Raw genomic sequence first — 103885 nt, forward strand, 5'->3', positions numbered from 1 at the left:
CCCTAGGACAGTCCCCAACCAGGTCTGGGATTTGGGGAAGAGGAGGGCCCGTAGGGAACTCCTCTGGTTTCCCTGCCAGGCTCAGGCTTTAATGCTACCCCAGCACAAACAAATGATCAGATAGAGTCACATTAGCATTTCAACCTGGCCATAATGAGGAGAACACGATGCAGCTGCAGGTCAGTCCTGTGTGAGCACACCCTAAACAAGGCTTGTTATTTAATTTCAGAATAAGAGAAACTGAGACTAAAAACATCTTTCAAAACTGTCTAGTTCATCCCCTTCCAATTCCAATTGGGTTGTTCCCAGCCCTCTGTTGTTTAGTGATTTATCTGTTCTAATTTTAAATTACTCAAGAGATGGAGTTTCTACCACTTCCCGTGGGAAATTAGTCCATGGTCTGATAGACACAGCCAGGATATTTTCCTGATGTTCAACCTTCAGTGGTTTTCCTTTGTTCAGTTTAATCTCATTACTCCCAGTTATTCCCTGTCGGTCAGTGCAAGGCACTCAGCCCCTCTCTTTTGTGTTTACACCTCCACAGTTGGATACAGTTGTCTTTAGAAAAATCTAGTAGGCTTGATTATGTATTATCTAGCTTTCTAAATGCAGAGAAAAAAAAAGAAATATGAGCAAAGGATAGTATAAGTTAGTCTTAAATGATGTTTTCAAGACTTGATCTACTTCCATTTACCAAACCTCACTAAGACATTTTGCTCACATTTTTTAGGTTATAGTGACTGGTGACCCCACACAAACCCACCACTGCTTTCCTACCTGTATCAGAACTATGGGAACACAAGTTGTACAAGGTGGGAGTAACAGATGTGAGAAACCAAAATCGGGTTTCTATAATAAGAGGATACAGAAGCCCAATAGTTGCAAGGAAATGTGTTTAGTGGAGTGGCATTAAAAAAGATTACCAAAAATATCCCAATGTGACAAATAGGAAGTAGAAAAGCTGGTGAATCATAAGCATGGAGAAAGGTGCCAAAATGGTATTTATGGTGAGATCCTTCAGAAGCAAAGTACAGAGAGGGAAGAAGAGGTGATTGAATACAGCTATTTCTTGACTTTCCAGAAAATGCTGAAAAGAGAATAAGGATCCCTTAACACCTTGTAAGAAAGATTAAAGATGTGGAAGCTGAAATAGAACTGTGGAAACCAAATGAAAGCATGAAGAGTAATCTGAGTAAATCTCTTGGAAGTAGGAGACAGATCAGAGGGAGGTAGTATTAGCTAGAAATAAATCAATAGAGGCTTTTCTGGGACACTTAAGAGAGAGCTGGGCTTTCCGGAAGCTCGGTGTGAATAGAACAGTCTGTTCCTTGTTAGCCCTGATGGTAGGGAAGCTGCTGAGAGAGATGCACTACTCCTTCTCCTTCCCCCACAAGCTTCTGTCTTTCATATGCCTGAGCTTTACGTATAAGAGTTTAAAATGTTTTTAAGGTGACAGTTTAAAATTGGAATGAAAGACTCATCTTGCCTCCAGTTCCGAACTTTATGGAAGTCATGAGCCAAGTACGCTGATTGAGTGGAGCACAGGAGGCAGAAGCTGAATCAGGGAAGAGCTAGGTCAGAAGTGAAGAGAAAACGCTGAGCAATGATGTGCTGCTCAAGGAGCAGACCCCCAGCAAGAAGGAGAGAGCACCTGGACAGGCAACTGGAGTTAAGGACAGGTTTTTTAAGGTGGAAGAGACTAAAGTATCCTTGGGAAGGATTGCTACTTGCATCTACAAATATGCCATTCCCTCTTTTGCAGTGAATCCACTGAGGAGACAGCAGGAGAACATTACTTTAATCAGGGATAATGACTAACTCCATGGCACTGACATTATCAGGGGCTACTCAAATAGCACGTGCACAAGCTCCAAACTCTTGTCCTTTGCACACAACTGAAAACAAGAACATTCAGATACTAAGTAGGACAAAAAGTTGTTATGGGCTCAGGCACGGCTGCTCCCAGGACACTGCATTGCCTTCCAGCTCGTCTGGACTGCAGCGAGGTGTGGAAGAAAATTCTCTGGCATATCTTCATGAGCTAAGTGTAAAGTTATTGTTGTTATGTGATGGGCTAGTGATAGGAACTGGAAGAGTCTGGAGTCAGCAGAATCTCCTTTCAACTAGCTCAGTTCAGATAATGCCAAAAAGAGAGACACAGACCCCAGCCAGAGACATCCAAGCCCAGAGATATATTTTAAAATGTGTAAGACATTCAGATTTTGAATTTCAGATGTTTAAATCTGATATCCTATCTTGCCATAGATAACCTTCTGTAATGCATATTTTAAAAATAATTTTCTCTGTGATCTCTTGCTTTTTTTCCCCTTATGCATTTTTTCTCATTGGACAGATGGCCAGGCTAAAGGTGGTACATTTTCAGCTGGACTTCCTATGGCATGGAACTAGCTGAAGTGCCTGATGGCTGCTTGGGGTCACCAGCACTCCAGTTCTCAGGCAGAAGCAAAGAAAGGCTACAAAATGGCAAACAGGATCTCAAGTTGAACCTCTTGAAGAAGAAAATAAATCTCGGGTTATGCTGATAGAAGATGTGAGGAGATTTTAAACAGTCTTAGGAGCTGTAAGCTGTAATTTTTAATTCATCTGGGAATATAAAAATATAAAAACAAATATAAAAACTTTGTCTAGGCCAAAATCTAGTGATCTTTTCTAATTCTACATTTTGCAGTGACTCCGCCTAAGCCATTTGTCTAGATATTATTTGGCTGGATTGTAGTGGCGTGGTGTGCAATTTCACTTAGTTATCCATTTTAAGGATCAGCCTTCAGCTCAGAAAGATAAGAGAAACATCAGGACAGACAGCAAGAATCTGTGATTCACAAGATGTCACATGCTTCAGTTTCTTGACTAAAATTTCTGAAATGAGAACCACCTGCTCCTGGTAGTAATGCAGCACCTCTTACTGGAAAAGCAAACAGCTATTTCAGTAGAATCTGGGGGAAAAAAAGCTACAAGAAAGAAATTATGCCAGAAGCTTGAGCAGAAGTCCTGTGAGACCAGAAAGGAAGTGCAGCAGATCCTTCAGTCTGAGAGCCCAGCTGAAGGTTGCTGGTTCCAGTGAAATTAAGACAAAGCTGAGCTAGAAATACAACAAAAGATGAAGGAAGGCAATAAAAGAAATGCAGTGGGGGGAAAAGAGAGTAGCATTCGGAAGAGGCCAAGGTGCTGCAAGCAGATTATGATCCAGCAGTTTATCTGTCGGGCAAAGGGCCAAGTAGCTGAACCCAGTGCAGCTGGCCATTGCTGTGACAGGGGCATCCCCTCAAGGTGCTGCGGCTGAAGAGGACACTTTGCCATGTGGAGTGCCACTGCTGGGTTGGAAAAGCACGGACACTTCAGCCTCTACAGAACCGTGGTTTCATTTGGTGTGGCACACTCCCTAATGCTTAAAAGCAGCACTGACACGTATCTCTAAAATCAGGGCTGTAACATCTCGATTTTTGAAACAGAAAAGTCTGTGTGCTTGCCACATCCCGTGTTTGTGCTGTGAAAGCCAGCTCAGAAATATCTACAAAGGGCCAAACTGGAACCATCTTATCAAAGGCAGCACTTTGCTCTTGGATGTCGCTGCACTTGGCTGTCCACTTGATTTGATGAACTTTCATGTTTTTCAAGAGTGGATTGAAAATATGAAGAATAGAAGGGAAGGTGATATCGAGAAAGGAGGAGAGGGGTGGAACCTGGCCTAAAGCAATACGTGATATTTGGGTGGGAGGTGCTGAAAGCATACAAGTGTTGCTTTCAATTTTAATTGCAACAGAATTTTAAGGAATTGTAACAAATACAACATGAAAGCTCAGATGGAATGGCCTGGTATAAACTGAGCCTGTGGTTAGTTTAAACATCTATCACACTGACCTCTCGTAAATCAGGGTCAGGAAACAATGAGAGGGCAGGCAAATGTTTGCGCCGTTGTTTGCTGACTGGATGTTTAAAGGAATGCTGGAAGAATGTGCCAAGAATCTGGCTTTGTCAGGAAGAAAAGTTCTTGTTTTTGAAAAGACTGATGGATCTTTGGAGACAAAGAGGAGCTAGCTGGCGCACAGGTGAAGCACACTAAAATGAGAAGCAGGACTTAGAAGTTTCTCCAGGTGTTGCAAATAATTAAAAATAGTAGGAGAGGGATGAGGCATCAGGCTGTAATCCAGAATTTCGCTACACCGGTGTGCGGAACCAGCACCACGGGTGGGAGCGAAGTGGGGGTCTCAGCGCCGTGTAAGGCCTGTGCAGGTGCCTGCCCAGTCCAGAGAGTGGGGAAAGCAAACTTGGGGTTGCCAAGACTGGCAATTGCAATGCACTGGGAAAAGCAGATCAGCAATCTCTGGCATTGCCACAAAAATCTGGGGCAGGAACTAAGATGATGCCCAGTGTATGTTTTATGCTATTGTCATGGCCAGAAGGGCTGAAATGATAAAGAGCATTCCTCTAACGCCAGTTGTTCTCACTTCAAGGCTGTGTTATTGTGCCATAGAATGTCACTGGAGCAAGAGAAAACAATTTTGTAGTTGCTGAGATAATTCAGCATTTAAATGGGAGCACTGTGGTGCTGTCAATGCACCCAAGACCTATCGGAGGAAATAGGGTGCATGGACCTGCTGTGGAAAGCATGAGGGAGGGCAACAAGAAATTTGATTTGGATGAGCAGTCTGGATGCCACCTTTGAAATATACTGGTTGGAAGGAGGGAAAGTGAGCATCCTTAGTTAAAACCTGACTCATGATGGTTCCCTTAACTGGAATTTCTAAGGTCAGAGCTAATGATGCACACTCGATATGCCATCAAACAGGAATTCTGTGATTGTATTGAATTGTTGAACACAGAAGTCCTGGTAGGGCTCAGGAAACTGACTGAGAATATGAGAAATAGAAAAATACCTTTTAGCTAACACTATTAAAACAGGCATAGAAAATTCTGATTTTCATTTTGATCTGTTTTTCTATGTCCATATTTCTACTAACAACTACTACTATAGGAACATTATACATAAATAAGAACTACTTTTTGTCTTTCAGAAAGGTATTAATGCAGATGGTGACACATGAATGCTTAATGGCATATTTTAAAACTAACTTTTAGACCAAATATGATATGATTACTTTCTGTTGAATTAACTTGGAAGAGCGATGGCAACTTCCCAAGATTTTTCACCTTGGATGAACCTACAGACAAAAGCACAAACCATAAATGCTTGTTTTCCTGGAATGACTAATTAGAAGACTTTTGAAAATAAGCTGGCTGAGGACTTTTGCAAAGAGTGTCAGGGCAGAGGAAAATTAATAAAAAGCCAAAGCCACTCCAAATCCTAAATTCTTAAATAATTATTTACTAGTTTGCTTTATCTGTTAGCTCTCAGTTTTTATGGATAAATACAGTACTACTACTGGGACATTATATTTCCCTAAATATCAAAACCATCTGAAGGAATGAAGGCAGAAGCTCCTTTCAACAGCAGTGGAGAATATCAGCCAGGCCTTGGTGCCTTAGTGTTTCATATATCTTGGTGCTATAATTTTGATTAAACCTAAACATGGAAATCACCTACTTTCTTGATTTTCAAAATAACTTTTTCCCACCCACCCTATTATTTACATTGTAGCCGTGAGCTGGCAAGGAATGGTAGGTCAGGAATGGTATTTTTGGACTGCAAAACACACATTTATGCAGCAGTCTGGGGAGAAGAATGAGAACCAGCAGAGGGTGAGAAAAACTGGTTCTGGAAAGAAGCTGAATCAAAGTAGCACCAGCAGCCAGGGAGGGAAGCACGAACCCTCGGGAGAAGGGAAGGGATGCTTATAAAGGTAGCTTGATGACATTTTTTATTTAGAGCTTGTTCGTGATGAAGAGCAAACTCCTACATCTCTACAGTTTTAAACTGTGATCCCATCTGCTCTAACATTAAGAGCTGAGCTCAGAAAATACCAGGAGACCTCAGCTGGGTGCTGGACTTGACACTGGGAGTTGCATTGCTGCCTCCTCTCTGCCACGAGAGGCTCCGAGCCCTGAAGGGACACTGGGCTTCTGGCTCAGGCTGCTGCATAAACAACAGACTGTGATTGTCCTTCTCATCCTCCCAACCCAGCCCTTCCAAAAAGGGCACGGTAAAACACCACGATCTCCATTCCAGTTCAAGCCAAGTCTGTCATCCCATAGGCTCAGCTGATACCCAGTACTTTGTGGCCACCTCTGCACTACATAACAGATAATAATTTTACATAATTTAGTGCTTTGGCTAGAAAGGGTTTCTCTTAGCAAATTAAGGTGGAAGATGCAGAGGTTCTGCCTGCTCTGTCAGGATAATGGCTGTGGATGAAACTGTGGCTTTAGGCAGACGGGGTTGGACTTGAGGAGCCTCAAGGGAGAAAGCCTTGGGATTCATAAGCAGGTGGAACTTGAGAGCAGAATAAAGCAGCTGTGCCCCATGCTGATTGTTACGATTCATAAACAAGAGTTTATATTCTACTCTTTTTCTCTTACTAGAAATGGGCCTTGTAAATTATTATGAGCTTTGGAAAGTCTGCCTAATGATGGCTGAGAACAGCTATGATGTGCCTTTCTTTCCTCAGGTAATAAAGATTTACCTCAGCAGCTGAGACTCCCACAGAGGATGTTGGTGGATGAACATGTGTTGAGCCTTATTACAAGCTGCACGACTGCTTTCTCACCATATTTAGTAATGTATTTAAAAGTTGTCCCCAAAATTTACACCCTTGTAGTTAACAATGGTACAAGCATTCCTAATTTTACACTGATGCCATTACATTAAAGGAGGCTAAAGGACTGTTTGGAATAAAATCCATATTGAAAATGATACTATTTTCATGTGTACACCTATACTAACTAAAATCTGTGGCTCCGATCTTCTTAAGGATCCATAGGGGCTTAACTCGGGGCGTGTGAGCAGTTGTGGTCAGTTGGTCTGTGTTCCTCCATAGGAGTGGGGCCTGTATTCTACGGTGTGAGTTTGCTACTCAAAACAGAGAACACAGACTCACTCCTTCTTGAGTAGCTTTACATACAGTTTTCACAACCTATTTTGACTTCACAAAAAGCTGTTGTCCTTCTGCATAAAATAATTTACATGTCTCAGAGACTGGTGAAATTGAGACAGTCTAAACACAGTTTAAGGGATGGAAAATAACCCTGGTAAATCTGTGCCCAACCAAAGGCTTCATATTAGCCTGAGGCAGTGCCATGATGTGCCTTGTTTTCCTTCTTCCCTTCTGCACGTGAAATGTGTTCTTATATTTGATTCTTTCTCTATAAATAAATGGACCATAATCAGGAAAACACTTGCTAGCTTTGGAGTCCAGCTTGTGACTTGCGTGGGGAAAATATTAAAATACTTTGAGGCATATTTTGGCTAGACTGCCCTAGCCCCTAAGATATGGCTGAGGCCTGACAGAATTAACAGTGTGCCAGACATGACCTGGATAAACCCTATTCTGTCTTTGTCTGAGTACTGGAGCTAGAAAAGCTGCATCAAAGAAGGATGTTTCTTGTGCTGATTTGTGTCTCAGTGGCTGGATTTCTGCTCCAACCCCAGCTGCTGCCTAAGCTATGGGAGGAAAAACCATGCTGGGCAATGGTGGTGGCACAAAGTCCTCTCTCCATGCCTCCCAAGCCAGTTAACTTCTTCACTCTGATACTTTTGAACACAAACCAGAGATTTTCTTTTTTTACCCTTAAATAAAATATTTGCTACTTTTCTTAAAATCTTCTATGAAAGACCATTGACTGCTACCCATGCCTCAGCAGTTTGTGGGGTTCGTTTTCTTTTAGGGTTGCAAACTCAGCAGTGTCTGTTTCCAGAGCGTCCTTCATCTCTCTTGCAGCACCTGCTGAGCTTGTAAATAGGTTTCTGCCCAACACAGACTAAGAGGAGTTGGGAGAAATGGAAGTAAAGTTCTAAGGAATAGGGTAAAGCTTGAGATGAGAAGACCTAAAAACCTCAGAAAATAAGAGGGAGAGGCAACACTGAGAACAACACTGAGATCTATTTAGATGGAGTAACACAGGTGTCTAGTAATTGATTAAATTTAAGACACAGATTGAGATTGACTTTACAGAGCTGAGACTGTCTCGTCTACAGGTTAGGCAAAATAGTACTGGAAGCTTCAGTTGGGTGTTTGTAGTCAAAAACATGAATGCAGTTAATAGCATCATGTTATTATGTGAAATGCTTCTGGAGGAAGATAAACAATTTCAGTTTGTTATGGTTTTCTTTCCCATATGGCACAAGTGGGCCCAGGACCAAACTGGCTCTCAGCAGAAAGCTTCCATGTCCACACTCATTCAGCAGGTCATATTTAACCAATTTTAGTACCTTTCCTGTACACCCACTGGTGGATCCATTCCAATCAACACTCCACAGATAAAGTTCTTTTATGACACTTCATTTTTTATGCTCCTTGACTCTTCTGCTGCTCATGTCATTGTTGTTAAATATTCCTTTGTAGCTGATATGCTTCCTGTCTCTCTGTGCTAGTATTTATGCCGAGTTATTATTTCCAAAAGCTAAATTTTGAGCACTCTCACCTCATTCCAAATTTCCTAAGAAAAAGCAGAAACATTACAATAATTCTCATGAAATTCCAAACAAATAGATCAATTAAACAACACTTGCATGGTTCAGGAAGACAAAGAAATATTCATGCTCACATCAAAGAATGACTCAATTGTACTTGACTCTCCTTTTTGTTTTTGTATCCCCTGTTTTCATTGCAAGTTATGTTATTGCATGTTTTCCCAGTCTATCCAGATCAGGCAAGAAACATTTTCAAAAGTACATGGTCACTGAAGGATGCAGCTAGGCACCCACCCAAGCAGGTGAAATCCCATAAAATTTTCTTGGGTGCTTATGCACCTTCGAAAATCTGTTCTTGAACATTTCAGAACAAGAGCTTATCTTTCCTCATAAAAAACAAGCATTTGTGAGTGTCATTAAAAACTACAGGACTGGCAAGGATTTGGTTAAAAGACACGAGGATAAAATCAAACATAAAATCAGGGTGTAACTGGAGATTAGAAATCTGAAGAAAAGAGATTAATACTTCTGGAAGTTTAGGAAAATGGGGGGAAAAAAAGCGCTTCAAGATAACTTTTTTTTCTGGCATTGCTTCCAAAACATCTCAGCTGAATTCCAATGTTTTTCTATGCAAATTCAATAGCTATGAAACATAACATACATCTTCCAGCAATAGCTGTCCCTTGTGTAACCTCGTGACTTAACAGTGCTGACAAATGTACAAAGCTTTGCAAAGAGGAGGACCAATGGATTTTGGAAAACGTGTAGTAATAATTTAATGAAATGAAATTTTGTGTCGTAATTAGAAACAAGACTTTCTTACCATTATCAGAGGCCTAGTTGTGGAGTTCAAAGACGGACTGCTAGAACACAATACTATGGAAAAAAAGGGGAAAACTTTCATGCCTCTCCTGAAACAAACGAAAGGTCATCCTCTGAACAGTATCCAAAACTTAGCATTACACATAAATTGCTGTACTGCAGACTCCAATAGTCTGTCAGTAGTTCATTGCTCCATGCAGCAGCAGAAGGAACAAGGCTTGACAGCAAGTATTTAACTAATTGAGTCTAAATTTCTGCATTTGGAATCCCCTTAGTGTTCCAAAACAACTGCTGGCAGCAGTGGAAAGTTCAGCTGCGGATACGCATGTGTTCGCGTGAAGGTACAAAGAAACCAAGCACTAGTTTGTTGACAGAAAGGAAGGTAGGGTCAGCCAGTGCTTCGTAACAGCCCAAGTATCCAAACTACAGCTGACAGCCTTCAAAGGGCTTACGGAGCCTCACCCAGAACTGGTCTCCTTTTTTCCCTTCTAAAAAATTTTGTGTGTTCTCCATGTTCTCTGCAAAATAAAGGACAACCTTTCCCCAGTTTGTTAGCACTGCCTTCTCTATTTGGGCTGTCTTCCCCTTCTCATCATTTCTAAGTGCATAATATTGCTCTTTCTTAACAAATAATTATCCTTTTAACACCACAAAATAATCCCAAGTTTATGGCTTGTGATCAAACCTTTCTAGTCAGCCAAGTGTTGCTGCAGAGCTGTCACTGCTCTGAATATCCTTGGCAAGCACAGCAGCCATTCCCTAGTGGTACAAACACTCCCAGCTCAGGTGCTGGGACAGCTGCACGTGGCTGCCTTCCCAGAGGAAGGTATGTGGCATTAAGCAAGTAATTGTGAAAAGTGTATGGAATTAGGATGAAAGCTTTTATTTTCCCTCCACTTTATTTTCGATTTTTTTGAGAGGGTTAGTAAAGCCCTTGACACTCTGTTTCTCCCACTGTGAGATTTCAAATGGGGGCACTGAGATAAGCACAGGAGGAGGCCGACTCAGCCTCTTTAGTCATCCAGAGGGTACAGGCAGAGCTAACTTTTGGAAAACTGAACTAACACACACCTACATTAGCTTATATATGTACATTTCTCCCTCCGATTTAAGGAGAAAAAGCATCTAAGATACCTTTTCCAGTACACTGAGATACTACATTGATTTCATATCTTTATATATAGACTATCAGAGGTTTTGGAAAACATTTAAAAAGGTAAAAGAAGTGAAAAACATCCTCAAATGTGATGGTTTTACAAAAGGGCAAGGATCCCTCTTTCTCTTGCTACACAACCCTGTAATGGTTTTCTTTTGCGACTCTCACTTTTAACTGAAAATTAAAGTTTTCAAGATAGCTAGAATGAATTACAGTTTGCATGTGTAACAAGTTTGATTACAATAGGAGTTTTCACTGCTATGTTATATGAGAAAATAAAAATACAAAATATGCAGAGAAGCTGATTCAGCCTTTTCTTCAGTATAAAGAAATATTAAAATTTAGAATTCCCAATATTTGTATTTAAATAAAACTTATTCTCGCCACAGAGCAATAATGATGATTCATGGAATAAGTGCATCTCCAAGTTAGGCATTTTACTGTGTTTAAACTGTGATGATTTGACTCCTTCACAGATCAGAAACTGTTCTGCAGCTGAATATCACATACAGTTAGTATTGTATTTTGGGTGGAGATGTTGGAATTTTACATTCTAGAAATTTATTAATTAAACATTGAGGATTAACACAGCATTGTCAGGAAATATAATACCAATAGTAAGCAATCAAACACCCAGATATTAATTTGTACTTTGTTCAGCTTTAACTACAAGAATGCAGCAGCTAATTTAATTGGAAAAATATCTTAATTACAGACCTTTTAGACTATTTCAATTCTATTTTTTAAGCAGAAACTACCAGATATTCAGACGATATCTATGGTTTGCAACGTGAAATCCTAATTTATATTCAGTTAACCAAACTGAAGGAATTATTCTTCCTACTTTGACTTTCTCTCCAGAAAATCACTTTTGGATATTTTGGAATGGGACAAAGTGTAAGCATGAACGGGCTGAATAAAGTCTAAAACCTGATGGCTGCTAAACATTTACATAACTTTAAAATATTACTGTCCAGGCTAATTTGTGTTCAACAGGTAGGGAAAGAATGCTGGTGTTAACTGCATAAGAAGAAAAACTGAGATAAAACCAGAAGTCCACACAATACATAAACACAATGTCCAAGGGAATTAGTGGATTTTAAAGAACATCCTCTCCTCTTAAGCAACAGATGTTGCTGCACTGATTAAAAAAACCCAAACGTAGCTTTGTGGGTCATAAAGTGCAACCACAACTGAAAAAATGTTTAGTGGCCTTTTAATTAAAGAATAGAACCAGCACTACTATTGAAACATGAGACAGTAAATTCTCTGGGCACACCAAAGAGACTAAAGCCAATATTGATCAGACATACATGCACGATTACCTGTTCCCTCAGCTACACTAATGATATTTTGGAATCTGATTATTAAAGTAATCGAAAATTAATTTTTCAGATGGAAGAGCTTCAAGCAAAGAGTAATGTCAATGGCAGCTGAGATACCTGGACATGTTCAGACATACGGAGGTACAAAATTTAAATATCACAGTAGAATAGAAAACTCCCTTTATTCACAGTAAAACTGCACATGCAAATTCACTACTGAAATCTGTATGGTGCTTTTTCACAACGTTAAAAATATGATGACAGGAGGAAATGGAATTAATTTGAAGAAACATTCCAATTCTTTTATTTTCTAGAAATCTGATCTTTTCTATGAATTATGTAGATTTTAATAATATCAGTCTTCCAATTAAACAATTTTAACACTGTCTGACTCATGTGCATCTAAAGTACTTCATATTTTCACACAGTACTTCATATTTTCACACTAATTTTACACAAATTCACTTGCTACATTTTTGTGGTTATTGTTGCTGAAGACTGACCATTGTAGCAAGGCAAACTGGATTGTGACATTTTAAGAAGAGAGGAAAAAGAGGCAATAACCTAATGCATGTCCTGGACTAAACCTAAGCATGTCAGTTTACACAATGTGCCATTACTACAAAATCCATAGAAGTCAGAAACATTAAAAAAAACTTTAACACTCTCATAAAAGAAAAAGAGATGACACTCTTCAGCAGCTTCTTCCAGGGGCTGTATGGGAATGTATTCTTCTCTAAAAGAGAAGAAAGTTACTCTAAGGGAAAGCTTTTCTACAGAATTCTTCTAAAATATAGGTTAAAGGAGTAGGTAAGAGAGGGCTAAAGCATTTCTCTAGCAATAATAATTCTTTGATCTTTTTTGTTCCCTTAACATCATGGATTTTATCCAAATAACAATAGGTTATGAGTCACAGGACACATATATAAGGTATGTTTATATTACCAGTTAAATGTATATTTTTTGAAAGTTTTATGGGATGTGTGAAATATGCTGAATCAGGAAAAAAAACAACTGTGCAATGTAACAAGTGTTCTTAATGTTTCTTTATTAGTTTATAGCAGCTAATAACGATCTGCCTCTCACATTTCAGAGCAAAGCTACTGATACACAGCCCCTTATTTGCATTGGTTTCCCTCAGGAAGTTAAGAACAGTTACATTCAATACAGAATTACACTTCTTGCAGTTAATGTAGTGTGTAAATTCACAAACTTCTTCAAACATGATGTATAAAGAAAGGAAGGAATCCCTAGAGTCTACAGCACTCATGCATTACCTGGTTTTCTATGTTTTCCTATACATTTATTTTTTTTTTTCTATACAAGTCTTCTCCAGCATTGTCAGATCTCTATTCTCGAAGACAATAAAAGGTTACAAAAAGTCTCATCTTGGACATGCTACAAAAATCAAATCATAACTGAATAACTGACTAGAAGTAAACTTTTGCGCTTAATGAGGTCTAATTAAGAATACAGTCAGAGGATACTGTTAATTTTTATACTTGTTTGTGTCCTATAGGAGCAAGGGATACCACACAGAAATTCAAACCTGCCTGGCATTGCTTTGTCTTGATTAAAATTCAGCACATTAAAGAGATTAGATCCATGGCTACATGACATACCAGAACCAGATATCTTCCAATTTCAGATCAACAGTGTATTGCAAGGGTTCATTTTGACCTACACTCTAATTCAGTGCATTCTGAGAGCTACAACTTTGTTTGGAAGAGGCATTAATGAACCACAACACAACACAGAGCTTCAGCTGAAACTTCTGAATTGTGGAATTAAATCAAAATAATGCTTTCAATTTAGCAGCAGCATATCTGACCAAGACTAAAGGGATGATGAAGTCAGTAAAATCCTCTAAAATAATCTTCATGTACAGAATGGCACTGTTGAATTATGTTATGCAATGCCATGAAGTACATGAATTGTGACGGGTGGAATGATGGAGTGAACAAAAAGATGCATTCACAATGAGACCTGAGGCAGACAAGTTATTAGTCAAAAGGCATCTTATGTGATAATTTTAATACTTAAAAAAGGTAGTAACTTTAAAAGCCCTATACTTCACATCTTAGATAAGAGCTCTCACTTCTGTAAATATTAATCAGTATCTCTGGAGTAAACCCCTTATTATACTGAGTTGAAAGACACACGAGTCGGTTGAATCCCTCTTCTGGGAGATGCTTGAGGGAGTGTAGTCAAATTCCTGCTTCACTCAAATATTCAGGTGCGGATGTTACTGCTTCAGACTCTGTATTTTGCTTTGCCATGATCATTGATAACACATATATGCTGAAAAAAATAGAACAGTGATTGCAAAAGCATAGTTGGTTACATTATTGATTATAAATTAATTTTTCAGAAATACTTTGGCTTGGCCAATCTAGTGATCTTACAATTACTCTTTCCAGAGATCTGGAAGTGAATTCTGATTTCACTTTCTAGCTACAGCAAGTTTTTCCACTTGGAATTCCCAGCTTTGAGGTCCGTCCTGGGAGTACCACAAGAAGCAAAGGCAAGGTTTGCACCTTTGTTCCATCCTCACCTCTCTGAGAAAAGGAGCAGGCAACACAGCATTCAAACAACCCATCTGACCTGTGGCTGTTTCACTTCTACAGTTGTCTCTGCACATACTGGGAACGGTGGACCTGAGAAGTCCTAGGCTCACCTAAGATGGAATTATAGCAGAGGTATGACTTCTGCTCTTAGGGGGAAGAGATGGGAAGGAACTTTCTCAGTGCTGAGCAGGGACTCCTTTGTATTATTTGAGGCTTTGCAGGGAATTCTGCACTTACTCAAAGGATCCCAAATCCCAACCACGTCAAAGACATACCTCCTCAGAGCTGAAAGGAGGAGGTAAATGATGGGGTATTTATGGGAATAAATATGGGAAAAGTAAACCAGTGACTTTTTAAACAACTTTTTTTATAAGAAACTTACATTTAGATCTCTGAAGTGCTCGTTGTAGTCTAAGGCATAACCTACCACAAATAAATCTGGAATTTCAAATCCGTAATCTGTATTGAGACAAATAACAAACACCATCAATACAAGATCAGTGGCAATTATAAGCCCTTGATTCATGAGTTGGTTCTCAGCGAGCAAACTCTACATATATGTAGTCAGTTGAGGTTATGCTACTTTTGACTCTGAGACATCAAGGTCAGCAGCAGCCCCATAACCAGTTTCCAGTCATAGACTATTTGTGACAGGGATGTGAAAAGTCAGGGGAGAGAAGGAGAGTTGTGCACAATTATCAATGGCACATTGTGGAAGGAAGCAAGAATCAGAGCTGGAAAATTCTGCTTGTGTTTGGAAGCTCTGTTGGTATATGTGTGTGATGGCAACTGTCCAGTATCACAGTAATGACACAAAAATGTATGATTTTAAACCAGAAGTAACTTTCAGAGATCTAGATATTGTTCTGCCGAGAATAGCAAAAACTACTTTGTATATTATGCTACCAAAACATTTCAAATGCTTCTTAAATTAAAGCCCCAACCTTATGAAGATTCATGAACATGGTTAACAAAGTAAATGCATGCAGTGTAGGTGAATTATACATGTCATACATCTGAAGCTAAGCACAGGCATGTATCTTTTTAACTGTGAAGGTCTGTGCAGTATCAGCACTACATACAACAAGTTAGACTCTTTCCAAATTGTTCACTAAGTAGCTAGAGAAAAACCCAATCTTAGAAACACAAAAATAGGTCCGCACAAAAAATTTTACAGCTATTCAAGTAAGGAATTTATTCAGTTGGGAAAAAATGGGGGTAATAGACACTTTGGAATTGTAAATTGGGGTGAGGAAATGAGACAGCACTATCACTGATTTACAAAAAGATCTCTGATGCTTAATAAAATTCATCACAGTTTGAATAAACAAGGATAAAACCTGTTTCATTTTACAAGTTAATAAATGAAGTAATTTTCTTGCCTTTTTTATATGTTTATCATCAGTGAATCCAGTCAAATATATACTTTAATTTACTGAATTAAATTCTGAATGTTAAAAATACCACTCCACTGTATAAAAAGTTGTACAACAAAATGTTTGGGTCATAGTTTATACTACTGAGCCAGAACTTCAGGGCTATGCTCAACATTTAAGTAACTTTTGCTTCATAAAGTTTCCCTCTCTCCCACATCCCAAATCAAGACCCTTCAGCTGCCTCCTGGTACTCACCTGCCTACTCTCCTTTTACCCTCCTCTCCAACTCAGCTGACCAGAGCCTTCTTCAGTAGCAAATACTGGTTGGTCTATTCTTTCTGTATTTAGCCACATACCTCTTATTACATCATTTATTCTAAATAAGTCTAAAATTACAATAGCTTGGTATAGCTCCATTATGCTTTCATCATAGTATAGTATAAGGACCAGTAATTCAGAGAGAAGTGGTGCTGGTATGACACGAACAGAGCAGCAGGAGGAAGTTTAAAAAGCCCAGTTTATCTTTTGCTTTTTGGGGGGTGGGATTTAATTATAATAACAGTAGTTACCCTTTAAAAAAATACTTTTCAAAAAATTAATTAAAAGTGTTACTCTGATTAAAAAAATGTAAACTTGCAAATACCTATATAATAAAACATCTTTCATGCTCAGATGGAATCCTGCAGCTCCTCCAAAGAGATGCAATGAAGAAGGAAAAAGAAGAAATGCACATTCTCTTCTATATAGTTTGTCGGAGACAGATGATAAAACACTCGCCTTTCATGGATATATAAAGTTACTACTCTGCAGAAAACATAAGGAGGCTAGGCTTTCCAAACCACAATTATACAAATCCTTCCATTGAATCCTGTAGTCCCATTGACAACTGATATTTTTCAATGCTTCTAGCAGTCCACAGAATGATATGAAAGGTAAGTGATAAGAGTAGTGGTAACTTCTTTTACTGTCATGTACAGATTTTTACAACAACACTTACAATCTGGTCTGTACCCATCAGGCCGAGATGTTCTTTTCACCAACAAACTGTAATTAAAAATAAAATAAACCATTTAAATCTAGATATGCCACTGAATAACATGCATAAAAACTCTTCCCTTTATCAAAAAACTTCTGAGCCATGTGAATCCCTGCTCTCATTCTGCTTCCCTTCCTGACAACGTCCTGAGGGCAGGGAAGAGGTGGGTGTGTTCCCCTTCCAAGTCCATCAGTGCCAGCCTTGAAATGGTTAGAGGGTCATTGTCACTGCAGAACAATACAAAAGCATTTCCTCTCCTTTCCTCCACCCTCCCCTTAGTGACTCAAGCAGCTCCTCTGCACAGCTCCCCATGCAAGAGTGCAGCATCGAATTAAAGCAGGATCTCACAATGGGAACCTCCACTGAAAATAGGTTGGACTAGACTAATTAATTACTATTTTGTGATTGTTCTACTCACCTTGCCACTTTAATCATTTTTGGCTTGTATTTTTCTATAGTATTAAGCAGAACCTTCATGGTCCTTCCAGTTCCAACAATATCCTTACAAAACATGAAAAATAGAGCAAGTAAAACACAAAGAAAAGCTGAAAAGAGGAAATTTGGACAATGACTGAGCAGTTCCACCTTCTTATTTTGTGGAGATGATTTATTTTTCCGAGTGCATTGTAAGCCACATCCAAAAAAGGTTATAACTGAGCTTACTCTCTTCGAAGCAAGCATTTTCTATTCATAAAATAATCAGTTCAAGGACTGTCCACTTCCTCTTGAAAACAGCTATGTTGCAAGTATTTGGGATGTAACATGGGACTGGAGATGACTTTACTGGGGGCTGTAAGGATGCAGGGAATAGACTTTTCATATTAAGATCACAGTATGTCAACATCTCTCCAAGTCAGGACTAAATCTACCCTATTTGTTGTTTTCTTAGTCCAGTACAAATGTGGTTTCTCCAGAGCTGCCGTACCCAACGTCATCTCAATGAGATCAGTAGGTACCTGGCTACAAAACCAACCAGGACATGGAGAGCAGCTGTTGTTCCTGAACTCTGTGGGTGTGGATTTTTCATTATCAACACCTTGCCTCTGCTCCCCAGCTGTCTAATGGCATTAACAAAATTTTCTTTGGACATTTTTAATTTCTGTTACAGTAGCTAGAATTAACAAATATAGAGCTCCTATCAGCTGTTCAGGTAACCAGCCATCCCTGTGGCTGATGACTTTTTTCCCACCCTTTGTTAAGAGAAGACATTCCAACATTATACAGTTCCTTCATGACACTCTCCAGCTTACATCCCACAGACTGGGTCTGAAATGCCAGGCAGATCCTGATGTGCTCTCTAACTGTACCAGTTGCTTATTCAACATTTTCAAAGAGAATCACTTATATTAATCTGAAGCACCAATGAGGTGATACATGCTTTCCTCTACAACTGAACACTGTTGTTGACCCACAACAGCTCTGTGATGGGCAGTCCCCCAGGGGACACTGCTGGATGGAGAGTTGGATGCAGGAGCTGGGGATGGGACTTGGGGGAATGACTGACGCTCCCAACCAGCCTGTGAACAACCCTGGAGCTGTAAAGCATGTTCAGGGTTACTATTTCAAAGTCATACACCTGAGAAGTGCAGGGCATCACTGCAGTTGATTCACTGTCCTCCAAGGAACAGAACAACTTGCAGAACATGAGCAGATGAAACCACAGAAAGAACAAATCAAATTATGCAGAAACAAAGACTTCTGGGTATCACAAGGCCGAGCACTAATTAGAGTGACAGCAATGCAGTTTGATCCCTCATGCAATTGCAAAAAGACTGAGAGGCCATTAAGCAGATCAACCCCTCTCCCTCTTCACCACCTCCCAGCTAAAGAAGTGTAAACACAGACAGGCTTTAGAAACTGAACACCCTGTCATGACTCGACTGTGTGACTCTATCTAAGTAAAATATGACATATGCACCGAGCTTACCTCCACAATTAGAACATTCTGGAAGAAACAAACAAAAAGTAATACAATTACACAATATTCACATACTAAAAGAAACAAATACTTGAAAAAGTGAAATGAAGACAGATTCATGTGCATATGTACAACACAGTAGGACACAAGGAGTTTCCTGTTTCATTTTTGTGCCCTGAAAAAGAGCCAGCCATAAGAGCAAGCCCTGCAGTCAGGGGCTACAACTTAATTCAGCTCTGTCTAGATTATCCTCTTTGTCCAAGAACGGATGTAGCTTTGGAAAATAAAATTAGATGGAAGAAATCCAAATGGAATGAGCTTCACTTCATTCCAGTGTCTCTAGCCATGTACTACAGTGTACCCTACAGTTCACTAAAATATTTCCAATGTTAATATGAGACTACAGCAATAATATTCTTTCTCTGAAATAGATGCTCTTCCTCCCTCCACCCACGCCTCAGCAACCTCACAGTAAAGGATTACAGGCTAGGTTGCACCACCCAATCTCATGCTGGGAAGCACCCTCTTTCTCTTCAGATACTGCTGCTGAAATCAGTATTATTTGAAGAGAAGGGGAGTGATCCAGCCAAGAGCAGTGATATCAGGCTTTATGACAGCGTCATCACACAGGCTGATCTTTTTGATGAAATGGTTCATCACTGTTCCAGGAATCATAGTATCTAAGGAGACTTCTGTTCTTCTATTAAAAGCACTAATAAGATGCAATGTCATTATCAGAAGAAATAAAAATGTATTTATTAGTAAGCATTATCATAGGCACGTTCAAAAGTTCTTACAATCTTGCATTAAGCTCTACTGTCTGAAGTGAAACCTGCAGTAGCAAGAAGAAAGTTATTTCACAAATACCTTTATCTATCTATCAGTGTATACATCTTACACACGTGTTCACGCTGTATGTTCTGCAAAACCTCAAGACCAGTTTCGTACCCATGTGGTATTCACCAGACTAGCTTACACTCTGCTTCCTTTCTATCAAGCTTGTTGGCTTTGCTACACCCATAACGTGGAGACTGTCTAACTTCCTTTTCCATCATAGAATCCCAAGGTTGAGAGTTCTGAGAAAGACTCAAACGCATGGAGAAGGAGTGTGTGAAGGGAGCATGCTGACAAACAGCACACCTTTGACACTTCATTAACTGATATGTAAATAATTTTTAATCTTCAAAACAGAAATTATTAATATAGATTATCCATATTTATATTCATACTGCAGCTCCTCCTAACACTCACAGTGCTTGGTAGGGAGACACAGCACACTTCATGCATCAACCACTGCAGAAACATGTTACCACACACTGTATTATACCTGGATGCTTCTGAAATGGCAAAACACTTGGTAAAGGTGTGGAGGGAACTCCCGGTAGTGGTTGAGCAGATGTCAGCAATGGAGATATCACTCAAGAAAGCCACTAATTTAGACTGAGCTCTGCTGGAATGTATATTAATCTTGGAGGGTGGCTCCTTTTTGGTGTTTTCATAACAGGTTTCACTGGTGGTTATCCTGCTTGGCACTCCTGACTTTCAACCTCTCAGCTGCTGACACAAACAACTCTGTATCTAAAACACCTAGTCCTGTGGAGGTAAAAAGTCAAAGGCCTCTTAACAACAAAAGTCCAAAGATGCCCTGCCTCTAGAAACTTCTTCAAGAAAGAAGAGAAGTATGTCAGTCATTTAGATAAGATGAAGAGACCAAAAACATGTTCAGGAGAAGCTTATGACAGGTGTGCAGGAACACATTTTCTTGAAGGAAGCCATTTGGATCCAAAAATGGTTTGGCTCTCATCTGGCTTCCTGGATGAAGTCATAACTAGGAAAAACAGTTCCAAAGACTAGCTCATGACACCTGGGTTTGGGGCATAAGCAAATCACCTGATTTAGTCAGTGGACATCTGAAGATTACATGTCTAAGTATCCCAGTGAACCTGCGCAGCTGGTGGTGATATATGTAAATATTTATGTGTTTATACACACACACACACACATATATGATATATATGATACAGGGAGAGAACAGAAGAGTTGATAAGGAAAGAACCTCACCAGAACTAAAGATGGAAATGAACTCCTTCAGTACCAGGAAACCAGTTCAGGATGACTGGGAGTTGCAAGGTAAGGAGAGGCTGTCCTACCCTCAGCCTGACATCCTGATTCATTCTGTGCATCTCTTGCTGCTCTTCACACTGCTGGCAAGAACTTTACTCCCAACAGAAAAGCACAGACCTTCTAGTGACAAGACCTATCCAGTAGCTATGGCACGAAATGGGACCCCAAATTTGACACAGCAGAGGGCTGCACAGTCCTGCCTTAGCAGTGTCAGGCTGCTCACCCCCGGAGCGAAGGGGAGCCACGAGCTCAGGGCAGTAACACAGCTGGCACTGCAGGGGCCTCACCAGCCCAGGCTCAGCCCACGGAGCCCCAGCGAGGAGGGCAGGCAGACCTGAGACTTGTTCAACCAAGAGTGGATATCATCAGGTGAGTTCATGGTGATGAGGCAGATGTGAGGCCAAGCTGGGATGTCAATCCACAGGTTGGGATCAGGTCCAGTGAGAGTAACCATGATGAAACACAGCCCACTGAACTGCAGGCAGGTCCATAGCGATGAGACAAGTTTGATGAAGTCAGTCTACAAGTCAGAGTCTGGATCAATGTTTGCAGTAACATACAGGCATGGCTGCAGCTGAGCTGAAGGTCAATACCAACACAGCAGAGCTCAGGTCTGGTCCAGGGCTGAGCTGAACTGCTGCTCCTGTGCCCACAGGTGTGGGTGGGGGCCCCAAGAGACACAGGTCATGGCCATTAAAGGCCTATTAGAGCACACAAGGCTGTGACAGACTGAAAGAAAAGCACAATCCTGAAACATTTCATTGATTGACAAATGGGTTTCTTTGCTACCACTGTTGCTTCAGCTATTCTGTCAAGATCAGAAATAAGGATTCTCTTGATTGCTTGCAAGTGGAAATGACAAAATTGGACAGAATGAGGGGACAACAGCCTCCCTGGCCATGGAACTGGGATTAACCAATGGGGAGAAGCAGACCTTACTATTTAACTTGCGAGAAAAAAAAAATCATGGGGCTGAAGAGACCGTGAAAGTCATCAAGACCATTCTGTTGGTCCAAAGAATCAACTTTAAACTATCCCTCACAGATATCTGATTTACCTGTTCTAGAACATGATGAGGACTTCAGATCTTCCCCAGGCAATGTGTCTCAATGCCTCATTATCTAAGAACAAACGTACAGTTAGAAAACTTCTATTGATATTTGGCCTGAACTTGTTTTGCAGTGGACATAGAAAACGCTTTATTTTCTTCTCTTTTTTTTTCTTCTATATTTGGAGAAAGACGTATTTCCCCAGTTTCATCTTCTTCAGATTAAATAACCCCTATTTATTCAACATCTTCTCACAAGTTATATTTCCTAGCTTTCTGATCACCCTTTTGTTCTCCTCTGGAACCTATCCAACTCGTCAGAATCCTTCTCCAGTTGTGGTGTCCCAAACCAGAAAGAAGCCTTTTCCAGTGCTGAGAAGAATAAAAGAACCATTTTGTACGCTTTACAAATAACCTTCCTTTCTATATATTCCAGTACAACAGTTACATCCTTTATAAAGATACGCTGGTGTCTCATGTGCAACTTGTGATCCACCTATTGTCTCCAGTTCAGAACTGCTGCTGAGTCAGTCCTCCCTCACTTACAAACGCAAAAGATTACTTCTATACAAACACAGAAGTTAGTGCTCATCTTTATTGTCATTACATGTCATTCTTTCAACCAAATTCTTAAAATAATTGCTTAAGATCTTAATATCTTGTAGTATTTTTCCAGGTAGTATTTTTCCAGGTAGTATGACTAGCATTACATGCTAATTCCGTCTTTCAGTCAGGAACTAAATATTGTACAGTCCCTGGAGAACATGCTTTAATGCACCTAGTCTGACAGTGAAGCATAATTAACTGTTTCTTAAGAACAGCTTTCCAAGCAGTTATACATCCATCTAATAGAAATTTAATCTTGTCTACGTTTCCTTATCACAAATGACTCATATGAAGGAAAGAGGATTAATGTGGATCCAGACATGCCTGAAGGGTTTGTCTGGCCACAAGAGTGATAGTCACCTGCACATGACTTCAGCTGAAGTGTAAGATCTTGTATTTATTGCCTAACTTGAGAAGGAAGGATTTTGGTGGACCCTGAAATTGTCTGACCAACATTCCATTATTCCTGCCTCTTCTCCATAGAGTTAAGGAGTCCAATTGTTACAAATTATATACATTGGGAAATTTGGTCCTTTGAAAATACCAGTTGTCTGGGCCAGAAAACACAGATTTTTTTTTTTTATTAAGCACATTCTCATTACTTCCAAAAAACACCAATGAGGATTTTCAGTGCTATAGAGAAATCCTGTATGTAAGGACTTTGTAGTGGAAAAGCCACCACAAAACATTTAGATATGAAAATATTTTGTAACTACAAATAAGCAGGCATCCTAACTGTTCAGTGATACTTTAATCTCTGTTTTGATTATGCAGAGTTACTGAGTCTAAAGTCATCATACTTTTCAGTCATTAACTGCTGCTTATGACTGAAGGCATTCAAAGTGGTTTGCCATCCTCTGGTATCAGAAACCATCTCCCACAAAACAATGTGATGTTCTGGGAAACTGACTGTATGGCTGCCTATCCCCTACCCTTCTACTGTTGAAGCAGGCTACTGATAGAATATTCCAGAAAAGCGATGGCATAGCAGAGCAGCAGAGGAACAAACTACAAACTGCAGAGAAATGTTCTGATACACAGTAACCAAGACTAGATAGTGGTGATGTCTACCTAAAACTGGTTGAAACACATTAGCTTATCCTTGATCATATGAACAGCAGAGGATAAAAGAAGAATGCAATAGATACAACAAATCTGGACATCATCAGGAATGTCACCATCATGCTAAATGTAGAGCTGGCTGCATCCAGCATCTCCTATGAAAGGTCAGTTACTTGAAAGACCTTATTCAGCTTCACTGTGAAATCCACCTGTGAGCTGGTGCACAGGAGACCAGTAAAACTCATCAGTTTGTGGTGCTACAGCAGTAACTGATAGCTGGACAAATTATAGGAATCTAAAGGATGCTGAAGAAAAGATCTTTTCTCAAGTATTTGTGTTTGAAGCTCTTGTACCACATAGATTGAGACTTTTGTCCTTTCAGATATACCTGAGACAACTGCAAAGAAGGAAACCACATGAAAATAAAAGCAATCTGGCATTCTGGATTCTGTCTAGTTTTGAAACTCAGAGAACAGGAAATAGGAACATTTACTGACATTTTGATTAGACTGAAGATGGCTTAATTTCTGAGTAGAGCCATTTGCACCAATACAATCTCTGAAGCACATCCAGAAATCTAAAAATGGTGCTCATATATCTTACACTGAGACACAGTACAGGCAGTTTTTTAAAATATGTCCTGGAAAGATTTCACATATAGTCCAAATAAAGAAGGGATGCTGGCTCAACTCTCAGAGAATGAAACACCTTCCTATCAAGCCACTGCAAAAGAATCATCAGCTTCCACTGTCGATGGATCAGAGGGAGGTTGGGAGCTGATAGTTATGGATGACTGTGAATCATTCTGTGTTTACAGCTGTTTCTACCAGGTAGCTGGCAGGATATAGGCTGGTGCAATATAGAGTCACAGAATATCTCAAGCTGGAAGGGACTTATAAGGATCAAGTCCAACTCCTGGCTCTTTGCAGGACAATCTAAAATTAAACCATATCACTAAGATCATTGACCAGATGCTTCTTGAGACCCTGATCACTTCCCTGGGGAGCCTGTTTCAGTGGCCAGCCATCCTTTCAGTTAAGAACCTTTTCCTAATGTCCAACCTGAACCTCCCCAGTTATGGCTTCATTCCATTTCCTCATGTCCTATTGTGGGTCACCAGAGAGAGATCAGCACCTTCCCTGTCCAGTGCCCCCCTTGAGGAAGTTGTAGGCTCCCATGAGGGCACCCCTCAGCCTTCTCTTCTCCAGGCTGAACGGACTAAGTGACCTCAGCTTCTCCTCGTAAGTATTGCCCTTGAGGCCTTCCACTAACTTGGTTGCCCTCCTCTGGACACTCTGAGCGTCTGAGGCCCTTCTTGCATGAAGGTGCCCCAAACTGCACACAGTGCTTGAGGTGAGGCTGCCCCAGTGCAGAGCAGAGTGGGACAATCCCAACCCTCGGCCGGTTGGTGATGCTTTGCCTGATGCCCCCCAGGACAAGGTTGGTCCTCCTGGCAGCCAGGGCACTGCTGACTCATACTCAACTTGCCATTGATCAGGACCTCCAGGTCTCTTTCCATGGGACTGCTCTGAAGCCTCTCATCCCCCAGTCTGTACGTACAAAGAGGATTACCCTGCACCAGGTGGAAAATCTGGCACTTGCTCTTGTTAAATTTCATATGGTTGGTTTTTGCCCAGCTTTCCAGCCTATCCAGATCTCTCTATAAGGCCTCTCTATCCTTGAGGGAGTCCACAGCCCCTCCTGGATTAGCGTCATTGGCCAACTTTCTTAAGGTACCCTCAATTTCAGAGTCCAGATCCCTTATAAAAACATTACAGTGGCCCTAAAATTGTACTCTGTGGTTTTGAATGCAAGGAGTGCTGTGAAGTTTAAAATTCTCCAGTTTTGAGTAATCAGGGCACACAACTTGCAACTCTGCACATGAACATTTACACTGAGCAGAAATAAAAATTGTGGTGTGAACTGGATCTACACAAAAATAAAATGTGTGCTTTCATATTCTTTTCTAGACAGTAGTAAAGATGGTTCATAGCAGCATGTCTTGGGACATCTTGAAAAAGTAGAGGGGGTTTGACACTACTAGTACTATGTAAAATGAAAAATAAATAATTTCTAATCCCTGCATTGCATGTGAATTTGTCTCTCATGCTAAAGAGACATATTTTCACTCTTATAATAAACCTCAGTATCTCTTTGAATTTTAAAAGTTTTAATAATGGACTGGAAACCTGCAAAAATTGAAAATCTTTAGTTTGCTGTCTTTTAAAGCCACACAAGCTTATACACAGCAAGGAAGTAGGTTGTTTTTACAGTACATGTAAGAAAACCCCTGACTTGTAATAAGCTGAAAAATACTCGGGCACTGAGTCAATACATTTCTATTGTTTATCTTCCCACAGGTCAGTAATAAATGGAATAATGTCAGCTAACAAGACCAAGCAGAGTAATGAGAGCATGTATGCCTCCTGCCTGACAGTATTAAGTTCTATGGAAACTATTTTTCACCTTCCTGAAAAAAGAATAACATTTTTTGTCCTAGATTTTGATTTTATGTTCCGTTCAGAAGACTAATTTGGAAGGAAAAATCGCTATGAAATAGCAGTAATTTGAAGTTAGCACTGAATAAGGGTTTGAGGGAAAAGCTGTCTTTGAATTAATATAAAATGTAAAATTTTAACAAGGTAAAATGCTAAGTCGCAAATTTAGAAAGGGGCAGTATTTCCTTGAAAGCTGAAACTACACTTAAGTAATCAAACAAACAACTGTACTTAATGCAATACTACAGCTAAGAGGACAAACTCAGCCCTCACATGTATAACAAGACAATCAGGTAGGGTATTTTCTCCTTAAATGTTTCAGCATAAAATCAGTAGAATATCATGCACACACTTTTTTTTTTAAGAACAGAAAGAGCTTAAGACCGAGAAAAGAAGAATGATTTGAGACCTGAAAAAACTACCTTACAGTGAAGTAAGGTTTGTAGCAGGAAGTAATAGCTTTTATTTAATTAACAGCCCATTTCCCAGTGGGAGAACATTTTTCACAAAAGAACTTTGACCTTTCAGCCCACAGCCTCAGAGAGACCACAAAATACCTTCAACAGCTGAGCCTGGGAACAAAAATTCAGAACTGCTGTATGCACTTGAAATCATGGACTGAATAAAATACTGGCTTTACAGCACATTATAATCCTCCACTGCAGCTGCCCTCCAACTCATTTATCAGTGTTCCACAGCTGATAATTTGCTCTCTTATTTTAGCTCAGAGGAATTCTTAACATTTTTATCTGCCCCTCTAGTCAGAGGGCAGGTGATTAAGTAGGGCAATCACTTTTCTTATCTCAAATTGTCTGATTACCACATTAGGTTAAAACAAAGAATTTCTCCCAATCTGTACTTAGCTTGAAGTTTGCTGATTTTGTTCAGACCAACAGAAGGATCTGTGTGCTTGAACTTTTGTTTCTTCCAGCTATATCAACTGCCTACTTTTTGTTTCCCGTTTTTAATTCCACCTTCAAAGCTTGTCTCATTTACATCCTACAGTACACTAGTACTGTAGAGCAGGCTCTCAATGTATTAGTTTATCTAAAAGAAGCTTAAGTAATGACTGTGTAATAGGCAAATATGCAACCATATGGCAATATAAATTTGATAATGGCAAGCTGCTTAATCCAGTAGGCAAAGGTATTAAAAAAGGCAACAGCAACAGATAAAAAACTGATTCAAATTCAGAAAAGAAAATTAGGTTCACCATTTTAACAGTGATGACAGTTGACTATCGCTAAAACATGCCTGATGTAGGGAGACTTCTCCATCAAGTCTGTAAACCAAAACTATTGGTAGTTCAAAAGAGACAATGTAGGTACAGTGAAGAAATGATCATTTCGGACCCTTCATTCTAATCACCCAGAAGTTCCAACAAAGTGCTTTTGGACCCTAGGATAAAGGAATCTCTTAAACAAAGCTCTGTTTGTGATCAGGCCAAATAACTGTACTGGGAAGTAAAAAAAAAAAAAAAAAGAAAAAGAAAAAAAATTAACCTTAATGTGGCAAGACTGGCAGAAATTTTTAAGGAAGCAATTCAAAAAGACAGTTGTACCTAAGTCTTGTAAAGCTCATTGAAGGTAAGCAGGTAGCAATCTCAACAAAAGAACTTTTTCGTGTGCTACTTAAATTTGAAACTCCTTTCTGGAGTGGGACTAAAGGTGTAACAGGAGGTACAAAGATTTGACACAAATGTGGATAACAGTTCTAGCACTGGGTGTATTCAAAATGAACCGGGATTTTGTAAGCTTCTATTCTTGCTGTGTTTCATACCTCCTTTCCCTAATAAAATTTCAGTTGTCTGCTGCAGAAGGCATGACACAAGCCTAGAGAGACCTTTCATCCTATCATGTGGTATGGTGATAATGCTGATCTTACAAGTGGAGAAAATATATGGAAATTTGGACTGATGGAAATACTTTTATCGTCAAGTTCCCATTGAGAGCTCGAGTTCATTCCTCTCTCCTTCTTGGATAGAACTATTCTTAAACTATTTGAGGGTACTTGTAACATATTGTTAGCTATACCAGCTTATAAAATATATATCAATACGCAGTTGCTGGAAAAGGTGAGTTCTTTTATGCATCCAGTTTCATGAATGAAGGCATATTTGTAAAAAAAAACAAACCAAAACCAACCCCCCCCCCCGCAAAAGATACATCTCCTTTTTACCTATGTCTATTTCTTTTATTTTTTTAGGGGGATGAGGCAGAAGGCTTCAGTACACTGTATTTTCATTCCCTTTAGTTCAATTTCCATTCAGAAGTCTGCATTTTCAGTTATATTATTTCTAAAGAAACCTTTTCATGTGTACTGCATATCAGCAGAAACACATAAATTGATGTGATTCTTCAAACTGAATTTTTAATGGATTTTCAGTTTACTCATCACACCTACAGCACTTGCTTTCTTAGCATTGTATTTGGCAAACCTCAGGTACTACTGGTTAAAGACATTTTATGAGAACTTAAGCTAAGCTTGAAGCAGCAGTACCACAAAGCTCAAGAATGCTCATCAAACAAAGGTTAAACAATTGAGTTTCAGTGAAGAGGTCCAAAGGGAGCTATAAGAAATCATTTTATGGTATGCACACAGCAATGAAATCCACATGTATTAACACTTCATCACAATGTTAGAAACTAATAAGAAAGACTTTTGAGAAATAAGACATCTGAATAGGAACTTTTTACGGGGTTCTAGAAAGGTCATGTATGTCTGATTTTAACCTTTTCTGCTAGGCTTATCCACATCTAATGCCATTTCTTAAAGAACAGATATGGTATGTCAAAAATATTATTTTTTTGACACTTGGTTTTGCTTAGTGTCAGCTGCTGATGGGAGCAACTTGGTTGGTGTGTTAAGAGTCCACATATACAGACTCCAGCTACTTAAATTCTGTAAAACTGGTTCAGAATCTCGAAGAGTTAACAGAGTGGGGGACATAATGGAGGGCCTGATGCTTTGTTCTTAGAGAGCTTTGTGTCAAATGCTGTGCACACTCGTGTTCTGCTTGCAGCCATGCTCACAGCACTCCTTCTGTTGTACATAAGTAGAACAAACTACCATAATTAATTTAAAGGTAATGCAGGAATGAATCACTGTCTTCATTTTCTGACTTGAAGGAAAAAATGCAATCTTCTGGACATCTGGAATTTGATGAGGATTTTCTGGGCAGAGGTGAAACAGAATTATGAACATGTATGATGTAGAAGCAGGTAGACAGTGGCTGAGCAGAGCCCATGAGAAAAATGGGATGGGAAGGCTGGGAAGTTTTTTTTATACTTTTTCCTCCTCCAGAACAACAACAAAAGAAAATAACGATGAGCAGTAGAACAGATTACCTAAGAAGGAAGTGCAAAGAAATGTGTCTTTTGCTTTGGAAAAAGCAGCTAAGGATGGCAACTGTCAGAAGAATAGACAGTATCAAATCTAATTAAGAAAAAATGCAGAACAACAGAAGTGACTAAAGATGGCAGTTCAGCAGAGGTACTGAAGATGTGGAATGCTTCAAGACACATAAAATCAACTTCTGAAAAGATGAAAAAGGCAAGGCTGCATGTCTGATAGGAACACAGTAAGATGTTGAGGTGAGCGGGGGACATGATTATTGCAGAAGTATATAGTGGATTTTGTATACATTTACTGTCATAGAAACTGTCTCTCAGGTACATAATGTTCTAAATAATGCCATTATTTTTTCTGCAAATTTATGGGCATTATTCTGGAAAGGAATACAAATAGGGAGAGAAATCTCTACATTAGTTAAGGCAGTGAACACCGAAGGAGAGAAAAATAAGTATAGAACCAAGAGAATTCTGAGAAACAAACTTGGAACAGTAAGTATAACATGTATTTTAATCTAGAGAATAAAACATTGTGTTACACAGCTGCCACACGTGTTTTACTAAATACTGAAGTGCTAACATATTTAGGAGAATGCTAGAGAAACAGCTCTCAGAACTGTTGCTAGAGCCTATGACATGCAGAGAAAATGGTTCAGTAAAGTATGAAAGAAATGAGAGGCATAAGAAAAGAAAGTGAGATTGCATTATGCTCCTGGAACATCCTCCCAAATGAGAAGTGGAGCAAGAAAATGGTAGACAGTGGATAAATTGATTTAGGTGAGGCATATAGAGGAAGTCTGGAGATTTTATAGCACAAACCTGCTGCATGGAGGATATCTTCTTCCTAGTGAAACTTCTTTTTAGTACAAGCTGACCAGTCATTTCAGGAAACCATCAGAGTGGCGATGGAGTGTTTAAACAAACACAATGAAGTGCAAAGAGAATACAGACATTGACTTTCTTTTTTCTTGATTGCTATTTATTACCTTCTACGCTTCTCCAAAAATGTCAAACCACTGGCTATAAACAAGATTATGAACAAGAGGAATTCATAAAGAACATAAGCATCGACAGATGGAATATCAGAAATTCCCTGGCTCCAAAATTGTATTATATGAACTGTATAACTACTTTGTTTTAATTCAGGTTCTGATTAACCTAAAAATAATAATAATTAATTTTGTTCACATTTTATGTTATGCAAAAATAGTGACAATGACAAAAATATATGGATCTAATTTTGACATCAAATACATTATACAACTGTAAGAACTATTTAATTGCAAAATGATATAAACTGTAAATTTATGATTTTGCCTAACTTCTCTGTTGCAAGGAGACAAGTCAAAGTGGTATATAAGCTTTTTTGAAAGGTAACAGGACATATTTTACCTATGGAGTGATATACAGAATGATTCCTGTCAGTGATGACTTTGAATGACAGAACGTGCTCCAAAGCTCTTCAGACAAAAATATACACACATAAAAGTATAAAAGATAAATGGCAATGACACTCAAAACTCAGGTACAGCTGAATCTCCTGAAGTTTCTAGATGCTTTAAAATTTACTTTAACTGTCACAAATACTTGAAAATATGTTAGGAATTTTTATAGTATTACACAATATAATTACAGTTTTGATACTAAACAGGGTTATATTATTTGTTCTTTCACCGCATCTTCATAAATTTTCATTGCCATCTTGCTTTGAAACAATTTTCTGGACAGTAATTATTCATCTCCCCTTTTCAAAATTTATTCGTCTTTACAAACATTAATGATAAATTTTACCCAAATGAGCATTTCAGCTTTAAAGTAATTGAAAACTAAGCAGCTACTTAACTATGAAATCAAGTACTGAGAATTTTATGTTCATCACCTACATCATTAAAGGAGAGATTTTTAAATTATATTTTTTCGGCATAGAAATGGTTACAAAGCATTAGAATGTTAAGCTATATCAGGACTCATTCTTCAAGTACCTTTATTAATGCTTCATGCCATGGAAACTTCATTCTTGCCTCTGTGACCTTCTTTACAGAAGAATAATTTCAAACAGGGGATGATTTTCTTCAAGTAACAGTTTGAGCAGTTTGGGTCTGTGTGCTCTCTTCTATAATATTTCTCTTTTTCATGGTTTGGGTCATTATATATTTTTCCCTGGTTTATAATGTTTTTATAAACAAAAGCATATTGTAGAGAAGTACAGAGGAGATATTCTTCCTTCTGAAGAGCCATTATCCCTATCAGCCTCTTTTTAATTAGCTTTTAAAATTCTCTGCTTTCTTTAGGCTTTCTCAGAAAAAACCATTGTTATATACCAGCATGTTCACTCAGTAATCTTTTTTTCCAATAATAAGTAAAGCATGAATGTGCCTTAGTTGTTCACTAAGATCACAGGCTACCTGAAGTTCCAGGTATTATTACTTAATGAAGGGCACTTTAAGATCAAAATCTCAGAATCTTCTATATGTAGGTTCCAAAATCGTCCACATTCATTCATGCTTTTGAACTTTACAGAAACTTAATGGAACTTACAATATTCCAAACTCATGCTGGTGTTTCTGAAAACACCTTCCATGATAGCAAATTAATGGAACTTAACCTGGTATATGACTTTTTCAATACAATTACAATATTTTCTTAATAAGTACTCCAAGCAGGCAGAAGCAGAACCCAGCTCACTCAATAGCAGGAAATTTGAATTCTATCAGTAAGTTTTTAACTAATTCACTCAGTGACTTTGGATGGTTCCTAAAGCCAGCAGATTTAAAAGCCAGCAGCTAAAGAGAGGCACTAAAAACACTTTAAGGAAAGATTTCCATGGCCTGTAGGAGGCTCTGAATCAGCCCACAAATGGCTGATTAGTAAAATGTGCTGAATACTTACACTAACTGCTGAAGTCAGCAACAGATGGAGGAGTTGGCATCCGTGTACGTAAGGCCACTCCTTCACAAATCCAACTTTAGACATGAAAGCATGAACATGTGAGCCTAAGCTTTGCATTCCAACTCTCCGATCAGTAAAACGAGTCCCAAGGAAACCCCATTCTCACGTGTGAGAGTGGAAGTGCTATTTCACTGTTCACACATCAGCTGTGTCACAGACAGCCACGCTTACAAACCAGTGCCAAATGTGCCCTTTCAGCAAGTCTGCCTCCCTGGCAGTCCCAGCTCCCCCTTCCTGCTCTGCTTCAGCCTCCATGCTCAGCTTCCAGCACTGGGCTCCCTTCCTGATCAGCAACCACCTTTGTTCCCAAACCAGCCCCTTCACACCTACCCAGCCTCCTTACCCAGCAATCTTAAACTATGCTGCTGTTCAGTCTTCTCCCCAAGTATTTTCTAGCCTCCCAACAGCCGAATTTTGTGTCCCATTCCATACCTGGGAACAGGAGAGCCATGCCAATGAGAAAAAGGTTACCAGGATTTTCATTTTAGGAAGACAATTTACCTAATTTTGGACAAGAGCAGAACTAAATGGGATGAAACTTTGTTTCTCTCTCATGCACATGTGGACATATACAAATACACAAAAGTCCTGAAAAAAATAATGTCTTGCCCCAGAATTCAAATTACACTAGAAGTATTATGGATGGAAGAAATATTAATAACTGAAGCCATTAATCAAGAAAATTTGGGATTGGAAGATGGGGAAGGGCAGCTGGGCCTGGAAGTTTAGAAAGCATTTGGACTACCTGAGTAAGAGAATTGTTAAGATGAATAGGTGCATTGCCAGTTCTGTAGGGAAACATATGCAAAATCATCACAGAAAAACAGGTAACTCCAGTGTTTGAATACTAGAAAGTAGCAAATTAATTAATATTTTCCAAGAACATGGTTAATGCTTTAGTGGTAATTTGGAAACAACACCCAGCAGGAGTATTTAGAAGTGTAAATTGAGTACACATGTATCACTAATATATTCTGAGTATAACAGCATTTTTTTCATTTAAGTTCTAATTGCATCAAAACCTATTTAATATTAATGAAAACATTTAAAGTTAAGTTTTTCTCTTCTTCTTCCTGTTTGCTATAGTACAACAAAATAAATGAGTTTGCTAGGGCTACATTTGAGTGCTTTGAAGAAACTGATATTATCTAGTACCAGCTAATAAAACAGTAACTGCACATACAGTATAAATAACAAGATAAGTATTATGTTGCCGTAATGCATAAGTAAAGACTCCATTTTCTGACCATTTTCCACGCAGACCATTTGCCTAATGAAATCAGCCTTCCTTCCTCTTCAAAGTGCTGCTTTGTATTGCCACAGTTGGATGAAAATAGCCTTTTCACTGCCTGAAACCACTCTCTCTCATTACCACAACGTCAAGCACAGTGCAGATTCAGTCATACAGCCAGCCTGATGTTGAAATAAAAAAATCCCATTTGATTCTCTGAGTGAAAGGTTCCACAATGGGATTTTGTGCAGTAGGCAAAATGGTATTAAACCCATACGATGAATTCAAGGGGGATATTCAATGTGCAGTTTGCTTGCGTGCACCCACTGAAGGCAACAAGGCTCCAAGACACAAACAAGCTCAGGGGAAACATTACAGCACAAATTTTGCCCACAATCTCACTGGTGGTAAGTGTATAACTATTGGGGACTCCCTACATTAAGATGGAGGGGCTACATTCTGATCTTTTGGGGCATCTGCAATCTGAAACCAATGGCATCACAGCAATTTAATACAGGCTAATAAATATCTTTGACTCTAATATTAGTATCTGATAGTCCATGTGCAAAATTACAAAGACTTTCTTAAGTGTTTTTATGGATTTATTTTCTTTCTTAAATTTAAAATTAACAAACCTTCCCAGTCAGCTTTGAAAGATCATCTCCACCCATGATCTGCATATCTTGCATAGACTGATCATTCTGAAAGAAGAAAGATCAAACTTTGAAATTGGTTACAACTGTATAAAATAACAATACAAACATGTTAACTTTTTTCTTCAATCTTTCACAGTCTTGGTTACTTATATTTTCTAATGCTTGTTAATATTGGTGTACAACAAAACCACACTCTCACTTGGTCCTGTGGCTTCTATCATCTCCTGGTTGTATTTAAGCTAATATCAAGCTCTAGGGTTTACTGAATTAGAAAAAGTTGCATTTTTCTCTTTAAAATAATAGTCCCTTGCTTGCTATTTCTTAACATGTCAAGTGTTGAGTAACATATTTGTCCCTTTCACAACGGGAAGACAGGAGCATCTCAACACTTGACCAAACACCTGTAAGCACATTCTCTTTTTGAAACAGTCTTTAGAAACACATGCAAAATGTGCTTACATCTATCACTCACAGAGAGAACTCGGCTATTTTTGAAGGAATTAATTCCATTTTTTTCAAGGGAAAAAAAGTTTTGCAAAATTTATCCCTTGTTATTAAAAATAGTTTCAGTGTGCCTTATAGTTTCCAGGGCTTTATTTTTGCAACTGACTCAAAGATAAAATCCTTGAAATCAAGGATTTTATAAAATAGATTTTATAAAATAGAATACTACTAATCAGGTTGAACTACATGCAACAGAATAATATGCTTTGATTTGCCTATTAAAAAAGGAATTTTTAAAAAAACAGTAAAAATTCTTTTTTGATAGATTTGTTTTACAGACATTTCTAGTTGAAATTCATTCTGATGGGAAATTCTCAACCAGCTCTAGGTCAAATTCATTATCAGCAGAGCACAAAGTTAATATCACATAAGGGAGACACACAGAAGCCCTACCTTTAAGGGAAGACAGAAGAGGCCCTAAAGAAGATGGCAAATTAAAAAATATACAGTCGTGGCCAGGCTATATGAACTTCTCAGAAAAAGCAAAAGCAAAAGTAAGTATAGTTAATGTGGGGGTTTTGCCAAATTGGTGCATGTGCTAATCTAATCTCCCTACCCATAAAAAGACCACATTAGTCCAATTTCAATAATAGCTGCAGTACCACAATGTGACACTCTAGTTTATTGGTAAGACCAGGAAGCTTCATCATTACACAATGATGTAAGCACAATACTTGAATACTTTGCCTTTATTTCATAAATCCAGTGCTCTGCAGTCAAATGTTTTTCCACAGATAAACAGTGGGACATCAGGACTTTTAAGGCAGGTGAGGATCTACTGGACTAAGGGGTTTAGAGCTCTTCTTCTTCCCCTCAAGAAACAGGATGAACAGACAGCACCCTGGCACTGCCGTGCAGCACAGTCACACTGCAGGAAATCACACCTGCCCACGCTCACAGCCCAGGTGGCACAAGTCCAGGGACTTCCAAGGTACCTTTGTAGCCACTGGATCAGAAGCAATCTGACAACCCCAGGAACAATTCGTAGTCCCCATGGGAATGGATTGCCTAAATTAATACAGCCTTCCTGAGTAGCTGAAAGTAAAGGTGGTAGAATTGCCCAGAATTGCACTGCAGTCCCACCAGAAGCCTCTCCCGCTTTTACTCAGATTCCACTCTCCAAAAAACTCTCACACCACAGCTTTGTAAAAGGTCCTAAGCAGTCACTGCCTTAAAAGACAGCTTTTAGACCTGCCTTCACTTTTTCTGCACCGGATCTGGGAGCTTTAGATAAATTTCATGCTGCTCTGATCCGTTTCCTGGGAAACAGAGCTAGAGCAGCAATGAAGGTTACATCCCATACATTTTCTAATATAAATTTCAATATTTCTTTTACTTCCGTAAAGAAAAATGGAAAAAAACCACCCCCAAACAACAACAAATCAATGAACTGATGTCTTCAGAAGATTATTTTAAAACTAAACAAAAAGCGTAGATTGAGAAGATTTAAAGTTCAGGCTTAAAAGCACAAGTTTTATGTTGTAAAGCAAGACAGGTCACTCTTCAAAAGTCAGGGATGTATTCAAGTCAAGACTATTATAAGACTATAAAAAGCAGATTGTTTCTAATATCTACCACAGCATGTGTAACCAAGGCACTGACAAAATATTTTTTCATTTCCAAATGAGAAAGTGTGGAATTTCATTACAACCAGCACACAAGAATTACTGAAGAGGCAGTTTGCCCTTAGTCGCTAGTTGAAAAAGAGAGAGGGGAAAAAAAGATAACAGTGAGGTGCAATGATTAATGAATTTATTTATTTTTAACTAAAAAAAATATCTCTTTCAGCAGTTGTCACAGCAGCACTGTTTCCTTTGCACTTGGTATTTCTGCCTTCAGCTGAAAGGAAGATGCTGAAAAAGCATCTTCATTGCTGGCAAGCAGCTAAGCAAACACAAAAGCCATTGAGAGCAGGGGGATCACAGCATCCCGTCACCCTCAGCATTCACACATTGGCTGTCGTGACACAACTGCACAAAATTATGAAAATCCTCAGCTGAGTATTCACTGTGCCTAAAAACATACGGTTTTCTATATGGTTTCTATATGGTTTCTTTCTATATGCAGCTCAGAACCCTCCAACCAAGGTGTTTTCAAAAAATTTAAAGAAATTCCTTGCATCACACTGTAGGCAATTCTCTTGCCAAAAAAACAAAAATCAGATAATTAATTTCAATGCCATTTGTAACTATCTACATTCATCACTTAACTCATGTTGTAAAATACATACCTGTCAAACAGCAAGACTCAACACCACAGTGTCACATTACCGTGATCATAATGTTCACATAGATAATTTGCACATTATGGTTGCCATAGGAACCTCCCAGTGCATTTTTCTGAGTTCTCAGTTCATAATCTCAAAATAACACTGCACTAAATGTTAAGTATAAAGTACAATGAATGTCAGGAAAGAAAAAAAACCTGTTTCATTCAGTACCAATTACTGTCAATTCAGAACTGTTTGTTTAATTTTCATGGTCTCAAGTCATTCAGAGCTTCTTTTTTCTTTAGGAGTTGTTCCAAATGATTGAGTCTTTACAATTTCTTATAAATGCAGAAATATGAATTGAAGCTTCACTTTCTGTCACCCAGGGTTCCTCAAAACTTGCTTTCTAACATCCCTAAACCCTATCAATTAATTTTTTTTGGTGTTAAATGTTTGACACTAAATATATTGTCCCAGATAGAGACAGAACTAAATCACACTATGTTTTGGTTCATGCAGCACAAAAATTATTGCAGCTGTTTCTGACAAGACATGATGCATTGTATTGCATCCCTACACCTCAGACGAAAGCTATATTTAATCCTACATTTCTGATTTCTTTCTGTGCTTAATAAATCTGTGTTTTCCAGGATAAATCTCAATTTCTTTGGTTGTATTTGCTGTGTTGTGCTTTTTCACCTGTTCATCTTTGTTTTATAATTTTATTTCATTCAGACCTTGTCCATATACATCTTCAGATCCTATGAATACTTGATGAATGAAAGCAAGAATGTTATTTCCACCTCCATTTTTCATGGCATACAAGGTAAAACCTTTGCTTTCTATGTAGATTCAAAGTATAGATATTTAAATTCCATCTATACTAAGTCATGTCTTTTGAACTGGGTGGGGCACAGGATTATTACATCTCTTTTACATCTCCTGAGATCAACACTTGGACACAGTTCAAGTTACAAGTGAAATGAGTTGGGTGGTCTCAGGAAAATTCATTATAAACAGCATTGCTCATCTGAAAATTGCACCAAACTGTGAACATCTGTTACTCTTCTAAAGAAACAGAATCTGGAGTACATTAATACTGGGCCCACTGAAACAAAGATTCTTTAATCATGGCAAAAAAGTAGCTCTAACAGAACAGTTTAAATGCATAACTAAATTATGAATTATGGACACAAGGTTATTATTATGTATCTAATTACTACAGTCCGCAAAGTTTGTATGGAATTTCTTTAAAAAATGTGGTTACCTTTTTCTCTGAGAATTCATCAGGGAAGCTCATAACAAAGAAAGATGTGACCATCAGGCCTGCTCTGCTTTGCTTTCTACCCCTTGGGTGATACTGCAAATCCCCCAACCTGAGGATTCACATGAGGAAAGCTCTTTCACTTGGCACCATCATCCCATCTCCTACAACTGAGTTTTCCAGGAAGGTTACTTAGAAGCATCATATACTTGAATTAATACTATTTTGGGTTTCTTCTCTACAGAACAACAACAAAGAACAAGAGACCTCAAGGGTGCAGAACGTGAGCTGTCACAGTTTTCATGCCAGACAACTGGAAGGACTATCCAGGCTTAAGTAGCAACATTCAGAGGGCAACTAGTAAGTACTGTTAAGCTGGAGACTTGTGCAAATGAGTGGGAATGATATAGATCACTTCCCAGGAAAGACTGGAAAGTTTGCCTTCCCTTCCCCAGAATCACATGTATACCAAAGGGCAGACTGCAACCTCCAGGGTACACCCACATTCAAAATAGTCAAGTGCCAGGTCACTGATATATTTTTCAGAGGTGCTTTGAACACCTCGCAAACAATCCAACAATGCTGAGCCAACTGGAAGTCAAATACAGTAAACTGGCATACACCCACTGCCAGGACGTCCCCTTTCCCACAGGGACAGTAAAGGTACATTTGCACTGAAGCACTAACAGCTTTGTGTATCTCTGTCAGCTTTAAAGATGCCTTCCTGAGCTGACCACACCACTGACTGTGCTGCACTGAGACAGCCCTATTGCTATTGCCAGGACAACCTGCGACAGCAGATTTTAAACTGGTGTAGGTGTACATCTATCAGAGTTCTAGTTGCCACCATGTAAGACATACTTTACTTCTCTAGTTTGAAAGTGCTTCAAATGCAGGCTAGTCTATCCAGTTCCAGGGAAGGCCAGAGTTCTGCAATGAGGAAGTTGGCTTTGGACAGAGAAAGGCAAACAGTGAACTTACTGACAGCAAGGTACTCCTTATCAGCTGACTTGCAGTAACACCTGGGTATGTTTCTTCCCTACTGTAAAAGCAAGGCAGGTCATTCAGCTTAAACAATTCTCTAGGCAACAATGAGTTATTAAACTGAATAAATGGGATTGTTTGCAATCATCTGGTCAGACATCCAGTAATTTCTTGTGTACTAGGACTCCTGCATGCCTCCTCTGTATTTAATTCAAAGAAGGTAAGGTATCTTAAAAAAGGGCCAAACTGTCATAAATTGAAGCAGAATTCAAACCAGTTAACCTGGCTAATAAGGATTATAGACAATAAATTATTTTGTATTTTTATTTCTGGTTTAGCAATTCAGTTTTATGTAATTGCTTGGTATTGATTAAGAATGGTATTGATTTAAGAATGATGCAGTAAGATTGCAGCACCACATGGCACAAACAGCACCTGTAAGCTTGAACTGAAATCAAGAACATATGATACCAATTGTTTTGAATTGTACATATATTAGAAACACAATGTATCCTAAAAACTCAGGTTAATTTCCACAGAATGTAGTCTGAGATTTCCTTGTACTCTAACTTGCTTTTATTCTGCAAGATAATATTTAAAACATAGAAACAAAATCTGTGTATGTTCCAGAATGAGAAGAGGTACTAACAGTTTCACAGGGCTCTTCAGTTGCGTGAGGTAAAGTTCAGATCACATAATTTGTCTCCAGAGATGGGAGGCAAATAAATTTAAAACTTACAGGTAAAAGAAAAATTTAGCAAGCATACCCTCCAGAATTGCCATAATCCTACTCAGGTACTCCTTTTGGACTGCCAGGAGGCATTGCTAAGAGTGTCCACATTTTGTGATAATAATGTAATATAAGCCCCCTTGCAATAGGAGATTTGGTTTGCTTTTCTTCCTTAGCTCCATAAGCCAAAGGGTGTAGGGAAAATCTTCCTCCTGTTACTATTCCCTGGTAATGCAAAAATCATAAAGGTCATCATGCGTGCTATAGCCAACTATATCAGACTCAGCTGGGGAAACATCAGTTTGGATGCAAGTCCACAATAACTGGAGTATGTCTTTTACCCAATTATTGTTTAACATTAAGTGTACAAGCATTACTGCAGGGGAACTAGAAGTCATATTTCCCAGCTTCAACAGAGGGTGTCAGCATGCCAGCTGGGACACTACTAGATCCATATGTACTGTCTTACTCCAATTTTTTAACTGTGTTGTAAATTAATGATTAAAGTAAATGAACACTGTGAAAAATCATATAGCGAATTTGTAGCTCTGTACTGAAGCCCCATCCCCTCGGGCATTCTGCAAGCACAAGAGAAACAGCTTTCTCTAGACTAAGCATGAAGTACTAACCTTCTGACCCTGACTATCATTAGTTCCTAGGATTTGGTGATAAAAGGGAGATAGGAGAAGAACTTTGAAATTTGTCAAATAGCCACAGGCTGAGAAAACAGATAGGTGTAAGCAAATTCACAGAAGATGAGACTGATAAAAACCTCAAATGCTTAGTCCTTTCCAGCAATCTGGAGTCTAGTGTGTCATTGAACCTCACAACTCAGTAGCACTCTCCTTCATAACACTGTGTTTAGTCCCTTGGCTAGTGACAACTGGGAAACTTTTAATAGCACACATACTCTTTGTGAATTTTCTTGAAAGGTTATGTTATAGTATCCCTTCTTTATTTAAATATTCTAATTTCTGTCTATCAAATGAGGAGGGAAAAAAATTTTGTATCTCTCATGCAGATAAGCACTGCAGTAATAGAGGAGTTCCTGTTATTGCCATATTCCTTTAAAGTAACCTTTTTGGTTCATGCCTTACAGCCTCCCGGGGTGTGGCACTCCAGGAACATCACACATGCTACGATCTGTTTTAAGAAACAGCATTTAAGAGATGCCAGTAAAGGAGAGTCATGGAATTCCTTGAGAAAATTAGAACCCTCTGGCTTCTTTTAATTAATTTTGCCCCATTTCAGATCTTAATATAAAAACCCCACATACTAAATGGTATTACTAGCATCTAAAGAAGTAATCAAGGTGATATTTTTCCAATGCATAAAAATGTCACAGTACTTTCAAACTTATCAGATCTTACTTGAACAACAGGATTAGCAACCATTATGTTCTGGACCTTTCTTATATGTAAGATCCTATCTCCCTGTTACTGTAAAAATCTGTGAAGCAGACTGAAAATACAGACTATAGTCTCTCCTAATGAGGACATATAGTATTGCTGAAAATACCATCATTTAGTAGTAGCTCATGTATGAAACAAAGTATTTTACTAAAACTAAACTTCAATTTTTTAGGCTTTGTAACAAACCACTGCTTTACAACAAATCCAGGGGAACTTTAGAATTTAATTCTTTGAAAAGATGACCTCTTGGATGCCATTAATGAAATCCCTTGACGCTTTGAATCTGTTCTAAAACTGACCGATTTTAAAAACATTCACAGTCTTAAATGTTAAGATGTTCCAGGAATCTGGACTGCTTAAAAATACCAAAGATTTAAGCTCACCAAAAAGAATATTAAAAGCCCTAAGAAAAATGAACTTCTTCAGATCTAAAACTCCATTTATACACAGTAGCTATACCCTATATAATATATTGTAATCCAAGACATTTATTTCAAATTGGAAGACATTTTTCAAAAGAAAACATTACAGCTTGTTAGAAAAATGTGACCCTTGGGGAGCAAAATTTCTCAAAGAAGATTAGAAAATACCTCTGTGGAGTTTGCATTAGATCTGAAGTCCAGAAGGAGAGTGTGGCAACACAGGAAAACCAATTTTTTTTCAGTTAGAAAAAAATAATTCCACAGATAAAAATCATGTATCAGTATAAAGGAAGGTAATACCTAAGCAGGAAACAATAGAAAAAAAATTAAAAGTATCTTGACAAGGCAAGTAGTTACTTGCTTTAATATGCCTCACAAATGCCTTAAAACAATATTATGATATTGCTGGAGACCTGTAGGACAGCTCAGTACCACTGTGCCTTCACTGCCACATCTGTTCTCGTTCTGTCCCCATGGCAATCAGGCCACTTCCTACTCAGTTCTCCCCCGGCTGAGTTGTTTGGTTCCCCCAAATCTTTTATATGTGAGTCACTGAAACACTTACTCATACTTACAAAAAAAATTACTAAGAATTCAGATGGTGCTAACATATTTAAGTGATGTGTAGGTGTGTTATCTGATGCATACAGTTACAGAGATCATCCCTCTATGAGTTTTACATTACAGATAAACTTGATAAACTGACTGTATGATAGGTTTATTATGACCTTTCCTGAACTGTGCCCACAAATTAACACCTACTTACATTATTAGTAACACTCCAAGCCCCTAAGCAGTGTCCAACAGGAAAAGACTGTATGTTTTAATTAAAATAATTTAAATCAGAAAGACTTTCTTCCTCCTTATACTCAAGACAGCCTTGAGTGAGTGATGAATTAAAGCTCTCATATCTCACAACTTTGCCATGGCGTTAAATGGAAGCTGTGTAGGTGCCTCGGAAGGAGAGCATATGCTTCCAGACCTAAGAAGTTTCAGCACACTGATTTTTTAAGTTCACATTTTATTCCATATAGTATGGCCTTCTTCAGTTTATCTTAGAACACTATGGAAACTAGGTTGTTTCACAAAAATAACTAGGGTTGAAATAGCCACGCTCCTGATACCTTTTAGAAGCATGTCTCAGATAAAGAAGAGGGTGAGTCTGAGGCTTGCATACTTGGTAGCAAGGATCCCTTGGCTATGGACAGACTTCTTTTTCCAGCAAGAGCTGTGCTGAGTAAAGAAGTTACTGCCCACAGGCTGTCCCCAGCCCCTCCCTCTGGCAGGGGCTGCTGGCAGGCTGAGATGCATGTGTGCATCTGGGTCACTAAAAATGAATCCAACAAGCTCAAGCCATTCAGATAGAAAGTCTCTCATAACTGGTCTCATCCAGGTTGAAACAGGTTAGGAAGTGCTCAGAACACCAGCTGAGCTGGCAAGTTGGGAGGGCACTGTTGGGAGGGCACTGCAGTCCCTGAGGAATGAACTGGAAATGGTAATTGTTCCAGCTGATGCAATCAGAGAAGAGACCCATCTTCAGTGTCTCAGTTTTTACACCAAGCCCTGAACCATCTGTACCTGATGCAGATTAATCTGGCAGGAGAGTTTATGAGAGTTTACTCTCAAAGTGCCTAAACTATGTTGCTACTCTAATAACACCAGGCACAGTTCAACCCATGAGACTGCCATTCTCCTCATTATATTTTTGTAAATTTCTTTAAAAAGTTCATCAGCTTGCTGCAAGAATAAGCTTTTGGGACAACTTCCACCACTAACACATTTTCAGCTATTTCTCTGAAAAGCTTTAGTGTCTCTGAGGCTGATATTTTGCAGTAAGACACTGCTGCATGTAGAAGTGGGGGTTTTTTGTTTCTTTCTTGAAAAACATTCTATTTTTAAACAAGTCTTACCACTTGGAAAATGAACATTTGGGCACAGTTTAGAGAACTGTCAACTGTAGCATCTCCAAACATTCAAATCACAAAAAATATGGTTTGTTTCCACCGTTCCTCACCTTCTTAACTTCTTACTAAGTCTCAGAAAATAACTGAAGCATCAGACATACAGAGATACATCAATACCTGCTTAAGACTCTGGAGTATCTTTGGCTTGGAGCTGTAAAGGACCTTTTACTCACTCATTTTAGCAGGTTTGAGTATTTCCCAGAGCTTTCCTTCAAAAATATACTTTAGGATGAAAATTCCATTTTATCCATTCATAAACATGGAAAGTACATAAAGATAAAATCCCTTTGGCAATTCTAGGAACAGATTTCTAGTCCCAAATCTCTTATCTTTAGCTTGCCCATAAGACATTTCTCTGGCAGCACCACTGACAATCTCAGAACAGCAACAACTTCAAGGTCTAGATCCTTTACACTGGTAGCTTCTGTGGACTAAGTTAATGTCATATTTTTGTTGCCCATTAGCATCTAAAAGTATATTGTGTTGCAAAATTCTCTGTACAGTTATTCACTGTCTACAGTGCTGACTGCAAGACATGCATCTGAAAAACGTTAAGAGTATATTTTAGGTTTTAAATGTCTAGTACATGTACAGCCTCTTTCCAAATCAAATAAATAATAAATTATTCATTTCCAAATTAAACCACATTTTGCCTGCATGTCAAATTGATAATTCACACATAATTTGGAGTTCAGTCCCATGAAATTATTGCAGAATTTGGCTTTAAAGTCGACAGGAATTAATTCAACCAGATAGGCTCCAATTTGTAAGTCTTCCATGGCTCCTCAGCACCAAGATGATGATCTGGTCATCAGCTAAACTGTGGATGTGACGCAAAATAAAGGGAACTCACAACTTGCCCAAGAGAAAACCTGTACGTAGAAAACTAATGTGGATTCTCTTTCATCTCAGGATGTACATTTTTCTCAGGAGATGATAAATTGTGTTTTCATGACACAGGAATGGGAATAAACAATCATTGTAACACTGATGTAGAGTCTGGGTACAGACATGAATCACTAAATGCAAGCAGGACACTTAGCTGTTTCTTTTGCATTGTTAAATTAATAAAACCATTTTGAGGTTACTTTTTTAGGGTCAGGATTTCAACATATTGTTTTCAGATGAAAAGTTCATACAGGTCTTAAAAAAATCAAGTTTCATACAGTAAAATTATGCTGAATTAGAATAGGTTATTATGCAATGTAGGAATATACATTTTACACCACTCTCTGATTATAGTCTGATGCCTCATGCTGTTGTGCCTTTTAGGAATTAAGTATTTAGTAATGGTGTATGAGAAGGAAACCTATACAGCAGAAAAATAAATTTACCAAGCTTTCAACTTACTCATTATAAAATCCCTGTTTCCTTACTCCTACAGTAGAGAGATTAAGCAAAACTATTTACTGACATGGTTTCGTATAGCAAAAACATTCAGATTTCTACTAAACAATGCTTGTTTTGTTGCTTGTTTTCAGATTTTTGCAGCACTAATGGTCCTGTTTATGCCAAGACTAATAACCAACAGTTATAAATATGTTTCGAAGGACTGGAGGCTGAAGAGGAAACAGATCATATCAATGGATTTGTTTGTGAGCAGAATTCAATGCAACCATTGTGCATGGATTACAATTCAGAGGTCATATATTTACTTTTTTTTTTATTAATTATGTTCTGGAAACCATAAATAATGTACTGATTTTAAAGAATTACACGAATTGACCAAATCCACATAATCCTCTAGAAGTTTCCTCCAAGTGACTCACAAGCAACATTCTCTTAAATTCATACATATTTGGGGCATCTACCACCTCTCTGGGCAACCTGTTTCAGTGCCTTACCAACATAATCATAAAAAGTCATTCTTTATATCTAGTTTAAACCTACCCTCTTTCAGTTTAAAGCCATTCTCTCTTGTCCTATCATTCCATGCCCACGTAAATGTCCCTCTCCACCTTTCTTGTAGGGCCCTTAGGTACTGGAAAACTGCTCCAAGGTCTCCCCAGAGCTGTGATCATCTTCATAGCCCTCCTCTGGATTTCCTCCAACAGATCCATGTCTTTCCTGTACTAAGGACTCCAGAGTTGGATGCAGTACTCCAGATGGGGTCCCAAAGTTATTCAAAAGAACAGAGTTTCTTATAACAATGTTATTTCAAAATAACAGAGATGGCTGGTCTTCTGCCACTTTAATCCGCATGTATAACCAAAGACATCACAAAAGACTTAAGGAAAAGTATCAGTCTCATTCCCACTTTACCTCTCCATGGTTTTCAGTGAAAAAAGGTTATGCTACAAAGATTCACTTGCCCTTCACCGAGATGTGAGCTTTACTTTACACTTACTTTATAAAATACAGTAACTAAGAGAATTTGATAGATATCTATGGCTAACAATATGGGAATACTAAACATTTCACAAGAACAGGGAGCAATGCATGGTCTGCCTGTTTGTCCTCTCTTCCACCAGTCCCCACCACCAGTTTCAACAACAACTCTTACAGTGATTCTTTCAATTTTTCGCTTCCATCATCTGTCCACTAAAGAAGCTTTAATTCACATATATTTACTTTCTCTTCTATTGAGAGGTTGCTGAGAACTTCTCAAAAAGTCTACAGACTCTGTGTACTTCCTCTACTCCTTCACCTGATTTTTTCAGTTCCATCTCACAACTGAGGTTTGACTTAAAGATCACATTTGGCATAGCCAAGGAACAGGATTAAGTGATATTGTTGCCTCTCTTAGTAGGGGATTAGACTTGATAAGCCAGAATATCCTCCTCTGTCTCAAACTGTAATTCAACCTTTACCTTTATCAACCTGTCCTAAATTGTCTCTTCCACACTGAGCAAAGAGAAGCTCTAATTATTGTTTATGAACAGGCTACTCTTCTGCTACAGTTCTCATAGTATCACAAATGTATTACAGAATTTCTGGATCCGTGTTTCTTACCTCTCCTGCTGGTGTCATATTCTCCTTAGATGACATTCCCAAACTCAACTTCTTCCTCTACTACTTTTCACCCTTGACTTCAACCTACCATGCTTCTGAAAATAATTTTTACTTCTTCTACCAATCTGAAACCCTCACTCCTTTTTAACTTCAGAACTCTGATTCCCCATGGAGGAACAATCACTCAGAAAAAAATTCATTATGGTGAAAATTGAATATAGTAAATTTTATTTTTTATCCAGTTTTAAACTCAAAAATCTCTACAGTCAATTCCACTGCTCCTTGATATCTAAAAAGCTGCCAAATTCTATCAGTTCTTACGTCAGTGTTTCCAGAACACAGCAGTTTCCCCTAAAACTTGGCATGCATCTTTCTGTACATTCACCATATTTCACATGAGGACTATTCTAGTGCTTTTTTGTCTACCCACTATACTTCTTCCCTCACTACTCTTGAGTTCATTCAAAACATGGTATGTTTTCTCTTCTCTGCCTCTTAGAACTGCTGCTCCTCATTCCATTTCCCATTACTGGATTTTATTTTCCTCTACATCTACTTCCTGAATCTTATCCTTAAGTCTACATGATGCTTCCTATCTGTTTACTTCTGAAGCCATATTTTCCAACTCCCACTTTGGTGCTTTCTTCTAATCTGCCCCTTGTAAAATACAGGAAGGTTTCTCACAAAAACGTTCAGGCACATATGACAATACTTTGCAAACCAGATAAGACCATCCTGGTTATGGAAGTACAACAAGTCACTCATTAATATCCAGAGAATCTAAAGGTACCTTGCTTGCTTTTTTTTTTTTTTTTAATCAATTCATTTGCATGAAGAAGTCTAACAAAGAAGATACATGTCCAGGTTTCAGCTGCTTAATAAGAAAGCAGATCCTAACATACTAATTAAGTATAAATGCTAAAGTCTAAATTCTGAAATATTTTGACAAGTTTGAAAAACAAAGAGCCATATAAAGCTGGTCATATTTACAATCTCCTTTTCCTGTAATCATGTCTGTATGCAAAACATCAAAGTACAATATTTTTCACTGACACTTTGTAATTAAGATGTACTTTCACTGATGCCAAGATCTGACTTTGGGTCACAATTACAGCCCATTTTTGCTATATGATTAAACCAAGAAATCCCACTTTAAATTACAACCCCTAAAAATTAACTAACCTTTCAGTATTGAAGTTGGAATGAGACAATTTAAAAATCCCATGAGTTTGAGCTGAAATTAGTTGCTGGATTTAAACAGCTGGAGGGGGGAAGGAAGACATATCTGAAGGAAGTATATTGAGAGTAGCAGGACTCCCTTTAGGAAAGAAACAGAGAACAGTTAGTAAAAGGAAGCAGGATAAATAATGTGAGAAGAACAGTGTCTATAAAATGAAAAAGGGATAAAAAGAGAGAGCAGTAATAAGTCTTACTAGAAAGTGGAACAGAAAACGCAAAAGGAAGAAAAGGAGTGGAACTGGTGATGCTCCAAGTCTTCAAGCAGAGTCCTACCTCCAAAACTGTAATTATTGCCTCTGATTAAAGTGTAAAACACTGTGAGAGATATGTTATTACAGAACAAACTAACACGGGAGATTTGGGAGTTTCATATAAGGCTGGGATAAAGAGTCACTCAGACTAGTTACAGGGAGTTCCTCAAGTGTTCTGATCCCAGCTACATTGACAAGGGAACATTCTCTAAAATCTGCAATTGCACAGGACACAACAATAACTCAAGATGCAAAGGATGGCAGGTGGTACTGGTACTTTACTCAGCATTACATTTCTGCTTATCTCATGGAACAAATCTACCAATCCTATTGTCATTTCAGACTTATACTGCAGTATCAATCAGCTTCTCAAGATCAGACACACATCAAGCACTGTTCCAAGCACTAAATTAGGGACACTTCAGACTAAATACATGACACCTGCTTGGAAGCATGTATAAGAAAAAAGGGTTTATTTTCTAAACACTAGATGCAACTGCTAGTTCTGGGGAAGGCACTATCTTTCTGATAAAGCATGAGACTAAGATCTGAAACATGCACAGCCACTAAGTGCTAGGATCATCTAGGACTCAATATTGATAATATCATCCTTGCATAACAAAATTTGTATGCAGTTTAAGCTTGATATAACATACTTTTATTTCCTAAGCTAAAGATGTGAAGATTTCCACACTTCTGCAGTATACATCTCGTGCCACTCATTGGTTATGAGTTAGTATGGTTAATAAGATTTGATTTGTCACCAAGGAAAGAAATTTTAAAACCTGGGTATCTTCATACTGCAAAAGAGATAACCCTATAGGAAAAGCACAAGCATTATCTATATGCCAGATGCAAAATAAAACCCCATTTAAGGACTTCCACATATTTGACAAGGAGTATTCCCAAAGTGCTATCATAATTACAAAAAAAAAATTTATTATAATTTCCATGTCCCATTATGTGAGACAAACATCATAATTTACTTTATTAATTAGTTCTGTAATACTGCTGAATACCTAGAAAATATATAATATTAGTATCACACATACTCTCCATAGATGTAACTAATTCTTGAAAGAGGAGTCCCGGGACCAAAGCCTAACCAAATGGCTAGAAAAGGCTCTCATTCACTTTTCTTCCATAAGGGAAAAAATTCAGACTGGATATGTGAAAGTTAGGAAAAGTTTATGGTCACCAGTGTCAGAGCAAAATGCCAACCAACGAACCTCTGCCTGTGAAAAGGATGTAGAGTTATTGTGGGAACTGCTGGACTCAGCAACTTGGATTTCTGCAAGACACTGTATTACACTGCACTTATTTAGTGTACTTCCTCAGACATTTCTAGGACAACTTGCTTCTAGCAATGCTCCCTCACTATGGAATGTGCACTACAAGGTAGAATATAAATTTATAGCTTATAACAACAAGAAATGTGTAATTACAGGTTCTAAAAAAAAGGCTGGTCATCTCAGTATCATATCTTCACTGACACAAATGAATTATTGCATAATTTCCTCTGAAGATAACAGGAGGTCTTGATGCTTACTTCAACACTGGATTTGATTCAATGGCTTGTTTCATCTTCTTATAGAACACTATCATCATCTGGTGGTATATTTTGCTACTATGTAAACTGCATGGTATGAAGATAAAAGCATTTCATTTACTTAGCATTAAACATTTAGAAGAAGACATAGATTTATCATCTTGCAGTTATGCCAAACTATGTGGGGGTGGAAAATGAAGTAACATGAAATTAACTTGACAGAACAGCTGAGGATTCTGAGAACAAACAACATGCTGACATTTAACATGAAGGAAATTTGAATAATTTTCTGTCCAGAAGTAAAGACAGACTAAACAAAACAATCCAGCCCAAAGATGTTCATATCCTCATTCATACTATCCATGAAGCATAAGGGATTTGAACAAATATTTTTAAAGGAAACCTCACAAGTTTTTCAAACAAAAACATTTTTCACATCGTTTTTCTTATAACTGAAAGGGGGGGAATCTCAGATACAAAAGTCCACTATTTATTATTACCTTCTACCATAATCTACATAAAAAAGGTGTTGACTTACGTGGTAACTTTTCAGGCGAACAAAATCGACTTTCATGGAGATGAACCTTTCTGAATTTCTGCTAAGATTTTTAATGTGCTCCACAAGATCAGCACAGAACTTGTAGCCACCTTTGAGGACACAGAGAACCACAATATCATTGTCTCCAATGTCTTGCACAATATCTTTGGCCAGTCGTTCTGTCCTAGGCCAAAAAAAAATTACGGATAAAATAACATTAGATGCAGATGCTCTAAGTTCATGGCAGGCTTTCCATGTGTTAACAAACACTACAGTGAGTATAAGGCTTGACTGACACTCTGTTTCAGTGTCTTGACTTCACAGAATCACAGAATCATTTAGGTTGGAAAAGACTTCCAAAATTATCGAATTCAACCTTTGATCACCACCTTGTCCACTAGACCATGGCACTAAGTGCCACATCCAGTTGTTTTGTGAACACCTCTAGGGATGGTGACTCTACCACCTTCCCGGGCAGTCCATTCCAATGCTTGACTGGGTTTGGATCCAGCTCACAGAAGGCAGTTAGAGAGTGATGGGTGAATGATGCAAAGCATGTGAATCAAACTGGTTAACCTTAAATGCACAAATTCCCCAGCTAAACAAAAGGGAGCAACCCATCTCAGCATATGTCGGGCTCATAAGCATTTCAGAGACTTTGGAGAAAAGAATGTGAGTTAGCCTTCCATTTTACCTCACAGGAAACATCAGTATAAAATATTCCTGAACAATCCCCTCACTTGTTATGTTAGTTGCTGCACAAGAACAACAAATTAAGCGAAAGACAGGGAAGAAAATTATTGGAAATATTTCACACTGATTGGCTTTGGAAGATGCTACCTCTACAATTTTAATAAATATATACACAAATACTAGAAAGCAATAGAGCATCAATCAAAAGCTTATAAAGAGTGTACATTATTACTATTTCATAGGATCACTACTTCATCCAACAAAAATGAAGAGTGCAAAGAGCTTCAGCGACTTGTTCAAGGTCACACACGTGCAAATAATTGAGCTTATGCTCCAATGAACTCGGAACTGCAGGGTTCCCAAACCTGTCTTCTCTGACAATTCTGCACTGCAAACACAATTTGGCAGATGACTGGAAATAAAAGATGCTCATTTCTGCCATAAAATGCTACATATATTTTCAAGATAAAAATAATAAATATGAATCTTACTAATAAGTATAAATAATAAATATTCATCCTAAGTAGCTTTGCTTTCTAAAGAACATCAAAGATGGCATTTCTAGACATAAAATAGAGTACCAGGTAATTTCTAGATGTAAAGCAGGTATCAACAGAAAACTTAATGTCATTTGAAGTTTTGAGGAAAAACAGCTTAACGCATTATATTCCATAAACACTTATGCTGGAAAATTCTTTGATAGCTCTCTAAATTAGATTAGCAGCTTCAATAAGAGTGACCTTCTTGACAGGAAGAAATTTATTAAATAATCCTAAAATTTATCTCATGTCTTTCATTATTACATTTTTAAGGTTTTGTTGATTTTTTCTTTCTCCACTGACTCTAATATGGAAATCAATTTGCCACTACATAAATGCATTGATTGAACTTTAGTGAAATCTGTGCATGTACTGGAATAGAATAAGCTCTAAATTGAAGATAATATACTAGTTATGAGCAAAGCTGTTACTTCATTTTCACATCTTTGTATTTGTAATGCTCTAGTAAATTCCATATAGCAGTAATTAGTAAGTTTTTGAGAAATAGAAGATATCATTACATCATCTTGTTTGATCTCAAATATATAATTACTTTTATTGTTGTAAGAATGAGAATTAGTAAAAGACTTTCACTTTACTGAAGATTAATAGTCTTTTATCATCTTTTATCAAGTCTGAGAATCATGTGGAAAACCTCTCATTAAGAAGAAACATTTCTCTGATGATTTTCATTTTTTATATTGTTCCTCAGATTGTTTGAGGAGATGAAATTTCCAAGTATTCCAAAGTTCACTTTATATTTTAAAAGTGTATGAACTCCAGCACAGACAAAAATGTATTATTTTAAATTTCTAAATAAAAATATAAACATTTTAAACTTATATTTAATTGCTACCAACTGACAAGAGAATTTTTTCAAGTGCTGAACCTTCTTCCTACATGAAAATCTTGCCTGATCACAGCATATTCAGTTCTGTGTCCTTTTCCATTAGAATAGAATCAGCCTTTTTTTGCTGGAGTAAGAAGTGGAGCTAATTCTCCTGGAGTACAAAAACAACACTGGACTTCAACGCTTACTTCAAAGAAATTTACATTTAATTCTATGAGAGCTAAAGTTGCAACATATTTATTTTAAAAAAAGAGGAATTAAAATTCAGTTGATTTGAACCAAAAAAGATTAGAAATTCAACACAATGGTAACTGAACAGGCAATTAAAGAAAGCTTGTGTTCAAAAACAAATACAGAAGTAATAGCCATTCCTTATGATGGATGTTTACAATCTTCTTTCAAGGAATTCCAACTCCTTGTATTTGCAACCAGCTGCTGAAATGTGGTAGGTAGAAAGCTGCAGGCTGAAAATGTCCCATGAAATTCCATTTAGATATTCCCAATAAATACACTGCTGAAAATTACCATTTCCATTTTGTAACCTTTTCATAAGTTTTTTAACAGCACACCAAAATAGTGACTGAGCATGAACACTGAGCTGACCTACCACAAATATCAAAGCACATTAAAATGCCTACACTGAGTGCACATGGGAACTGCCACAAAGTAAGGAATGAGGGATGATCAAACTTTCCCACTGACACACTCCAAACTTGACATCTGGACCCGAGCAGTCCCCAACACTTTTTAGTTATGGTGGATGGCAGAAGTCAATGTGCAGTCAGGAACCATCAGGTTAATTTGCATTAATGATTCGTGCCAGGGAGCTGCCAAAGTTGCACATAATGGAATGTAGTTTTTTCTCCTTTTTCTGTTTTTTAATTAAAAACACAGGATGGTTAGAGTGCAAGTGGGACATTCAGATATATATATATGCAAAGATTTTACTTGCCCTTTCACCTTCAGTTCAACTGTCTTTTCACCTACATCCAAAGTCCATTTCTCTATATGATAAGGGGGTCTGTGGGACCCCCTGTCTCGTTCAATGCCCAAATCAGAAGTTAGGTGAAAGAAATTAGACAGGGAGTTGCAAAGGCAACTACAACCTTCAAACATTTTTTTACTTTCCAAATTAAATAGTTTTATAAATGCCAATATAGTATTTTAGAACAAATGTTACACATGCACTGTCTGTGGATGACAGCCCTTATAAAAAAAAGAATAATATTACTGACCAAAGAATTTATTTAGTAACATTCAAACTACACATACCTGTCAACAATAATGCCGTGAGGTATGAGCACATATTCCAGATCTCCATAGTAGTGCTGAGGATAAGTGAACAAATCCAGACTGTATCCGGGCCAATTGTCTGAAATCTGAATATCAAATAGTAATGTTAAGAACACTTCATGGTGTCTGACATTATGTAACTGATATAAAATCAGCATTCTAGTACACTCTATTGGCTGAATTAATCATATGCCATATTTTCTTCCAGTTATAATTTACTATTTTGCTTTTCCTATTAATTATTTTGTTTCTCGGTATATCTCAGAAATCAAATGCTACAGTTTTTTCCCCACAGAATGTGAGAAATGTCACCTGAAATTACAAACAACTAGATAGAAAAAGGAAACATTTGATACTAAATTAGTGGCAAGAATGACTTTCTTACTACTTCAAACTCAGAATGCAAATATAAGATTGACAGTAAGAAGGGATTCTCCAATGGGAGATTCAGATAGTGGGATCAAAAGTCATAAAATCCTACATTTTAATTGTACATTTCTAGTTTAGAGTTATTTAAAAGTCATACATAAATAAAGAAATAAGCATTATACAGATGAAACAACACAGAGGGAGAATAAATTACGTGGTTCGTGGATGATATCTGTACAAATCAGTGGAAGACTCTACGTCTTGCCAGAGGTGAGGTCCTCAACTGATAAGTAATCAAAGATAAGTGATTACAAAATATTTGCATCTCACCTCACTATCAGCTAGTCTTTAAATCCATACATTTACAGAAAAGAATATTTTACAGATTTAATATACATTGGTTTCATTGGTATCAGAACACAACAATTAGGAGATCTCACAGCATACAATGCCAGTAGAGATTAGGAAAGGCAAAACTCAGCCAACAGATGAAGGCTTCAGAAAGTGGTGAAAATGCAAAGTCACCAGCCCAAAACCTAAACAAACTCCAACCATTTTCCTAATTCCTTGTAAATGACAAGACCTGCAGGTTCACAAGATTATCTTGAAATCATTACAAAGCTTTGCTTCAATATGGTTCAGGATAAAAAGTGACATCTACTAGGTTTTCTCTACAATCATATTCCTTAAGTCACATATTGTCTTTCTACAGCTTGGCTGCATGAATCTTGAGTAAAAGGAAAAATGGTGACAAACTTGCCTTTTGCAAAGTGCATGTTTTAATGGTATTTTTGCTACATACAGCCTTTAAAGGACCATCACTGAAACTAACCTCTGCTTATAATTTCATATAGTAGAGCAATAAGCTGTTTCTCACAAATATTTGGCTCACACAGTATATTTGATGTTGAGCTATTCTTGGACTCAGACACAGCCCTGCCTTATGCTGTACGGAAAGTGTTCTGTCTCAGGGAGTTTGGTTTCCTTGGGGACTTTTTTTGCATATTCATTGACAGCTACAGACACCTCGACTGTCGTGTTTTCTTAACTCTACCCAACAATTTCTGTATCAAAAAAAGTTATTCATTGGCAGCTACTGCTGAACGCTTGCCCACAAAAGGGCATGACTGGGAGATCACTGGAATCAATGAAAGCTTTTCCCCTGACTTATACAAGCCTTGAAACTATACAAAAGAAAAAAAGTTACTTAGTTGTGTTCCCCATTTCCATAGAAACAGGAGATTATAAATATCCTCTTTGGCGAGGTTTTTAAATAGAGGCAAATCTTGCTCCAAAAACACTGCTGCAGAAATGCTGGGAAGCCCATTTTCCCATCTACTTTTTCAGTACATAGGGATGGCTGAAACTTTTTAAGCATTTTGTCGCCATGAAACGCCTGGAATGGTTTTGTTCATAAGCATTTTAATGTAAACTGAAACAATTTCAGATAACCTTAAATTGCCTAAGTATTATAAACACCCACTACAAAGCCCTGTCAGTGTTGCTTACTTCTGCATTCTCGTCCAATTGCATGTTTTTAGTGTGATGCAGAACACCAGACTAAATGGATGGAAATTGCTTCAGAATTCATACAAACCAATAGCTTTTACTTAGGTTACAATAAATTCTTTAATAAACAGGATCAGGATGAAATTTTGATTCTCCCATTTATCCTTCTGGTTCTCTTGCATAGAAGAAAATAAACTGCATCACTTTTCAATACTATAGTTCTCACTTACAAGTCCTTGCTGGTATTTGACAAATAAGATGAAATTCACATGTACTTTCAAATTAATTATTTTTTTTTATATAATAAGTCTATTTCATATTCTTCTTTCTTTTAAATGGGCATTTACCAACAACAAGGCTTAGAAATTCTCATTTACCCTAAAGCTATGCTGTGCTACAGGACAAGTTTCAAGTAATTGTAAATTCTTATGACTATTCTGTCTGTGAATTAAAAAAAAAAGGGAAATTTAATAGATGAATTTAGTAGCTAAACATGAAAACATATTAAAAATATAGATTGAACTCAACCCAATTTAGTTCTGGCTTTAGCCCTTGAAAATATGAAGGAAACAATTCTCATTGTTTCATAAAAAGACTATTCAACTGGATAAATAAATATATATACTAAATATATTGGAGTACTTGCATGCAAAAAAAGTCATATAGTGAAAGAAAGACCAACTTTTAAAGTTCAGGCTTGGTATGTTCAAATAGCGTAGCAGATATTATTCAGTGGGTCTTTTTAAAGTGGATGTGAATGGATACAAGAAGGAATACAACTATGTGGCAATACCCAAAAGTGTTCCCTTGAGGTGTAAGAGATAAGCTGGAGATATTCAATTGCAACAGCTTTGGAAGAACACCACTAATTTGTTGTCTGGTAAAGTGAGTACAGGTGATGTTTGAGCACTTCAAAGTGAGCATCAAGCAAAGTCCAGCTGTTGTAACTTAAATGATACAGGACTGGCCTTACTGTTGATCGGGGGGTTGAGTAGAAGAAATTAAATCAGTACAGCAGAACGTGGTTATGCACATCCATATCCTTCTTTGCAATATCCTCATGTTGCTTTGGTGATAAACACAATCACCTGCTTTAAGAATTTATTACAGGTGTCAGGAGAGGTGGTTGGTGTGTGGCAGTTTCAGACAGAGCTCAAACATGGAGAGGCTGGTCCTTAGGGCTGTCTCTCAGGATGGACGGGACAGTGGCATGGACACAGTGTGACCACTGCCTACATACAGGGCTCTGGACCATGATCTGGGCAGCTGTCCTGTAATTTCCTGCTAAAATCCCAATGCCACAATAAAATAAGAACATACCTAAGGTGGTGGCAGTGATGGCATTTCCTTCACGGGAGAATCTGATTTGTCCCTCAGAATAAGGGGCACATTCATTCATTTTTTGCATCACTGATCCATCCCCACAGGCACTCCAAACACACTGCCAAAGTTCGGGCTATTTCCTATCCCAGCCTGCATTCAGGGAGCCCACAAATCCCCAGAGGCGCCTGAGCGTTCCGGTGGGAGCCAGGCACCTCGGGATCCCTGAGGATCCTCATCTCCGTTACTCGAGGAACCCGGTGAAGCGCAGCCACGGCCACAGGAGCCGCTCGCGGTGATCCAGGACCGCATTTCCACGGGGGAAGAAGCCGCGAGCGCGGCGCAGCCCGGGCAGCCGAACACGGCCGTGCCCCTCCGGCTGCCGCAGCGGGGCCGGGGACGGCGGGAGTGGAGCTGGGTGAGGGGACGCGGCACAAGCAGGGGAAGGGAAGGGAAAGGAAGGGAAGCGCCGGGGGGACCGCGCAGGGCGGGGGCGAGGGCCGGGCCGGGCCCCGCTCCGCATTTACCACAACGCCGCGGCCTCCAGCGCCGCTGCCGCCCGGCCCCGCCATGTTCGTGCGCGCCGCCCGCCCGAGGGGCTGCGGGGCGGGGCCGCGGGAGCGGCGGGAGCGGGAGCGGGAGCGGGGTCAGGGGCGGGAGCAGGTACAGGTGTAGGAGCGGGCAGTGAAGTGGAGCGGCTTGGGCAGGGCTGCATAAGAGGCCTGGGCTGGATAAGTGGGTGAGATTAAGCTGGTGTGGTTTAAACGGCCGTTTTAACAGGATTTTGATTATACTCTAGGGGAGGGAAAATGGGATGCCGGAAAGCAAATTTCCGGCAGTTCGATAATCACGCTTTCCATCCTCGCTGTGTTCTGAGATGCCGCTCCTTCCCCACCACTCTGTGCGTGCTGGAGCAGGCTGTGTCTTCCCAGTGCCTCCAGCCCACCCCCGCGGTGCCTGTGCTGTCTGTGGAGTGGGAGGAAAACACAGCAGGAACTAGGAACAACACAACTTTCTGCCACCCCCTTTCCAATGCTGCTACAGTTATTATTAATATTTTGCTTTCACAGCCTCACAGATGAGAAGGAGCTTGTCTCTTTCTTCTCGCGTCTTTCTTCTTCTTCAGTCAAATATACAGCAAGAATTCTGCCATTCCTATACTAGAAATTATTAAAGAAAGTAAAAGTTGCTTTTAGAGGAGACTTGGGCATAATTAAACATGCCTAGGGGTACCTGGGGGACTCTTACCAACCAAGTAGGAAGACATTTCCATTTGGTACATTACTTTTCTACAGTGTGATCATTGACACTTGTAGGTCTCAGATGAATCCAAGGAACGCTATGGGCACATCTACCCTTGGAGTTTGGTGTCCGAGATGGACTGGTTTTAAAGTGAATCCTTTCAGAGCACTTGCATTAGAACTGATAGGGCAATTAATAACTTAGGAATCTGGTGTTAAGAAGTCTTCTTTAAATTAATCACTGATTAATATCCGGCTAAGTACTAAAGCAATTGAAGGTTATCTTGTGCTCAGTCCTTTCTTATATGAAGCCAAGTCTGTTTGCTTTTTGATGGATTAAGGAACTATTCTTGGAAGAACTATTGCTGCAGTAGACAACATACCTGAAAGAACAGAGGACCAGGTTTTGCAAAGTGACAAGGACCCCCTCCAGAATACACCTGCCTCAGAAGTGATGCCTGTGTATGAAGATTGAGGTGTGCTGGAAAAAATAGTTCCTGTTCACAGTGCTTTAAAATAAACTTAATAAAAAGCAGTGAATTCGAATAGCATATAGAGACTTGTATAAATTTACATAAAGTAAATAAAAATATGTTTGTAAAATACATAGGAAATTTTCATAATGGACAAAATCCCTAAATAGATTTGCTTTTCAGTTACACATCAACATTTCATACAATTATTGAGAAAGTTCAGTGTTTCATCTGAACTTTGGAATTAGATGCTCCTGATTTGTACCCACAGTCACTTTTCAAGATTTGAAGATTCTTCTTCCTTGGAGGTGGGCAAGAACCCCTCCTGAAGCCCGCATTTGCCCAAAGGTAATGCAGTCTGATTCACTTACCACCATATTACTGAAAAAACTCTTGCATTAACAACACAGAGCTGGGCTCTGTAGATCTGAAGCTATTTGGATTACAGCTAGAAATATAGATCAATTCTGCCACCGCTGTTTGAGTACTGGTTTCTTCTACTTTTGGACTATTTGGGTTACTATTACAGAGTTTTCTGTATTTTTTAAATATTCTTTATCAGATCACTGCAATACAAGAGATTGTTCTAACTACACTACAGACAGAAGCTAAATGCTTTGAAAAACGTCGACATGAACAAGACAGTAAAAAAAAAATTCCTCTGGCATTGTGCTGAAAACTTAAGCAGGAAATGTTTGTTCTTCCCATCAAGGTTGAATGACTGCATTTTGTTAAGTCTTCATTTTGGTATTCTTCTCTTCCAGCAATTCTACAGGGCTTGCTTAAGAAGTGTAATGAAGTGTTGTAAACAATAGTAAGTAAATAGATAAATTTAGCTGGAGTACCGTCTGAAGGGTGGTGCTGCTATCAGCAGCCACCCGCCCGATCCACAAAGCTACTCTTCGCCATGTAACATTTTTTCATTGGCATAAAATGTAATAATTTTTTTTATCTTTTCTGCAAATGAGACAAATTCATGGATCTGTGAACTCGCAGAATTAACAGGAACTAGAATTAATGAGTTTCTTTGTGCGTGACAGAAATGAAGCTGCTAAGGATTTTGCTATGGAGTTATGTGTACTTACTGAATATTTACATTGGGTTTTTACAGTATGAACTGTTGTAGAATGAATGAATTTACAGTAAATTTTCAAAACTTTTTTAAATTATGGCCAAAATATGATTATTGAAAACATGTTATTAGGGCCTTAAGTGTGAAAAAGCCTGTAAACATTCTGAAGAATGCTCTTATTATCTTTGTTTAGCTATTTGTTTATAAACTAAAAATAGGAGGAAAAGAATAAACATTTCTAGACATACAACCATGGGAAATGATCAAAGGGTAAAAGAACAAAGAAAATAAGGGTAGATGGTACTAACAAGTAGGTCTGGGTAGGTCTGGACACATGGAAGAAGCACACACAGAGAAGCAGAGCAGATTTAAGCCTTATATGCAAATCCCTTGTGAATGTATTTATATCTTAGGCTTTTACAGAAAAAACTTTATAATTTCAATTACACGTCTGTTCCTCTCTTAGCTTGTTACTGATAAAATTAGGACATGTCCACCCTTTCACAACTCTAATGTAAAGAAATACTGAAAATAGAAGGTCAGGGGCAGGAATATATCAAGAAAGCAATATCAAGAAAAACATGATCATGGAGTTACCTCTAAGCAACCTTTGCAACTTCATTATGTATTCTCCTCACAAAGAGCTATAACAAACATTTGACAACTCGGTTTAATATGTAAACACCAAAACTAGACAAGAAAGGCATGAAAATTCAGAATATTTCAAGAGGTATGGCTTACCAATTGGCTTCAAGAGGTAGAAGCTTGCCAATTAGGGCATGAAGGAAGAGCTCTGATTCTGGTTCTGCCTGTTGCTGCAGCTGTTATGTGAACAGCAGAACTGTAAACAATCTTATCAAGCATAAACCTGCATTTCTTGGTGGTTACAAGTTAAGTGACAACAACCCCTCCCCTCAGTTGTGGCAGAGAAAGACATTTTTTGATAAAATCATCACTGAAGAGATTATAAAAAACAAAAGTCTAGCATATACAGTACTTTTAAGGCATGTTGAAAGCAATTCTGAATTGTTTTCACATCCATTTTTAATATATTCCAGAATTTTAAGTTCTTATGCATTACCTGAGGTAGTTACCCAGTCCATAGAGTGGCTGCTGGAGGCCATGAAGTCAGCAGAACATATTTGGTAGACAGCGTTACAGACATCTGGGAGAACATGAAGCACTATTTCAAAACATTTTCCTACATTCACAAACACAGGGAGGCTGTAGGAAAAGCTGTCCCATTAGCAGGGCTAGGTAGCATCCTGTGATGTGCAGCAGTATGGATGCTATACTTGCTCTGTGTGACTACTGTACTACAGCAGGTGACAGAGTGGCACTGCGAGCTGGAATCTGGCTCCTGTCCGCCTTCGATTTCAACAGAATTGCCTCCATTTCAGAGGACGTGGAAAGTTCAGCTTTGAAACAGTTGCAGCATCTAAGATCCACAAGGGAAGCTTGGATCATTTAGCTGTCAGAGTTAACCTGCTCTGAGTCTGAGACTGACTTAGGCTTTGAGAATAAACTATGGTAGCTTCAATACCAAGAAAATGGCTAAAAGCTGCCATTCAAGATGTTAGTCTGTTTTTTAAATTTTTATGCTCTTTAAATCACTGTTAGGCACTGCTTGACAGAACTCTGAGCTCTGACTTATTTAGTCTGTGATAAACATCTTTAATACAAAACTACATTTTTGTTTGTTATTAATCTCACTGTGCCAAACTAGAGCAGCGAGACCTCCACTTTGCAATTTCCTGTCTCCTGAAGATACTCTTCCTGCTTTTCAGGTTCATATTATTAATATAGAGTTCTTTATAGCTGAAAGAAATGCAAACAGAAATTTCCTCCTGTCCTTTAATACTAGAATAAACTTTATATTCCTCATAATATTATGGAAGTATCTCCCCTAGCTAGCTATTTACAGATATTGACATTTGAATGATAAAGCATTATTTTCAAGGAATGCTGCTCACATCATATCCTATGACAAATTCATCATGCATGATCATGAAAGCTAGTCAGGGAATTTTAACTATATAGAGAGTCACACCCAGTGTAATGAATTTAACTGTTAGAGATTGTTTTCTTTTTAAAGGAGGTTGTTCACTTGGCTTCATCTCTCCTTTTTCTGTTTTTATTAATTAAAACAAATTTTGGAAAGTCTGCCAAACAAAAGAATTCTGTGTGTCTTAAACAACTAAACAAGTAGCAGTTTAAGGGCTTTTTTCCCAGAATAGCTCAGTCATCTTTGATGTAATTTTGTATCCTTCACAGCTTGCCTAGAGTAAACAGTGCAGTCACAAAAACAGTCTGGTCCTGCAAGTTCTCCTGTAATGTAGAGCAGTGAATGTTCATGGCTGGCCAGGCAACAGTTCTCTTGCTGCACAGAATGGCCTGCTCCCTGAGGGTGCTGGAATGCTGGATTTAGAGCATTTGCTAATTTTATTGTTTGTGTAAAAAATTATTCCTCCTGAGCAAACAGCAAATGTGGTTGTTTCTCCCTTGTGCAGTGCTTAGGCCCACACATTGAACACTACTGGAGTTTCTTCCTTCAAAGAGAGAATTACTACATTGCTTCCTCAGCTTTAATATGGACCTCAAAGCAATATGGAAATAGTTCTAGAAGTACTTGTCCATCTTTACAGCAGCTCTGGGAATTAGAGGATTGAGTCACCTGAATTTTCCATATGGGGGCTTTCACCTAGCAAGAGTAAATTAAACATCAATTTCAATAATTCTCAGTAACCAACAGCATTCAAACTCCTACATAGTGCTGTCTTGGCTTAAAGCATACTTCTAATTTTAGTCACACATATCCTGTATTTGAAACAGATGGGCTCAAATTGCAGAACTCAGGAACCCCAAAAATGAGAAATGCAGTATTAATGGTTACCAGTGAAAAAGCCAGGTATGTCATTTACCATTACATTTCAAAAACATTCTATGACAAAGACATGAATAAATCATATTGCTCCAGGGAATAAGTTAAGTGCTTTAAATCTTCCTTCAGCTCCTACTTTCCAGTTGCTGAAACAAATGAGATGAGGGTTCTTGGAAAACAGATCCTTTTAGTAAACAACTTGAATCTGTTCCCTTTGTTTCATGGTCTTAATTCATCCCCAGATGATCATATTTATTATTACTATTATTATAAGCACACAGGAGCTCTACTTACAGACAAAAATATTATTGTGTCAGACACTAAGCAAAGAGAGAAAGAGATGATCCACATGACAGATAACTTACAATCTAAGCCTAAGACAAGAAAGAAAGGGCTACAGTGCCAGGGGAGTTCAAGGAAACTGCACAGGTCAGTGAGATAAACCCTAATCTCAGCTCACCAGCAGTTTAGCTGTTGTTAAATTTTTGGTGGGAAATATTGCAAAGGACATTTGAGGAAAGATTTGAAGACAAAATTATTCCAGTGTGTGCATGCTTGTGTGAATTTCTCCATGCTGTGGAGTCAATGTGGAGGCAGGCGTGGAATAATGAATTAACACCACAGGCTAGTACTGTGACTGAACAGAAGTTCATTCTCGTAGCAGCATCAACAAGTCCAGCTGACATGCACATAGCCTGCTATTTGGCTATGTCTGCTTGTCTACAATCATTTGTTGGAGGTACAGTCTAGAAAAAAATTGGTTTCCATAAGTTAGTGAAATGCCAGTCACATGTACATCACCACCCTTTAAACAGTAAATAAGAAAACACAAACAAGAAACAACTCACCTTGCATTTATACCATAATGCCACTGCTTAGCCTGGAGGGTAAAACCCCTGAATTTACTCACATTTTATTTACATAACTTTGCATGACAAAAAAGGAGCTGGAGGAAGATTGACACAGAATGAAAAAAAAATACAATTTAGGCATTCAGTGGTCAAGTATTCATCACCACATCAGATGTCCCTTCATGGCAGAAATGGCTGCTCCTCCTTGGTCAGGCTCAATACACCTCTAGTTACTGGAGTGGACAATGCCAATCAGCTGCAGGGCTCAGCAGCTGCCTTCCTCAACTATGGGAAGTGTCAGACAACCCTAATAACAGGGTTTGCCACCTGTATCTCCTGTAATTATATTATTAATATTATAAGCATCCTAAAGCCAAGGATGAAAGTATTTACTAGGGCTAGCATTTATCTAGGACTATCATTAATCTGCATATATGTGAAATTTTCTTATCTGAAAGATGCCTACCTTCATTAGGGCTGAAATTGTTAGATATGACATTTTCCCTAAAATGTACGCCAGTGAAAGGCCTAGATTTTTAGCTTTATGGTAGAGAAATCACAGCAGGAGTTTTCCACAAAGTGTACAAAGGGCCAGAACGTGCCCTCCTACAATAAAATCCACCTACAGAGACTAAGGAAAATGAATTCAGTGAGGCATTTCTCCCATATTATTTTTTTCCCCCAGAATTTTGTCCTTTCTGTTTTACGAGGGGAATGAGGTTATCCCTCTGAAAGGAAGATTTTGAGGAACTCTCCCAGACTTAGTCCCCAGGAATGCATGCAGAGCCCAAGAAGCCACCATGCCTTGAGACCAGCCACATGGAGCCCATATGCTCCTGCCAGACCTGATGCTTGCTTGAGGCCGCTCTATCGAAGCCATACAATCAGGAACTCCCTCTGTTTGTGACGATGCCATATCTGATCCCTTCCTTCCTGAATATAAATAGTTTCATTCTCGAGAACAGCCAGTGAGATATTTATCATAATTTCATGTTTTTATTTTTAGAAATTAGATACACAGTTTTGTCATGCACAACTTCCAACAGGAAATATTTTCAGCTTGTGGCAATGTAACTCTTACTGACCAATAGAGCATTCACGCCCTGTTTTGCATGTTTTTTGATGATTATCCAATATAAAACAGACAATTTAAAATTATCAATTTGATAATTATGAAGGACTAGAAGCATTTCCTCTCATTACTTCACTGATTATCAGTAATTAACTACTGAATTTAGAGAATGTTCCAACTGGTAATGCTACTTCTTAGCCTGTGGACAGACTTGTTCCTGTTAATATTTAATAGATTTTATGAAGAAACAATTCTATCAGAACAACTGAGTTTATTCGCCTTCTTCGTTTTGTTATACCAGTGGTACATACTAGTTGATTCATGAACATTACACTTTCAATTATTGGCATTTCCTTAACATATAAATACAGAGTTACATTATTTGGATTCTGTGAATTTATTTTATCAAACTTCCCCGAGGGAGCCAGAGGGTAAGGATGTTGTCCTTCTGTGTATATTTTCAATGGTTTTCATTATAATATATTTTTGTCCATAATCAGAAGTGTTGGAAGGTCATATGGAATACACATCAAAAGGAGTTATAGCCTATTCATAGGGTGACAGAAGCTATTCACATGTCTCAAGAGGGGAACATCTCGTGTGCAGCAGAGTTACCTGCAAAGAACTATATGAGGCTTATGAAAAAGAACCCCACAGTACTGTTGAAAGACACTGGTAACAGCCCACTCAGCTACAGAAGGACACTGGCTTTAGTCTCTCCCTCTCCTGTTAAGCAGGAACACTTTTTGCACCTCTGCCCACTCACTTCCTAACTTCCCAATAATATATTAATATTCTTCTGACAATTTCAAAAAGAAGTCATTATTACTGGTGAATGATGCATGTTTCTGAGTGTGGCCTAGCTGCTTGTCCCAAATTTCAGGATAGGACACCACCTACTTTGCATTTCCATAAAGTTAGCACTGGTAATAAATGGAAGAACCAAATCCACATCCTAACCTAATTCAGGCAAATAGTCTATGAGTGACTAAAAGCTGAGAAGGAGGCAATGGGAATGCCTGCTGTTTTGGAGTCAAATCCTGTTTTATATTTTAAGCCAGAAGAAACAACCTTGTTTGATTGTATTGCATTTCTTAAGAACAGCATCTTCACTAGGACATAATGTGATATGTTATTAAGTGCTAATAATTGGTGTGGTTTTGTTAAAATATACAGTGCAAGTAATTCTTTTGAGTAAAAAGTAAATTAAATTCATATTTTACAAATCTGCAGCTTTCTTCCAGCTTATATCCTTTGAAAACGAACATGATTTCTTAACAATAAGTTACAGAGAACAAAATACACATTCCTATTCACCCACACATTCCTAGTTCACGTCATAGACAGGTATAAAATGCACAAGAAATAGAGCCTAGAATTACTGTGAAGTCTTCCAAGCCATTCCCTCACAAATTTAGGAAAGGAATTTAATGTATGTGAAAATCTGGCTTTTCATAGTTAATTTCAGATTTTTTACTTCATCCTCTGCTGATGTCAGATACTATGATGTCACAACAGCTGCTGGTGTAGTGATTGATACTATACAGGAAAGGCTGAAAGGCTGAAAAAGGTCTTTTCTAACCCAAACAATACCTACAATTCTATGAAGAAAAGGTTAAGCAGTAGGAAAGAAAAACATTTTTTCCTTCTCTGCAAACAACTGCAATAGTGTGCTGATATAATTTCTGCCTGTCTTGACTCCGATGCTAGTATATTGCTTTCCTTCTAATAGCACACATATAATTTCAATCAAAACACATTTTTCTAATTTAGTTTTAGATTTACTACAGTATTACAGAATTCTTTACTCGTAAAAACACACAGCAAGCTACATGTGGTATCTGTATTGTGTGAAGTCTATGTTATTATAGGCTTCCACATTAAGAATTGGTTTTGGTAACAAAAAATGAGTACACAAAATATTTTACAGAAGCCAAGCTGCTTAGAAATACAATCACTCAAGCATTTAAATAAAGCACAACAGCTCTTTAATATGTAGTCCAGAAGCAATCCCATCCTGAAGTTATATTTACCAAGCTGTCTTCAGCAGCCAATTATTTCCCTTTGTTTTGGCTATGCAAGGAAAGATGTGCTCCAAACATATGAAACAGGGTTTTATATGTTTTTTTGTATTATGTTTATAGAAATCTTAGCAGCTAGTAAAAATTACAAAGAATAACAAATTCACGATTTACACTCAAAGTTTAGTTAAGAATTTTATTTCCAAACATTTTGTGAATTGTACAGATGACAGCTATATGTAACAACTTTTTAAAGAAGCTACATACTTATATTAGTTGAATATTAGCTTCTGAATAGTTGATGGTAACAGTTTCCTCTGAGAATTTAGGGAGGCGCTTCTTGGAGATGTAGGGATAGAAAACAAGGAGGAAAGAGGCAATATCTGAACAACAGTCCTTACTCATTTGCAATGTAGACCCATTTGTGCTTCTCAAGTGCTTCAATGTCATGCTCCAGTTGTTTCAACTTCATTTCCACCTTTGCTTTATGCATCTTCTTGTACCTGGTGTCTGTTACTACTGGAAGACACTGAAATTCACGATTTGTTTCCTCCCAGTTCTTTTTCAGCCCCTAATGCCATTACACGGAAAGGGAATATATGAGAAAAACTTAAAGTAAGAACAATATATACATAAATGACTTGACCTTTTTATTAATATTGCATTTGGTGTCACTGCAATGTAAAAATAACAGATAAGTATATGAATAATGTGTCATCATCTTAATTGGACAAAATTAATTAAATCCTTAAAAGTTCAATACTCGGAACTCCAGCCAAAATTCAGCAGCAGTTTCAGGTCATCTCACCCCCAGTTTGATTTTCTGTGACTGAGACTTTTCTCAGACCATGGACACCAAAATAGTCCCACAATATTTTAGCTTCTGTAAACTACCCTGAAAAAATTCTAAAGAATTGCATTCTGTTTCTAATCTACATTTACAATAACACCTATAGGCAATTTATTTATCATTTGGACTAAAACCCCCAGCTGTCACTGACCCTATCAACAGTAATTTCACTTAGTACTCAGTGCTACCTTTTTTGAATGGTGCTGTGCCAAGAATTACCTTACTAGATAAAGCAAACTGTATCCTCCATATATAAAACTCTGAGACTAAAACCCTGCCTAAAAATAAATTAAAATGCTATAATCCAAAATTTACTCACAAACTTGGTAATTCAACACCAGAGACAAACTTTTATCCAGCAATATACGCTGAATGGAACCAGACTATGGTAGAAAAATAAAATTTAAATCTTGTCTTTACATCCTCACAATTACTGCAACAAATGCTCTTACTTTCTCTCCTCGAAAGTATAATCAAAATCTGCACATCTCATCCACGCATACATGAGGATTTAGTAGAGTTTATTCAGTACATCAAATGTCCTTAGGAAAACTATATGGGTGAACTTAATAATCACACCTAACAAGCAACTGAGACAGCACTCAGTAAATAACACAACATAGCTGTCAATGATAAAACACTTCAAAATGTATTTGGTTCTCAGTTCTGTCACCTTAAAGGATATCACAAAGTAACTTCAAAAACAAAGAACTGAAGTTACTCTCTTGGGAACTAAAGTTTTCAACTCTCTTCCATAATTAAAACTGGATTCAGCCAGCACACTTATTGTATGGCACATTATGATTTCCAACCTCATGTCTTCTATTATTATTAAGCAGTTTTTCCTCACTGACTGGCTAATTGATGAAGATACTGAAGTTAAATTTAGAGAGTTTATTCTTAATATAGATTTAGTTTTGAAGATTGTTCTTTCTATTTCAGAACTCGAGGGCTCTTGTGCTTAAAAGCTTGTCTGATTTTGTTGACTGTAGGAATTGATTTAACAGAAAAAAAATGAACTCTCTCTGCCAACACCAAGAAAAACATAATTCTTAATATGAACAAATAGTTTACGGATTCAAACCAGTATATTTATTGCATGGCAATTCCTGCTTTTTGCATATTCATATTAAGCATCTAAGTGTTCATAAAAGTTATTCCAACAATCTTCATATAAAAATATCTACATAAATTTAAAAACCCTACCTCGACATGGGAAACATAGAGCAACAAGGATATTTATTTACTGTCTTGTAATGATACTTGTCTTTGCAATCCAAGGCTGTAAAGTACTTTAATAAAGCTTGTAAACTACCAGGCATCAGGTACAGTTTACAAATATATTATCATGAGTATCATCTTTACAAAAAACTTTCATAGAAGAGTGAATTGTGGCTTCTTTTAAATAATTCTTCTTTGTGTACATTAGTAAAAACTAGTTTGGAAATCACTGAAAAAACCAGTGAATTTTAAAATATTAGAGCATGCACTCATCACAATTTGCTCTATCCCTACAAAGTGGAGAGATCAAAAGCAGATCAAGACTCTCTCTATAAAATTCTCCTTCACAGCAACTCCAACAGCAATGTAATATGCTGACCACTATTGCTATGGGCTAGATCACAAACTGAATATCCAGCTCTCTCTCTATAAAATTCTAATACATGCTGGATCAGTGAGAAATATGTACTGCATTTACCAATATTCTCTTTTATTCTCATAAAATCCCAACCAAAGTAAGCATAATGGAGAGTTCAAAAAATGTTGGCACAAATTATTTCCCTTTGTTATTTTAAGGTCATGAGGCTTGACTTTGGTCTCAGGCATCTATTGCCACATATTCTTTCAAATCAGATAGTGCACATGTGTTCACTAGCAATGTCAATTATTTTAAAAGACAGGAATTCCCATATGTCTACAGCTGAGCACTGGGTAGAAGCCACATACCCTGGGGATACTAATTCCTCCTGACAATATAACAGTATAAGTAAGCCCATGAAAGAGCAAATGTTTTGGAAAAAAAGAAGTACAAAATACTGAGTTAATAAAAGCAGTATAAAAACTTTTAAATTAAAAAATATTTTAGTGCATTACTGTGTTTTAAAAATATAGAGCATAATTTTAATCAAACTAAATGCAGAACTGTGAGCAGCTGAACTCACATGCTTTTTTGCACATATTTTTGTTGCATAGTTAACTTGTTGGACTATGAGCTTATCCCATGCCTTTCCCAACATAAAAATATCTTAATCTTCACCCTTGCTGTTCTGTTCTTTATTGCTCTCAGTGCAATACCCTCACCTCTCTTCCATACTCCTTCCCAGCTTCTACTGCTTGCTGTACAAGCAAGAGACACCATTGTGCTGGTCAGTTCAGACCTTGCCAATTAACCGGTTCATCTTTGCAAGGGAGTTAGACACTGTTTTCTCTTTAGATATTCTGCTGGATTTTTTTCTTGTGGGAATTCAGCATCTTGAAGCTGTCCATCCATCTACTAATTTGCTTCAGGTGGATGCTAAGAGCAAGTTATTAAGGGACAGACTGATAAACTGATATCACAGTAATGTAGGCTTCATTTTCATAGGAAATTTGGCTAAAAAGTGGTCAGCAAAAATTCCAGTTCAAGGGTGGGATATACTTTTAAAATGTCTCTTTTACACTCTATTTCTTTCATGGTATTCTTTCTCTTTAGAAAATCTTGTTCAATCAAAACTGTATGAAAGACAGTATCCAAAAGAGCTTGACAAAATACAGATTTTTCTATCATTGTTCTATGACTATATTGCAATTTAATTCTGTTTTCTTTTTTTTTTTTTGCCACATTTTAAAGCATGACCTTATGTTTTAGTCAGTAAGGTCACAATGTCAAGATAGAAACTGCCAATAAAAAGGGGCAATATTCTGTGCTGGGAAAAGAAATGTGTTTTTCCATGATTAACTCTCACTAAATCCATATAGGTTATTTTCTGCACTTTGAAGTTTCACTGAAATTCCAAGTCATTAAGGGGGATAGGAATCAAACAGAATTGAAAACTGGATTAAAACTGCAGCTAGATCAGCTCCTTTCAGTTTTTTACAACTGTTCTACAGCTCCATCTAGTGAAAAAGTAGCTAATTCATCTGTCTCACTTAAAAAAATTCCAGTATACTTTTATTATTTTTATGGACTTACACTACCTTATTTAATCTTTTGTACATATTACTAATTACACTAAATCAAAATATGCACCTGCAGAAGACTTGTCTTTTCTTCATCAGATAGCTGTTTCAAGGCTCTCTTCTTGAGCTGCTCCACAACACTAGCCTCATATTCTTCCTCCTCTCTCTTAATTTCTTCATTTCTCTGTGTTACATATTTTGGTGTAACACCATAATCCTATAAGGGTAAGGAAGATGTTCCTTATATGTGCTTTTAAGAAGGAAACAAAGAGATACCTGTCATCCACAGTATATTACATTTGCAAAAATAGCTTGAAATGACAATTTGTGCTGCTGAGCACTAAAATCTTAAATCACTGTGTTCTTAAAAGTATCAAACATGATTGTCTTTGTAGCCTGAGTAAAATGTATAAACAATTCCCTTCAATTTCTTTTTACAACCTTGGCAGACAACAGAAAACAGAAGCTAAAACGTCTATTCATAAGAACTGATGGTTGAGTGAGGATTTTGAAATCTGTTAATGACAGCAAGCTATGTTACATTTTTACATGGTGTCAGATTCCACGATTGGAAACACATTCCTTAAGAGACTTTCTTTGAAAAGTTCTTCCTGTATCCTATTTTTTGTTGAATGTTGCATGCCACAGAAGAGAGTGAATAGTGTTCACACATACACAAAAATTGGACTAGTTAAGAAGGATAAACTATCCCATACTGGTTTTGACAGAATTGTTTCTGTGAGAAAAAATACCTTCTGAATATCCCAGATGGTCTTGGGGAAACACATCTATTTTGCCTTAACTTTTGTAAAATGAAACTACAACTAAATGCTAAGAGATTCACAAATCTTTTAGTATTGGGTAGCACCACAGTTAGCATTGTTTATATATATATTTAGCCATGCAAAGGTACTGCAAGGACTTCAGGTCCTTTTTGCACCTTTTATGTCAGGAGCTATGTCATATGTTATCTCTTTTTGCTTAATTCTCTGTCATGAGTTACCTGTTTAGATAAGCCAGACTCTTGATATATCTTGTTTTCTCAGTAGCAGAATGGACTGTTCCTGTGCTTGGAGGAGGTTGTCCTTAAAGGCATGTCAGTTCTCTTCAAGCTTCTTTGCTTTCCAGAGCTGTCTCACATGGGGTCCAACTTACCAGTCCCTTGAATAGGCTGCTGTTTGCTCTCCTGAAGTACCGGGTCTGTACACTACCACCTCCCTGAGGAGGAAGGGGCCTTGAACTACTACATGGCCTGTGCAACCCAGACTATAAGTGATTATCATACCCCTGACCAATTTTTCTCTTTTGTAAGTGGCAGAACCAGAAGAGCATAATCACTGGTTGGCTCATCCACCATTTGTGTTAGAAAGCTGTTGCTGACATGCTACAGGAACCTTTCTGGATTTCTTTCATCCCACTGTGTTGTCCTTTCAGCAGGTATCAAGGAACATAAAGTCTTCCATAAGCTGCACTGTGATCTGAAGATTTCCTCAAGTTGCTTAAAGGGATTTCATCCAGTTCCTCACCTTATTAGGTGTTCCATAACAGATACGCTTTTAACACTCGCTGGCCTTTCCTCTGATCCTGACCCATGAGCTCAACCAGCCTATTGACAATTCCATAGAAGAGCTCCATATATTTGAACAGCTTCTTCAGTCAAAGGGCAACCTTCCCCTCTTCTTCCCTGCCTGTCTTTCCTAAGGAGCCAACAGTCATTCATCACAGAATTCCACTTGTTTCCCCATTAGATACTCCCTGGATTCCCAATACAACACATATGCTATTGCTTTAGCACCATCATTCTGCCAGTTTTTTTGGCTGACACCACAAGCAAATGAATGCAGAGCAAAGGCAAGGCACAATTCTAGTGTCAGTGACTTGTTCTTGATGAATTTAAAAGGTCCACCACAAACAGCAGTGGATCTAAACATCTCAAAAAGAACCATAAACATTTCACAGGAGAATGGAATAGTGAACCTAAAATATGCATTGCTAATAGTATTTCCACTATAACTTAATAAAACTTACCTTTTTTTTAATGTATTTTGGTACAAGTCCTGAAGGTTCAAGGAGATATTTATCTCCCTGTCTTGAATCAACACAAAAATGTCGAGGCTTTTTAGGTACCCCTCTGATAACAGCAAGTGCATTTTTACTTATAAAATTCTTTTTAATCCTAATAACTGGGCGATACGTCCTCCGTGGCACTGATAGTGCAGGCAGTTTCTTACCATCCTGTTCTTTTTTTCCTGTGAATAGAGCATGTAAACATTCTCACAGCAATAACCATGAGGAACTTTGCAACTTAATGTTATTACATTTTTCAAAATAAAATAACTATGTACAGAATTACATAAAAGTAGAACCCAACAGTATCTACAATGAAAGAATTGACTCTCAATGAACTGTTATGAAAATAATTATGCTTGTTTGGCCTAACAGAAGTTTTATAACTTAGGAAATACTGTGTTGTTTCAGATAGGTTTTCTTTATAATATGTCACTCATTTCCTCTTAACTGCAGCAGTACAGGACTCTTTCCAAATGTAATTATAACTACTTTTAGTAGAGATGCTCGTTGTCAGGGCCCTTAGGTAATGACAGCCCCATCCAGTCTCAGCTGGGGCAGCCACCCCACACCCTTGGGCTCAGGAACCCCATTTCAGCTCAGCCTTGTGCTGTCAGTGCCTGGCTGAACTGTCTCAGCCATGCCTGCCCCTAGTCCTAGTCCTGAAAATTATGTGGAATCAGTGGAGGGACCTGGCCTGTTACCCTATTTTGCCTGATGGTCACAGGGCCACTGACAGGACAGACTTTCCTCACCACCCTGCCCTGCCTTCCTGCCTCTGGCATGGTGGGACTGCAACCCTTCCTGAGGTCTTTGCCCAGCCTGGATTGTGGTTGCCCTCAATGTTGGGCTCATCTCTCCTTAGGGAAGAGCCCTGCTCTTGTTGCTCCCCAACCATTGTAAACAACTTCTCACAAACCTTCCAGAGAATACAGAAACTTCTCCATTTTAGTGTAATCCTTCCTCCAAGGCACCAACAGAAATTCAGTAGTCTCCAGAGTAGTCTCACTTTCAGTGAGCTATGAAAGACAATATTTCCCACCATATTTCCCACTAGACATAACACTAATACATGGTCATTGTCAGAGATAATGATTTGATTCAAGCTGTCTGAGTTCATGTTCTTTTTTGACAAAAAATAAGTGTAATGTCACAAGTGACAGAGCTCATTCCTACAACAGCTGGTTTCCTGATACTGACCCCATGAAGCAGTACTTTCTTGAGGTTTGTTTTTACAACCCAATAGCTTGCCATAACTTCGTACTGTAGGACACACAGGCTTAACTCTCTATTTTAAAAAATACATTTCATTGCATGCATTTCCTGTCTACACTTACTTGGTGCTAGCTTGGGTTCCTTGGAATGTTTCTGCAGGAAATCATTTGGAGATGGCACTGCAACTTTTGCTGGCCCCATAGTTTTCCACTGAGATTTATTTTTCTCTGCTTCATGTTTCACAAATGCTCTTAATTTGGATATAAACCTTAGAGGTTAAAAAATAACCATAAAGAAGTTAAGAGTCAGAAAAAGTATTCAAAATACTTCTTAAAAGAATATACATTTTTTCTGTAGTTCATGGCAAAAGCCTAAGCTGGTTTTTTTTGTACTCTTTCCCAAATAAAGGCCATCATTCACACAACCTCCATGCTAAGGCTAAACCCAGTACTGCACTGACAAATGGGTTTTCTGGTTCTGAAGTTAGCTTGCTTCTTCCTTCTGCTTTTGTGTCTTTAAGGTCAATATTATCACCCTTTGGGAAATGGCTCCCAAATATAAATACTGAACACAGACATTTTGAAACTCAACAAAACCTAAATTTTGGAAATAAACTGCTTTGAGTAGTAGTTGCATGAATTCATTATGGCACATGGTGTGATTCTTGGGGTGTCCTGTGCAGGGCCAGGAGCTGGACTCGATGATCCTGATGGGTCCCTTCCAATTCAGCATATTCTGTGGTTCTACGAGCCTGTGATTTATGCTTGAGAAAAGATGTCAAATACAGTTAAGAATTGGACAGAATGTCTTGGATCATAATTTTTTCCTTATTACTGTCCACTGTATCACTGTCTCAATGTTCCTGTTGAACCATCTGTTACAGACTATTATGAGAGATTAGATGAGATGGGTCACTGCTCCAAAATAGCACAGCACACTGTATATTTCTTATATTGCACAGATCCAAACTACTATCCTGAACAATTGTAATCAGTGGTGGGCTTGGCACTGGAACAGCTTATGTGAAAATCAGACATGAAAAGCTGTATGCACGTGGTATGCACACACTGCTGTTTTGGTCTAATGGTGCATATGGCACTGCTACTTCTGCTTTAATCAAAATCTGCAAAAGAAGCCAAATGCTGATCATTAGCTGATTAGCAACATCTTGCCTCTATCTGAAGGACTGAGCTGGCACAGATGTTTGCCTGAGGGAGCAGAACTCCTTGCTCCTGAAGCGATGGCTACCTCACTGTACCTTCTAAAATCAGTCTATCTTTAGGAAACATGTCATAATAATTTATGGTAGACAAAATCTGATGAAAATCTGCTCTTCTTTTACAGAAAAAAACATGTTTATGAAAAAAAAGTATACCACATTTTCAGGTAAGGAAACACCGCCCCTGTATATTTTACATATAACATATATAATACGTATATATTTTATATAATTATGTTATATTGTTGTATGATACATTATTATATTAAATATATATAGTTATATTTCTATATATTACATATAGTGCAACCTATTTTATGGAAACACTAAAACAAGTAGAAAGAAACCATGAAATGCTGGGCTAGTGAACATGTATCATAATAGCAACACTGATGAAAGCTCTTGTGCGTGAGCTGAGAATGCCCAATGCATGTATTTGTACTTATGATCATAACATTAGAACATGTTAGAGGACTTGATTAAAAATGAGGAGTTGTTCTGTGTTTTGGAGATTTGGTCTCCAAAATCAGAAAGAGGATTATGTACATGAGAGTACACATAATTCTATAAATACTTCTAAATAAGGAATGAGGTTTTATTTAGTTTTTCTGTTAAATTCACAGCTAACAGCTACAGACAGGCACAAACCCATCAAACTGATAAATAATTACATTCCTCACCATTTGCTAGGAGTAGCATTGTAGGCATACAGGAGAAAAAGGCACTGACTTTATGAGGATTTTGACCTAGTGGGGTTCACAGAGACACTTGGAATGAGAAAATGAATGAGAAGACACTGAGTTTATTACATACTGCCATAAGGTAAAGATATCTTTTGTAGACAGCTATAGGCATTATTTTGGACAAAGTGATGTGGCAGATGTTTCTTTTCAGTGACTTTTCAGGCCAAGGAAAGGGTTGCAGGGAAGAAAACATGGTTATGGGAGACTTCAGAATCTAATCCTTCATCATTTGGCAAAGGAGAAAAATGACAATACATCTATAAGAAGACAGAAGAAGTCTATACATTTTCCTTAAGTGTAACCTTGGGACACCAAAGTTGGGGAAAATGAGAATGCTTGCTGTGATTTCATGAGCAGTAACTCATTAGTTGAGAGTGAAATATATAAGATTTCATTTGAGAAAAGAAAGCAACAAAAAAACCACAAAACCCACAAAAGACTAGATTTTGTATGCATTAGTTTAAACTGGTCAAATTATGCTCTTAACAAGGTTTGACACTGTTGTTACCAGCTGGATATTTGTCACATTGTAAAGCAGGAAGTGGGGTGACAACAAAAGTTAATGAGATCAGAAGGGGATTCAGTCAGATTATATCCAAACCAAGATCCCCTTGCCTAAACTGAATCTGATGGTCATAGAGTATTCAAATCCCCAGATGGTATTAGGACAAGAATGGATTTAGTGTGTGTGCTTTGCCATACTGTCCTTTCACCTTCCTCTGTCTGTCAAAAGTATCTACCTCCAAAAGTATGTCCAGTCACAATGGAAGCAAACAAGCAAACAATCTATTTCTACATGGAGAAGATTAAGAACTAGGAATCTCACAAGTCTAAATCCTTTTACCTGAAAAACGATAACTATCTTTGTTCTAATGAGTATCACTGATACTTCTACTCATTTCAAAGCTTTGAGTTATGACCTACATTAACCTTTTACTAAAGATGCTCAGTGTATGTACTGTGTTTGCGTGGCAAGGTTTTGATAGCAGGCAGAGGTGGCTTCTGTGAGAACCTACTAGAAGTTTCTTCCATGTCTGGCAGAGCTGATGCCAGCCGGCTCCAGGACAGACCCACCACTGACCAAGGCCAGGCTAATCAGGAATGGTGGTAATGCCTCTGTGATAACATATTGAAGAAGAAAAATATCCTGCTCCGATTTTGTTAGTAAGAAATTCAATTACTATGCTGAATTTGTGTCTGTTTTGCCCTTGACAGTATTTGCTGAGTGATCTCTCCTGGTCCTTATCTCAATTCATGAACCCTTCATTATATTTTTCACTCCCCTGTTCCAGTTGCGGAGGGGAGTGATAGGAGTGGCTTGGGTGGGTGCCTGGCACAACAGATAACCCTGTTACTACGGTGTAACAGTTTTCTCTTACGTTAATAGGGACTTCAAAAAAACCTAACACATTTGCTTAACTATTGGCAAAAGGCCTTTTCTGTGTTTTTAAGGTAAGAGGTGAGAAAGAGAAGCAAAAGAAACAATGTCAGAGGAAGAACAGTGTCAACCTGACACACAGAAAGTATGGAAGTGGGGCGCTGAGAAAAATAAATTAAAAAAGCCAACTTTTCAGCTAATTACCGAGAAGTTGTTGTAAGTGCAAATAACAAAGACATCACGTGATTCCTCTGTGCATAAAGAGTGTTTGTAAATTATCAGTGAACAAGATGACACTGAAGACACTAAACGGAATCATCAGCTCATGGAGCAGGCTGTAAACCCTCAGATCACAGAACCACAGAATCAACTGGGTTGGAAAAGACCTCTGAGATCATCGAGTCCAACCTGTGACTGAACACCACCATGTCAACTAGGCCCTGGCACTAAGTGCCACGTCCAGTCTTTCCTTAAACACCTATAGGGATGGTGACTCCATCACCTCCCTGGGCAGTCCATTCCAATGTCTAATCACCAAAAAATTTCTTCCTAATGTTCAGCCTAAACCTCCCTTGGTGCAGCTTAAGCCTATGCCCTCTCATCCTGTCACTTGTTACCCATGATTCAGGAGAAGAGGCTGACTCCCGCCTGGCTACACCCTCCTTTCAGGCAGTTGTGGAGAGTGATAAAGTCCACCCTGAGCCTCCTTTTCTCCAGGCTAAACACCCCCAGATCCCTCAGCTGCTCCTCATAGGACTTGTGCTCCAGCCCCTTCGCCAGCTTCACTGCCCTTCTCTGGACACGCTCCAGCACCTCAACGTCCTTCTGAGGAGCAATAACTATTCAAAAACTAGTCTGTTTGGGGTCTTTTCTAACACCTCTTTAGATGCATTTCCTTGACAGAACCACCCTCCCTGCCTGCAAGTGGCTCTGTCACAACCACGTACCCGGCGGATTTGATGGGCTTCTCCGCCCGGGGCGGGGGGTCACAGGCACCGTCCTGGGCGCTCTGCGTCGCCATCCTCCCGCCGCGGGACCCCAGGCGCGGGGAAGCGGCCGCCTCCCCGAGGGGCGCCCGCCTCGCTGAGGAACTGGGACACGGGGCTCGCACCTCTCCGCGGAGCTCCGGGCTCTGAGAGGTTGAGGGCGGGGCCGGGCTGGCTCCTGTTGTTCGTTACCAGGGAAACCGTTGCCGGGTAACGGCGCCATGACGGGGCGGAGCCACTGCCACCACCTGTCGGCGGCGCATGCGCACTGGACGGCGGTGAAGTCAGAGGGGCCGAGCGGTTCGGCTGCGCGTGCGCCGTTGGGGCGCGCGGTGGGCGCGCGCGGCACCTGTGGCAGCGGTCCCCGCCCCCGCCGGTACGTGCGCGCGCTGCGCTCAGGGCGCAGGGGGTTGAACCGGGCCGGGACAGGGAGGGAAGGAATGGGATGGGACGGGACAGGGCAGGACAGGGCAGGACAGGGCAGGACAGGACAGGACAGGACAGGACAGGACAGGACAGGACAGGACAGGAGTGCCGCCGCCACTCCCGAGGGGAGATGGGAGCCCGGGGCTGCCGTGGCCGGGTGGGTGCGTGGGTGGGTGCGGTCCCCCCGGTCCCCTCCCTCCGCCCATCCACGCTTCGGCTCCTTCAGGGCGCGTCGAGCCGCTGAGGCGAGAGCCGGTGTAGGATCTTGTATCTGGTGTCTATCCCAGTAACACGGCCCGGTTTTCACTAGGGCTGTCGCCGGCAGTGGGTGACAGAATGGTGGGTCGTTGCTGATGATGTGTAGGTGCTGCCCACGTCCAGGTGAAGGGTGGAGGTGTATTGCCAAAGCATAAAATTTCACTGGAGGTTTGAGTGTGAGCTCTGCTGTAACAAAACCACACCCTTCTGGCGTGGGGGTTCATATCTAAAGTTGGATGGCTAATTTTAGCTGGTTTTGCAGAAAAGTTTAGCCACTGGAACAAAACATTATCTCAAAGAAACAGGTGGCATTCAGTGGCTGTGGGCTACACTGCAGTAGGTTGAAATGAGTAGCGGGATAAAGAATTCCCTGCAAGATTTTGCACCAGGTTAACTAAGCTGATTTCAAACAATACCTATGGCCTAATTTCGTAGAGCAGCCCAGATGTTACACCCAGCAGCTGGGTAGCACAAACCAAGTGACTGCAGCTGCAAGTGAATCTTTAGTGAAGCTGGACATGGCAGGCAAGACTGTGCTTGGTGTGGTTTGCACTCCCTTAGTTCACACATAATGCTTGAAGTGATTCTTAAGTTCAAGAAATAAAGTCACAAAAATACTGTCTCTACATTCTTGGGGGTTTTTGATCCCGAATGTAACTCTTTTACATCTGCAAGCTTAATACAAAGATCTCTTTCTGTCCCTATTGTGAATATAGACATACATAATGCACTAGAGTGCATTACTATCGCACTGCAGCTTTATATTGATACTGGATATTACACTTTGCAGTTTGTTTTTCCTTTTTAATGACTGTTACAAAAAACTTGTATTTACACAGGATGAGTTGCTAAGGATTGAGGGAAAAAAAGCGTATACAGTATGATATGCCCATCTTTGCTCTATATCTTGTAATTACAGCATGTCCACCAGGTCACAGCACTGGATGCAGACACAGACTTACTGTTTGCAAGCTCATCTTTTGCACAGAATTGAGCAAATGCTCTTCCCACCCCCTCCTCAGTTTTAGGGAGATTTTGAGAGTCTTTCCCCCTTTGACCTCCCTAAACATCATGTGCTGCAATTAGTGCTGATACTGATGTTTATTTCTCTAAGCAAAAAAAGGACAATGTCAGGAGTTTCTTGCTTAATCTTTTTTGGAAATCCATCTTTCTTAGTGACTTTTTTTGGAAGGTAGAGTGTCTTCATGATGTGTTCTCTCTCTTTCCCCCCCTTTTCTCTCCCCCCTCAAATTACACTCAATACAATTCCAGTATAGGAGTTCTTCACAAATCCCTTGCTCGGTTTGGCATCCCTTCAGAAGATTTGAATGCAACTCATTCAGCCTTGCTGTTGCACAACACTGTGAGTTATCTGTGTATTTAAGTGGGTCTTGCATTTGTTTTTTCAGCAAGAAAGTATAAAAAAATCAAAGTTAACTTGGGAGGTGGGACAAATGTATATTTTGTTAACATTTTGATTGCAAGAAGGTAATCAAGTTAATCGTGATTTGTAAATGTGTAGTTAAAAGCAAGTCTAATAGAGGAAAAACTAATTGGTTTTGAATTTCTGTGAACAATATTATTTGCAAACAATTGGATTTGTCAGTGGAAATGAGCTGGAATTATGCAGGAGAGCGGAATGAGTCTTTCTCGGAGAAATACCTCCCTGGCACTGATGAAGTCATAGCTGGATTTATGTTTGAAGTTTTGTTCTGAATTTTATGTCCTTTAGGTTTTTTTCCTAGATGCTTGCTGAAGGACTGGTTACTGGTTTTTTGTCTGTTTTTTTTTTTCTCTTTCTGAAGCAGTTAAGTGGATTGTCAAGTTGCCTTGGAAAAACCCCCACAATAACTCATCAGAAGATGTTTCACGTTTTTCAGTATCGGCCTTTGAGACTAATAACCCAAAACAGTCTTTCTAGCATGTGTTTAAAACTGATGCTTTCAAGACCTGTTGCATTTGCACAGATATGGAAGTCATGGTTTTCAAGCCATTCTCTTCTTGGAAACAAAAATATTATCTTGATGGGACCTCCAGGTGCTGGGAAAACAACGATTGGGAGAATAGTAGGCCAGAAACTAGATTGCCCTGTCATAGACATAGATGACGATGTCCTTGAAACATCCTGGAATATGAGTGTGTCAGAAAAACTGCAGGACGTTGGTTATGAGGAATTTCTAGAGGAGGAAGGAAAAGCCCTGTTGAATTTTTCAGCATCTGGAAGTGTCATTTCCCTTAGTGGGTCCAATCCAATGCATGCTGCTGGCATGCAGCACGTGAAGAAAAATGGAATAGTTGTGTATCTGGATGTGCCCACAACAGTCATTATGAGCAGGCTGAAATCAATGGCAGTGGATCGCATCGTGGGCCTGTCTGCTGGTAATTCTCTCAAGGACATACTTCAGTTTAGGAAGCCATTTTACAAAAGGTGGTACGACATCCGTGTTTTTTGTGGAGAGGATACTGCAGCAGAGGTTGTAGCAGAAAAGGTACTTGATGCTGTGAAGAGATACCAAGACTCAGAACTGGAAACTTTCATTTCAACTCGGTCTAGTAGGTCTGGAAGGAGTATGGAAAAAGACTCTCATAAGTATTTCAGTGACGTTGTTATTCAGGGCTTAGCCCCTGATGGAGGACTCTTTGTTCCTGAGAGACGACTTCCAAAATTCACTGCTGGAGAATGGCAAGGTCTGATAGAAGCAACTTACACTGAAAGAGCTGAGGTCATACTAGAAAGATGCATACATCCTGCTGATATTCCTGCTTCTAAACTGGCAGAAATTATTGGAACTGCTTATGGAGAAAACTTTAGTTGTTCTAAAGTTGCCCCAGTAAGGCATTTGGCAGGCAATCAGTTTCTTCTGGAGTTATTTCATGGACCAACAGCATCATTTAAAGATTTTGCATTACAGTTGATGCCACATTTATTTGCCTCCTGCATTCCCAGAAGCTGCAATTACTTGATTCTGGTAGCTACTTCTGGGGACACAGGGAGTGCTGTCCTAGATGGATTTAGTCGTCTCCATGACACTGACAAACAGAGAATTGCTGTGATGAATTTTTTTCCTGAGGATGGAGTAAGCCCAATTCAAAAATCTCAGATGATTGGCTGTCAGAAAGAAAATGCATGGTCAGTGGGCGTCAAATCTGATTTTGATTTTTGCCAGACAGCTATAAAGCAAATCTTTACTAATTCTGATTTTACCGGCTTTCTTACAGTAGAATATGGAACTGCTTTAGCTGCAGCAAACTCCATAAACTGGGCACGACTGCTTCCTCAGATAGTTTATCATGCTTCTGCGTACCTTGATCTTGTTCATCAAGGTATTATTCCTTTTGGAAGCCCTGTGGATATTTGCATTCCTACAGGAAACTTTGGCAACATATTAGCGGCTTTCTATGCTAAAATGATGGGAATTCCTATCAGAAAATGTATTTGTGCTTCCAATGAAAACAATGTTTTGACTGACTTCATAAGAACAGGTGTTTATGATTTGAGGGGAAGAAAATTAATTCCTACTTTTTCATCAGCAGTAGATATCTTGAAGTCCTCCAATCTTGAGCGATACTTGCACCTGATTGCTAATGAAGATGGACAACTGGTAACACAATTATTTAACCAGCTGGAAAATCAGGGCCACTTCCAGCTACGGAAAGATCTACTTGAAAAACTTCAGCAGGACTTAGTGGCTGGCTGGTGCTCTGAGGAGGACTGTCTAGCTGCCATTCACTCTGTGTACAGTACTACAGGATATATTTTGGATACGCACACAGCTGTTGCTAAAGTAGTTGCAGATCGATTGCAGGATAGAACTTGCCCGATTATTATTTCATCTACAGCTCATTATTCTAAGTTTGCACCTGCTATCTTGAGGGCCTTGAGGATTGCAGAAATAAACCAGAATCCATTAAGTCAGCTTCACTTGCTGAGTTCTTACAGCGCCCTGCCTCCAATCCACTGGGGCCTATTAGAGACCCTGAAAAAGACAGGGAATGGGGATCACCAGGTCTGTGCTGCTGATATGAGTGTGCTGATGCACCATATAGAAACCTTAATTCAAAATCATTTCATGAAAGTTTTTTGAGCAACTGATCCAATGTCCCCAGTGTCAGTTGCAATACCTTCTTAACAAGCTGCATGTTTTACTAAATCCGTCATTCACCTGGGCTGTGTCCAGTCCACAGTACAACATCCACAATTTTATACTCAGTTGTCAAGCTTTCAACAGTATTTGTAAGTAACATGTGTGAGATTTCTAGTGGTGGTGAAGGGCTGTGAATTGAGAGTGTAAAAGACTGGAATATCTTTTTGAAGGTCAGACACAGTAGAGATGCCGGCACTACAGGCTTTCCTTGGCAGTGCTGTCTCCTTCAGAAGCCTGAAGTGTCCTCCATGGAAGGACACAGATAATGAAGTCTGACCTTTCTGAAACTAATAGCTCTGGTTTTGTTGCAACAATGATGTGATCCTTTGGTCTGTGGGTGATTAATTAAACTTTAATTCATTTCACTTAGGGCACTGAAACATAATAAGATACTATAATAATGTTCACATGTTACTAATGAGAATGGATTTCACTACAAAGATTGAAGTGTAGTTGTATTGTTAATCCCTGAACCATTGAAGAACCATTGAATTTTGTGATATCTTTTTGTATAATGTTTTATTATGTATCATGAGGCCAGTGTTTATGTAAAAAAATCTGGTCTTTTTGTTTTTCACACTTTTTTCTCCCAGATATTTTCCTGTGTCAAATAGAATACTTGATTCAATATTTTTAATATATTTGAGATGTGACTCTTCCTCCAGTGTGTTGTGGTCTCTCTCCTGTATGTTTTCTGTTTCAACTTTCAACTTTAGAATTCTTTTTTAATCCCATAGAAGAATCTGCTAGTAGTACCAGGGGTCTTCTTAAATAACAACCAGACCTTGCCTTGTATTTACATTTATTTTTTTGCATTATAAGTTTTATCTTTGACGTCATAGAGCTTTCTTGTTCTAATTACTTCTATTTTCCTATTTTCTTAAGTTAACGCCCTTGATGTTCTATTCGGTTCTTGCTTTGCATGAATTAGTGTAAGAAAGAAGCTTCCCAAATTGCTTGGCATCTCATCAAGGAAAGCGAAGGATGAATTCCAGTGTGATAGCATCAGAGGTATTCATTATGTAACCTAAAATAGATCTGTGTGGTTTTGCTAATGACAGGCTCTTTATTGTTTTTTTTCTGAAGAAAAAAGATAGAGTAGGTTGTACTAGGAGATCATGTGGTTATGGAGGAATGTATTCTGGTACCTGGGGATATATTTGGCAATGACATAAAATAAACTACATTTCACACTAAGATATATGGTGAAATGATGTATTGGCTAGTTTTGAGTGGCACACAGTTACAGGTAAAGAGCTGTCCGTCATCAGATGGGAGGTCAACTTTCCCACCAAGATTCAAATAATCTGGTAATTGTTAACATTTTTTGCCTCTTCGATAGGCAACATTTGCTAGATGTCAAGATTCACTTGGGACTTTGCTATCATATCTGACAGCTTCCTCTGTGTGCCTTCTTGCCACATTAGAGGCACCTTCTTGCCACATCAGAGGTGAAGAAGACACCACCTAGTAAACTATTTTAAAGAATTGTCATTTAAACAATTTCTTCCAGCCTAAGGTAAAAGACCCAAGCACTTTGCCACAATAGCTGCATTATACAGTTAATTAAATGTTGCTGATACCGTAGGTGTAACACAATAGCTTTCTAAGTAATGCCATTCTTGGATACCTTTTTAGAACTTTGTAGTTCTTTTCTCTGCTCAATCCTCGTTCACTATTTCTGCAGTAACTTTGAAAAATAAGTTTTTGTTTTCACAGAATTGTGAGCATCCCAAGTGGGAAGGGACCTCAAAACATCACCCAGTCCAACCTTTTGTGGGAAAGGGAGCCTAGATGAGATTATCTAGCACCCTGCCCAGGCACGTCTTAAAAACCTCCTGCGATAGGGCTCTTCCACAGCCCTGTGGAGGTTGTTCCACTGATTGAGTGTCCTCACTGGGAAAAATTTTTTTCTTATATCAAGATGAACCTTCTCCTGGTGCAACTTCCCCTTTGTCTCCATGTGTCTCCTTGTGAGAGAGAGCCTCTGTCCTCTTTCTAGCCACCACTGAAGTACTGGAAAGCTGCTGAGGTGCCCCCTGAACCTCCTCCAGGTTGAAAAGACCTGACTCATTCAGTTTCCTCATGTGGCAGGGGAATTGTCATTTTCCAGACACAACACGGGAAAGACCATAAATATGTAATTTTTAAAAAAAAATCCAAGTTCTGTAAGAAAGAATTGCATAAGCATATTGCCAAAAAAGAAGCATTGCTTGTGTCGGTGATAAGGCACATCCACCTTGTATTTCTGTGTGTTTCAGTCTGATTCTTACAGTAGTTCCAAGTAGAAAAAAAATTTAATGCTTTCTCTAGATGTGCTCAGTACAAGACCAGAATTCTAAATCTTAAAAAACCCAAACAAATCCAAACCCAAATAGCCAACTGCCTGGGCTGAATTACTGGAACAGGAATTGGTTTTAGCTTCAGAACTCAGTGGAGATCCTGCAGTAACTGGTTCCATGGGGCTTAATGCCATTTGACATCACGGGTCAATTTGTCATACAGTTACAATACTTAAAAAAAATGTCTTCAAGGAAGAGCTTGTTTTCATAGAAAGTACCTGAAAGAGAAAGCTGAGGTTCTAAGATTAGACTAGAAGCCAACATCCTACCCTGAGATAACTCACTGTTAGATAAACCAGTCAGAACTAAACTAGCAGGGGATTTATTTTGGCATGACTCAATCATATTTCAAAGTTTATGGCAGTAACTCAAGCTTGAAGTAGAAAGTATTAGTAAAACTTCCAGTTGCTGTTTTCCTATTGCATGAGCCATTATAGCAGTTGATACAAATTGAATAAGTAAAAAAATGAGCAGTTGTACCTAGTTAAGGGTTTTCAATGTGGACTTAAGGTCTTTTAAGGCAGTGGTTAAAGAGCACATAAGATATTAATACATTTCTCAGAATGTCTAAACGCTTTTACATTACAGTATTTGCTCATTTTCAACAAATAATTAATTTCAGTGAACTATTTTTGTGCGCTACATCTGCTTGTGGATCCTTGTAATGGGCATTATAAAATGCTGCAGTAGTGTTGTGATCCTGGATATGCACAGTATTTGTGACCTGGTGCTGATGCTGTGTTCTGGCAGCTGTGATGTACAATCTCCTGGCTTGCCTTGTTCTGCTGGGCCTGGGGAAATAGAAGAGAAAAAATTTCCAGCGTACTCAGTATAGCTGGCTGTGGGGACATAGGATAGAGAGGGAAGCAACCCTCCTGTCTTCCCAGCCTGGATTTTCTTAGTGTTAACAATATACTGTGATTCGACAAACATTGTGCTGCTGTTACTGTCTTTTTTTCTCCCCCACTGTCAGTATTATGAAATATTCAAACGACATTAAAGAGTGGACACAAGTGACCTTTTTTGCCTTGTGTGTTCAGTGTGCAGACGTTGTGCACAGCGAATGCTGTCATACAGTATTTTCTATTAACTTCTTAAGGCAAAAATGGTGTGCCAATGATACACAAGGGCAAATTTATATGGTGCTGGTTAGGAGGATTCCTTAAGCCATTTAGGCTTGCTGAATACACAGTTTGCTCCTGTTTGTCTAGTGATAGGATGTTTCAGTCTCAATCAATAAAAGCCGGGTTGACAGAGAGTGTGAGTGTGCATAGATACACATTGCCACTAGATACACGTTTCCATTAGCTTTGTTGACCTGGAGTAAAAGCATAGCTTTAGTTAAGCTGTTACTCATATGTATAGATAAATGTTTGCTGAACACTTGCTACTACATGAAAAACCTTAAGGATGAATGTAACAAATGTAAGGACAAACGTAATGTCTATACTTACACTTATTATTACAGGAATGTTTATGTGTAAAATACTGTTTTGCTTATACATGTACCAGCTGCTCATTACTTGCCTTTAGTTACAGCCCTTCTCAGGGTGACAAAGAGTGATGTGAGGTAAAGGGTGAATAGAGCACATAGGGACAACTTGAGAAGATAATTCTGTTTTCTTAGTATCTTACAATTCAAAAATAATTGCTATTTATGTTTTTGAGGCAATGGAATATTTTAGCTGGTGGAACTCTGCAGGGAAGATTCTTGTTTTTTGTGCTGTCAACTTTGCTCTTCAAGTATGCTATTAAGTATATCATGTTTGGCATTCCTGAAATATGCATTACTTATTTGTATCCACCATATTTTTTTCCAAATAAAACTGGAGGATCCACACTCTAGCACTTTCTTTGTAAATATGTTTGTAAATCCTTATCAATCTGATATAAAGAAAATCCACTAAAAGAAGTGGGGTTTAGAGTTTGATATTCTTAACTCTTGAAAGATGTGTTCCATCCTGTGTTTCCTTGAAAGCTAGATGTATAGTAGCTGATAATCTTGTGATTCACTTTACTCAGACTGAGATGGTTAATGAGATAATTTGCATCATTCTGGAAGGAAAGTATGTATAGAAAAGAATCCCACATCCAAAATAGCAAATGTCTAAACACTCTGTTTATGTTGCACACGGACTTGCCTGGTGCTGCATGGAAAGCCTACTGTATTTTGAGGAATTAGTATGGAAAAGGAAATCTCTGACTGTTTAATCTTTCTTATTCACACTTAGTTCAGTAGAGACATGAGCTGGTTGTCTTAACAATTGTGGACCAACCTTCATTCAATTGGAATATTATTTCAGGATCATGGGCTTAAAAATCACTTGAATAGTTGAAACAGCGATGAGTAGTTAATGTCAGTGAATTAAAGTGAATGGCCAGTTGATTCTGAACATGTATTAGCAGCTTAAGGAGGATTTAAATGTTACTGTGTTTTCCCACAGGAATTATAAGTGTACTCAGCATGCTTATCAGAACTGGGAAACATGCAGAGTATCACCCAAAAATGTAAAATTCATCATGACAATAATTGAGTCAAACTGGAAAGGAAAGATTGAACAGATTTGTTATGTGAGTTCACACAGGATTTGGCTCTTGACCATGAGTTTGTTAAGAACATAGGAGGAAATAAAGTAAAAGTAAAAAATCTACAGATGCCACAAAACTTAAATACTAAGGAACTGCTCAAAGAGAGTAAGATGAATTGCAACTTGCATTTCACTGTGGCCTAAAATGAACCTGAGTTTCTACAAGCGTGGAGGTTTGAGAACATACTTAGCAAGTAGAACAATTTGTGGTAGGAAATGCTGACTTTGAACAGTGTGTGGAGACAATGTGCATTCTCAACTGAACATGAATTTTGAGCATGCCTTGCAGCCAAAAGGGCTGGTGAGATCCTGAGGTTTAGAAATGGGAATACTGTCAGGGAAGTAATATTGTTGACTATTTGACTCTGGTGTAACCTTTTGAAAGAATGCTATGCCCAATTCCAGGAGTCATAATTTTCAGTAGCGCTGGGAAGTTGGGACAGAAAAGGCTGTGAGAGCAATAAAAGGATTAAAAAAAAGCACTGGCATGAGAGTCTCAACAAACAGAATTTACTTAGTTTAGTGAAAGAATTAGCCTAGACAAACCATCTTTGGAGAAAAAAAAATACAATAAGGAACTGTTCCATCTAGCAGTGAAAGAGTGATCCAGCAATTCTAAGTAGAAGTTGGACGTGTTACAAGAAGGGATAAAGGTACATAACAGAATGGTAAAGATTTCCCTGTCTGGACATGTCAGATGATTTCATGAAAAAATGTGATTTGAGAGAAAGAGGACCAATTCAGACAAGTCAGATCCATGTTACACAACAGGTCAAAGCAAATAATCACAAGTCATATTTGGCTGCCCCAGGAGTAACTTGTCTGCTGACAGAATTTCACAGAGGTTTGAGAGCCAGAGATTGTGAACTCGTTTCAGTTCTGCTGTAGTGTGATCAGTACACAGAACAAGTTGTGTGCTAAATAGGCTACTGGATACGTTTAGCCTTGTTCTTTCTGTCTCTAGAGAATTGCAAATGGTCTACTAATGCACACTCTGACTTGACTCATGGCTATTAGGATATGGCTCATTAGTTTTAAATTTCATTATACAATAAGTCCTGTGATGGTTTGGGCTATATATACTTTCATTATGAAAATGAGGGGAACAGACACAGAAGGAAAGTGCCTGTGTAAATGTCAGCTTTATTGAATGTAGCTAACTATTATTTATTTTTCCAAGCTTTTAAAAGTTAGAGATCTTTTAAGGTTTATTAGATGCTCTTGGACCCCTTCTTTCCATTCTTGTTTACCTGACATTTCTCTGTGCTTTCACAAGCAAGTTGCAATACAATGGCTATTTTCAATTCATTTTCAGCTCATAACAGGATCTATATAAGACAAAATGAAAAATCCAGTGTTTCCTTATTTGTAGTTAAACTCAACCTTTTCTATACCAACCAAAGATGCCCCATAAAGCTTAGAGAAGTTAAAGTGTGCTCATAGGGTTCTGCTCTAGCAACATATTATGAGAAAAATGTATTTTCTATAAATTTTAGAATAATTCACTAAATTATATCTAAATAGAGTAAGCATTTAGTGGACTTTTTTACTAAGTACATGTGGCAATCTGATTCTGTTTAAAATGCTAATAAATGCATCCCATCTCTAATGAAACTGGTGCTCCCTGCATAATTAATTAGCATTTAATACAGATGAGGACAGGAAAGCCATATTCACAGTCATTTTTAACCAGAATAGTTAATAAAAGAATTCTTCACAGTTCTGAAAGGTCACACGTGAATAGCTCATTTCTGCAAAACGGATATTTTTTTGCAAGTAAAAATTTTAGTGAAGTTTACCTGGAATCGTTGGTCCATACAGCTTTTATCCACAAGGTGGCATTCCTAACAGGAGTTTACAAGACATGGTAATTTCTTGCAGTTTTTGAAGAGCTCTAAGTGAAAGGCAGTCATAAGCATTTGTAATGTTATATGAGATTTTTATGTTTTAATTTTTATAAAATGCAATTAACAGTAAGTCAGAAACATTAATGATAATTAGTTTAATACTGATTGATATGTGGAGTACCCAGAAATATGTGATGGTTCCAGGTCAGCAAAACAGCATATTAATTCATGGCATTATATGCTACTATGGACACTTTCCAATGGTAAATCCGGAATCAATTTTGCTTTAATAAAAGAATATAAAATAATAAAAAAATCAATTATTTAAATCAAGAGCACAAATAATATCACGATGCAAAACCCCAGTGTTTGGGGTTTTGGTTATGATGCAGCTTTTAGTGAATGCTGGGTTAAAGAAGAGCACATAACAGTATTCACAGGGGAGGATTTTTCATAGCTTAACGTTACAATGACCAAGAAGCGTATTTTCAGATGCCTGTCATCCAGGTCGGTCACTGAGCCCACAGGCAGCCCTGCTTTCTTTCAGGCTTTATATCTTTTTCACTTTCCTGTAATCTTTGCATGCTATATATATGTATAAAAAGAATACATTGCTCATTATTCATTTTATACAAGCATGAAGGGAGTATAATACAACCTGCTAAACCAATACAAGTGGACTAGGTTTTATATAACAGAGACATGCATATTATGCTTTTCTCTCCCATGGGTAAGGTCCTGATCTTACTTTTGCTTCTTTCGCTGACTCTGTAAGATCAGACCTGAGCTAAGTAATCATTTCTGTTTCCCTTTTAGCTAGTGCCCTAGTTGCATTTTGTTTGGAAAAAAAGCTATAACCTTAAGTTTATGCTTAAACTGGAATCCAGTGTAAACTGTGCATTTTTTTTTTTCAAGTCTATTTCAAGTCAACAGAAAGGAATATGATAGAGTAGTTGTTTATTTATTTGTTTGCCTTATTGTTTTGTGGTAGCAAAAATTCTGTGGTGTCTTTTCTAATGCATGTGTACATTTCCTGTTAATCCTTCTGCTCCATGTGCTGCCCCCCACTGATGCCAGAGCCCTCTGGTTTTGCTTCCTATCATTTAACACAGCTGAGAGGTTGGAGTAGCAGCTACATCCACTGCTGACACTAATGACAGTCTTTGCTGAGAGACAGGGTACTACTTTGACATTAAGCAGATATTCTTTTTCCTAACATGCTGTTATACCTCTCTCATTTCTCAAAGATGGCTATGAAAAGCGGAATATGAATTCTTGTTCACTGAAAACAACTGTCAGTCAAAAAACCCGATTTTCAGAATGATTGGGCAGGTAGAACTTACCTGCTGGATGAATCTGGCACAAGGACTGCAGAGACAAACCTGAGTTATTATTGTCTCATGGTGACTACCAGTAAAATTTGAGGGCCTGAACATCTCCTATATACTGCAAATTTTAAAGAAATGTGGTGAAAATGTCTATTTCAAGGGTGTGGAAATGGCTGGACAAAGAAAGTTATACATAATAATTAGGAAGTGTTGATGAGGAAGTAAATAATTTGTGGCTGTTACCTTTCAAGTTACACATTGAATTTTCTTTGTAGTAGTTAGATATAGCATTAGGTGAGTAGATGGGGACAAGGTTCCTCTGAGAAGAGCAACGAGCCTGTCCGAGGGAGGAGGTTTAAAAATAGGGAAAACAAATGTACTGAGTAAAGGAACATTCTCTGCTTTGATGACTGCCATGTATAAAGGACTTGTAGTGAAGGATAGTCTGTAAACAGAACTATACACAGCTAAACAAGGGAACAGGTCAGTCAAGGTAATGGCAGGGTTCAGGGTCCCCCAAAAAGCCATAATGTGTAGGGTGCAATGGACACCACCAGTAGAAATCAGTGGTCTTGAGCATTGCTGATGTTGTTTCTGGGACATCTCATGATGTTGGATCAGATGGACATGTACTCCAGCTCTCAGAAATGCGGGAAGGAGATTGCACTGAATTTGTCCTTTTGCCTGAGTTATATGACAGCAACTAAGAGTTCATATAACCAAGAGCTTGCAGGTAACACTGTCAGAAAAAAAGTCCGTACTGACTGCAGACAAATAATAGTCCTGATACTTTATGATGGATCTGCAAATTACTTTGTTAGTACAAAGCACGTCAGGGGCTAATTTGATGCGGTTTATTGTTTGCAAGAGGTGGATTATAAATGTTGGGAATTGCATCTTATGTAACTGCTGCTGGGTAGGCATAGGTATGAGTAAGTGTGAACTGGGAAAGGAAAATGATACTGGGAACTGTAACCACAAGTATTATCGCTTCCCATATGTAACAAACTTGTGCCTAGGGCAAGGAAGCACAATTACTGACAGAAGCTGTGTTTGTTCATGCAAGTGATTTTATTGCTCTAAGTGATTTATCACTGTGGATTATGTTTTTTGATGAAAGACTTTTCTGGAATAATTGTACTCAAAAGGAAATGAGTTGTTTACCTTCAATAGACAACCAGGTCTGTCCATTGAAAATAAGTTACATTTTTAAAGTAAACCCTTTTATAAGGGTTTCTAATTGGTGGGATACAACGGGCCATTATGCAATATGGGGGTTTGCTTCCCCAAGTTAGTAACATAATCTCTTTCTCTCTCTCTCACTTCCTCGGTCTCAGAAATCTAGAACTACACATTTTAGAAAATCATCAGATACTTAAATATTTCATACACTTCCAAATTATATGATTTCACTTCATCTATTATCAAAAGAATTCTCTGAATTTATATTAGGTGCTGAAGATACATTGATGATTACTGAAAAACAGTCCTCATTTCCTTTACAAAAAGATGTTACATTTTCAAATTGCGCAGCACCTGAATTGCCAGAGTCTCTGTTCCTTGTGCTCCTGGATCACTGATGGTAAAGCTCTTACTTTCTTATGCATTTATATTGTTGTAAAAAGAAATAGTTATAAGTACAGGTACCTTCCTTCTCAGAGGCATCTGAATGCAAAACAGACACAGTTATTCACTGTGGTACTTTGGCCTGACACGGGAATTACTTTACTAAAGGCAAATCAAACCTAATACCCAGTCAACCCCTGTTCAAATGCAGAGTGGCAAAGCTGAGCCAGAAGATACCAAGTGAAAAGTGAACTTTCCAATGCTGTATAAAAGCCAGTTGAAAACTACTTCACAAACTACTAAGATCTCTGTAGTGCCTAATACCACAAATTGTTACTCATTTCTGCAAGGCACAGCTGACAGCTGACGGGGGAAATGAAGAAATATAAATTACTTTTCTTTTTAAAACTGTCCAAAATAACATTTGCCTTCTGTGAGCACTTAGCTACTTGTGCTAAGCCTTGGGGTGAAGAGTGAGTCTCCCACCTCCCAAAGTGGTGGCTCTTTCGTGAGTTCCGGGGCAGCAGAAGAATCATCTTCAGTGATGAGATTTTTTTTTCCTTGTATTAATGCATGATCTGTTTCATAAATCAAATTACATATAAATGAAACAGCTTAAAAGTAATTGTGCAGCTGAGCAACTGATGAGTTATTGTGCCTTATGGCTGCTGTGGCTGTGTGGGTAAGCACGAAAAAGACAAAAATTGGTCTCTTTAACCTCCAGTGTCCCTTCTATCTCCCCTATGAGTTTCCTGTCACTTTAATTTAGGATGTATTTTGATCAACTTATGAAATCAATTATATGATACATTTGTCTCCAATTCCCCAGAAACAATTATCCAGTCCTGTGTTCCTAAATTCCCTCCTGTATGCTGCCTTACTATGTTTTTTTTTTTTGATAGCTGTAATAGATGATGTTAGTGACGATGCTGTTTGTAGATCTGGTTTTAGAGGTTAGACAGAAGAATTAAGCAACATTTGGAGTGTCATTGAGACCACCTTGGTAATTTTTTTTGGTTTGCAAAGCAGATGTCTCTATAATGCACTCAAATTCTTCACCGTCACCCATTGTCATAAAGTCATTTTAGCATAACTATTTTTTAATTCTCTAAGCCTTTTCATGGAATAATTTAAAATCAGTCTTTGTTGGATAAATTTAACTCTATATTTCAACTTGAAATACCAGAATCATAAAATTTAGAAAAAATATTCTTGTAATAAGCATTTTGTAATTAATTTAATTGGGTTTCTTCCAGGCTGATACTTGGACTGCAAATCGAGAGTTTTATTTCCCTTTTGGCCTCAGGTATCCTCTGAAATGTTCAGACTTGAGTTCTATGAACTGTGTTGTCATTTTGTGTTGTGACACTGTGTTATCACTCTAATTCTGACAGCAGGATTTTACAAACTGCCATGAGTTCTGAACAAAAGGAAAAGTGTATGTATGCAACAATTTTCAGTGGATCGGAAAACCAGGAGACATTAGTTTGTTATTATAACTTGACCTAAGAGGAGAAGAGGTGCATATGTATGAGCATGCAGATATTTGATAAGTTGATATCTTTCCCAGAAAGCTTGAAAGTGGTGATTTTTGCAACATTTCAAATTGATTAGGGGATGTTGGGGTTTTTTTCCTACTCAGATTCATGAAGGAATGACACAAAAATTAAGAGCTATTTTTAAAATCAGACTTTGATATGTAGAAAGTAATAAATGGGAGGAAAGTGGTAGCAAAAGTCAGATCCAGTGAATAGTGAGAAACTGGACACAATTCTGCCAAATGTCTGTGAATTGATGCCCAAGACTGAAATTCTGACACCTTAAACAGTTCTTTTAAACATGGCCATGACTAAAGCAGGCTATTTCTAGCCTTAAAATCTTACTACAAAAGCAGAGCTGTGGTTTTCTTCAGAGATTTTTGTAAATTCTTGCTGCAGGGAGGCTAGGTAGCAGGGAAACAGCTTTCTAGGGGGAGCTGAGAGGGGTGATTCTACTTTTTGTCCGGCAATAATTCTGATCTAAAGGAATAAGAAAGCATTGAAAATTTTATTTAAACCTCAGAAATTGTATTTAACATGGGATGGGCATTTATAGTTTAGCAGTCTGTTTATCTGAAGCTGTATGACTTTGTCCTGACTGCGAAGGTTCCCAAGACATGTTGTTCAGTTTACTGTGTGTTTTGAGAGACAGAAAATGTGAAAGAATTTATGTATATGCACATAAATAGATATATATATATTTAATGTATATATATACATTATATATATAATGTATATATAATGTACATGCATACAGACTGTATACATATTTCAGTTTATTGTGTGCACAGAATATCATGCTCTCACGCTCAGGAACACAGCGTGGGCCACAGCCCAGGGCCCCAGCTGGCCTTGGCCTTTGGCTGGTTTTGTGCAGCACTGTTGCCTGACCTTGGCTCACTGTCACTGAGAAGGCTGTCACTGAGCTCTGAGAGTCTGTAAACTGAAACCGTGTAAGATAAGAAAAGTAAAAACAGGCAGAACTGAATGTGCTGAGCTGGGAAGACTGTCTTGGGAACTGGGGACAAACACTGACATGGAATCTATAAAACCTGAGGGAGAAATCAGAGACGTAGAAGATGGCATCTCTGCAACTATGAGGACTTGTACTGAAGTACTGGGGTATTTTGACATGACTGAAATGCTTTTCTTATCAAATATAAAGTCTGCAACACCAATAAAAAGTAAGAGAAATCACCTCATATGCTTTTCTCTTCTCTCCCCCACTCTCTTTTCCTTTTCCACATTTTTCCTGCACTGATCCTCATCTCGTCAGCTCCCTCTGGCCCATCTGAAATATGCTTCTCTGATCAGCCTCTGGTCAAAAGTGCCTCTTGATACCTTTTACCACTCTGCTCTTGTTTCACTCCATGAAATCAAGTGAATCATATAAACCCCCAAGGCGCACTTGGCATGTGGTTCTGTTGTCTCCAGTGTCCACACTGGGATGGTGGTGTGGCCCTGGAGAGCTGCAGTGACCAGCCAGCCCTTTGCACTGCCACGCAGGTGCCCAGCTTGGCAGCGGGGCTGGAGGGGTGAGAACAACATTCCCAGCCCCAATGTGAGTATCTGGGGTTGGGGTAGGGACTAAGGGCCCGAGAGGCTTTGCACTTTACACAGGCACCCAGGTGAAAATAACTTTGTTTCTAAATCACAGCAGGCACTGGGGCTGCTAGGCCCTGGCAGAGGTTCCCCCTTGCTGTCAGAGCCAAAGCCAGCAGCTGTCTCCATAAGCACAGTATGTTTCATATATGGCAGACTCTCAGCTGCCTTCAGATCCCTCTGATTAAAGAAATCACCTTGTTCTGGGAGTGTCTAGTGTGCCATCTGGGACGTGCTCTGCAGCTCCTCAGACCAAACTGGAGAAGCTGTGTTTCCTTGTCTCTCATGTTTTTCATAATAGTCTCCTTCCTACCAGCACCATATTTCTTGTTGCCAATCTTTTCATCTCATTTCTGCTACCAGGTGGTTAAGCAAGCAGAAGGACATTGGACAAAAGGGACTACCTGGACAATTTAAGCTGGACTGCAAGTATACATTGGTTCCATCCATTTTAATTTGGGGGGAGTTTGTGGTTGGTTGGGTTTGTTATTTGTTGATTGTTTTATTTGTGTTTTTTTTAATAAATTAAGATGCAAACATAAAATGGTTGGCAGTTTAGCTGTCCTTGAAATGTCAGGTCTGAGAACCATATTTGGAATGAGATTTATCCATTTTGGCATATAGTGAAAGTTACAGTGAGAAATTATGTTAGTGCCAGGTCTCCAAAGCTACAAAGTGTGAACTAGATATAGACAAAAGGTGGAAAAATGTATCCCATGAACTAACCAGCCCCTTGATTAAATCACTCAGGAACCTGTACAAGTAGGATTTCATACAGAAGGAAGAGATGAAGGTGCACAGGAAAAAAGACTTTCTAGTCACACTGTGAGCTCCTGCTCTGTAGCAGCTGCTGCTGCCCAAACTCCCCTAAGAAAACCAGTCTCTGCTGTAAGCTGATGGCAGAAATGTTGTTGCATGGTGTACAGTAGCATTTACTAAACAGGCAAGAGATACATTTTGGAAAGAGACTCTCAGCAGTCTATCAACTGGAAAATAAATTATCTTTTTCTGCAGCCCACTCCATTATACCCCACTGCCCTTAGTTGCCTCCTCTGAACTTGGATTCACTACATTTCCAGGCACATCTGGGCTTAGAGAACATATTATGTAGCACAAGGGAGAGCAGGTGGTCCTGTGCAGCCCTGTTTGTGTTCAGCCTAATCTGAGAGATTGGCTTTTGGAGGAGGGGCAGAGATCTGGGGGCATATATGCAATTCATCATCACTGTTTCCAGCTGAATGTGAGAAACTGCTACACCTGCTGCTCTGCTTCTGATGGGCTTTGAAATATAGGCAGGCTGAAGGACGTGTGAGTTTTTCTTTCATGATAACAAAAATAAGCACTTTGTTCTGGTATCTGTAAAGTTAAGGCAGTTTCCTACAAGCAGCGATAATTCAAGAGCAGTTTCTGGCTTGTGATTGACACATGAAAAGGAAGAGTATTTTTGGAAACGCTGGTTGATTTTATTATTAAAAAAAAAAAGGAAAGAAAATCACTGCTAATTTTCAGTTTGCTGAGTCTTTTAATACATAATTTCAACACACTGAATTATCAGACAGAAGAGAAGTAATTCATTGCTGTGAGATAAAACCATCAGTATAAAGTAACTGCTAGAAATCTTCATCGTGCCCTAGAAAAGAGTCCAGGTGCTTCTATGCCACAAGAAGTTTAAACAATGTTCAGCTGTGAACTAGGACCCAGAATAAGGATGCAAAGCAAATGCCTGTTGACATAGACAACCTGTCCCAGGGGAATGAGAGTGCATTAGAGGACTGGGAAGATCCCTAAAACCAAACTGCAGGTATGGGTGCCCTGATGGGAAGCAGACCAAACATACAGTAGCTTGGAGGCTGTGTTGGAAGATACAAGCTGTAAATGCACTTTCTGTGTTTGCCAGACACTTTTAGAGAAAACTGGGAAGATTCAGTCCGAACTCATGAAAGATTTTTGCAAATCTGCAGATGCCAAGCCTGAGTTTGAGGTCCAGGAGAGGCCAAGTTCCACCTGTGTGGTTGTTGCTGCAGCAGTACTAATGCATCCTCCCAAGTGCAGAAATTGGGGAATTTTGCTGCCCTGCTGTGGGGAGCAGGTGGGTTCGTGCAGGGTAAGTGCAGAACTACTGGTGCTGGCTGCCCCATCCCATCCTGGCCTCCTTCACCCTCTCCCCTTGCTGCAGTACCACAGCTGCCTCGACCACTGTCCTTCCCTGCAGTGAGTAGTTCACCTGCACTACCAAGAGCCCTTAGGCTAATTTGGGGATTTAGGGAAGGCAATAAGAGGTATACTAACAGTGCATATAGAGAAAGTAATACTTGATTTTTGAAAAAAATTTGAAATACAGTTTTCAAACAGTGTTTAAAAATGGATTCCAAGAAGAATCTGAACTTCCCTTGTAAATAATCAAAATTATAAGTTATCCATTGGAAACACAATCTGTAGCTTCACTGAAGTTCATTTATTTAAGCAGGCTGTGAAATATTCTGGTTTTTTTCATCACCTGACTATCTGGCTGACTCTATGTAACATTAGCATCTACATCTGTATAATGAAGTAATAGTACTATGCATCTTTGAAGACAACCCTGGAATTTCAGAATAAAGAGTTTATTTAAGTGCTGGATTTTACTTTGTGGAAACTCTGCAACCTGATTCATTTCAAGTGAATCTCGAAAGTGGAGTCCAGTGGGAGGAAGATTGGATTACTGCAAAATGCAGGCTTGAAATCAATTATATATTTATTACCTTTAAAACAATTATCCATTACATTCCCTCTTAACCTTTTCATTATTGTTTTACACAGGGTAAAAGAGCTACTCCAAGAAGTGACTCTGTCCAAACGTGAACATGAACAGAACATCATGCTTTCCAAAGCAATTACAATTCTCATTCACTCTTTCCATCTCCCTCATGCTTGCTGTGTGTAATGAAGCTGAAAGACAACAAGGGACATGGTCACTGGAGATACTTGTCAAGCCTGTGACTGAAGCTACTGAAGTTCTCTACTGATATGCCACGTGAAAGCTTGGGTAAAGAAGTGCTACACTTCCAAAGTCAAACATTCAGTTACTAAGAAATAACCAAGTCATATCTTCCAAGGCAGCCTTAGCTCAATTTTCCTATTTATGCACATTATAATATAGTATTTAATTATGTCACCACAGATAAGTTATTCCTGAAATTTCCTCCTAATAACTTCTCTGAGCATTTGTGTATCTATGTAGCTCTTAGAGCTGGGCCTTTATTTCTCCCAGAAAGCACTGTATTAGAACCCAGCAGAGAGAGATTTGATCTAAACTCTTGATTTCCTAAAGTCTCAGAGACAAAGTCAACCTGGCATGACAGCCCTTAGTGAGGAGAGCTGGGGGCTTGGCCCACAAAGTACAAAGTGGAGCTATGTGTCTGTCTGTCCCATCCACTTCTCCCTTACATTTTGCTAGAAGTACAGTGACCAAAGTGATGGCTTAGTGCCTCCCCAGCAATTCAGCCCCACCACTTGCTGATTAACCAAAAACCCCTTGCCCAGCTGGAAGAGTCCATCCATGCTAGCTGAGGATTGAAGGTTTTGTTTTGCTCTAGAGAAAGGAAAACTGCTGTGTGGTTTTAAATCCTTTCACAGAGGAAGGGTATAGAGCAGGTGGCCAAAAATGCTAAGGAGGACTTTGGACTCAGGCTATGGCTGGTCTGAGACTGGGAGGTGTCAGGAAACACCTTGCAAAACACTGAGAGTAAGAGTGGACAGCAGCTCTGCAATTTTCATTTTCCTTTCGGCAGTAGCTAATTAGTCTCTGTGTAGGGAACAGGTTCCCGGTGAAAAGCAAAGCCCTGCACTGGCTGTTACCAGGCAATTATTCATTGCCATTCAAGCAATTATTGCTGCCTCTGGGACAGCAGCTACTTTCTACTTTGAGAAACACCGGAGACAACTTTCCATTAAGCAGTCACTCTTGTTTACAGGAAAATGCACAAATAAATAATAGAAATAATCTACCAAGGCAAAATTTGATCGTTTTGATTTTTAAGTGAAAAACCTAAGGGAAGACACTGATGTAGAAAACACTGAAGGTTTTTGGCTCTACCTGAGGAAAAATAAAACCTCTAAATAGTTGAAACCCTTTTCTCTAAAAGATTTACCTTATGTTTTCAAAAATGATGATAACCTCTCCAAATAGGTAGAAAAATATCAGTAATCCCAAGTTTGTGGGGGAACAAAGAACTTGCATAGCTTTTCTTTCAAAGACTTAGTTGCTTTCAAGTGTTCCAGTTGCTGATTATTTCAATAGGAAAGTTTGAAAGGATGAATGTGCCTGTTCAATGCCAAGTGACACTCAAGATGATCCTTGCTGCATGCGCTGGCTCAGGGTTGCTGAAGACCTGTGTTTGAAGCCACGTGAACAGCAGCGAGGTTGCACATTCAGTGCCACACAGAGACATCTGCAGTTTAACGGGAATTTCTTTGTCTGGATATGAGCACTGTACATGCCTAGGTCTCCATTACGTTCGGTTTCGAGGTTTCTTGCAGGACACTCATTTATAAAAAGCTGGTTAGAAATAATGAACAGGGTCAAATGGAAATGAACGGCGCAGCAGGGAGAGGATCTGTCCTTTTAACAAGCCGTGGCAGTAACAGATGAAGCAAACTGGCCTTCCCTGGCTCCGCAGCTTGGCTGGGGAATTGCTCTCACAAGGGGGCCGAGCCCACAATAGCGTGGTAGCACAATCGCTCATGAAACTAGAAATGTTGCTCTCTTGGAGGGCTTACGTGGCACATTGTGGTGCAGAGCTGGGGAAATAAGGTGCACATTTCTCATTCGATGGCGATAGTAGGCTTTTTCAGGAGCTTTGCCGACTTCCCACATCATACTTTCGTAGCCTAAAGCGGGTCAAAGCCGGGAAGACCGTGGCAGCCCGTGCTCTGCTCGGCAGAGCAAAGACAGCTCTGATGCTGGCACCGCCCGGGGTGGGAGCGCTCCCGGCACAGGGGCCTGGGGACGGAGCAGCCGCGAGTCAGTCATTGGGAGATCGGCTGCGCTCGGGGGCACGCACTTCTCATTCCCAGTTTTCTGGGCAGAAAGGCTTCCCCAGCAGCCATCTGCCGGGCCCGCTCCCAGCCCGCCTGGGGTGTAATGGCTCCTGGGGGAAGCATCTGACTCATTTACCCTGGGCTGATAACATATTGCAGATATTTTGCAGGCGGCAGCTGAGCTTTTTGATGCCTCCTGATGCCTTAAAGAGAGTTTTGTTCCTTTTGCCTCCAATGTACATGCCGGTTCCTCCATGGTGTTTTTGAGGGCAGAACCTGTCATCCCACAAGTTATTACTTGCTTCTGTACATCTGCCTCCTCTGAGAGAACTGAGGAACAAAATAGTTTTCTAAAGGAGCCCTATTTACTAAATAAGTTACTCTTTACCTAAGAGTGCATGGCCTGCTGTAAGTGTTCATAAAACTTTGGGGTAATGCCTTAAAATCAGCTAAAATTACTTTATTGTTGATCTGTTCTATTCTACTACATTCCTTTATTTTATTTTATTTGTATTCTTCAGCTTGCTCTTTTTACTCCCATGTAGCCCTTATAAACACATGTTACTGTTAGTATATCAGGATCAAAGGAAAAAAGAAAGATACTCTATTGCTATCTCTTTTCATCCTCCCCTGAGGATGCTGTGATTTAGTTTCTAATCTGGAGGGCACTGTCATTGGGAACAATGCCAAGTCCTTTTTTCATAGCATGTATGAGACTGAAATTGCTCATTAAAATTCTTTCCCACCTTAGTGCACAGTGTTTGCTGTGGGCTGCACTGTTGTTTGACTGTCTGTGTCAATACCGTCTGGCCTCTCAGCATCTCCGGCCTGGCAGGGCCTCATTATCCCTTTCTGACCCTGCCTTGGAATACTTGCAGGATTGTATTCGTGCGCCTTCCAAGTTTCAGCATCTTCCCTTTATAGATTTAATGGCCTCACCAGTTTTATCTGCTGCTGATTTTTCAGCTCATTTATCTTGGTTACATTTAGTTAATTGAGACTAATGTTTTGTTGAAAAATATCTCTCTTGGTCCCCAAGCTGAGCTTTTGAAGTGAATAGATTTGGGTAGAAATTTGCAAATGAGCTATTAATATCATCACTGCAAAGATACTCTCTTCACCATCGTACCCACATTGGCCTGGAGGGGATTGCTTTTCCTGACTGATAGTCAAACAGTTGCCAGCATCACTTTCTCCTTTCAGTACAGCTGGGACTTTATGTCTGTAAGCCTAAACTACTGCTGGGTGCTATACTAGAGCCAGTCTTACTTCTGAAGGTGAGACTGTTTTATATTAGTTTTTATCTCAAAAAAATGGAAAAATATATATTTTATCTTTAACTATTAATTAATAATTAATTAATCTGAATTCTTATTTGGCTCTTAGATTTAGGTATCATGAGATACCATCTGGGAGCAGGAGGCAGAAGTAGTTACACATGCTAAACCAAAACCCTTGTTCAGTAACATGTGAAACTGTGATGAGCTACTTCAGAGATCCCATCACTGCAACCATAGGGCACCTCCTCAAGTAACACAGCTCAGCAACAGGGAAGCACCTGGTAGTCTTTTTAGAGTTAGTCTGTCCTCTTGCAGTTTTATCATGTTTGTCGGCCTGATGTTGCAAAGTGCATAAAGGTGCACCCATTTTTCTGTGTTAGGAGTAGTTCCCGGCATTCCTTCAAACAGGGTGAACCTGGGTTTGTCTTGACTCCAGGCTGGTGTGGCTGAGGATGCCTCTACTGCCTGCCTTTCCAGCTTGTCACTGTGACCCACAGGCACTCTCCAGCCACTGTGACACACACTGTGCCAGGTCCCTGTGGCCCAGGCACCACAAGGGTTGGTTGCTCAGCTGCTCTACAGCTGCAGCACTCTCTGTACAGCTGGAGAAATGCCATTTTTACCAGCTGAAGGTCTTCGTCAAGTATTTAGTGGCCACATCTTTCACAACTCCTGCCCATTTTTGTATCCTTAATGATGTGTGAGTGAATGATTAAAATTCTACTCCTAAAAGTAGCTAGATGTTTGGAAAAAGTTTTATCTACATCCCACAGAAGGAAGAAAAATGTCATAACGTTTGGTCTTGCATTTGATTGAGAAACTGGTCAAACTCTCAGAGATACAGATCAAGTTGAAAAACAAATCTAATTTCCTAAAGTTGGAAGAAAACTTGAGAGACACCATCTTAAACCAACAAGTCATTTTATTAGGGGAGAACCAGGAGACAGAGCCAGTCCAGGAAAACAAGCTCTTCCAGGTGTCAGTCCATTACATCACAGCACTGCTGGGGAAAGCAGGAGTGGAGACCTCGGGGAGGGACAAGCCCCTCCCTGGCTGGGAAGCAGAAGTGATGGCAGCATCCTGAGCAGGGGTGACAGATGGTATTTTTTCTGCAAAGTGGGGATGGGAATGTCCCACCACTGAATTCCTAGGCTGCACTTCAGTGGACTGCAGAGGGTAGTACCATGCCCGGAGACAGGGAGCCAAACAATCACAAGATCTAATTGCACCTTCAACTACCTCCTAGTCAGTGAAAGAAAGTTATGTGAGAGTGACCAGACTGGAAGTGAGTTTTCTGCTCCTTGTGCTTATTTCCTCAGCAAAGACACATTAGCTGACAAGCTGTGAGGCATTTCTAGTACTTTTGTCATGACTTATTATCATGGCTGCTTTCTGCAGGATATTACCAGCCTCACAGGCCACTTAACATTTATAGCAGCTATCACCAAAATGAGTGCAATATGTCTTCAATCTCTTAGTCTCCTCCAGAATGGATGGGATGCAGAGAGCAGGGAAGGAGAGGGTGTTTCTCCTGGAGACCCTCATCTACTGCGGCAGTTTAGCCTGTGCTAAAACTAATCATACAGGTTGTAGCATTTAAAAGGAATACTCCCAGGTAGAAAGGTAAACACATGCTTCAGAGTAAGGCTAGGTTAGGGGGTGAATAAATATCACTGATACTCAGGGCCATTTAATGCAAAAATGTTAGTTGTGGTACAGAGGGCTTAGATTTGACAGGATAAAAAAGACCAGCCGGCATTTCTAGATCCCACAGCCAAGTTGATAACAGGTATTTTATTCTGTTATTATCCATGGATTATCATCTAGTGACATTAAATTGCTGATAATAATGCTAACC

General features: G+C 38.9%; 3 protein-coding genes and 1 long non-coding RNA gene across 10 annotated transcripts; 2 read left to right on the forward strand and 2 right to left on the reverse strand.

Annotated features, from left to right (window-relative positions):
- Nucleotides 1–12879: 12879 nt before the first annotated feature.
- Nucleotides 12880–57485, reverse strand: PRTFDC1 (phosphoribosyl transferase domain containing 1). Of its 6 annotated transcripts, none has more exons than XM_064635683.1 (9): nucleotides 57388–57485; nucleotides 53642–53748; nucleotides 50288–50471; nucleotides 34249–34314; nucleotides 18755–18772; nucleotides 17246–17328; nucleotides 16789–16835; nucleotides 14798–14874; nucleotides 12880–14149 (listed from the first exon to the last, which is right to left on the reverse strand). In XM_064635683.1, exons 1-9 carry the CDS (start codon nucleotides 57430–57432, stop codon nucleotides 14102–14104), a joined length of 675 nt encoding a protein of 224 aa, XP_064491753.1. In that variant the 5' UTR covers nucleotides 57433–57485; the 3' UTR covers nucleotides 12880–14101. The 6 variants fall into 6 exon arrangements, with proteins under 6 accessions (XP_064491753.1, XP_064491771.1, XP_064491781.1 ...); XM_064635701.1 differs by lacking the exon at nucleotides 57388–57485 and adding an exon at nucleotides 57076–57381; XM_064635711.1 differs by lacking the exon at nucleotides 34249–34314.
- A 9168-nt stretch (nucleotides 57486–66653) lies between these two features.
- ENKUR (enkurin, TRPC channel interacting protein) lies at nucleotides 66654–78326 on the reverse strand. Of its 2 annotated transcripts, none has more exons than XM_064635761.1 (5): nucleotides 78214–78326; nucleotides 73885–74030; nucleotides 72509–72729; nucleotides 70551–70697; nucleotides 66654–67042 (listed from the first exon to the last, which is right to left on the reverse strand). In XM_064635761.1, exons 1-5 carry the CDS (start codon nucleotides 78309–78311, stop codon nucleotides 66869–66871), a joined length of 786 nt encoding a protein of 261 aa, XP_064491831.1. In that variant the 5' UTR covers nucleotides 78312–78326; the 3' UTR covers nucleotides 66654–66868. The 2 variants fall into 2 exon arrangements, with proteins under 2 accessions (XP_064491831.1, XP_064491820.1); XM_064635750.1 differs by having other exon boundaries at nucleotides 78050–78237.
- On the forward strand, nucleotides 78295–84114 carry THNSL1 (threonine synthase like 1). Its single transcript, XM_064635739.1, is given in 5 exon segments — nucleotides 78295–78382; nucleotides 78385–78464; nucleotides 80045–80091; nucleotides 80093–80135; nucleotides 80578–84114. Coding segments are annotated over 5 exon segments (2523 nt in total). The 5' UTR covers nucleotides 78295–78309; the 3' UTR covers nucleotides 82858–84114.
- Nucleotides 84115–93901: 9787 nt separating this feature from the next.
- LOC135402514 (uncharacterized) lies at nucleotides 93902–99714 on the forward strand. Its single transcript, XR_010425146.1, has 2 exons — nucleotides 93902–97832; nucleotides 98528–99714. It is a non-coding gene; the product is annotated as an uncharacterized LOC135402514 (long non-coding RNA).
- Nucleotides 99715–103885: the final 4171 nt, after the last annotated feature.

Source organism: Pseudopipra pipra, chromosome 1, assembly GCF_036250125.1.
Source record: "Pseudopipra pipra isolate bDixPip1 chromosome 1, bDixPip1.hap1, whole genome shotgun sequence".
Classification (NCBI taxonomy): domain Eukaryota; kingdom Metazoa; phylum Chordata; class Aves; order Passeriformes; family Pipridae; genus Pseudopipra; species Pseudopipra pipra.

Excerpts from the sequence above, each read along its gene's own strand:
- PRTFDC1 (XM_064635683.1), bottom strand. The coding sequence starts at position 57,432 with ATGGCGGGGCCGGGCGGCAGCGGCGCTGGAGGCCGCGGCGTTGTG. Across the intron at positions 14,875-16,788 it reads TGATGGGTACAGACCAGATT|ATTACGGATTTGAAATTCCA; the intron begins GTAAGTGTTGTT and ends GTCTCAATACAG. Across the intron at positions 14,150-14,797 it reads AGCACTTCAGAGATCTAAAT|CATATATGTGTTATCAATGA; the intron begins GTAAGTTTCTTA and ends TATTTTTTTCAG.
- ENKUR (XM_064635761.1), bottom strand. The coding sequence starts at position 78,311 with ATGGCGCCGTTACCCGGCAACGGTTTCCCTGGTAACGAACAACAGGAG. Across the intron at positions 72,730-73,884 it reads GGAACCCAAGCTAGCACCAA|GAAAAAAAGAACAGGATGGT; the intron begins GTAAGTGTAGAC and ends CTCTATTCACAG. Across the intron at positions 70,698-72,508 it reads CAAAATACATTAAAAAAAAG|GATTATGGTGTTACACCAAA; the intron begins GTAAGTTTTATT and ends TTACCCTTATAG.